Source organism: Lytechinus pictus, chromosome 7 (assembly GCF_037042905.1).
Source record: "Lytechinus pictus isolate F3 Inbred chromosome 7, Lp3.0, whole genome shotgun sequence".
NCBI classification, from domain to species: Eukaryota; Metazoa; Echinodermata; class Echinoidea; order Temnopleuroida; family Toxopneustidae; genus Lytechinus; species Lytechinus pictus.
Genome location: NC_087251.1, coordinates 8970762 through 9114940, shown reverse-complemented (window position 1 = coordinate 9114940; position 144179 = coordinate 8970762). Strand labels below are relative to the sequence as shown.

Genomic DNA, 144179 nt, shown 5'->3' with positions numbered 1-144179 from the left:
CAAGAACATGTATCATCATGCTTAATGAATTCTACGTATTACAGAAATAATGCGCATTTAAGTCTTAAAATTAGCATTTTAACTTCTGAAATAATGATCTTAAAGTGTAAGCGTGTGTTTGAATACTTTATGCTCAAAGCAAATCTCGTCTTCCTATTTCACACCTTTTTAAGGTTGAATATTAAATATAAAGTGCCAGGATGAAAATTTGTGCTTCTGTCTTTCCTTTTTCTGGTTTGAGTCGAGTATTTAAGGCAATATCATATGAGAAAACGATCAACTTGCTTCACCAGCCTTGGTCATAAATGTTGTGTTGGAAAGGATAAAAATAAAGAAAACAGAATGGTGAAAATTTGAAAGAAATTGGACAAGCGATGGCTGCTTTAAAATGGAGATCCCTCAGACTGTAGATTTCAAATTGGCAACTGGGTAAGTAAATTGTGACAATGGGCAAGGACAACTTTCCCATAGGCCATTTTCTTAAATATTAGGGATTTGTGGTTTTCTCATAAGTACCCATCCCCCCTGGGGCAGTCATCTAAATATAACCCAGGTAGTATATTGTTTTATGTCCTCATGAAAGAAAAATATAATTTGAAGTGTAACTTGAAGAAAAAAAAACATGAAATTTTAACAATTTTATGTCTTGGAGTAGATGGAAGAGTAGCCTTTGCCTTACATCACATATGCGACCAATTTGTAGTCTCCATGGGTATAGTGATTACCAATTTTTAAACCTTTTGAAAATTCATAACTTTCTTGTTTGTCCGATATTGTTCAAACTTTCACCTATGAACTTGTCTGATTTTTCTTTTTCCTCTGAAAACAAGTTTTTATTTGGGTTGGATACCCCTTTAAAGAAAAAAATATACAATTATGTTCATAATCCAGAATACTAGTATTCTTGATTTATATAAAGCTGATAATGGGAATCGTGCCTACTGCATCGTAATTGAAATTTGGATGATAAGTGTTTGAATTTATAAGACAGTTTTGAAAATTAATGAATTCCTGGTAAAGGGAAAACCAAACCAATAAAAATATTGGTGAAGAATTGAGGAAATTCCATCAAATATGAAAGTTATTTGAAGTTTTTTATTCATGTTATAATTATACGAGCAGCGGTCCCATACAATAATGTTAAAAGCTGGATTTATAGAGCGCTTTTGCCTGAAGATACAAAGCACTTGCTATTATTACACCGGCTTTAGCTCGAGCTACCATCACCGGCGCTCGGTGCCGTAGAATAAAATGCTGAAATTTTGATATTTTAATGGTTCATGACTCGTTCTTTTTTCTTTCAGGAGCAGGTGTAAAATAATTTGTCGGTTGATATACTGACAGTACAATAAAAAACATTTTCATTTTTTTTCAGAAAATGACATTTTATTGTCATACTACACAATTTATGGGGATGCTGCTTGCATATGACATCACAAATCAAACAATTTAAATTGCAGTTCTAACTTTTTTAACTTTGATGGTTTTTCTTGAAACCTTCACTTTTTGTTTTTTTCTATTTTTACAATAAACCTTTCGTCAAAATCCCACAATAGAACAAACACAGTTTCCTTGCATTAAATGGCTAAACATAAAAGCAAGTTACACAAACTAAAGTAAAAAAATGTTACAGAATTTGTTTGTTGAACTGTCAATTATTTTTAGCTCAGTATGGATTGATTGTAATGCAAATAGTGCTTCAATAAGCTAGGCTAGCTAGCTGCTGCTATTTGATTGATTTCCTTTGTGAAAGATATGGATGAGAGATTCATTATCAAAGCATATAAAAAACAAAACACTTCAATATCAAACTATCCTATTAGCAAAACAGTATGCTGGCAATATCAGGTCCCTATGTAAATAAATTAAGGCATCATTTATTTGTATTTTCATTACTTTTTTTTTTAATTTGTGTATTTTCATAATTACCTTATTTTTATCATTTTTACTTTTATATATTTGTTAATTTCTTCTTATTATTCATTCATTTTGCAAACGATTGATGACAAAAGACATCATCTGAAATAGTTCATTATTGTTGGAGCCATCCATTTATTTCATTCATCATTACATATTCATTACATATTCTTGGTCATGTTGGTAAATTTTCAATATACTTTCCAGTCAACAGAAAGCTGGTTCACACCGGGGGAGCGTTTCATGAAAGGACTTGTCAGACGTTTTATCCGACAAGTACTGTTTTATCCGACAGTTACTATGGTAACAGTGCCTCTCAGCCAATCATAATCAAGGAAAGTTGTCAGACCTGACAACTTGTCGGACGAAAATGTTGATGAAACGCTCCCCAGATAAATGTATACAATACCGATGGGGTTCTAGTTTTAGGAAGTGCATACATGTACATGTAAATGAGATTACATTTAAAAAAAATAGCAAACCTAAGGTTGTTAAACTATAAATGGTACACTCAAGGTATACTTTCAGAATCATTTGAACATGAATATCATTAGGAAAGGAAGATGACAAGGTCTTTGCTATACCACATCATCCTAATCAACCATACTTCTAATGCAATGTTTTGATATTGGAGAACCTAATTGCGTATTACCTGCAAAACATTCAGTTTTGACACTGGTAATTGAATTGAACAGTATTTTCATGTACTAAAAACTAAACTGTAACATCAACAGAAATAAAATTTATCAAAAGAACATCACTCTGAGAACAAAGTATTTATCATTAAGTCATGGGCTTTAATTCACCTAATTTTAGAGGTTAAAACGAGTGGAGAATAAAAAAAAAATTACATAGATATTGTTTGCCTAGCCACCAATCAATGATATTGCTTTTGATGTTGTTGTTTTACTTTCTAATTATGCTGCAATAATCTCTCCAAGAATAAACCAATAAAAAACAATACATTATTGTTAAAGGACAAGTCCACCCCAACAAAAAGTTGTTTTGAATAAAAAGAGGAAAATCTAATAAGCAAAACACTGAAAACTTCATCAAGATCAGATGTAAAATAAGAAAGTTATGACAATTTAAAGTTTTTCTCAATTTCACAAAACAGTTATACGCACATCCTGGTCGGTATGCAAATGAGGAGACTGATGACGTCATCCACTCACTATTTCTTTTGTATTCTATTACATTGTACATGAAATATTCTAATTTACTCCTCATTGTCAAGTGAAACAACGCTTGATCCTCCATGCACATGTGGAACTAGCATTGCTTAAAACTATATGATTCAGTTAAGTTGGTCCCTATTGTCAAATCTGTAAAAAATGAAATATTGTATAATTCAAACAATAAAAAACAAAAAAATAGTGAGTGACGGACATCACTGACCGTCCCATTTGCATGTTACTGAGTTGTGCATATCACTGTTTTGTGAAAAATAAGTGAAACTTTAAAATGTCAAAACTTTCTTATTTTACATACGATTTTGATGAAATTTTCAGGGTTGTGGTAGTTTGATTTTTCTCTATTTATTCAAATCAAATATTTCAGGTGTGGACTTGACCTTTAAAACATGATATGGGAATTATCTTTTATTTTTATCTCAAATAGCTGCATGTAGTTAAGGTTATGAAAAGGTTGGCTTTCTGTCTCAATTTAACCACTATTTACATGGCACACGTACACCATTATATTGATTAGGCCTCCTACATGTACAAATACATAATTGTATTTTGGTAGGTGAAAATGGATGTGAATGTGATGGATTCAAAAGAAACAACAAAATAAGTCTACTTCAACTATTCAAGACAAGCATGCTGAAGACATGAAAACATGTAAACCTTCAAAACAAAAATGTGAGACATTGTAGACTTTTCTTGTTGACAAGAATATATTATGCACTTTGATCACAGGTGTATATTCATCTCATGAGAAACACAAATAAAATATGATGAGAACTGGGGCATCATCATTGAGTAAATATTATCTCTGGTGGAAACAGACTTTCAGCTGAGCCTCACCAAATGCAAACACAGTATTCAATTACAATACCAGGTGCACTAATTACCAAAGCAACATCCGTTACCCAAAATAATTCATTTTAGTTCTTTGATTGTTACAAACATTTAAAATCTTCTTTTTTTGAAGTACAAGTAATTATTCAACCCTGTGTAAAATCATCTTGCATATTGAGCGACTGCAACAAATGTTTCATAAAGTCTTTTTAAGAAGTTATATTACATATCACTGGTGAGCATTTTCTGGGTGCTAAATCAAATTCCCAAACATTATTTTCATCAGCTACAGTTGATATACAATTTATGTAAAACAAAATTCTGATTTTCAATAAGCATCTGATTACAAAATGCAATATTTTTCAAAGTTAGATTAGGGTTATAGGAAGTGCACTCCAAACAGTGAAAATTGAAATTTCCCATCAAGCATAAGAGATGGTCACCTTCCGTGTAATGTTATGTGTCACTTACAAAACGCTTATGAAATGGCCCCCCCCCCCCCCCTGTTGCAGTCAAGTTGCCTCTTATCAGAATTGCACAATGGGACAAAAGGGATCATGGATGTTACTCATCGACCAAAAAATAAGATGTTATTTATTTCATTATCAGTCTTGATCAACACAAGTACATCCAATGAAGTGTCCAATAATGCAAGTGCAACGTACATTTATTTCATAACCAATCCAAGATATTAATCTCTACTTGAATGGCTATGTACAGAAAATGAGCTCTGCAACTATTGTCTATTTCTTTTTTTTGGGGGGGGGGGGGTGGCAGAAGTTGAATAATAATATATATCAGAAACATGGGCTGTTCCACAATTTTTAAAGTCATCGTTGAAAATTCTTTTAAAATCAAACCATGCAAAGTACACAGAAATTCAAGAGCATTTCAAATAAGGTATCAAAATACAAAACACATGATTGCGAAGAAGGTTAACATTTAAAAATATAAGTATTCACTAATCAAAAGAGTAAAAAAATATTTGAATAAAGTTTGTTAAATTAAAAACCTATCTGTAGCACAAATACATTTACATATTGACTGAAATGTCAATGAAATACAATATTTTTAATGATAAAAGTTAGGACAGAATCATGTCAAAAAAATTGAATAGAAAATACAGATTCTAATTTTCCTGACAATGAAATGCTTAAATCATAATTATACAACAAAATTTATTTCTGAAAAATTATCAAACAAATCAAAAGCAAGATTTATGTCGCATATCCTCACTTTCCTACCAAACACTCAGTATTGTTTCTGATGTGTCTCTCATAACTGCAGCCTCACAAAGCTGGTAACCATATCATGCACCATTTGCGGCCACAGAGGGCGCTTTAAAATCTTGGTACTTGCATCACAATCAACTCAATGATCTATACTGAATGGTGAGAAAAAAAAAACTACATTAGAAATTATACTGAATTTATAGATATGGATTGTGGTATTGTTCATTAACTAGAACATCGGAATAGGGAAAAAATGTTACCGGAATGCGATCACATCGGATGGATTCCAGTGTTGCCTAATCAAGGACTAAGGCCAATAAAACTCAAGAAAGCCTAATCATAGGCATCAAGGAATTTCTAAATAATAGTTAATGACATTCCTGCCATAACAAGGATGATATGACTATACTTTAGTTTACTGGTAGAATTACAATAAACTGATAACAGAAACATGTTGACACATGTGGATGGTTTTCCTTACAAAGATATCATCTAAGCAAATACAGTAGTTCAAAATTGTATATTTTCTTTAACTTTGATACTGTTAACAGCACGTACATCTGTGCAGGTAAGTAGTGAAATGCACAACTCTGTCTCTGTATACTTGTCAAGGTCAATCCCCCCCCCCAAAAAAAAAAAAAAAAATTAAAGACATACCTAAAACATCACTTTAATTAAAGCATAATAAATATTTTTTTGCAACAGCTCTAAAATGAATGGAAATGATGCACCAATTGGCCAGGTCTGACAGCATTGACTGGTTTATGCACTACAATAACTCGGAGTTATTTAATACCCCAGAAATCATCTTGGATCTTAATGATAAGATAAACTGTATTTCCCAAACCATGTTTTCATGAAAAAATATATACTAATAATGAACCTGGTAGCATAGATATACAATTCACTTTCCATGACCAAATTCAAACTGTATATTTACAAATTTAAGTCCATTTGAAAGAGTGCTAAGAGATACTATTTCAACATGAGACAGCTACTGATAAGCCATAGGTCACGCAATATGTATAGATATGTACATTGCCAGCCAAGTAAGGGATGTGCAGAACACCATAGAAAATTGTGAATGTTGTAAAGCTGATGAGTGTAGACAGATATAGACAGAAAACATCTTAACAGTCAACACTTCGAGGTGCAATACTGAACTATTGATTAGACGATCAGTTAAATGCGTTCCTCTACTGTTGTCATCATCTATAGGATATTCAATGGAGACAGAGAAATTCAATGTAGAAAGAGGAAAGGGGGAAAGAGAGGGACAGATAACGAAACTATAGGAGTAGTATTAAAATACATGAACATCTTTACTTTGTAAAGACCATTTAAGTCACCAAACCTATACATACATGTACACTGACCAACAATGTTTGCTGGGTCATTGATACATTATAGGTAATAATAAAGCTTTAAAAATTCCCTCATCACTTGATTAGGTACGTGGGTTAAGGCTAGGGAGCACTGCATCACATAGAGCTTTTTACAGCTCAGATGTCTTGACTACATTCACAAAGGCAGGGTGACTACAACAGTCTGTTGCTGCTGTTTGGCTTTGGCATGGGTGAGTATGTGAGACTTGAGGTTGGTAGATTGGGCAAACTTCTTGTTACAGCCATCAAATGGGCAGACGTATGGACGGTCTCCTGTGTGTATCCTCACATGAGTGCGAAGGTTGAAATCCAGCGAGAATCTCTTCCCACATCCTTCAAATGTACACTGTACAAAATAATGAGTTGGGGGAAATGAATTAAATACATGATAGACGACAGATGCAGTGATCAATTATACCAGTGTGACTTTGACTATTTATGCTAAATCTATTACAGGGCTATACATTAATCCAAAGCCACAAATGACATGGCCATTGATGATCTATTGATTGGCCTCAGTGTCTCTCATTGGCCTTTTATACTTTATGCCCTTTTACATTTTACCATATAGAGTTAGTCTTTAATCACATGAAAACCATGTGTTTTCAACCTTTTTTTAAAGCTTTGATATTGGATTCTTATATGAGCAGTCTTTCAGCTTTGGCACAGATATCCAGGTAAAAATTACATGTACAGTAAGCATCATATTAACACAATATTCAGTCCAAACACTGTCAGCTTGGCTGGTGATCACCACATCATATGAGAACAAGTCTGGAGAGCAGGAGAAACTAAAATACTTTACCTGGAAAGGCTTCTCTCCAGTATGGACCAGTTGATGTCTTTTGAGTTTAGAGCTTTCAACAAAGGCTTTACCACACTCTGCGCATACATGCACCCTCGGTCCGTGGGTGTGTAAATGTTTCCTCATCGCTGAATTGTCACGAAACATCTTGGTACATCCCTGGGTCAAATCAAGAATTACACCATAAAAATCAAAGTACTGGACAATCACAAATACATGTAGATGCTGTGTACATGTTTCTGCTTCTGAATATAAGAGATGGACAGATTATGTGTTAATCAATGAAATGATTCATTGTTCACCTATTTCTTGTTAAATTTCTCTAAATACATTCAGCAGAATATTCACCAAATCTACAAACGAGGTTGCACACAAAGCATTGATCCCAATAAACAATTTAAAAAATACAAATACTGTGTAATGAAATCTATTCTCAAATTGTAACAGACAAACTAGGAAATTTATTAGAAAAACAGCAATGTCATTCAAATAATCAATACCTTTATCACACACCAATTTTTCACTTTTCAAACACTAAATGTTCATGTATGTAGTTTTTTTTCCTCTAGAAATACTTCTCTTTTTGGGGTCTTTAAATGCTTGTGTCTCTGTATGCATTGTATGTATTAAGCATTGCATTCAATCTACACTCCCAAAGACTCCCCCCCCCCCCCCACAGCTAAAAGTTTACTGAAAATGGCATGTGTACAACAGTGCATTTTACAATGTATTTAGACAAATAAAAATATACCAAGTTGCCAACTTGGGGCTGACTTACTTACCTTGTGAGGACAAGCTATTGTTCTTGGTACATCATCATCTTTTGGCTTCTTTGGTTTAATCCTTCAATTAAAAAACAAAACAAACACAATTTGAATAAAGAAATAAAAAAAATATTTTCTATTAAAATTTAAATTTGAATGTGGGTATTATAAATTAAATCAAAATCAAGTAACATGTAAGACCTTAACCCTACATGTAAGAAGACTGGGGGGCTGATTCAGCCCCCCCCCTTGACATTTTTCGCGATAAATCCGCCGCGCTAATTTTTTTGACCGCGTCACTCGCTGACTTTTTACTTTCAAGTCTCGCGCAGCTTTTGAGACCAAAATTGCGACCCCCGGGTACGCGATTCCGAAATTACGCAACATTTCGTAAGTGCATGCAGACCCAAAATTGCTCAAAAATGTGAATTTGTGTACAAATCCAATGCAAATAGTGTTTTTAGCCAAATTCATAAAATGTATCATTATTTTTCCTTTTACCGCTTAAAATCAATTAATTTTATCTTGTTTATGGTCATAATAAAGTCTCTGACAATTTCCATTGAAAAAACTTTAAAAAACAAAAAGTCAAAAAACAAAGAAATACATAAGAAAATTAAGAATACAATAAAATACATAAAAAAATAAATATGATGTTGACATTTTTTTAAAATAAATTTGATCAGATGCCTATAAAGAGTATCTGAAACCAAAATTAGCATTTTAGGGGCATTATTTTGTTAATTAGAGCAAACTTATGATTTTACGCATAAATTAGCATAATTTAATGAGCAATGAGATTTTTCACAGAATCTGATATTATAGTTTTGTAGATAATGCCATGGGTAACGTGCGTGCCAATTTTCGTCGCGATCGACGGCCGAGATCATTAGGGGGGGCTGAATCAGCCCCCCCCCCCCCCCCCCCCCCCCAGTCTTCTTACATGTAGGCGTCGAAATAGCCCAGTTAAGGGCTAAGTTTAGGGTTAAGTCACCTTATGCTGAAAGAGTTGCAATGAAATGCAATTATGCAACATCAAAAATCAATTACTAAATTGCACCATGATATTCAATCATGGACCAATAGAACTCCATGTCCAACCTATGTAGAGTAATATTAAGTAGAGTATTAAGAAAAAAAAAAGCACCAATCAAACAGCTATTAATGCTTGCATGAGTAATACAGTGTGTCTGAAACATAAAGTTGCACGAGTCATAAGGGCCCTCTATGCTCACATCACCATCAGTCTGAGCTTTCAAATGCCATTTTTCAATTTGTTGTTTAAATCCAATTCTAAGGAATAATAAGGCAAATTGAAAATAACTAATGGTAGTGAAAAGCTAATACGATGCTCTTGAAGTTAATGTAAGCATCATATCATAAGAGTATTTTATAATTGCCAAAGACGGTAGCTTCACTTGTACAATATTTTTTAGACACACTGAAGTAGTGTAACAGCAACTGTAATATAATGGTGATTGGCAAACTAGATACTAATTGAAATAAAATATTTTTTGATTGTTTATGGACAAAGTTCCTGTATTCTTTCAAAGTAATAATTACTTGAAAAACAATAATTTTCATGATTGTGATATGATAGACATAAAAGATAAAATGTTCATAGAAAAATGTTTATCAGTGATTCAGAGTTAGGGACAAATTAAATCTAGTAGTGAAGCGTGAAAAGATTTGAAACTTGGGAAAGATGGCAATTTGTTGGGTAGAAATGGCAGACATTAACGTAGTGGACTTTTCCCTCAAAGAAAAGGGGTAAACTGAACATAAAATATATATATAAACATGTACAGGTGTGTATATTATATTTGAGCATGTTCCTAGATGTACATGTATGAAAAAAATTGATACTGCAGAAACGGCAATGTACACTGTAAATAAAACTGCATCAGTCAACATTCATTACATGTACAATCAGTTTATCAGGAACAATCACAACAATCGCATCTTAAAAAGTCAACACAACTTTTAAAAAAAAGAAACAAAGATGAGATACATTCTATTGAGCATTAGTCAATTAATAAAAATTAATAAAGATGAACATGTACAGTTCATGGGCCAGTGATACTGTGACTATTCTAAAAGCTACACAACCTTTCACACCTTGCAAATTCTGCTAACTGTTTAGGATCACTGAGATCAATGCCTGGGATGCCACCGGGTGGTAACTTCTTGCCAGTCAGATACTCAGAGTAGTCTGGTGGTTCACACTCAAAGCCTAGAGATCTGTCATGACAAGCTGGTGGTGCTATCACTTGCTGAGGTGGGGTCACTGGGTCATCTGACAGCTGTTTCTTCTCTTCTGTTCAACAAAATCAAATTCATTTCAGTTAGACTTCTCACCTCATTTTTTAAAGGATTGTACATCATACATGTAATAAATGGAAATTTAACAAAGTTCAGTCATTCCATTATATTCCTCAATGATAAACCACCCTCAGAAGTACATGTACACATATAAGCTTATCCCTCAGTGTCCTCAATAAGTTTAAAATGAAGAACAAACATAAACCAAACAAATATAGAGGATGTTGCTGGTCGATATTTGGTTTGATAAAACTGGTTACAGGATGTAGCAATATACAAATCGTGTGTTCATGCTTTAATTCTACAAAACCTCCCATCCGTACATTTTTATGCAGCGTTGTTCCCTTTTTTGTGCATCATTTTTAGCATGTATACTATTAAAGAGACCATCTGAAATATGTGTTCTCTCAAAGAAGTCTATTGATGCTGCACATACCAGTACTAGATATGCCTGTGATGTCATAACAAAAAGTAGGTATGGGTGTGATCTCTTCATGCAATCCCTCGAAAATTTGGTGGAAATCAAACGTTTCCACTACAAATTCATCCTTCCGACCCGTTGAATAAAAACATGCACATTTCTAAGTTTTTGATGTTGACATTCAAGGACGAATTTGGTGTCAAATATTTTGAAATTGGCTCATGTCAATGCTTATGGTTTAACAGGAATATTAGATCCAAATCAAAACAATACTTTTTATATGAAGACTGGCTGGATAAAGATTTGATTTACATGTATATCAACAATTTACTTGATCCTCCTATTCCAGGCAGTAAATTATTTGAAGACATTGTTTTCGATTATGGTGTTAATTTACACACAGGAGGAAATATAATTTTTTTCATGAAAAATATTCCAGAAGGCTGGATTTCTAGCTCTGATTTCAACAAGCATGATAGTTTTGATGCATGTAGGACCAAATCCAAACTTATGCAAACATCCAAGTTCCTAAATATGTGTATAATACCATGTTGGAGGACTGTATTCCTGAAAATTCCTTATCATACTGGAATGCTCTCTGTAAAGATGTACCTTTGAATTGGAAAGAAATTCATCTGAAAATTTTTAAATGTTCGATCAATACACGTTTTCGTTCTTTTTATTTTAAATTCTTTCATAGAGCAATTGCCCTTAATTTCTTTTTATACAAGATTAAAAGAAAGGACTCTCCAAATTGCGATTTTTGTAAAAGCAAACAAGAAACATTTTTACATTTGTTTATGAAATGCACCCACATTCAACCTCTTTGGAAGTGATAAAATCTATAAATATGAAAATGCATAATAACATCAAATTTACACCCTTTGAAAGAATGTTTGGATATAAGGACGATAGATTTGTAGTGACTTATAAGTTATATTTTTCTTTTACTGAAATATTTTATTTATATTTGTCAATTCCAAAATAACTCTCCCACCTACCAAGCTTTTAAAATCTAGAAACAGAGTATATACATGTAGGATAGCCAAAAAGCAAGGTAAACTAACTCTTCATTTCCACAAAAGGAGATTTGAGCTGAAATTTGCTGAAAATGTTCATATTTATCTTTATTAATCTCTATGTGATGAAATTCATATCGTGCCTTTATTAGGTGATCTGTCAATCAACAGATCAACTCTTAATTTCGTACGAATTTTCTTGTTTATTTATTTATTATTTTTCTTTATTTTCCGCCCTTTTCTTGTTAGCACAAAATCTCCAAATCTACATCATCAATTATCTTCAGAATATCATCAGATATCATGACTTATCATGTGATGTGTATAAAACAAGTTCAAGGTCAAAAGGTCATCATGACGTCATCTAGACGCCATTTTGTAAAATCACATTATCAATCATATCTTCATTATCAATTTTAAAAATTAACAATATTTACATCACATTAACTTCAGGTCAAGGGTCAACTGTCCATGTCATCAAAGGTCATGTAAAGGTCACGACGTGCGCGTACGCGCGCGTCAAAATTTTAAAATGCTCAAAATCACTTTTTGACCAGAGTACGAATCAGGTCATTTTAAGCATTTAAAAAATTTGCGCGAACGCACGGTTACGCGCGCGTTCTCGCGCGTAACGGCACTATACAACATAGGATCAGCATTTTTTAAAATATCAATGCATTGATTATATAATTCTGAGTAATTTGATACCTTGATCAACCTTCTACATGTACGACAAGTAATATCGGAATTGGCCTCCATCAAAGTTTACAGCACGCACGCGCGCGCGCACTAACCATAGACAATATATGTGCAAAAACATGACTATACAAAACTCATTATAGCTCTCCAGGTAGTCCGTTGACCCCCAATTTTTTTTCAAATTCGAATAGAGTATGGATGGGAGATATGATTTCATGTCACATTTGACCCGAAATTTTATCATGACGTCATCAAAATGGCGTCGGAACTCAAAATTCCCATTTTGCTACTTACATGTACATGTATGACGTCATCATAATTATGCAAATTTGACTCTAACTCCATAAATATGGTCAATTTTCGCTCAGTTTCCTATATATTGTAGCGGAGGACTCACTCTATCTAATGAGTTGGCATTTTTACATTTTAAGGCACGGATTATCCCTGAAAATGTTGATTTATAGGGGTATGTCATTTTCGCTCATTTTGTGTGCAATCTCTATTGGAAATGACTTTTTCTCAAAACTGGATTTTACATTCCTCTATTTCGCGAGCCATATCTCCATTTTTTTTGTCGGTTTTCTCTGAGCTTGAAGTATGTTGTAGCTGAGATTGTAAGCTATCGCAAATGTGGTCTCCATTTTCCGATCAGATGCCGGGATCATGCCCGTATTTCACTTGCAAAATTGGATTTGAGATCCTCTTGTTTTGCTTATGTGTAAGTCTATGGCAAGTGTGTAGCTCAATGGGTAAGGCATGAGCCTTGCGTCCTCAGGGTCCAGGGTTCGAGCCCAGGAGGCCGGGGTGAACAGGAGAATTTTTTTTTCTTTTTTTTTTCTTTTCAACATTTCACAAATGGTCCTTTATGACCATTACAATGTATATTAAATAAAACATTGGACAATAAAAGAGATTAAAATCCCTTTTAATGTACAATGTTCCTGTACAATACCGGTATGTGTATGACCTACACTTTTTCACACAACTTTTTCATTTCCCTCTTTTTCAAGAGTATCCAACACGTTCTTTTTGTAAGAGAAGTTCAGTTCTCATCATGATGATCATATTGATCTCAATAAGCATGCTGATTGTCTTCCTGATCATGAAATCAGAGACAGATCACCTAATTCGTCCTCATGACGAATTAAAATTCTAGTTACATTTTATTTTCTTTTTTATTCAATTTTTGTTTATATTGTAATGCTACATGTATGTGTGATATTCAATGTAATTGTTTTCTTGATTGTTGTTGTATAATTATTTTATCAATAAAAACTTAATTATACAAAAAAGTTTGTGATGTTGACAATGCGGGTAATTCGGGTAGATGTACAAAAATGTATGTATTCACAATAACAAAAACACCTTGTGCTTTCGCAAATTTCAAATATCCTTGAATGTGCTGAATCACGTAACACTAGGCCTACACAACACATTTATAAATTGTGAATTACATGTATTTGTATATCAATCAATGTTAGTTGAATTTTGCCCGCAAAATATCGCTGAGTCTAAAGTTTAATCAAAATTAATTTGTATGTATGTACACGTACATGTACATGCAAGTTTATTATGAGCTGCAGTTCTGTGAAAGTACATGTACATGTAGGGAGGGAGGAAAAAAAGGCTTTCTGTAAGTTTCTTCATCAGTGCTTGTCCATGAAAAGCAGGCTTGGGTACAAACTTGCCCGGGGGGGCCGCTTACATTGACGAGTGGATACCATGCGTGACCAAAAAAACACATAAAAAGGATGTCTTTTTCAAGATAGGGCACAGTACATACGTAACGTAATAAGGGTGTCAAAAACACTGAAAAAAAAATAATGAAAAAAGGGTATCTATTTTCGATAGGAAAGCTACGTGTTTAGGCAGGGCTCCACATTAACTTTTTTTGGTGGTGGCCCGTTCGGGCCACCAAAACCATCAAATAATTTTTTTTGGTGGCCCGAAAAATATAAAGAAACACATTAAAAATTAATAAAACTAACTTCTGAAATATTAATTCTGCAGCCACTACCACTAATTTACTTTCACTTTATCATCTTGTATGTAAACCTTGTTTGCTGTTATTTTACTTTGCTAATTGGCTTGTGGTAAAATATAAATTGTTTCTATCATTGTAAAAATGAAATGATTGAAAGAGAATAAATGAATTTTATTGTTCGCAGGTTGTGTGGACTTTTTTTTTAAATCTCCGTATAGACACACACTCATAATGGTAAAGTAAATAAATAGTGCATAGCAAACTCAGATAGATGTACAAAACAATGGTTTTTCATTTCTTCCTCTTTTAATCCTAAAACCTAGATTATGCAGGCCCCAAATCCAGTTTATTTCTGTTTTCTCTTTTGCAGCATATTATAGCAGGAGAAAATCACAGAAAAGTATGCTGCAAAATTAGAACAATGCATAAAAGGGGGAAACAAATGAAAATAATATTCAAAAAGTACCCGGTATATTACAAAAAGAAAACAAAAATAAACAAAAATAATAAGAAATAAGTGAAATGAAACAAAAGAAAGAAAATGAAGAAAGAAAAAACAAAGAACAGGGAAAAAAGAAAAGAAAAAATTTATAGAGAAAAAAAAAAGAAAAGAAAGTGAAAGAAAAATGAATAAAACAAAATTAATATAAACATGGGGAAAAGGGGAAAATTAAGAAGCCATTACAAATATTTTTAACAGCTGTGGCAACAGTCTATTCTGACTGGAATATAATTAAAAGCCAAGCAAATAATTTTCACTTATCTTCTGGGAATGGCACATTTCTATTTTTATATCCTTTAGTTTGTATTATTTTATTTTCAGTAGAAACATATTTTTTAATCAGACATATTCAATGGGAAGGGGTATAAATGGTTTAACCACTAAAAAAAAATGAAAGAAAAAAAATAAGAAGAAAACGGCAAAAGTTATATGTGGAAAAAAGGGTGAGAAAAGTCCTTCCCTATATTTGCCAAAATATTGGAAAATTCACATTTCATATCAATGAAATGCCTTCCCAAAGTATTTACTTTCTCAAGAGTGGTTTAAGGACGTTCCACAGTTATGTTTGTGCGCATTATGATCTGCGCATAGTTTACACTCTGCGCGCTGACGTCACAATGGATGAACAGGTGATTAATTAGCTGCGGGTATAAGCTGATTTTTCTCATCTTCTGCACTTTAACTGCAGATCCGATGCGTTATTTCATGAAGATAAAAAAATGGAATTATTCAATGGACCATTCAAAAAAATATTCTCTACAATTTCAAAATACTTTACTCTGCAGTGCTGCCAAGAATCACGAATATTACCCCGAGTTTGAATAAATGGTAGAGTAGTTTTGATTTTTTCTTCACATAGATACTAAGCATTCGGCGCATTTTTGGTGTTTTAAAAAGCACATTTGCTCTAATAAAAATGACGTCCTTAAGAAGTCATTTATAAACAAGAAAGAAAGAAACTGTCTGTTTATTTTTGGCTAGAAAAGACACAGCTTCGAAAGAAACCAAGTATCAACATACATACAAATGCACACGTGGGACTGTGATGTACTTTCCTATGTGTTTTTATGTGTATTAATTCATTTGGAAATCGGTCTTTTGTAGTCAAAAGAGAGGTCATAATTCCTCTTCTTAATGCTTGCAAATAATCAGGGTACACCAAATTTTTGTAATATAGACTGTAGAATGTCATTTCATTGGTGTAAAATGTGACTTTGACTCAGATTTTCAAAGTTCTGTGGAAGATTTCTTAGCAGCAACATTTTTAATCGCAGCTCCCGGAGTCTGAATAGGCTGAGCTAGATCTAGAGCACAGCTGTATGCAGTGGCTTCATGCAAAGCTCATGCCAGCCGGCCGGCGCGGCTGGCTGGATAATAGCTACTGTATGCTATAGCTGTAGGCCTAATATGCAAACTTTGTGTGTGTGTATTTGTGTGTAGATCAACAAAAAGGGCGCATGACAAACTGGGTTGCAATTTGAACTGTAGAAAGTTGATAAATGCGTGCAAAATCGGGAGAAAAATTGCGCTACTTTGAAAATTATTGGTTGCCCGATTCGGGCCACCAAAACTTAACATTTTATCAATAATGGTTGCCCGAGGTGAATTTCTGGTGGCCCCGGGCCACCGCTAATGTCGAGCCTTGGTTTAGGGTCAAATTTGCGAGGGTATAAAAAATCAAGACTAAAATGTTTTATAAAGGATGTACTTTTTGCCCCAAGAGTCAACATTATACGTGTTTAGAGTACGATTTGCGCGGCTGTACTAAACCCAATGATGTACAGTAAAGGTAAAACCGACGACCGACGTCCGTGACATAGCAATTGAAATATCGCTGTACTTGGTTTGGGGTTCAATTCTGGGAATACTTGCCAATAGAGTTTTGTTTCAAATACTTGTTAAGGGTAGGGTTTCACACGCCAATACTTGTTAAGGGGTGCATTTTCAGAATATGGAAAATACGTGTTTAGGGTGCTTTTTGAGATCTCATGGTCGCGTATGGTATCCACTCGTCAATGGAAGTTGCCCCCCCCCCCCCCCCCCCCCGGAAACTTGCCAAGCTCTAGTTGGTTTAAAGCAAGACGGGCAGTGTTGTGGTAAATAGTGATGAACTTTTCATAACCAACAATGTTTTGGGATATACCACGATGAAGGGAGAAGGAAATAAAAACTGAAGGACAGTAAAAAGAAAGAAAAAAGAAAGGAGGTAAGAGAGAATGAAGGAAAGAAGAAAAGATTTCTTTCATTCTTTGATAGAAAAGCAAGAAAGAAAGAAAGCAAGCAAAAAATATAGAAAGAAAAAAATAAATATAAGCACAGAATTGAAGAAAGGAAATTCAATGAAGAATAGATAATGTAGAATATTAAAGGGAAAGCAAAACAGAAAGGATAAAAGAAAAGAAAGAATGAACTAAAGTCTAAACGATGAACAATTAAGAGGTAGGAAAGAGTGAAGGGAAGAAAGAATGAAGGAAAGAGAGGGAGGAAAGAAAAAAGAGAGGAAGTGAAAATGAAAGAAGCAAAGAAAATTAAGGAAAACAAGATTGAAAGAAATACATTTAAAGTTTTAAAAAAATAGAAGAAAACAGAAGGAAAAAATAAATAAAAGAAATTTAAAGAAAATAAATGGACACAGAGAAAGACATGAAAGTAAGAAAGACAGATGGAATGAAAAAATGCATGAAGCAAGGATAGAACTAGAAGACAGGATGAAGAAAGGAAAAAAAAACATTACGGGGAAGAAAGCTCAAAGCTACTTAAAATGAAACAACAAAAATCAATCATCTTTGACTTTTTCAATGAAATATTCTAAAAATATATTTTAAAAATCATTAGAAAACTGAAATGTTTTAGAAATGGGTAACATTGACAAATGAAACAATGTCAAACTAGAAAATTAAATTGCGGCACCCCTAGACTAGTCACGTCACCAAGCCAGCCCCATGGCCATGATGGCTCAGCCTCGAGCAACTGCATGTGCAAGAACCACGACACGGCATAAAGAAATGACACCCCAATCACACGATCCACGCCTTGGCGATCGGGCGAGGGCCCAGTGCGCCGACATAGGCGTACACTGTGTGCAGTTTCTGCACTCAATTCAAGCAGGTCAAGGAAACAACCGAAAACATGTATAGTTTTGAGGGTTATAAGGATAAAATGCTTTAAACTGCACTAATATAAGATATTTAAAAAATCAGATAACATTAAAGGAGTTTGATAATTACCGACAAGTCAATAAATGAGATATATCCCCAACGCAAAATCTGTTTTTTTGACGAGTAGCCCTCCAAAAACCCTCTCCGAAATTCGCCATTTTGAAAACGCCATTTTGTAACATGGCTGCGCCCATGACAAAAACATGGCCGAAATCACATCAAAACAAATCCAACATTCAAGATTTTGGGTCGATTAGACCCTTTGGTTATTCATGTGATCATTCATATCAAATATGTTCTTTGAAATGGACATTTTAGTTGATGGAGACGCTTTGATATTTTGATGAACGGAAAATAGAGTGCGAGTTCTGCGTAAGCGTTCGCTCATTCGTTTTGCGTGTGTGTGATCGAGAATTCCACTACGGCATTCGCATTGCAGTTGCAGCTGAGGAATGCACGTTGAGGGAAGGGCGATGCAAAGATCGTTTAATCTGACGTTTTTGCAAATTATTCTGAAGAAAAATATCACCCACCTGAAGCCCACATCGTCACTGAAAATTCCCCTTCCAGAGTTTTGATTTGAACTTGCTTGTGTTCCCATTTTCTGGTGTTCTTTTCTGAGTCAAAAGACAACTCCCCACTCGCCAAGACTCTCGTTCGCGAATTTTTCTTCCCCTTTTTCCGTCTGCTTGGACCAGCTAATGTTTCGTCAGATAAGTCTGAATTTGGTACTGGAACAGGGACAGAATCTGCATCAATTATATAACTAGAACCTGTCAAATCATCAACATCTCCAACGATTTCCTCTCGAGTCTGGAGAACTATTTCTTCACGATCTGTTAAATGGTGAATCGAGATGGGTTGACATTCAATTCCATCGACAGTTTCACATTCCACCGTTTCCACTTGTCCTATTCCGTGTACTGGTATTGTAACTATATTTTCAGTCGTTATGCCCTCAATATTTTCCATTGGTATGCTCTCTATTTCCACCTCTTGAACAGGTAATTCAATTGCAGTATTAATAATGTCCGGATCAGCCGCCATTTTGGCCGTAATATAGGGCAGCTCAATGTCAACTTCTTCGGCGTCCATGTTGGATTTTCTTCTGCTTCCAGTTTTGGCAGCCAAGTTCGTCTCATCATCGCAGGGGGTCGTGACGTAGACAGAAATCTCACGATTTCTCGCGAGGTTCAGTCACGTGACAATTAAAGCAGTGACTAGTCTGATGATACAGAACATTTTGTTTTGCGGCCGATTATTTTGATTGAATGAATGAATTGAATGGATTTATTGTCCATAAAAGAAATTCTTTTTCACTGGTTAACACACATGTAGATGCAGTGTATATACACAAAACAAAATATGATGAAAATATGTCAACATGAGGCACTGGCGGACCCAGGAGGGGCACAGGCGCGCCTAGGCGGCCCGTGCCCCCTTGAGATTAATTAAAAATTTTAATGTAAAAATGCCTTAAAAACAGAAGTGTGCCCCCCTCCCTTTTGAAAGTGAAGATTTTGGTTTTTTTTTTTTGCTTGTCATATTTTTTCGTGGACGAAATACCCTAATTTTTGTTTAACCCCTTTTTTTTGCTTGTCAAATCTTTCCTAGGGAAAATGTGCCCCCTCCCCCTTTCGAAAAATCTTGGATCCGCCCCTGACACGAGGGAATATTTCCAACTCAGGTATACATGGTTCATGCAGAATTATTGCAATACACAAGTATTTGAAAATACAGGTCAAAGTTAAAGTCGGGTTTAACTTAAAGGTCAAGTCCATTTCAGGAAAATATTGATTTGAATAAATAGAGAAAAATCAGAAAAGCATAATGCTGAAGATTCCATCGAAATCGGATGAAAACTAAGAAAGTTATGACATTTTAAAGTTTCGCTTATTTTTTTCAAAATAATTATATGTACAATTTAGTCACGTGCAAATGAGAGAATCGATGATGTCCCTCACTCACTATTTCTTTTGATTTTTTTTGTTTGAATTATACAATATTTCAATTTTTACAGATTTGACAATAAGGACCAACATGACTGAACCATAAAATGTTAAACAATGGTAATTCCACATGTTCAGGGCAAAATAAAACTTTGTTTCACAGGACAATGAGGAGAAAATTAGAATATTTCATATTTCATATAATAAAATACCAAAGAAATAGTGAGTGAGTGATGTCATCAGTTTGCATACCGACCAGGATGTGCATATAACTATTTTGTAAAATCAAGCGAAACTTAAAAATGTCATAGCTTTCTTATTTTACATCCGATTTAGATGAAATTTTCAGTGTTGTGCTTGTTGGATTTTATCTTTTTATTCAAATCAACTTTTTGTTGGGATGGACTTGTCCCTTTAAATTAGTACATATTCTAGAATAATCATGTTTGGTTATAATGCATGTTTTGTAGTTATCGGCAAGATAAGTAATGGATCGAAGCTGATGCAAGTGCAAATGTAGGGGAAGTGCAGGGGCCGCGGAACTGGGGGGGGGGGCTTCAGCCCCCCCCCCCCATTTTTTCCAAAACCGTGTACAAAAAACGTAAAAATTACCATATGATTGTGATTTTTAGCATGGTCAGCCCCCCACTTTTGGCTCAGCCCCCCCCCCCCCCACTTTGAAAACCGTTCCGCGGCCCCTGAAGTGCAAGAGTGGTGTGTCTGATTCTAAGAGAATCTCTAATTATAAATATGAATAGTCAAAGTTATCTATCGTGAATGATTATTATTAAAAACCAAACATGTAACATTTACATAATAACATGAATGTTTTTAAGAACATGAGAGAATATAGGCTTGTGAGAAGGACCCTATCTTATAATTTTGGGCTCAATCATAATCTGAACAAATAAGCACAAAATCTGCAACTCGGTGGCACATTGACAATGGGCAAATGCATGCCAATCCTCACTAATAAAATTTAGAAAAGAATGCTCGTCATAAGTATTGTACATTTACGGAATCAGAAACGGATGGAGAAATCAAAAGTACAGGAAGAAGTAAAATAACATGTTCATGTTTGTCTTTAAACATGACATTATTTTTTTATTATTTACCCCACCCCCAACAGGGGCGGATCCAGCTTTTTATAAAGGGGGGGGGGGTTGGGGTGGTATGCGAGGGAGCGTAGCGACCGAGTCCAAGCGAGCGAGGGGGGAGGGTGTGGGAGGGGGGTGTCCCCCCTAGGGAAAATTTTTGAACATCTGTGTGTGAAAATGGCGTTTTCTTGCATCTAAAACACCACTCTTTTTGGTATAGAGGTCGTTGCCAAATTAACCCCCATGAAAATTTGTAAAATTAAGTTGCATTTTCCTGCAATGTAAGGCCAGTTAACAACACAGATACAAAGAATTGGGGACCTTGGAATAAGCACTGTTAGCCTAGTACTTTTATTATGAACAAAATCCCCACCCAAACGACACTTAAAATATCCCCAAAGTTGCCAAATTTTGACAGAAAATCCCCAAATTCGTTTTTCATAAAACTCAATATTATTTTCATTCCCAAATATTTATTTTTCATCCCCAAAGACTTCAACAATCCCCCATTTTTTAATTTTTTTTTTTTAATGTGGGGATTTTGGGGATGAGAATCGGCAACGCTGGCCTAGCTTGTCACTTCGGCGGTGGCCCGTGTCCTCAAAAAAAGCTGATGGGGGGGGGGGGGGGACTCTGTGACATTTGTTCGCCCAACCCCCCCTCCCCCAAAAAGAAATAATAATAATAATAATAATAATAAATGAAATAAATACATAGAAATATAATAAAATGAAATTACAAGTTTAAAAAAAAAGATAAGATTTAAAAAAATGGTCCCCGGATTTTTTTTTTGGGGGGGTTGCAACCCCCCTCTAGATCCGCTTCTGCCCAACCAATCGCATAGGGTGTACCCCGTTCAATTTACAACCCGTTTGATCACTTTATTTTTGTTAGTATTCTTTATCCCCGGTCTTTATCCCGGTTAATGATGCAAAATAAGTGGAGAACATAACAAAAGAAATGAGAACAAAAATTTAAGAGTAGCGAAATAAGCAAATCAAGTGGAAGTACCAAGAAACTGAATATATCAAAATGAGATATTATAACTCTCTCAAGTTTGTACTCTTGGACGATTTTGTATGACTTCTGTTGTTTCACTTTTTTTTTCTTTAAAGAAAAATAATTGAACTGTTGTATTTTTTTTCTCTTTTGTAATTGAACTCTTGTATATTTTTAACGTTTGATACTATTTGTATTTAATGTTAACTGTAGATTGTGACCTTGAAAGTAAAGACAAACATACTTACATGTCCATTTTGTAGAGACTTTAACACTGGCATTCATTTATTCAATAATGTGATATTCATGATACATGTCAATCTCCTTTTCCAAGATGTATTCATTCCATTTTACCTTATGAAATAAATGATGATGAATTTATTAATATGCATTATTATGATAACAATTAATTGTATAGTAATCAGGACTTGAATAATTTGTATGATACTTTTATTGCAAATGAAGACACCGAAGTGACTTGGATATTGATTGTAACTGTAAATATTTTTCAATGACCAATTTGTAGATAGTTTTAGAAATATGAATAATAGTTTTAGTATATTACATTTCAACTCTCGTAGTTTAAGTAAAAATTTGATGCAATAGCAAAATATTTATCCACATTATCTTTTAACTTTTCTGTATTCGGATTTTCGGAAACCTGGATTAATAGCAATACGGTTTACTGACGGTTGGTCTAATATCACTTGGTCTCTAATCTTCAGATGGGCTAACAACATTCGGGCTAAACCCATTTAGTCCAATTCTCATTTGGTCTAACGACCACTTGGTCTAATAGCCAATTAGTCAGGCTCATGATGTACCACTTGGCCTAATAGCCAATTGGTTTAATGACCACTTGGTCTAATAGCCATTTGGTCTAATGCCCTGCCTGGCTAATCGTCACTTAGTCTAATTTTCAGTTGGTCTAATGGCCATTTCGTCTAATGTATTTTATTGTCACTTGGTCTAATTGTATTTGGTCTAATACTAGTTCGTCTAATTGTCGTTTAGTCTAATACTAGTTGGTCTAATACCAGTTCGTCTAATCCTCACTTGGGAAAAGAAAGGGGAAAGAAAAGGAAGGGACAGGGGAAAAGAGAGAAAGAAAACGGGAAATGGAGAATTACTCGAGAAAAATGAAGGATAGAACAAAAAAGAGAAGGGAGAGAGGGAAAATGAGAGAGAAAACGAAAGAGAGAAGGGAGAAGAAAGGAAATGGAAAAGAAAGGAGAGGGGCGGGAAAAGGGGAGGAGAAAGCAATAGAGGGAAAGGAAACGAAAAGATAGAAAAGGGTGAAAAGAAACATATACGACATCGAAATTTTTTTTTATCTTGCTATCACATACAAAACTGCAATTTCTTTCAAATATTTTGTTGGGGACAACATTCATGTTAGGGATCGCTAGCCCGTTGCCCCCCCCCCCCTCCATTTTACGGAGGAGGCGAAGAAGTAAGATAAAAAACATAATATGGGACGATAAGATGAATGAACAAAATATTCCAAACAAAATTACATGATCTAATGGCTTTGTAACTTTTGGAATCCCCCAAACTGCATAACCATAATCATTCGCTTATTTTCTGTAAAGTTGAAGTATGATTACGAAGAGGCATAAACATGTTTACCAGATACGTATCCACACAATGAATTACATTATATTTTCGTTCCTTTATAAATTCATAATAATGTTATTCTGATGAAAACCACGCCATTCGACCATTATAAGCTTCAAGGTCCCAAACTTATTGCTCATCCATTACTTAGAATCTGTAAATAAGCATGCAGTGATGTAGTTATTTTGAGTAGATATTTTTCAGCATCATAGATATAATCGATATATATAGGCCTAATTATAAGAATGATATTTGATTAGAATTCATTCGATGAGCGACTCGTCATCAGTAGTCCTTCACGGAGAGGTTTTGCGCCCGCCACCAGCCTTAACCCGGCTCGACCCTTCCGGATCTTGGCGACATGAATTGATTCATGGTGTATTTATTATCCATGACCATATTTGTTAATTTCAGATCAAATAGATCATAATGAATGATTTTATATTGGACTAAATGGACATTAGACCAAATGATCATTAGACCATATAACAATTAGACGAAATCCATGCCAATGTATAAATGGAAACGCGATCAAAGTTTTTAAAGAAAAACATGCCATGATTAATTGGGATGAAATATTATTCGGTGGAAACACTGAAATTGTTTATAAAAAAACTTTAATGAAATTTAGAAAATTATATAACAATTCTTTCAAAAAGTTTCTAGATCCATAGGAAAGAGAAAAGCAAAGAAACCATGGATTGAAAAGGACTGTTTAAGAAATATCGTGAAACTCCTAATGAGAATTCAAAGACAAAATATGTGAAAATACGAGATTTGTAAATAGATTTTACGAAGATAAGTTTAAAGAGTGTAGTGGTAAATAAAATAAAAAAGACATGGATCATTATTAAAGAACTTGGAAATAAAAAGAACAAGCCCCCTAACTATATAAATGTAAATGGTAACAATGTTCATCGGGATAAGAATATAGGAAACAGTTTTAATGATTTTTTTTGTGTGTGAAGATTGGATTGAAGACATATAAATCTGGAAATTGCCTAGATGATAATGATTACTGTAGCAAATTCTTGCCACAGTAATGTATTTTCAAAACCTGTTACTGAAAATGAAATACTTGATATTGTTAAAAATTGAAAAGTAGTAGAAGTTGTGGAATCGACGATATTAGTCCCATAGTCATTAAAAAAATAATTTTACTCATTTTAAAACCATTATGTCATATGTTTAACTCGTCATCATCATCCGGTATAGTTCCTTCCAAATTTAAAATTTCTAAATTGATTCCTATACATAAAAAAATATTTACATGTTATTTCAAATTATTGTCCGATTTCTTTACTCCCATTTTTCTCAAAAATTCTAGAGTTTTTGTACTTTTTTTGTTTTTCATAATCTATAGCACTTTACTAGAAAAGAATAAGTTAAAAACTCAAGGAGAGTGTATAGGTTCTTCTAATGTCAAAATTGTAAATCTGAGTATAGGCTTGAAATAAAAGCACATGCAGCACAGATAATTATACAGAGAGGGTAAATCACTAAATTAAAGGGAGTAAATTGAAAGTGGGAGCATGTCTTTCATACAAAATGATATCTGAATAAAACAGTAATTCGGGATTTGATAAATTATTAACAAAGTAAAGAAATATCGATTTTGTCCCAAAAAAGTGGCGTATATATTTTTTGATAGATTTTAGACAAACCTGCAATCCACTTCTTTAAGAAATAATATCCCTGTATTAGGAAGAGAATACATTAAAGTTAAAAAGCACAATGTAGGCCTATAGTGTTTTACAATAGTCGTCCATTTAAAGAGATGCAGGGTAGGTACATATTAATTATTTAAAGTAGATACAGAACCCAAATAGAAATTGATGTATAGTTCTACAGTTAGGGTGACGCCACAACCTTAAAAAAAAGTCAAAATGTTCCCCATGAATGGAAAATATAATGTAAATTAGTCAAATTGTCATGTTTTATTATACATGAGGCTGAAGTTGTTTAACAAATCTTGCATCTGTCAAGTGCATAAAATTTGATAAAAAAATGCCCCATAGGTGTGTTACAATTGCCCCTGTATTGTTGGGGTAAGTATAACACTTGACCTCTTTGTTTTCAAATGATAATAGTTTCTAAATGAATTGTTTAACCTAATCCAAACCTATTCATATTACAAGCCAAGATATGTTCCTTTCGTTTTATAGGTTTGAGCAGGTATTTAGCTTTAGTAAAGATGGTAATTCACATATAAGCGCCCTTTTTGGCATTGCCCCCCCCCCCTAACGAAAAATACGTTCCACCACCCTTGAATATTCCATGTCTCAATACTATCATCAAATCGACTACGTTTCATTCCAAAATCGGGTCGCGGACCAATCGATCGTAAGGTGTGCGGAGGCCTTAAATGACAAGTCCACCCCAACAAAAGGTTGATTTAAATAAAAAGAGAAAAATCTAACAAGCATAACACTGAAAATATCATCAAAATCGGATGTAAAATAAGAAAGTTATGACATTTAAAAGTTTCGCTTAATATCACAAAACAGTGATATGCACATCCTGGTCGGTATGCAAATGGGTCAGTCGATTACGTAATCCACTCACTATTTCTTTTGTATTTTATCATTTGAAATATTCTATTTTTCTCCTCATTGTCAAGGGAACAACAAATAATTCATCCCTGAATATGTGGAATTAGCATTGTTTAATACTATATCGTTCAGTCAAGTTGGTCCTTACTGTCAAATATGTAAAAAATGCAATATGGTGTAATTCAAACAATAAAAAACAAAAGAAATAGTGGGTGATGGACATCATCGACTGACCCATTTGCATGTCACTGAGTTGTGCATATCAGTTTTGTGAAAAACAAGCGGAACTTCAAAATGCCATAACTTTTTTATTTTACGTCCGATTTTGATGAAATTTTGATGAAATTTTCAGCGTTATGTTAGTTTGATTTTTCTCTATTTATTGAAATCAACATTTTTCTGGGGTGGACTTGACCTTTAACAATAACAGTTACTGCGCCTTTCCTATAAGACCCAATGCGCTTTTATCGTCATGATCATGGGCGGAAATCCCAGGGCTAAACCTACAAACTACAAATAGATGGGTTTTTGATGGAGACTGTCTTATTATAAATGGCAAATCATTCCAGTATTTTGAAGCTGAAACATGTATAGTAAAAAGTTACATCACCGGCTAATGTACATAAATAATGTGAGACGAAGAGGGTAACCGGCCGACGCGACTGGAGCCTGTTTGTTCAGTGTTTTGTAGACGGTCAAGAGTAATTTAATTCTCTGTTTCAATAGAAGCCAGTGAATTAAAGAGTGACTGGGAAGGATGATCTCGAGAAACCTGTAAAATTAATCGTGCTGCCCAATTTTGAATACGAATTAATTGATTTTAGAGTGGATTGTAGAAAGAAGCAATAATGCAATAATCGATAGGAGACAGAACTAATGACCTATAACTTAGTCATACAATGACAACTAATACATAATGAGCAGGATTTCATTGGGGATACCACTGGATGGCGAAGTTATTTTAAAGGGGAATGAAACCTTTGGAACAAGTGGGCTTTGTGTGGAAACAGAAAAAATCCAAGAATAAGATCCAAGTAAGTTTGAGAAAAATCAGACAAATATTATGAGAAAGTATTGAATATTGCGATCACCAACATGACCAATGCAATGAAGATCCTCCCATTGTGGCAATGCGACAAAGATGTATAATGTCACATGTGAACAACTTTCCCTTCATTGGACTATAAAATACCCCAAATATGTCTGTTTTGCTCTTTCTTATGGTGATACAAATTCTCTATTCACAAGGTATTCTTTTAAAATCTGTATTTCATGCCCTCCTATAGAAAAAAAAAATACATGATATACTGGTAGATGTGATATACAACATTAGTGGGAGAGATGTTCGCAAGTGATATTACACATCTTTGTCTCGTTGCCAATCAGAGGATCTACATTACAATAATGATCTAAACTTCAAATGCTCATAACTATTTATTCAATTTTTCTCAAACTTTCATTGATCTATTTCTTTGATTTTTCTGTTTTCCTACGAGCTATCTTGTTCCAAAGGTTTCATTTTCCTTTAATATTTTATACTTTAATGCAACGGGGTACCGAAATGTCCTTTAAAAATGCGACCCTCATTTTGCATATCGCCGCATTGGAAGACGTCCCACCGCCCTCCACCGTCAAATACTATTTTGTCAAGATTGTCTTGTATTACTAATAGAGTGTGATAAACAAAGGAGACATATTTGAACATCATATAACCGCTTAAGTTTTCCTCTGAAATTTAATGCAGAAAGTTCTGGGATTTTTTCATGAAAAAAAAAAATCAATATAGAGTTTAATGAAAAAACGGTTAACATGTAAAATCTATGTACATGCTTGCAATGGTATTAAATCTGAATTCAATTCATATTTAAATGTCGAACAGGGAAAATTGTTCTATAGCAATAGAATACAAACAGCACGAATGCATGATACAGTAATTAACAGATAAACAATCAACATGAAAATTTAGCATAATTTTATTTTACATTAGAGTCATCGTAACTGTCTACTAAGACAGAAATATAGTATGCATGAATGAATACTGCAGTGTGAACGATTAAATTCAAAATAAAAAGCTTTTTAATAAATATGGAATGATGTTTTTTTTTTCTTTTTTAATAGATAATTAGACTTGGAAACACACTCTTAACATACATATTTAAACAATGCACAAAATCTACAACTCCTAGAATTTCAAGAATATCGATTCCACATGTGATTCAGGCCTAAGAAATTATTTCACATACATGACAATGTATTTACAAGCCAAAATCTTCCCGCTCCCTCTCTTCAAATACAAAGAGATTAATTGGTTTTAAATCAGTGTCACTTGTGATTGTCACTATAAGGGTGTTTCATGAAGCTGTGTGTAAAGTTATAAAGGACCATGTGATCGAATGGAATATTAAAAACAAAATATCTTAATCACTTATAGTAGCTTATAGTAGTATTCTTTGAAGTTTAAATAAGATGTTGATCAATATTCGCATTGTAAACAAACTCTAATGCAAAAGTATGCTCTTTTCCACATGTTTAATGAAATCGGGTGACATGTAGTGAAATTTTGTCATAAAATCAGTAAACAGGTTATAACATCAGCAGTTATTATTTTTGTCTTAGATGTTGGGTAAACGTTCCATAAGGCTATTTGCTCTTTTTTGTTGGCCCCTCATTCTCATAAATATGTTATTTGGATGTTGTGACAAAGTTTTACTAATATATCTTGTGCATGTTTTCTATGCTCTTATTGAGAATGTAAATAAATTGGATTGAAAGATTGGGCTCAGACATTAGTACTTTATGTAGTAGGTCGTTTAATTCTTAATTCATAAATTATGAACTGCGTTATGAAACACTCTCTGGAACGTAACTTTGGAATGTTTGCTACCGAATTAGAAATTGACAGTAACTGACTAAGAAAGAAATATTTGTTTTGCAAAAACATGTCCACAGTATTCAGACAAACTGAGCATAATGGGAAATGATAGGCCTAGTAATACTAACACAATTATTGCAGTGATTGTGTGCCGAGTAAAAGGGTGTGTAAGACATAGCTTTCGTGTCACTTCAAAAATGTTGATGAATACATTTTTTAAATTACACTTTGTGATTTCGCCTCTGCAAAATTATTCTCCCAGAAAATAATATTCTATATTTGGGATGATTGAAATTAGTGTTTCGTGTTTGGAAAAGGTGTTTCCCAAATCATGTACGCGTTATGTAACTCAAGACCAAAACCTAAAACTGTTGTACTCAAAATGCTCAAATTTCACTTTGCTGAATATGCAACATCTCCTTCAAGAAAAGAATCATTCAAACGCCTACAATCAACGTCCATCCCCTTTTCACATTGACGACCTTTGTTGACGTATGCACGCACTTAATTTTTTCAAAGATTTATTTATAGCTCTCGATGTAATACTCGTTTTTTTTCTTTCGCAGTCCAATATTCATGGCTTGTATTCCATGATATATCATTCTAGTAATAAATTAATCATACTCTAAGATTATCCTTGAGTAATATAATTTGATTAAAAATCTTAGAGATTTACTATACAATTTTATACATTACAATAATGCAATAAAAGAAATTCAAAATGCCTGAAAATTATCTTGGAATTTGAACTTCATAAATACTTTAATAACAATCTTACAATTCGGAAAGCGACTATATTTACAATGCGATGGAAAGAGTTTTAGGACTGCATCCATTTCATACATATAACAAATTCCTGCATTCTCATTATAAAACCTAAAATTATAATTATCAAAACATGAGGCCGCAAGCCTTAACAACCATATTGTTTAGTGAATCATTCAAAGACCAACCATTCAGATTGTGCAATCATTTTGACATCAAGACGTAACTATTTTCCAGTAACGTTTCCAGCAACGATTCAAATTCAAACACAACAATTTGACAAATCTAAGCATAAAATAACACTGCAAAAGTCTCTGAACCAATGTAAAATACGTCAATTAACTGTTTAAATTTTATTAAATTGATATGGATGTCACTGGACAACCACTTATTAGAACTAAATCACAGTTAACCATAAGGAATGAAGAGTCAGCAAGCACCGCCTTTGATAAAAAGGTGTAGGGATCGGGGTCTCGTTTCATAAAGAAATTATGATTATGGTAACTCAGCCAGTGTGGTAACCATGATATATAGAATTTGATAAGTGTGTGTGGCAACTACCATAGACACATTGATTTGATTATAGTGTGATGGTAACTATAAGTATCATAGAAACTTTGATATAATATGATTGTGTGATGAGCCCTATAATCATATAATCACCACACTTGTATATATTCTTTATGAAACGCCCTAAAGATCGTCAATCAATTTGCTTCTGGTCGAGAGAAAGGCAAGAGAAACTTGACCGGTTCAATATCAGATGCACCTCCTTTACCGGTGGAATCATCTGCAGACCTAGCCAGCCACAATCCTTCCTGTCTCTTTACATTCTCTTCAGTCGTGTCAGCCCAAGAATCCCAACTCTGTTGAGCCCACTTCTGCTCCATCAGGTTGCTCATCTTCTCGCTTTCCTTCAGACACTTGGTGAGGAGCTTCTTAGCTAGCCTTCTGTTACCTAATAGCATGGCGTAGTAAGCCTTCATGTGCAGTAACCGAGGGAGGAAGACTGGAAAGAGCTTCATCTCAGCTTTCAGATGATCAAGAATCTGATACACAACGGAATTAATGATGCAGTCTGTTAATTTGTCTTGACTTACACAGAAAATATTTTTTTTATACAAAAAAGAAAATTACGGTTTTTACCTCTTTTGCTTTAACACGAGATCTTTCTCTAGTACTTTGGTAGGCACTCTTGAAGCAGTTGTAGTAGTTGATAAGGTGACATTCGGCTAGCTTAAGAAGACCATCTATGGCAAGGAAGCAGGTTGGATGAACAGGAATCAGAACTTCCATTGAAACCAACCACTCATTGGTCATCTCGTATCGACCCTGACGAGCACACCTGATGTCATTGGTTAAAAGAAAAAATCCAAATATGCTCATGGATATTTTGAATTTTACTTACTGAAATAAGCCATTTACTTATTTCCAATGCAAACATTTCATGCTTCTTTCCTTTCATCGTGATCTCAAATAAAAAAAAAAATAATAAAAGAAGACTGTTGCCTATGACCGTCGGAGAGAGAAAATTCAGAAATCACAAAACGTAAAAGTAATTTGAGAATACTACACTGGGTCTTTTGATACTATACATAAGATTAATAAGCTTTCCATTGAATGGTTGATTGGGTGTTACAAGAGTGTGAATGGTAAAAAAAAAAACAGAAGACGGGGAAGTTGGTAATGAGAAGCAACATAAAAGGACGAGATTTCAATGTAAACTGGTAAAGAACCAGGATTGGAACGGAACCGACCTATATCACTTCAAAGATGAGATGAATATAATACTGAGGGGATTATAAAGTTGTGCATAGTGTGGAGAATAATGGAAGAGGAATGATTTACCATACAGCCAGGCAAGCCATGAGATGGAACCGTGGTACAGTATTGATGGAGAAAGCTGAATCACTGGCTGCATGTCGACAGAACTGAGTGAGAGCGTCATGACTCTCTAAAGATACACCTGGAATTAATGGAAAACAAGTAGAATGCCTCTGGCCGTCTCACCTGCATCACGCGATTCAATATAGCAGCAGTGCTGATTTTGAAAACTACTATAACTCGCACAAGTTCAGTGATACTTGGTTACTCTTATTTCCACGTTTTATGAACTAGACCAATACACTTATAGAGATATGATGGCAATTCAACAAAAAACCCCAACGTGGCCAACGTTCATTGACCCTAAATGACCTTTGACCTTGATCATGTGACCTGAAACTTGCACAGGATGTTCAGTAATACTTGATTACTATTATGTCCAAGTTTCATGAATCAGATCCATAAACTTTCAAAGTTATGATGGTAATTCAACAGATACCCCCAATTCGGCCAAAGTTCATTGACCCTAAATGACCTTTGACCTTGGTCATGTGATGTGAAACTCATGCAGGATGTTTAGTGATACTTGATTAACCTTATGTATAAGTTTCATTAACTAGGTCCATATATTTTCTAAGTTATGATGACATTTCAAAAACTTAACCTTAGGTTAAGATTTTGATGTTGATTCCCCCAACATGGTCTAAGTTCATTGACCCTAAATGACCTTTGACCTCGGTCATGTGACATGAAACTCAGGCAGGATGTTCAGTAATACTTGATTAACCTTATGGCCAAGTTTCATGAACTAGGTCCATATACTTTCTAAGTTATGCTGTCATTTCAAAAACTTAACCTCAGGTTAAGATTTGGTGTTGACGCCGCCGCCGCCGTCGCCGTCGGAAAAGCGGCGCCTATAGTCTCACTCTGCTATGCAGGTGAGACAAAAAACTCACATACCCATGAAAAACAGAAAACGTCACACATCTACCAACTTTGATTTGACTTACATAATATGATGATTTATTAGATAGTATTTCCCCTTGCCTTCATGAACAAAGATTTACAAATTAAGATTTTTAATTACACTGTTCAAAGACGGTTTACAACGTTTCAAAGGAAAGATAACTAAAATGGTGTGAAATACAACAAATAAATCATGAAATAAATTAGAAGGGCATACTGAACAATGACACTAGTCTCCATGTACACCGATATGCGAATTAATGAGAAAATACTTGCGTCGCACAAATCTCCTACTTTTGCTTTTTTACGCCCCCTTTTTACGTCGAATGCACAGACAACTCGACACTGGCTTGAAATCGGGTTCAAACCAGATTTGTGGCATGAAGCATAATAGCTCTATGCATGGAGCCAGTCGATTGGGTTTTTGCTAGGCCGGAGATATACGTCTTCAGGTTTCTTCAATGGACCTAATATGGATGGACAATGTTTCAAGTGATTTTTTCCGTCCCCTAAACGATTATGTGCATTTTCACGTGAACATACAGATGTTCCGACAAGAGCGACTACGTATCTGGGGCCCGGCAGGACTTGCAACTGTTGTAACTTTGCCATTATGGCAACTAACATGGAAACCTTCATTGTGATTGGCTTCTGATCCATGTTACCATGGTAGTTGCAATAATGGCAAAGTTACAACAGTAGTAAGTCCTTTATGAAACGGGCCCCAGGGGAGCGTTTCATCAAGATTTTTGTCCGACAAGTTGTCAGATCTGACATCTTTCCTTGATTTTGATTGGCTGTGAGGCACTGTTACTATGGTAACTGTCGGATAAAACAGGACTTGTCGGATAAAACGTCCGACAAGTCCTTTCATGAAACGCTCCCCAGATCGGTATTGAATCTGTATTTTTAGCATTCATTTGATTAAGTTATATATGATGTGTAATACAGGGCCCGCGGAACAGTTTTGAAAGTGAGGGGGGGGGGGGGCTGACCGTGCAAAAAAATCATAATCAGATGGTCATTTTTACGTAATATGATCATACCTGTCTCTAAAGCAAGATCTATGCATCCGTTATTGTAGAGTCCCTTACCGAGTACATCTTCTTCTTCAGCGGCGGCATAGTCCAACTTTTTGAGTTTCTCAATTGCTGATGACGTTCTAAAGAAAATTCATTGAAGGCACATTGTAGATATTTCTTAATTACAATGTGTTTTACTGTGGCGTAGTATAGAAAGTAGTACAATTAGAAGTTGGAGTTGAAGAAGTAGGACACTGTATTCTAAATAAATATCTACCAATATTCCCCCTGTGAAAAATGAGACAGACTCAATGCATTCTTTTGTTATAATACATCTTTGACAACTCATACTTCAAACGATTTGGGAAAACCCATGCTTTACCATGCAAAACAAAAGTTGTATGAATTAGAATGTTTTTTTGTATTGTTTTAACATGAATTTTATAAAAAAAAGAAAATCGCTGATAAAAGCGATAAACTATGGAAAATGTAATATCTTTAACATGAAGTATGGTGAAGTGTCTTACCACACATCTGTTGTGAGATAGTTGTAAATTAATAATTATAACAGTGATTTTTCTTATTCAGCGCACTCACCGTCCAGAGACGCTCATGGCGCTAGCGCAGCAGCAGTTCCTTTGGATATACATAAATACATATAACTACAGATGTAAATGTAAATGAAGAAGAAAAAAAAACTAAAATACAGTTTTGCATCACCCACTTGAATTCCTGGCTACATCCTGGTGCCCTCTTGCTTGCTGCTCAGTACACCGACAATTTAAGGGGCAAGCCCGGTCAGCTCAGTACTCACAGGAGCTCTAGCAAATAAAGGCACCAGCCCCCATAGGAAATCCAAATGCCAAGGACATTGTTAAAATTAAGTTTATTTTTATTTTTATTTTTTTATTTATTGATATATTCATATTCCACAATCATCAAAGTACACTTATAATAAACAATTTTTTACAATGAAAAAATGCATAACACATGCAGGATTGAAACGTAGCAATGAAATGAAAAAAAGTGGAGGGGCCTACTAAAAAGCAAAGCTTGTAAAATGTAGACCCAATGAAAAAATGCATAACACATGCAGGATTGAAACGTAGCAATGAAATGAAAAAAAGTGGAGGGGCCTACTAAAAAGCAAAGCTTGTAAAATGTAGACCCCCTATCAAAATTTTATACAAGGGTAATATGATATAAGTAGAGTAAAATAATCAGCAAAATTATATAAAATTATATAAATATAAACACTGTATTAAACACAAATGTATATACACTGTATACAACATGAAATATTGACTTTAAAATAATCAATACTACCGTGGATAAGTAAAGAATTCAGAAGAATTTTTTTGATGAGTAATTTAAATCGGTTCAGATTAGCTGCCTATTTTATTACTCTGTCCAGAGAATTCCAGAGTTTTGGTCCTGTGAAAAATACAGTTTTGCTAGAAAATACTGTTCTACTTTTGGGTAAGTGATAGTCATTTGATTGTCTCGTATATATGACTGTAAAGTATTGTTTCTCATAAATTTCTTGTGTAGGACATTAGGTACACTATTTCTATCTAGCTGATACATGAATTGGAATAGTTGCAAGCGGTACAGGTCATTGACTTTAAGGATACGTTTCTGACGAAACAATTCATCTGCATGAGCTCTAAAGGACATATTGCATATTATTCTCAGTACTTTTTTCTGAAGTAGCAAGACTTTATTGAGTCTCGTTTTAGAGGCATTACCCCATGCCAGAATTCCATGATTAAGATATGGTAGAATTAATGCACAATACAACATGGATAGCGCCTGTGCTGGAAGAACGTTTTTAAGCTTATTGATTACTCCAATATTTCTTGCCACAGTTTTGCAAATATTGTTGATATGAGCATTCCACGTAAATTTGTTATCAATAGTAAGACCTAAGAATTTAGTTGTTTGCACTTCTTTGATTTCAGTATTATCTAAAAGTATTTGATGCGGTAGATGTTTCAATGAATGACTAAAAAGCATATAATTCGTTTTTTGCAGATTCAATGACAGTTTGTTGGCTTTAATCCAGTTGTTACTTTTTTAAATTCTGCATTTATAGTGCTCACAAGTACATGTGGATCATGATGTGTAAAGAAAATATTGCAATCATCAGCAAAGAGAATAAATGAGAGAACATGAGATGAATTTTTCATATCATTAACATAAATTACAAATAGCAAAGGGCCAAGAATACTACCTTGTGGAATTCCACAGGAAACTGGCCTTGTTGGAGATTCTGATTCATTTACTGTAACAAACTGAATTCTATCAGTAAGATGACTCCTAAACCATTGTAAAGCTGTCCCTCTGATACCGTAATTTGATAGCTTACATAATAGTATTTCATGATCTATTGTATCAAACGCTTTTGAGAAATAACCATACGGTATGATCAGAATCGTCAAAAGAAGTAGATATTTTATTTATTAATGTCAATATAGCATGAGTTGTATTATGTTTTTTTCTAAAACCGAATTGATTATCACATATAATACTATATTTCTTAAGGAAAGCAACTGTCCTTTTATAAATTATCCTTTCCAGAAGTTACCCTTTAATTTGTTCAACATAAGCTACAGATACAGACAAACAAATACAAACAAAGAGAATACAATCAAACCTTTCAGCAATCATCAGGGCTCTGACAAGGGTAGGTAGTACTTGAATTGCCATCTCATTATCATGAAGCTTTTCAGCTACTTTCAGAGCGCTGTATCCTATCAACAACAAAAAAAAAAAAACTTTTCATTTAGCAGTTGATAAAATAGTCTTCATGTAATTTTTCTTTTCAATTTCCTTCAATGCATTTCTACTCATCAAACACCAATTTGGGGTCAAGGTTGTTACGTTAATCAAATGCAGTGAAAATAACACATTTATGAATATTATTAAAAGTGAATTAACAATATGATTACGAAGTATTCGATAAAGTAATTACCCGCGATCTTATATTCTGTATCGGACTGAAGGGGGTAAGTCAGGTCCCAAGACTTAAGGTACTACTTTAGTCAGGTGGGGAAAATGTATAATGATTCTATTTCACACGTTTTCATAACTCCTTACTCATATTTCTTGCTAGTCGGGTACATTAAGGTCTATCATATTCTGCTGTATTGTACCCCCCCCCCAAACGAACAAAATCAATGTCAATACATAAATGTTTTTCCTCCATACCTGTGTCAATGGCACCTTGAATCTTGCCCTGAGCGAGTCGTATTTTCATGCTAACACAGTACAGATGGCTGATAACTGCTAGCTCTTCTGCTCCTACTTCTCGTGGAGATGAAACGCATCTAGAAATTCAAGAGTGATTTCTCATATCTGAACATTAATCATGTAGTGCATTTACTTCATTCTGCATACAATGAGCATTCATATCGCAAAAGATGTGAATTTGAATGCCTCTTTTTCTTCCCTCCTATACAGTGCGTCCCAGAAAAAACGAAACCGAGATTAAGCGATGATTTATCATAACTTAATCACAAATACAATAGACAAGTGACCTACCATTGTAAAGCTTAGAATCTACTCTTTCATCTGAAACTACTTACATTATTTTTCATTCACGCATGAATGAGCAAAACCAATTTCAAAAGGGGATACCAAAAAGTCACTTGGCGGGCTGTATCTGGGTTTCGAAACGAAAATCACATTTTTAAAAAGTTCAATATCTGCTCTTTAATTTGATACCACAATTACAGAAAATGGTAAAGAAATAACAAAGTTCTGGTTATTTGAAATAAGGCTTGAATTTCAAAAATTGCATAAAATGAAGAGGTTTTACAGGCTAGCGTCCAGACTCACTCGACACACCGTTTTGTTGACGATCAGCCATGCATTAAGTCTTTTGTAAACCGTGCGATAGCTTCTGTGGGAAACCGGTGAAAACACGTTTATTTAATGAAATTATGGAAATACAAACAATGTTTCAAGGGAACAGAACTTTTTTACTTCTCGACCATTTTCTGTGATTAAGGTATCAAATTAAAAAGCAGATATTGGGCTTTTTAGGCATGTGATTTTCTTTTTGAAATTCAGATACCCCCCGCCAAATGAGTTTTTGATTTCCTTTCTTCAAATTGTTTTTGCTCACTCATGCGTGAATGCGAAATAATTCAAGTAATATCAGACGAAAGAGTCTAAGCTTTACAATGGTAGGTCACTTGTCTATTGTATTTGTGATCAAGTTATATGATAAATCATCGATAAATCTCGGTTTCGTTTTTTCTGGGACGCACTGTATAGATTTTACAACTTCTTTTTATTTGATCATGAGCAACTTTATCTCTTATGTCTTCTACCTTTCCTGATGATATGAAATTCGCAAAAGTTACCCCGCTACATAAAAAGAAAGATAAAACTGACGTTAGTAATTATAGGCCAATAAGTGTATTAAGTGTAGTGTCGAAGATTTTGGAAAAATCTGTTCATGCTCAAGTGGAGAAATACTTCCAAGAAACCAACCTAATATATAAATTTCAGTCCGGCTTTCGTAACGGATATTCCACTGAAACTTGTTTAATACATTTAACAGATTTTATCAGGAATGAAATTTCACATGGGCGCATGGTTGGAATGGTTCTCCTAGACTTACAAAAAGCCTTTGATACTGTAAATCATAGCATACTTTTAAAGAAATTAGAAGTGATGGGTTTAGACTCTGCATGTGTGACATGGTTTAGATCATATTTATCTAACCGTCATCAGGTAGTTACCATGCAGACGGTTCTTTCTGATTCACTGCCTATTAAATGCGGTGTCCCTCAAGGAAGCATTTTAGGCCCCATTCTTTTTATGTCTTACATCAATGATATGTGTACTTGTATTAACGAATCTAAATTAATTTTATATGCTGATGATAGTGTCTTGCTATATTCGGATACAAATCCCAAGATAATTGATAAAAAACTTAGTGCTGATTTGGCTAATTGCATCGAATGGATGTCTGACAACAAGCTTAGTTTACACGTTGGGAAAACGGAAAGCATTTTATTTTGTTCTAAACGAAAGTTAAGATATACACACGATTTCAAGGTTTCATATAATAATCAGGTAATTGAAAGAAAAGATTCAGTAAGATATTTGGGAATTAATTTAACAAGTAACCTATCATGGATGGGTTTGGTAGACTCAATCGCCAAAAAGGCTAATTCACGCTTGAAATTTTTGTATAGATATCAAACCTGTTTGAATATGAAGTCTAGACGTATTTTATGCTTTGCGTTAATACAATGTTTATTCGACTATGCTAATGCGGCTTGGTACGGTAGTCTGGGTGTTACGGATAAGAAAAAGCTAAGAATAATTCAAAATAAAATTGTGAGATATATAAATGTTTTAGGACCAAGAGCACATGTCGGATATAATGAACTTGAAAAGGCAGGATTGCTTCATGTAGATCACAGGTCACAACAATTAGTATTACACCACGTGCATAAAATATTCTATTCGGATAAATTAGATCATTATATAGCAAATCATTTCACCCGGGTATCAAATATCCATAGGTACGATACTCGAAATAGTAATTTTAATTTCGTATTACCAAAACGTGAAGGACATATTGGAAACACTTTTTATTTTAATGGCATCCAATCTTGGAATGCTCTTCCTGATAAAATAAAAGCCGTTAAATTATTTTGTCAATTTAAGAGTGCATTAAAAAATCACCTAAAACTGGAAGCTGCCCGAGAACAGCATTACCAGTAAAATAACACATTTTGTACAGTTGGTTTCTAGTATTGTAGATAATGTATACATTAAGGTATGTTAAAATATAATCTTGTCTCACATATTAGGAAGATTATTGTTTGCTTCAGATGTTTGCAAATTATATGACTGATGGATATGTTTGTATGTATTTTTTCCCCCCAATATTCCAGTACTTGTCGTAGTTTATATTTTTTGATACAATATGTTAATGTTTTATACTAACTATAGGACCCCATTGGAAATAAGCCTTTCGGCTTTCATGGGCTATCCTGTCAAGGTATTTTCCTCAATTTCATTGTAATCTCCTGTGATATTCTTGACGAATAAAATCAATCAATCAATCAATCAATCAACTAAATCATTCACCAATCAATTCATTTATGCCACCGGCTTTTCTAAAACGGCAATAAAAACGTCCTGATTATCATCTTTGATACTAAAATGAAGTTACAGGGGTTGGGTATCACAAATACTAGGAATGTATGTTAGTTCACACACTGTCCTTTCGCCATCTCAATGCGTCTGCATAAATCTCCAAATTCTCAAATTAGTTTTTGACTTCTCTTTCTCTCTCTCAAACTGGCTCTGAAGTTTCACATACGTTGCACTTTATCTTTAATGTAAATCATCCTTGAGAGAAAGAGAGAAGTCAAACATCGTTATCTCCGTATGAAACTACATGTTTCCACTACGTCAAATGGTTGCAAAATAAAGATGATTATGTGTCCGCATTTCAAAACAAGTCCTTTCTAGCGCTTTATAAATTCGATATTAGAATACGAGACCTACAAACTAACTTCAACTAAATTGAAATATCGCTCTTCGAGCTATGTAGGCCTACTGTCAATGTGGACCATGCTGCCACCAGAGAAGTGGGAGGTTCCTCTCACTTCCCTGCTGCCACTGTGACTGACATTCTGTCGGCAATGACAATGACAATGATTTTATTTCTTTGACGGTCCCTCCTGGGGGCATAGATGAAATATAACAAGTTATAACAATGGCAATAATAGGCACAAGAAAAATACAAAGGTAATAAAAAATAAAAAGAAAGAAAAAAGAATCAAACATGATGATAATAAACATATGTACAATACAAGAGCAATAATAGTAACGGGCACAAATTGACCCACCCACCCCAGATAGTATCCAGAGACCGGCACAAAGACACATCTGGTGGCAGCATGTACTCCTTTACGTATATTTCAATATTCTTTGTATCTAAGTTTTTGAGGGGTCCACATTCTACAAGCTTTGCTTTTTAGTGGACCCCTCCATTCTTCTCATGATATATACTTATATTGATTTTAATTATATTTAATTATATTGATTTAAAATTGACATGCACGTTAATCTATATTTGAATCACTTATTGAATATGTATATCATTTATTCAATGTTGAATCTTGTTCATGCTTTTGTTTAAATTGAATCAATTTATCTTGTACTCATTTATATTATGTTGAAGAATGAAAATAAATTTGAATTGAATTAAATTGACATACCCCCACTGAGCACACGTGGGCGCAATCCAACAAAATCTGAAATCATGCCACCGATGAGCAGTCCCTGGAATTTTGCAAAACAGATCTGTCCTCAGCTTGAGGTCAGGCGAGGTCGCAGGCGACAGAGATCTGTCCTGGCAAGCGGGGCAAGGTCGAACAGATCTAGACTAGCATGACTAGGTCGCACGCGACTGAGAGTCTGTTCGTTATATAAAGGCCCGGTATCTGATAAAGGCCACCGCACACCTTACGACTGTTCGCGATCCGATTTTTGAACAAATCGCATTTTGCTCATTTCCTCAAAATGTGAATGGAACATATCATTTTATTTGAGGTTAAAATTAATTGAAAGAATACTAATATAACCATTTTGAAAGATTGCAAGCCTTTATTTTGGATTAAAGGCCAAATTAGTTTCAAATTGTAGCCAATCGTACGACTGCTATGACGTCATTACGACTAGATATTAAATTCGCTTTTATTCTAAGAAGGATGATAGCATAGTCACAGAATTGAACATAGGTATTCGTACGATGAATTAGAACATTACACAGTAAAATATTTCAAGTCTTAATATTAGCATCAAATTCTACTACATTTTTTCTGAAATCGGGTCGCAGACCAATCGTAAGGTGTGCGGTCGCCTTTAAGACAAGGACAATCCCGACAAGCGTAGCTCTGTCCATGATAGACATAAATAAAGTAACTCTAGCTGTAGACTACAGCTGAGAATGGCAGAAGGACACGGAATTGTAATAAGGAGTTGATTTAACGTTTAATGAAATAACCAATGTTGTAGTTCTGATTGACGTCGACCAAGGCAGTTCAAGAGATGTAATATCTAGTTGATTGTAAATCAACTTCTTTGGCAGGAATTACAAACTTTATTTTACAAAATATGATGACCATTCTTCATCCTAGTCGGAATCTGTAAATGGCGTGATGCTTCAAGCATTTGGTCGAAATTTGTGTCTCAGGGTTGTTTGACCTGTTTCGAATTTCAAATTCTTCGCCGAAACCGAACTTTACGGAAAATAATAGATACCTTTCAGCGATCAAGAAAAAAGGTTAATCATGATGAATTTGCCGGAAGTAATAAATATTGAATATTCCATGGACTATTTTATTTACGCGATTCAAGAGAAGGGGTGCTCACTTTGAAAACGACTAAAAATTAATGTTCTTAAAAAAAAAATCATTTGATAATTAACTACTAAGTTCAATGACCTCAAATGATCTTTGACCTTCACCCGTGACCTAAATTTTCATTCTTGCCAATAGGCCTACTCTATATCGAGTATCTGAGTTTTATGAGATTGGGACCCATACTTTCCATTTCATCTTTAAAAAATAAATCAAAACCTTCGTTAATTTTTTAATGATGAAACCACAACATGGTCAGTTTATTGACCCTAAACGATCTTTGACCTTGATAATGCTACCTAAAATTTATGATAAGTGATCAATGACAGGCCTTCTTCATTGCCCGTTTGTCTAAGTTTCATGAAAGAGATCTTGACTATGACATTTCAATGTTGATAACACGTGATCAAAATTCATTGACCCCTAAATGACCTTTGACCTTAGTTATCTGACCTGGAACTCATTCAAAATGATCAGTGCTACTTGATTACCCTTATGGGTGAGTTTCATGAAATAAATCATTATAGTTATGACATTCCAAAAACGTAACCTTTCAATGTTGACGACGGCACCGCCATTGCCACCGTCGGAAAAGCAGTGCCTATGTATCGCTTCTGACATATGAGAATAAAGTGATCGTTCATTTGCAATTTCTTCATGAGTGCGAGTCTTCTTTATGCAAGACAAAAGACAAGTATCTCAATTTAAAAAAATGTTTATCATCTAAGATGAAATATTTCATCTAATAGAGAAAAGGTAATCCGAAAAAAGGGTTTTATATACCTTTGCATAGCGATTTGTTCATAGCGTCGTCCCATTTTTCTCCAGTGGTAGGAATGACATGTTTCCATCATGTTGCTATATGACCTAATAACCTGTGAGATAAATAAAAACAAACATCGAATCAGCTAAGGATTGAAGTTATCAAAGATGGACAAAAATAATGTTTAGATGAGTATTCTTTTGCTATAAAATAATAATTCTAAAATTGTAAAATATGCTATGTACATGTATGTTTTTGCCTGTTATTTGAAAGCGCCATAAAGTACCTTCATAGCGGGAATAATACATCAATTTCGCTTATTATTTGTATTTAAAAATGTAACTGAATATGCTGATTGATTAAGTGTTTTTTTTATGTGAAAAGGACTTGATACCTCACTGAGATCATTATTGGCTGCTTCTGATCTATTCATCTGCTGTAATACTGCCAAAAGTGCCTGCATGAAGTCACGATTATTGTGGTGAAAGTACCACAGGTGAGAAAGACATCTGGCTTGCTCGTTAAACCGATTCCAATTACTGGAACTAATGAGGTGAAGGTGAAATCATGAGAAAAAGTCATGAAAAACAATGGTATTAAGAGTAACATGTTAGATCTAAGAAATGCTGGAAATAAAGTAAATTTCTTCATCGATGTACTCAATAAACAAGTGGAATGCCTGTGGCGGTCTCACCTGCATCACGCGATTCAATATAGCAGCAGTGCTGACTTTGAAAACTACTAGAGAATAATTATTCACAAAAAACACCATTCATATAATGATATTATACTACGTTCATTGACATTTGACCTTGATCATGTGACCTAAAACTTGTCAGTGATACTTGATTACCCCTATATCCACATTTTATACACTATATCTATAAACTTTGAAAGTTATGACAGCAATCCAATAATTACCTCTAAAATGGCCAAAGTTCAATGACCTTAAATGACCTTTGACTTTGGTCATGTGACCTTAAAGTCGCATGAGATACAGGGGCGGATCCAGCTTTTTATAAAGGGGGGGGTTGGGGTGGTATGCGAGGGAGCGTAGCGACCGAGTCCAAGCGAGCGGAGCGAGCGAGGGGGGAGGGTGTGGGAGGGGGGTGTCCCCCCTCCCACAGTAGGGAAAATTTTTGAAAATCTGTGTGTGAAAAATGAAATAAATACATAGAAATAGAATAAAATAAAATTACAAGTTTAAAAAAAAGATAAGATTTTAAAAAATGGTCCCCGGATTTTTTTTTTGGGGGGGTTGCAACCCCCCCAACCCCCCCTCTAGATCCGCTTCTGAGATAGTCAGTGATACTTGACGACTCTTATGTTCAAGTTTTAGGAACTAGACCAATATACCTACAGAGTTCTGATGGTAATTCAACAAATACCCCCAACATGGTCAATGTCCATTGACCTTTGACATTGGTCATGGGACCTGAAACTCGCACAAGATATTCAGTGATACTTGGTTACTCTTATGTCCACGTTTTATGAACTAGACCAATACACTTACAGAGATATGATGGTAATTCAACAAATACCCCCAACATGGCCAAAGTTCATTGACCTTACATGACCTTTGATCTTGATCATGTGACCTGAAAATTGCGCACAGGATGTTCAGTGATACTTGATTACTCTTATGTCCAAGTTTCATAAGTCAGATCCATAAACTTTCAAAGTTATGATGGTAATTCAATAGATACCCCCATTATGGCCAAAGTTCATTGACCTTTGACCTTGGTCATGTGACCTGAAATGTGCACAGGATGTTTAGTGATACTTGATTACTCTAATGTCCAAGTTTTATGAACTAGACCAATATACTTTCAAAGTTATGATGGTAATTCAACAAATACCCCCAATTTAGCCAAAGTTGATTGACCCTAAATGACCTTTGACCTTAATCATGTGACCTGAAACTTACACAGGATGTTCAGTGATACTTAATTACTATTATGTCCAAGTTTCATGAATCAGATTCATAACTTTAAAAGCTATGATGGTAATTCAACAGATACCCCCAATTTGGCCAAAGTTCATTGACCCTAAATGACCTTTTACCTTGATCATGTGACGTGAAACTCATGCAGGATGTTTAGTAATACGTGATTAACCTTATGTCCAAGTTTCATGAACTAGGTCCTTATATTTTCTAAGTTATGAGGACATTTCAAAAATTTAACCTTAGGTTAAGATTTTGATGTTGATTCCCCCAACATGGTCTAAGTTCATTGACCCTAAATGACCTTTGACCTTGATCATGTGACATAAAACTTAGGCAGGATGTTCAGTAATACTTGATAAACCTTATGGCCAAGTTTCATGAACTAGGTTCATATACTTTCTAAGTTATGCTGTCATTTAAAAAACTTAACCTTTGGTTAAGATTTGGTGTTGACGCCGCCGTCGGAAAAGCGGCGCCTATAGTCTCACTCTGCTATGCAGGTGAGACAAAAACTGCAAATCGGAAATGAGTATAATTTGAAACAAGCGCTGACAGCATATATAATCAATTCAAGAATGGACGAAGAACACAGCACACCTTTTTTTTTAACCTTTATGTTTAGTGCAAAATGCAATTTGTTTGAGGAAAAAAGGGCCGTATTCCGGGGCCGTATTTGGATCGTATATAGCGTGTGACGGGCTTACGTGGACGGTTGGTGGAATAAAGGATATAATGAGGAATCGGGAAATTGTAATTAAATAAATGATTACCTGATTCTGCCGTGGAGTCTGGTGGGGAAAGAGAGATGCATGAATTGCTTGAAACCAGCCCTGATGACACTAGCCCATACACCAGTCCTACTACGTGGTTGCTCATTCTGAAGTACGGTCAAAGCTCGATAGAAGTGAGGTATAGATTCTTCTACTCGACCCATCCGAAACATCGTCTGTTTTAAATCAGGTTTGGGAAAGTATTGTAGAATTGTACCCACGGGTAAACAAACTTGTGCAATCTATTCATAGACGACTACTTGATCAACACTTTTGACGCAGTCGAACTCAGCGGCGTACCCAGGATTTTCCAAAGGGGGGGGGGGCAAATTTTTTGGAGGATATTTCGTCCGCGAAAAAATTTTGCAAGCAAAAAAAAAAAAAAAAAGTCTTCAACCACAAATAAAGGACATTTCGTACCAGAAAAAATCGTCAGGGGGGCAGGGGTACGTCCCCTGCATGAGTTGTGACTCGTCAGGGGGCAGTCTGCCCCCCCCCCCTAGGTACGCTAGTGGTCGAACTATCTCCAACGATAAAACGGACAGAATTCAGTTTCCGGACAATTAATTGGCTTTGTAGATTTTATCTTGTTGTGGACTAAACAAAATCTCCGCCACTACACGCACATTGTGAACGATATGTAATGGCTTCTTTTTCGAACAGCAGTCAATATGCTATTTATGGATTCAATAGGCCTACTCACGTCTGAAACTAATGTGTTAGAATGTAAAATGGACTTTTTTTAACCTACTGCGAAATATGCTCTTCTGCCCATTGGTAAATACATTATTGATATAAAAAAACATGAACATTTCTTTTTTGCTGATTATGAATATTGTACTTCTACTTTCTCCCTCCAAGAACCCTATTTCAAACTACTTGATAAAATAAATGAGATTGTTTTTAATGCTATACCTGTCCAATCATCCTCTCAATGATGGCTCTCTCTTGTGTCTTGATGATGATCTCATGTGGTTCTTTAGGATCTTCAGCTAATGGTTTCTTGCCTTCATCAAGCTCACTAATGAAGTGCATGGCTTCGTGTAGATATGACATAGCCTATGGTGACAAGGCAAAGATAGAACTTAAACAGCTTAGACATGATAGAAGTAAAAATTATTATAAAATATGTCTATGATTAAAAAAAAAAGAGATTAGAAAAAGGGAGTGATAAAAGATGGGATGACACAAGGAGAAAATGGGAAAGTGTAAGAATGCGTTTAAACAGGACCACTAACGATTGTCGAGAGCTGCAAATATCGAATATGCAGTCCACCAGTCTAAATGATGGTGCATGAGCTCTTCAAATTTTCGTCAAGACCGAGAAGGTTTAAAAGCATTGCATTTTTTTTTAGTTCTGATGGAATTTTGGACAAAAAAAGGGGAACATTTGACAGTCGTGTTTTCATCGTATTTTATTGTTAAAAGTTCTGCCATATATCAGTATATGTAAGGGATCTACTCAAGATGTGCATAATGTTAAATATCACTAAACATGCTAAAGCCAGCCAATATTTCACCCAAATAGCAAAGTTCGCATGATTACTTTGTCTTAGAATCTTAAAACAACGTTGTTTGCACCTAAGTCAGGCATTCTTCTCCAAATTTGAGATTTGCCCCCCCCCCTCTCCAAAATAGGAATTATAAAACAAATGATAATAGACTTTCACATTCTTTGGAAACCATTGAATGCCGCATGTTGACAATTTTTATATAAATAAATTTTTACATTGCTTTAACCCATATCCATTTTCTATGCGACGCTCCTACAGCACGATTTGGTGATTAATTACATATTTTATTTCTAATTAAGAAAATAAGATTTCACCACAATCGCCTGCCCTTGAATAAAGAGATCTAACCTCATACTTACCTGCATGTTGTTGCCTGTAGCGACTGCGGCAGCTCCAGCCTCTAGCAAATAATAGATGGTCTTGGCAGTGTTGCCTGCTGCTCTCCAATGTCTCACTATCTGAGATAGGATGGAGTTCAGAACGTCTGCACAGCTGCATTCTCGGAGATCTAGACTATCAAACTCCATACCAAGCTTGCTGGCCCGGTGTGTCCGGTTGACACTCTTGTCCTTTGATTCATCTTTCTCATCAAAACTGGAAGCCAAAATAGATATGTTTATCAATTCAGAGATCTCTTTGGGGATTTATGTTATGCAACCGAGTAATTACCTAATCAATATCTATATGATTTTTCCTAATTACAATTAAATTATTCAAACACGATAAAAACAAAAATTGTTAGTGTAAAAAGTACTTATATTTGTAGTATTGTCTCATTGAATAATTCAAGCCCAAATGAAAACAGTTTATCAAATATCAGTTTGATTAAGTTAATCAAGTTATAAGGCATTATTGCAGAGTTGCAGACGGTTGAAGAAATGATAAATGGTTAGAGTCTGTGATTATTAATAGCCAAAAAGTCATTCAACAGTATCACATTACGTCAAAAATCTAAAATGTGAATTAAGAGTCATCACGATCATGAACATAATCTGAAGGGTATCTGTACCTTATAATGCTAAGAGTACTGTCCACCGAACCCTTACGGAGACTGATGGTGTTACGGCGTCCGGTACCGAACTTGTTTAGTCCCTGATCATCATCATCATCATCATCTGAGAAATCATCTTCATCTCCCTCCTCGACATGATGCGTTGTCCTCTCATCATCAACGCCATCTTTGTTTTCTGTCTCTTCGCTCTCTAACAAGGGTTGAACCATTGACTGGTTTCGACCTCGGAACCCTTGGATGACGTTCAAGGCTGTCGTCTCGGTTTTCTTCGATGTTTCATTTTCTGAGAACGTTACACAAATACACTTTTTGATGTTCCCACTAAGCATCTTAGTATCTGTTTTTTTTTTTGTCGAAATGTTTTCCCTCCCCAGACGAGGTTTGTCAAGCGTGCTTATATACATGTATAAATATCCACTTTAAGTTTAGATGCAATCAAATCCCCAGGGGGCCACTTCCATTGACGAGTGGATACCATGCGCGAACATGAGATCTTAAAAAGCACCCTAAACACGTATTTTCCATATTCTGAAAATGCGCCCCTTAACAAGTATTGGCGTGTGGAACCCTACCCTTACCAAGTATTGGAAACAAAACGATACTATTGGCAAGTATTCCCTGAATTGAACCCCTAAACAAGTACAGCGATATTTCAATTGTTATGTCACGGACGTCGGTCGTCGTTTTTACCTTTACCTACATCATTGGGTTTAGTACAGCCCCACTCGCGCAAATCGTACTCTAAACACGTAGTGTTGACTCTTGGGGCAAAAAGTACATCCTTTATAAAACATTTTAGTCTTGATTTTTTTATACCCTAGCAAATTTGACCCTAAACACGTAGCTTTCCTGTCGAAAATAGATACCCTTTTTCATTATTTTTGTGTTCTTTACACCCTTATTACGTTACGTACGTAACGTGCCCTATCTTGAAAAAGACATCCTTTTTACGTGTTTTTTTGGTCGCACATGGTATCTACTCGTCAATGTTAGTGCCCCCCCCCCCCCCAGAATCAAATATAATCCCGCTACATGGCCTATGATCGAGTTTATATGACTATGATATAGTTTATTATAAAGGACTAAACGCTTCCGCATACTGACAAGGTACATTTCTTTCTTCAAAGATATTTTGTCAAGGAATAACAACGAGGATTTGAATAACACTTTGAATTTAGAAAAGATGATAGCAATCATTACCAGTACTGATCTTTGAAGTAGCCCCTCCTTTGTCGCCGCCTGTGGGCTCATCTTTTGGCACGCCGTTAATTGATGATTCCTTTCCGCTCTTATTATCATCACCTTCCCCTTCTTCTTGCTCAGTCTCTTCCTCAGTCTCCTGATGTCCAGCCAAGAATTCTCCACCTCCACACGAGTCACATCGATGTGCGAAAGACTCCAGGAAGAGAGCAGAGAGACGGTGGAGTTTCTTGCGTTGGTCGAGCAGGAGCATCTCGTACAGAGTCTCCTGCAGGAGCGCACTTACGAAACGCAAATTTCTGAAAGATTGATATGATCGATACAGTCGCGCTCATTAAAAAGCTGGTAAAAATATAGTCAGTTAAATGTTGCACTTTCATTATTTCTTTGAATGTTAAATTTTGGCGTGAGTTAACTCTCCCAATCATTGAGCCTTAAAACAAAAAAATAGTATATCCACATCTACTTAAGATAAGTATTTACTTCTAAATTCACCAAGATCGGAGGTTGGAGTAAAGGCAAAACCCGACTCGATTCGTAGCCGAATCATGCCGCGGGTATGATTTTCTTGACGTCAATGCGATTAAAATTTTAAATTATTTTCATTACTCTATGACGAATAAGACCTTCGTTTTCAATGGACTGTTTAAAATTGATAATCAATATTTATCAGTTTTACGGTTTATATCAACGGTAACATCCTATTTCCAAATAGGTTCGCGGCCCATGTAATTGCAAGCTGTGCGATAATCTTGTTAATATACTCAAGACCCACAAATAAGCTTACCTGCAGTTTGTTATTTCAGGATGAGAACTATGTTCCGGTGCAAAGCCATCACAGTGACATTCAACTCTTGTATTGAAGCGATGACCATGCCCATGGGAATGCCTTTATGGTCAAACACCAAGATATGTATGTAGTAACGATTGAAACAAGGGTTATATTTCATCATTAGTTAAAAACTAATATATTACAGTTTGATTCAGTACATATTCAGTTTATCAGCATTTTTAATATATCATTTTATTTTATTATCATTATTATTATTTTTTTTTTTGCTTCTCTGAATATTTTATACGAGAAATGCCTCTGAAAGTGATGGCGCGTTTCGATCACTATTTGGGGGGGCTTCGTCGGATTTTTATTTTTTATTTTACAAATTTTATTCTTGAGAAATCTGTGATGACCTTTCATCTTTTTGTGTTTGTCAGAAAAAAATGCCTCTCTTGACGAGGTTTACCACATACGACACTGTCTGCAATCAGATCCTTTTATCACCATCTTTGATACATCGACGGCAGTCTTGGTGAAACTCATATTCGAGAGTTGCAAAAGAAGCGGTAGCCCCATCCCGAATTACGTTTCTTTGGCATTTCTCTCAGTTTGAGGATTATTGCATGATCACGATTATTAAATAGATGAGTAATGTCCCTTATTCTATTGTCCTTGATTGAATAATGGGTCAAATAATTTACAATAGGAAAGATGGGCAACTAGAAGGAAAAATTAATATATAAAAATGAGAGTGCATTGTGAATAATCTTTTTCATTATTTAGCACGAAAAAGTAAGTTATTATATACTTACGAAACCACTGCACATAGCATGCTTCTCATCTTTGAGGTATGGTGAGTATCGTGGAAGTACATAGCACACTCAAAGATTCCTGCCAACATTAGTGCATGGATAGCTTTACGTAGGATTGCCTTTCGCCATATGGTGTTATGAGGTAAGATGGCTTCCAGCATCCGACGAGAGAATGTCATGCCGAGTACTGAGGCGCATTTGACGATGAGTTGCTGAGTGGGTTTCATGCGATCAATACGAGACACGATGATACCTGATTCAAGAATCAAAAAATCATTTTTAAGAGTTCATGGTAATTCCCACTTTCATGTACTTTTAAACGGTACTTGGGTAGATGTTATCGTGGGTGTACCCAATAGAACCAACAATGTGTATTATATTCTCAACATGCAATTTTGGATTTTAAGATAATATTTGAATATAAACTGTTCCTTTTTTTTTCAATACGAATATTCAACTTTTTTGCGTATCGTATCGAGAATGCTTTGAACAACCCTTTTATAAAAAGGTACACATGCTTCTCTCCATTAAACAAGTGGAGCGCCTCAGGCAATCTCACCTGCATTACGCGACTCAATATAGCAGCAGTGCTGACTTTGAAAACTATAAAATAATTATTCACAAAAACACCATTCATATAATGATACAATACTACTACCCTAAATGACATTTAACCTTGATCATGTGACTTTACTTGATTACCTCTATGTCCACAATTCATGAACTATATCCATAAACTTTGAAAGTTATGATGATATTTCGAAAACTTAACCTTCGGTTAAGATTTGATGTTGACGCCGCCGCCGTCGGAAAATCGGCGCATACACTCTCACTCTGCTATGCAGGTGAGACAAACCTCCCTGTCTCATAATTTTCATCCAAAAATTGTTCGGGGGGGAGCATTAAGGGAAAATGTATTTCTAGAATTGCGTCCGAAGTCGCCCCCTTGAGGATAAGGCAAAATGACAAGATATATAGTTCGTATTTTTACTTATCTCAATTTATTACAGTTTTCATTACAGGGGCGGCGGAGCGAAGTTGAAAGTGGGGGGGGGGGCACAGGGGAAAAATGGCACCTTTCTTTCGAAAAGGGCACTATTTTAAAACAAGGGAAAAAAATCTACAGTGGTGTAATGACTAATGAGCCAAAAATGTTGAAGGGGCTAGATATGTAGTATCACATAAAATTTGAAAGAAGCTACGAGTGAGCGAAGCCAGCGAGCAAAAATTTAGACATTTAAGATATGAAAATCCAATTTTGTGATAGATTTGGACATAATATTCAGAAAATAATATATTTTACCCTTCTCTCTTTCCATTTCTCTTTTTTCCCTTAGTAGTGAAGAATGGGGGGGGGGGGGGGGCAAGAGCGCCCAAGCCCCCCTCCCATCTATACGCCACTGCTTATCCACCCCACTCACATGACTCATGAATCTTAAGGCACGTAGGATTATTCTTACAAGTTTTTTTCTTCAAAAGTAGTAACATCTAACAAGGCATAAACGATTTTGTGTCTCGCCCACTTATGAAAGTAACCAGAAATATCGTGATTTGCGAGGGCACGCAACAGAATTGTATCAAAACTTCATTGTGAAATAACTGGGATGGAATAACATTTGTCATATGAGTCTTGCATGTAAACTTTAATGTTGACCTCAAAATGAACTTTGACCTTACCATGTGACCTCCAAACACAATAAGATGCAGGTCTCCTAAGTACACCAGGAACCCAAGTTTGGTTTAAAAGTGACTTACGGTTGCAGAGTTATGTGTCATAACATTGTCCTCAAAATGACCTTTGACCTTACCATGTAACCTCTGATTGCGCCATGACATGCGAGTCTCCTCAGTACCTACAACCCAAGTTCGGGTGAAAAGTGGCGTACAGTTGCGGAGTTATGTGTCATAAGAGAGTCTTGCGCGTAAACCTTAACTTTGAACTGAAAATGACCTTTGACCTTTAACATGTGACCTCTGAGTGCAGCATAACATGCAGGTCCCCTAAGTACATATACCATCCAAGTTTGGTTGAAAAGTGACTTACGATTGCGGAGTTATGTGTCATAATGTTTGTGACGGACGGACGACATAGTCGACATTTGGATCCCCAAGTCTCGCCTTCACCTCTGGTGGGCTAGACAACAAGTGGAATGCCTCTGGTGGTCTCACCTGCATCACGCGAGTCAATATGGCAGCAGTGCTGACTTTGAAAACTACTATAACATAATTATTCACAAAAAATACCATTCATATAATGATACAATACTACACTAAATGACCTTTGATCTTGGTCATGTGACCTGAAACTCACATGAGATGTTCAGTGATACTTGATGACTCTTATGTCCAAGTTTTGAACTAGACCAATATACTTACAGAGTTATGATGATAATTCAACAGATACCCCCATTATGGCCAAAGTTCATTGACCTTTGACCTTGGTCATGTGACCTGAAATTCGCACAGGATGTTCAGTGATACTTGATTACTCTTATGTCCAAGTTTTATGAACAAGACCAATAAACTTTCAAAGTTATGATGGCAATTCAACAAATACCCCCAATTTGACCAAAGTTCATTGACCCTAAATGACCTTTGACCTTGGTCATGTGACGTGAAACTCAAGCAGGATGTTCAGTAATACCTAATCAACCTTACGTTCAAGTTTCATGAACTAGGTCTATATATTTTCTAAGTTATGATGACATTTCAAAAACTTAACCTTAGGTTAAGATTTTGATGTTGATTCCCCAACATGGGCTAAGTTTATTGACCCTAAATGACTTTTGACCTTGATCATGTGACCTGAAACTCAAGCAGGATGTTCAGTAATACTTGATTAACCCTATGGTCAAGTTTCATGAACTTGGTCCATACACTTTCTAAGTTATGCTGTCATTTCAAAAACTTAACCTTTGGTTAAGATTTGGTGTTGACGACGCCGCCGCCGTCGCCGTCGGAAAAGCGGCGCCTATAGTCTCACTCTGCTATGCAGGTGAGACAAAAATGAGAATATCGTTTTCGTGTTTCAAAGGGGCACTTGTTAAGACATAAAAGGGGTCGTTCTCAGGTGAAAGGGGTACAGAACACGTTCGTGAAGGGCACTTTTCTTGGGTAAAAAAGGGCACTTACAAGAAGGCAAAATTGAGAATATCGTTTTCGTGTTTCAAAGGGGCACTTGTTAAGACATAAAAGGGGTCGTTCTCAGGTGAAAGGGGTACAGATCACGTTCGTGAAGGGCACTTTTCTTGGGTAAAAAGGGCACTGATTCGAAAAAGGCACTTACAAGAAGGCAAAGGGCACTTGCTCACAAATAAAACGGGTCCTTCTCGGGTGAAAGGGGCAAAGTACACGTTCGTAATGGGCATTTTTCTTGCGTAAAAAAGGGCACTATTCAGGGCTTCAAAAAGTGGGGGCACTGTGCCCCCCGGATCGCTGACAGTTTTTATTATTAATACACTTTCCCTGATATACAAGGAGACGCAATATTGAGGCGAGACCTTCTAACTGTATCTTACTTCAAGACAGACTTAAGAGAAAGAGAGCGAGGCGGATACAATACCCAATAGGCCCACTTAATAGTATTTCTTTCTTGAAGTAAAAAGTGTCATGAATTATTAATCAATACTATTCTATAGATATAAAATCTTTTAAAGAAAATCTGTTAGAATCAACAAGTATATTTAAACAACAAAGGCAAATAAATCACATTTTGGTTTTAGTTTAAGGCAGAATTCCATGAACGTACTAACCTTTCATTGAGACTGGTATTTCAAGGTCTTGTAGTTGTACACCGGGTGCGACAATACACACCACACTGGTATCTGCCTCTCCTTGATCTTCCTCTATACCCTGATCTAACTGTTGAAGTCTCCTCATATTCTCGGCTGGAAGCTGAACAACGGGTCCAGGCTGGATGAAAAATAAAAACATTCCGTGAAAATATGAGTAGTCATAAACAGATACAATAACTCGTAGATGCGCGATGGTATGGTCCCATTCTTCTAAAGCCTTTCTTGAACATGTATTATTATCATGGTTCTAATCCCTTCTTGTATTTTCATCATTATGGTATGTATGACAATAAATAACTCCGCTAATAATTGACAACTTAACTGCGATTAATATGATAAATGCATATCTCTTTTCAACTCTTCTCTAACTGATTTAGAAAATGTATTCTGAAAGACAAATAATGTACCATTATTGTAATATGTTCAATAAATTAATTATTTGCCTATGCAAATCAATCTTGGCATTTGGGTGATTTTGCTTTTCAAGAATGAAACGACGTTTACCTCATCGACGCTTGCTCTTCGACTTCTAGGAAGCCTTCCTGAATAGCTGCTGCTACTACTCTCTCTTCGTTTCTGGAGTACAGAGTGATCAGGCATGATCTGACCGACCAGTTTATTAGCTTCAGGACTGCGGCGAGGTACTAACTGAAGTTTGTCACTCGAGAACATCTCACGGATAAGCTGCTCACACCATGAAGCAATGCCGTGACTCTTCTCTTGAAGAATCCTGATAAATTTGAAAAGTCAGAGAACACGCCGGATTTGAGTGTAATACTGTGAGTGTGATACATTCCCGCGTTCTGCATATCATGGTCCTCAATGTGATGCTTAGTATTTGAATTTAGTTATTGAATTTATAAACAAGAAGAACCATACAACTGTAAGGAAGCGTTTCGTAAAAGAGAAATATTTCATCAATTTTTTTTTCAAGTCAGTAAAATAACAAATATCTGCAAACATACACTCAACTAATTAAACCAAAATATTACGACGAAAGGAAAGAGAATTACTTGACGAGTTCTTCTGGCACTTGGACAACATCCATGAGTTGACAAGCCAAGGCAGCCATACAGTTCTTACTCAGCGGTCCTAACTTGATATGATAGCACTTCTGATCATTAAGGATAGCCATAGCTGTAGGACAGAGCTGAACATCTGAGAAAGGACGCATGGTGAGTAAGAGAGTTGCTGATGAGTTGCTAGAGGCAAGGTGAGACAGGAAGTCCCAGGACTCGTTGTCGATATAATGCGCATCATCAATAGCGAATATGACAGACTGATCGGAGGTAGACTGCAACAAGAAAGGCATAATCGAATTATCGAAGTACATTCAAATTAATGAATAAACTCAGCAAAAATTATGAAGTATTAAATGTGACTACTGTGCGAAGTGTACTCAGTTTGCTTATAGACATGTTTTGAGGGTCAATTAACACAATTGTGTATTCTTCGGTTTAATGAAAGTTTAGGCTCTCTTCATCTGTTCGCATTATAAGTGATATCTTTTTTGATGATCTGACTAACCTGATTGACGATCTGTACTAATAGTCTGTGCAATGCCTTTGTCTGTTGCTCACTGGTCATGTGAAGGCATCGTGGGTTTGTAGGGAACTGCCGGATGAAATGAGATAAAAACAAAAGCCTTAAATGAAAAAAAAAATGCACTGAGGAAACACTTTTTACGTGTAAAAGAAATATGTTGTATTACGCAGCAATTTTAATTATTTTTATGAAGGCTTTATTCATGAAATATTTTGACAGAGTGAAATAACCGATAACCAAATTTTTTTTCAGCTTACAGTCTAACTTCAAACTATGTACACATAGGTTTGCGCATTAATGTGGTTTCTTTCCCCAAACTTATCTCCGCTACAGAAATTATGGTTAAATATATATGAAATTTATAATATAAATATGGATATTAAAGGTTATATTCAGAGATAGTACAATGTATGTTTATGAAAGTTCACCTTGAGAACTAAGAGATCGTTGAGTAGACAAAGATCCTCACGTAGTTTCTCTTCTTTGACATGTTGAATGACAGAGTGCTCCCTTTCAACATGACTAGCACAATCTTCCATCTCGAGTAGGATGGCGATAAGGAGCTTGACCACGTAGTATGGAGTACCAGAATCATTCAAGGTCAGTGCTAGTGGCACAACACTGGCAATAACAAAGAAAGATCATAAGGTAGTTTGTGTGATGAGAATTATTGGAAGATAATGAGTTACACTCGCGTATTCAATTGATTTATGATTATACATAATAAATGCATGTGCGCAATAATTGATTTATATTTAGATAAATTATGACTGGACTATAGTATTAACGGGAAAATAAAATATGATTATAACAATGATGATGACGACGTTTATGATACCAGACGATAATGGTAACGAAGAAAATATTTTAAGGCCAATTTCTGAGATGGTCTACAGTCGCAAAAGTGATCGTCTTATTTTCCATCTGTTGATTGGTTGAAAATAATATTGCGCGTGATTTTTAGAGTTGCATTTGATTGCAACTCTTTCTGCAACGGGCCCCAGGACTTATAAGAAAGACAATTTTAATGCTTCATGAATAACATAACACTGAAATTAATAAATGAATTAAACATTGGAATGAAGTACACGTATGACATCCTTGCATAATTGATTAAAGTTTTGAATTGAGTGAATTTGAGATGTCTAGTGGTGAAATTATGTGTTATGGGAATGAACTAAACCATAAAAGATGCCAATCTCTACTTCATAAACGGACTAAACGTTTCGTCAAAGGATATCCGTAAATGTATAGTTTATCATCTACCTTAGATAACTATCTAACATGCATACACTAATGATAAGCATACGACAACAAAGCTAGGTTAACTATATTTTACGTGTAATCATCTTTGATAGCTGCCGTGATAGCTGCATCCATCATACGACTCTTGCCGATTCCAGGGTCACCTTGGAAGACAATGATCCGCCGATGATCGCCCCGTTTTCTCTGCTGGTGAAGAAGATCAAGCTCACGCATAAAGACGGCCATCTCTTTATCTCGACCTAAAATGGATCAAAAATACAGCTGATATCGTTCATGTTGGTAGCAGTATTAGTAGCATCATCGTAGTGGTGGTGGTGGTGGTAGAAGTAGTAGACTAGTAGCAGTAAAAAGTAGTAGCAATAGTAGTAGTAGTAGTAGAAGAAGTAGCAGTAGTAGTAGTAGAAGAAGAAGTAGTAGTAGAGTAGTAGTAGTAATAGCAGTATTAGTAGTAGTAGTAGTAGAAGTAGTAGTAGTAGAAGTAGTAGTAGTAGTAGTAGTAGAAGAAGTAGCAGTAGTAGTAGAAGAAGAAGTAGTAGTAGAGTAGTAGTAGTAATAATAGCAGTATTAGTAGTAGTAGTAGTAGAAGTAGTAGTAGTAGTAGAAGTAGTAGTAGTAGTAGTATTAGTAGTAGTAGTAGTAGTAGTAGTAGTAGTAATAGTAGTAGTAGTAGTAGTAGTAGTAGTAGTAGTAGTAGTAGTAGTAGTAGTAGTAGTAGTAGTAGTAGTAGTAGTAGTAGTAGTAGTAGTAGTAGTAGTAGTAACTTAAACCTTAACATCTGATAAGCAGTAGGGAATATCATACAGGCCCAGCAAATAGATCCAACCCACACATAAATGAATAGATGAATCAGAATATTTTATGCAACTCCCAAGAATGTTCTGTAATCTGATTGGTCCAAATCCGATCACATGTTATTCAGCGAATTGCACTATTGCATCCAAAATGCACTATCCTGCACTCTGACCTCATACCAGAAGCACTATCCTGCACTCTGACGCCAGAGTGCAGGATCATCATTACTGCGAATTCTAGAATTATCTAGAATTATCTAGAATTTAGATCAAATTTAGCATTCGGGGCAACTCAGTTACATGGGTGAGGGGGGGGGGGTGGTTGTATAAAACAAACAATACACGCATTCTTGTGCATAGAGGACCCGGATAGAGGACCTAAATAATGAACTCTGTGCTCGACTCGCCAAATGGATATACCGCATCCACCCGGTCCCGCGGACCTCGGTGTGGTATATCCATTGGCACTTCTCGCACATCGTTCATTATTTGCCCTGCATGTACGCGCTTACGTGCATTATTTGTATAATAATAAGGGGGATACCCGGGTGATGCTTTAAGATATACAGTGCGTCCCGCAAAAAAAAAACGAACCGAGATTTATCATAACTTAATCACAAATACAATAGATAAATGACCTACCAGAATCTCCTCTTTCATCTAAAATTACTTAGATTATTTCTCATTCAGGCATGACTGAGCAAAAACAATTTGAAAAGAGGATATACCAAAAAGACACTTGGCGGGCTGTTTCTGGGTTTCAAAAAGAAAACCATATTTTTAAAATGTGCTCTTTAATTTGATACCTCAATTACAGAAAATTGTTAAGAAATAACAAAGTTCTGGTTATTTGAAAAAAGGCTTGAATTTCAATAATTTCATAAAATGAAGGGGTTTTACAGGCTAACGTCCAGAACTCGACACTCCGTTTTGTTAACGATCAGCCATGCATTAAGTCTTTTGTTAACCGTGCGGTAGCTTTTGTGGGAAGCCGGTGAAAACAAAATTATGGAATTACAAGCATTGTTTCGAGGGAACAGAACTTTTTTACTTCTTGACCATTTTTGTGATTAAAGTATCAAATAAAAGAGCAGATATTGAACTTTCTATGCATGTGATTTTCTTTTTGAAATTCAGATACCCCCGCCAAATGAGTTTTTGGTATTCTTTCTTCAAATTGTTTTTGCTCACTCATACGTGAATGAGGAATAATCTAAATAATTTCAGATGAAAGAAGAGATTCTAAGCTTTACATTGGTAGGTCATTTGTCTATTGTATTTATGATTAAGTTATGATAAATCATCGCTAAATCTCGGTTTTGTTTTTGTGGGACGCACTGTATATCATTTCTGGTCACTTACCGAGCAGAGGATACTCGTATTCTGGTATTGACACGGCATTGAAACCAGTTGAGACACGGCGCCTGAAATATCAACATATTGAATGAAATGTTTCATTCAGATGGAATTTACTTGCATAACTGCTTGTTCGATAAATTACAAGATACGAGGAATTATCTCAAAAAGCCAGAATATTGCGCCTGAATTCTTACATGTACGTGTAAGCCTACATACGGTGATTGCGTCATCGAAATAAAATTGCATCTTTTTAATGTGTCAGTTCTCTGTTTAATTTTATCGAGTATGCTGTTCTTATGAAATGTTGATAAAAGAATATGAGATATCTCAATTTGCTTAATATTGACAGGCAAAAAAAAGAAATAAATGAAATAAGAATTGAATGAATTGTGAGTACTACTGATGCCTTACTCATCGCCTTCGATGTACTCATGAATGACACCTGCATCACTGACACCCTTCATCTCTCGAAGAGGAAGCTCATGGAAGAAAGCACGAGGTTGTTTACAATGATGGAATGTTTCTGAGTCACATGACACCTTATTTGGGTAGTGCATCATTAATCGTGCAGCCATGTTCACTTTACGTCCGATTACTGGAGGGTAGTGAAAGAAGTTCATTGCTTACGTAAGAGAAGCTATCATTAGCCTCGATTAGCACGTCTACATTATATTACTAAATAGCCATAAGTTATGATTTTAAATAATTTGGGTAAATATCCTTAACTGATTAGGTAATACTTTTAAAGATAATGTCTTTATGATATAGAAAAAATAGGCTAGTATTTCCTTCTTAAAGCTAGCTTTACCAAGTAGGTTCCGACCGCATTACAAAGAAAATAAAACGTATTCATATAGATTACATAAATGATAAACTTACGGAAAATCTACTCTATATCCACGGTATGTATATACATTTACGAATTACCTATTTACAATTATATAGTTTGATAGGATAAGATGAAAATTCAAAACTACAAGCTGGAAATTATTTTCATACAAAAGTACATGAAAAGGCATATCAACTAAATTATATTTCAATTTTCATGCAAAAATAATACCTGTGTATTCATGTCTATGTACATGACCAACTACGCCACAGAATGAAGCACCTGTTGTGACGCCAATTGATGCTTGGCTTAAATCAAGAAAACAAAATATAAATCGGTTTTAATACTATTCTGAGTTTGAAGAAAACATTGATCCCAATTATACAAAAAAATACAGTGATGATAATCCTGGCAATATAAAGATCATTTGATTTCTGATATAAACAGGTGAAATTGGTGAAATAAATAGGGAAATATGCATCCTCTAATATAGTTTTACATTATACCTAACATTTTTTATATGATGTTCAACTTCATTTTCAGCATCAACTTGACAGAATTCGCACATTGAAAAGTCTACCATATAAAATTGTGTGAAATTCATCGAGTACATGTGGATTGATCTATTGAAGAATTGGGTGTTTTCTTTTTATTTAACTAAAAAACTATAAGGCCGAGCTCAAAAGCCTCGAGTACTACCTCGATGTACAGTATTACATTAAAAAAAGTTAAAACAAAAAATTAAATCAGGGAATTGTTATCAATTCCCTGCTTAAATCAAAATGCTCATTCAAGAAATCTTTCATGTTTGGAAACTATTTTTTTAAAGACAATTATTACACCTATACAAAACAATTAGCGGTTTTGTCTGCTTGCTAATACCATGTAAACATTCACACTTTTTATAACAAGCAGTCCATTAACCATAACTATATTTGGAGCATGTCTAAATATAAAACTTCTTTTAATAGAAAAGCTCAACAGTTCAAGTTTAATAAGACGATGATCATGCCACAAAAATAGAAAAGGATTGAAGCTCAATCTAAAAATACTTGATATGAGCAACACACTTCTGACTGTGTGACGTTATCCAGAGTCAGTCATTCGCGAAATATCAAAGGAGACGATAGAAACACATCAGGTGCTTCTCGTCTGACAACCATTTTACTCAAACTTTCTTTCTTTCTGACTTTAAAGGTTAAAAGATTCGCTACGAGTTGAAGGTAAGGACCCTAGGTAAGGAGCGGAAGGGGACAGGGATAATTGCTTTAACGCAGATTAAATGGGGTCCTTAACGATTATATTTGAAGAGGAAATGGGAATAATAAATAAGTAAAACAGTGAAAATGTCGTCGAAATAGGAAACAAAAAAAAATCAGCAATCCGAAGTGCCATTGTTTTGATACTATACAGTTCGTATGAAAAAAACGGGACAGATTTAAAGAGTCTATAATTTTTTTGTTTCAAGTTATGATGTCTATAATTTGGTGTTAATAGGTGCTCTGAAGCCTTATCTTTCAAATGCCATTAAAAAAGATAGTTTCGATCATGCTTGAGTGAACACGTATTATTTTTGTCTGGGGTTGATAAGGAGGCTTGCGCCAAAATGGCATAAAATGATAAATATGATGATTGGACTTCGTGCTAATCAGCAGACTTCCTCTTAACCTTTTCATTATCTTTGCCATTATTTTCGAATTATGCGGTCAAAATTCATTTTCAAATCTGTTTATTGCTTGAACTGTTCTGTTGTTGTTTCTTTTCAATAATAAAATGTCAACCAAAGTATGGGAGAGCGTGTATTTTATTTCAAATCCTTTCATTATGTGCTACAAAGGTTATGGTGCATTTGAACAGTGGCATACATATAGGCGGGGGCTCGGGGTACTCCCTCCCCCCCCCCCCAATAAAAACAAGAAAAGTGGAAAGGAAATAAAAGGAAAGATAGAAAGTGAAAAATGATTTATTTTCTGAATATTATGTCAAAATCTATCACAAAATTGGATATTACAATAAAAAGTGGAAATTTTTGCTTGCTCGCTTCGCTTGCTCAAAACTGTGGAACATTTTATCCGATCTACCATATCTAGCTCCTTCAAAATCGACTCAATACACCATTGCCATTGGAAGACATGAACCCTTTCCTGTTTGTCCTGTCAAGCACATAATTTAACTTGTCAAGGAATCAATAACCCCTTGAAAATAGGATTCATGTTTTGAAAGGTACCATAACATAATTCGTTTCACATAATACAGGGGTGTGAGTGGTCACAAATAAAAAGATCTGAAAAAGGCTGAAGAGTGTTGAAAAAGTCTGAAAAAGAAAGGGCTCCCATACTTTTTGCACAGAGGAAAGCCAAAAATAAGCTGAAATTAAGCTGAAAAAAAAAATGAAATCAGATAAAAATCTGAACTCTCACACCCTTGATAATAAAAGGATTTGAATAATTACAAGTTCTCCCAATTAATAGTGCAAATCTTCTTGCTTGGGTTGACAAAAAGTCTTCTTTTCTTACTTATGAAGGAAAATTCAAAGGAAAAAGAAGTTTAAATGAAAAAACAAAATAATTCAAGTAAATAAAATAAATTTGTAATTGAAATTTGATCATGGCAAAGATAATGAAAAGGTTAAGAGGAAGTCTGCTGATTAGCTAGAAGTCTGATCATCAAATTTCTAATTTCTGCCATTTGGCGCAAGCCTCTTTTTGAACCCCCGACAAAAACATCCCGTGTTCGCTCAAGCATGAACAATTTTTTTTTTTAATGGCATTTCAAAGATAAGATTTCAGAGCATCTATTTACATCAAAAAATAGATATCATAATTTGAAACAAAATTTTTATAGAATTTTCATAACTTTCCCGATTTTTTGATACGCACTGTACAGTGCGCCCCCCCAAAAAAAAAAAAAAAACTATACACTTTTGAAATGGCTGCCAAATAAAAAGTATATCACTTTTGGGGGGAAGACTTATATATATGGAAAGCCAATAAAGTCATCTTTCAAATGACACCAAATGTTGGAAAACTATTCATGCTTGCAAAGGGTATGAAAATTAAGGTGGGCAGGAATTCGCCTTTCGGTTTCTTTCAGTTTTTGAGTGGCGAGTCCCTTGGAACTTGCAAACTTGAGGGTGTTCTGATGAATTAATGGTCATTCATTATCAATTTAAATTGTTAGAGCTAATTTCATGAATCATCAAATTGAAATTCCATGCATGAGTGAGCGTCAATTGCAATCTTTAGTGAAGCATTTTAACTTTACAATGTGGGTCTCAGCAGTGTGTTCATTGGAGTCAGGAGAATAGGGGTAAGAAATGACTTCAGTGGGTGAAGTAAGCTGATTGGAAAAGGGTCAACAGAACGTTTAGCCTCCCTCCTACAGGTCTGCCCCCCCCCCCTCCTGTTGAGATTGAGACTGATTGCTATTAGATGTACGCATTAAGTGCAGAGCGGACTGTCAATTTGATAATAAATTCTGAAAATTAGATCATCAACTTTTATCTATCAATCATTCAATCAACAATCTGTTAGTAAATCAACTCAATCAATGTGATCAATCAAATATTCACCTTTTTCAATAAATTATCAATCAAACATTCAGCTTTTTCAATAAATCATTTCATAAATCATCATAATAATTAGTCAAGTTCTTAATAATCATTCAATGGAAAAGAAAGACCCATCAACCATCAGTCACTTGGCATTTTAAGTTTTAAATACCAACCAAGAGAAAGAAAGGGGGTGGAGGGCGGGGGTGAGTACGTGACATGTAATTTGTAAGAGAACACAAAGAATAATGCCCCTTTAACCCAGTCTTACCGTATCTCACCCCCTTGCGTGTAACAGGTACCATCACATTACTCTGACTCTCACAAGCACACTTGCTAAGATCCACATAATAAACTAAAAATGCTACACTAAAATTACAATTCCTGTTTACTCATGCATTACATTTCAATTTAGTAACTCGTGAAATTTGCTTAAGAAACCAAAACTGATCTCAATTTATCAATAATTTAACATAACACCCTTAACTTTGCAAGTTCCAAAGGACTCACCTCTAGAAAAAACTGGAATTAAGGTTAATTCCTGCTCACCCTAGCAAAGGCTAGTCTCTCAGGAGGGGTGAAAGGGGTAGAGAGAGAGAGAGAGGGGGGGGGGGTTAAGTGTTCTGTTGACCCATATCCCGTCAACCTACTTCCCCCACCTAAGTCCTATCCCTATTCTGACTTCCATGAACACATTGCTGAGATCCACTTAAAAAGTGAAAAATTGTATTTCATGGTCACTCATGCATTAATTTCAATTTAATAATACTTGAAATTTGCTCTAAAAACCTAAATTGATAATGCTTGATCATTGATTTATCAAAACATCCTCAACTTTGCAAGTTCCCAGGGAATCGCATCTCAAACACCGAAAGAAATTGGAAGGCTAATTCCTGCCCACCCTAATTTTCATACCCTTTGTTTCAATGGGCAGTGCTCGCTCAAGCATGAAAAGTTTTCCAACTTTTTGGTGTCATTTGAAAGTTGACTTTATTGGCTTCCATATATATATGTGTTTTCCCCAAAAGTGATATATTTTTTATTTGGCAGCCATTTCAAAAGTGTATAGTTTTTTTGGGACGCACTGTAGAGGAAAAAATAACACTTTATTATATCAAGTTAAGGAACTTAACTTTCTGCTCTAAGATAATATTATACATACAGTCCGACCTCTCTTATCTGGACACGTTTTTAGCTTGATTTTGAATAGCAAACATTGTTCCTGGTACATTAATGTTTCATGCTATAATTTAAACAAGAAACCGAGCTTATGACACTATCAACTTATTGAGTGTCGCTCGTTTGTATTATAAACGTTTTACAAAAATAGTGCAAAATACGGAAACATTATATTGTACTCGCATTTGAGAAAAACTTCCGCGTCTTGCTTGTATGGTTTCGCTCTATCCATTCAAATTAAGCCGTCATCAGGAAGAAGTATGCCCTATCGTCATCTACCAAATATCATCTATGCCAGGGTGAGATTTGTAACCGATATACAATCGTGGATTTATTGTCCGGGGACCTATCCCCTCTACACTATAACTCACAATATAAATAATACCTCATATGTGCATAGTAGATTGCTGTGAATTATGCACATATGTGGCACACTTGGGTTTTTTTCCGTTGGCATCACTGATCGGGAGGTACCTTAATTCTTTTCACAGAGTCTGCCGCCAAAATTTGTCACTATCGAATTTTATGTCTCAATGAGAATATAATGACCACTTAATCTTTGTATTAGCTTCTTCTGTCTGCACGCATGAGTCATGGAACCTTCAAATGTCCATGAATCTCGTCACTGTCTGCAAGGGTATTGTTTATATACATTCAGGATTGTTTTATAACACTCTTGTAAGTGAGAAATGGCTCTTAATTTAGCTTTACGAAGGATTCAGATGTGGTTGTAACATTACGCAATAGGGGGTTTCCCCCTTTGATCTCGCGAAGTATTTCAGAAAAAGTATACTTTTTTAATGACATGTATAAAACGGGAGAAAATAATTTCAATGATGAAATAACACATGAATCACCTTTAGTCAATGTTCATAATTGTTAATAAAAAGATAACATTTTTTTTTCTTCGCGTTCACACACACAAAAAAATTAATTTCGATTTTTTTTTTTTTTTTTTTTTAGTTTTGAAAATAAACATGAAAGATAGCAAGAGATCACAGTATGCACATCCATAACGACTGAACATAGATCCTCAAGAATAGATGAAAATATAACGAGGTCATAATATAAAATAAATAATCTTTACAGGTAGTACACGTATTAAAGACAATTCAAATCATCTTAGCAGTAGTTTTTAAGGCTTATTATACATGTTATATACTCACATGATGTTGTTTGTTCCTTTCAAAAGTTCAATCATACGATAAGAACATCTTAGAGCACGAGCGCAATCATCTTCATGTTTGTAGCCTGGTAGACCAAAGATGGCTAAGAATGTGCACCCCTATAATATAAAGATATGTTTCTATTTATTTCATTTTTGATTTTTCCTTTTCCGGCTGTCTATTGAATTATTTTGATTCAGACTCAATGATTATTATAATAATATGATTCCATCGAAGGGCAAAATTTCAGATGAATGACGGTCGATTATTAGCTAAAACTTTGTGGTCATTCAGGGTCTTGTTTCATAAAGACTTGTTATAATAACAAGTGAAAATTTTTATGACAAGTTTAATATCAGCTACAAATTAAAATGAATGATTTCAATGGCTTTAATCTGTTCTTCAAATTGTTTATTGTAACAACTTTTAGTAAACGGGTCATATATACAAGTATATCTATACAAAACAAAACAAATCCAGTAAATGCTTTTGCCAATCAAATCTTTTTATATAAATATATAATTCAGTTTTCAGTGATAAAGTAATTTTTCAAATCAAATCTTTATTAAAAGCCTCAAATTTGATCAGATGAATCATAATCAGAGGGCACATCTTCAGCCAGTTATCATATCGACGTCTGTCTGTGGATGCACCCTCGAATTGTGATTGATTTGATCATTGTCATTTACTCCTGGGGCCCGTCTTACAAAGAGTTGTGACTGATTTGATCAATAGCAACTATGGAAAGCCAGCAAAGTCAACATATAAAATGCATGTTTGTTCAAGAAATTTTCTAGATATGAATGTATATCCATAAATTCATTAATTTCTTGACAATTTGGTGTGTTCTCCTTTGTTTAAAAAGGACATTTTGCAAATTTCCTGTAGAAAAAATTATGACACTGATGGATTTCAATAGAGTTACGGCTGACTGGATCAATCGTAACTCTTTGTAAGACGGGGCCCTGATGAAGACAAAGGATCGAAGACTTGACTGGCAAAAGCATTGGGTGGATTTCATTTGTTATATAAATAAATTAAGAGTTAGTGCGCTTGGCATCTAAAGAATAAAAGAATCACGATAGGTAACAATAGAATGCAGGCTTAAACTAATCAAAATAAGCTCCATTTTCTTTTAAAGTCTAGTTCAATTTGTTAGTGAAATTATAATATTACCAACATGATTCCAGGGCATATATATATATATATATATATATATATATATATATAAATGCACACAAACACATGTATATGCACGTATGTGCGCTTAGAATCAAAAGTGAACATTAAAAAAATGAGGTGTGTCGAAGTATAAATGGAAGGCTAAAGAGGCGTGCAGTTTTACTAATTTGTAACTCATTGAATTAAGATACTTCTTTGATTGAGGCCTTGATAAATTACTTTTTAAAATTTGATTGTGGAAAATTTCTTAAAGGATATAGCGCCAGAGAGATATAGAAAATATTATGTAATTCACTCTTTTCAAAGAAAAATGAGATTCCGGCATTGATCCAGCTAATTTGGAAATAGAATGATGCGCAGATCATTAATGTGCCTCGCGACCTAATTAGATTACTTTATATTATTCATCACATTGTAGGTACATGTAAAGATGAGCTTTGCTCGCATTTCATCCTGTTCAAAAGGTACGAGAACTGGTGGCAACGATTACTATTCCAGAGGGGAAAAAATTATACCGCATTTTATTTCTTGACAACTACTTCAATATCCATTTTATAAAAAATGAGAGTTCTGTATTGAAAATGTTACAATCTCGAATAGTCAGACTATAGCAGGCATTACTTTCACATCATAATACTTTTATTTAATTTCATTTCATAGATGCTTCCATACCTTACCTTATCAAACATGAAGACTTTATTAAGACAACCTGAAACAAAAATTGAAGGAAGAACAAAGTTATTCAAAGAGGAGAGCTGAGATAGAGTGGAATAAAAATACAATATAGATGGTTTATCACAAGAAAAATCAATAGCGGCTGAAAAGCCAAAGCACATATTTTCATAGAATAGGCATACATAAAAATTACATTAAAAAAACACAATATAACAAGAGCATGCAATTATAGGAACCATAATTATACATGTACAGTATGTGGGAAAAAAATACACAGAAGTGCCAATAATATGCTTTTCACATTGCATTTCCTTAACCCCAAACTATCCTTAACCCCGGATTATCCTTAACCCCATACTATCTTTTTTTTATTCACACTGTCTTTCTTAACCCCATACTATCTGCTTAGCCGGGGTTAAAGCCTTAACCCCGGACTATCCCACAGCTCATGAATATTGATGATTTTACCATACAGAGCATGATTAACGTGCAATTTGACTTCTCTGATTGGCTATTGCTTAGCCCCACTTTTCCTTAGCCCAGTTTCGTTTCACACTGCGTCTCATAAATACTTTTCACATTGCATTTCCTTAATCCCGTACTATCCTTAACCCCATACTATTTTTTTTTGGATTCACACTGTCTTTCTTAACCACATACTATCTGCTTAGCCGGGGTTAACGCCTTTAACCCCGGACTATCCCACAGCTCATGAATATTGATGATTTTACCATACAGAGCGTGATTAACGTGCAATTTCGACTTCTGTGATTGGCTATTGCTTAGCCCCACTTTTCCTTTCGTTTCACACTGCATCTCTAAGCACCGCAATTGTGGTGCTAGCACCACAATAAGCCGGCTAACCCTGCTTTTTTGCAGGGCCAGATAGTACCGTACTATTTACCGTGCTAGCCCACTTTGCTAAAACGTAGTGTGAAAACGAAGTGGGCTAAGCTTAACCCCGGGAAATTGGTGGGGCTAAGCCCCACCAGTTTCCCGGAGTTAAGGTAAAAAAGTGCAGTGTGAAAAGCATATAAGTGAGGAAAAAAAAGACTTGCGCCCACTCGAATGATTTTGCATTAAGAAGTAGTATCAAATGATTGACATTTTATATCATACACTGATATTGTATGAGATTCATACCACATTGCATTTCCTTAATCCCGTACTATCCTTAACCCCATACTATTTTTTTTTGGATTCACACTGTCTTTCTTAACCCCATACTATCTGCTTAGCCGGGGTTAACGCCTTTAACCCCGGACTATCCCACAGCTCATGAATATTGATGATTTTACCATACAGAGCGTGATTAACGTGCAATTTCGACTTCTGTGATTGGCTATTGCTTAGCCCCACTTTTCCTTTCGTTTCACACTGCATCTCTAAGCACCGCAATTGTGGTGCTAGCACCACAATAAGCCGGCTAACCCTGCTTTTTTGCAGGGCCAGATAGTACCGTACTATTTACCGTGCTAGCCCACTTTGCTAAAACGTAGTGTGAAAACGAAGTGGGCTAAGCTTAACCCCGGGAAATTGGTGGGGCTAAGCCCCACCAGTTTCCCGGAGTTAAGGTAAAAAAAGTGCAGTGTGAAAAGCATATAAGTGAGGAAAAAAAAAGACTTGCGCCCACTAGAATGATTTTGCATTAAGAAGTAGTATCAAATGATTGACATTTTATATCATACACTGATATTGTATGAGATTCATACCACCCAAACTAAAAGCCAAGAGAGGGAGGCGAGACCAAAGACTATACCTTCAAAGGCAAGCATACTATCGTATATGACGTTGAAAGCATCTTGAAGACTGTCACTTTCATCAATGTCGGCGCCACTTTTAAAGATAAGGTTGATGAATACCACAGAAACTTGACGCATCTCTGATAAGTACTCAAGGGGCATGTCATCGTCAATCTATATTTAGAATCAACATCATACATGTATGTTTGACAAAGCATAGAATTGTTTAGCTTTTGTAAAGTGTAAAACGAAACAGAGTTACAGGTTGTCTTGATGAATCGTTAACTTGAAATTAGAAAATATTGCATCACAGTTTATTTTAAAGAACATCTAATTTTCAGTACAAAAACGAACATCATCTTATAGATATGAATGAAGGTTTACCAAATATCTCAATCTTGTTTGTTTCATTATTTTCCAATGGTTGTATATTTCTTTACTTTTCCTATATCAAGCCTACCTTCTGAAGAACGGGCTTGATAATGTACTTCCGCAAACGAGCTTTCTCGTCATCTGTCGGTGAAACAAACACGGCTGGTCTCTCTGTGAAGAAGTATAGTAGGGGAAAGTGAACTAATTTTGAAATTCCGCCAAGGTCGTATTTGCCGAAAACACAGATTCAGGTAAACATTTTAGGCTTTTATTCTCTTGCCATATACTATATAGTATACAAAATCATTTTAACACTAATCACATAACTTTTTATATTTTAACACAACAATAGAACAACAATTAGAAACAGGCATATACTTTGCACAGGAATATTATAAACTAATCACATCTCACAAGACTAGGACTATTAACCGAAAATTCACTGATACGGGCACTGGTAAACCTTTTTAATGTGCCTATTGACACCGTAAATTTTCTCACCTTATTAGACTCTCATCGTGTGGTATATGATAACAAGATTATTGATTTGATGACCTTTGCGAAACTTTCATTCTACAAACATAAATACAATTTTCGCTAAACTTACGTCTACCACGAGCGTCTTGTTCAACTGCTGAATCAGTGATATCAGCATCACCATACATAGCACCCGTCATTGAAGGTTTGGGAACTCCCATACGAGCATTGGCAGCCTGGTTCTGTAGAAGATAAGCTCCAGTTGATAGTCGCCTCCATCCTGTAAATCTCTCATCTGATTCAAAATGCAAAATAATTTCAACCATTTGACGTGGGCTTTCTTATGCTCTTGAGGCCTGGTCACACCGCTAGGACTTTGTTGGAGCGTTCCTGGAGCGGTGAAAAAATTAGTCACCGCTCGTTACTGTTCACCACCGTTTTAAAAGAAGTTGGCCCCCGTTAAGGCAAAGCCGTATACGCTCGGCAGCCGCTGATGGTCCCTCCTACCGCTCCGAAAGTTTCGAGCTGCACAAATATTGCAAGCGGTGAGGAGCGGGCAATTGTCCGCTCCGGCAAAGTTCACCACCGCTCCAACAACGCCCAGTCAAAGTTTGGCACCGCTAGACGCAAGTTCGTGGACGCTTGGGTCCGCTACGCCAACGCAGAAATCTTGAACGCTGGACCACCGCTACTTCGCCAGCTTTGCCCGGCGGTGATTAAACGTCGCACAAACTTTGTTAAAGCAGTTGTGTTTTACGAGCGGACACGGCATTCGTGGAACGGTGTCGGGCGTTGAAGAAGCGATCCATTGCGGTGATGAACTTTGGTTTGGCGTTGGTATGGAGGTGTCGGAGCGGGGCCAGCATTTGGCTATAAATACGGGGAGAAATGGACCAGGAGCCCATTTGGATATCAGAACTTCTATCAAAGCGATCCGCTCAGCTCTGTAGTCAAAAGCGGTATGCCGCTAAACCAACTTTAAATCCCCGCTGAGCTAACGGCCGCATGCGCAGAATGCCGCTCTATCAACGCACGCGTCACCGCCAAACCAACGCTAAAGCAACGCCGGCTTCAGTGGTGAACGCTAAGGCAATGCCCGTATTTTCGATCTTTGTTCCCATTTTGTGCGCGGTGACGAGCGTTGTCGAAATTCGGCCCCCTCTCCCTACCGTTCGGGGAACACTCCAACAAAGTTCGGGCGGTGTGACCAAGCCTTTATATATTGCTTTTGGGTACCGAGTACCAGAAAGTTAACTCATTTTCTATATCAAGTTTCTTTGGTGTAATAGTTTGATAGCGCTATCCTACATCCATCTCGTATACTTTGCATTAGGCTTTAGCCCATGTTTAAAGTCTTATGAATGTATCATCATTATATTTTTAAAAGATTTTTTTTTGTAATTTACAAAAAGAGCGAAACATGCAGTCATGGAATTGTAGAAATAATATTGATTAATAATATTAATTCTAACATTGGTAAAATGCAGTCAGTAGCAGAGAAATATATATGTAAATTTATTAATTTTCCCATACGCACCTCTTAGAGGGACTTTACCTCCCGCCCCACGCTGACGTTGATTGGCTGGAAGACTTGAAGATGCTTTCGTACCTTTACCAGGTTCAATGGATTTACGACGATGATACGCTGTCACCTGGTCCACAGATAATATCAATTGGGAGCTAAATATTATTTCACATTGCTTAATGTATTAAAGCCAGTGGCAGTTTATCAAAGGGCACCATGGTGATAGTGCTAGCATTATATTATAATACATTTCCTTTATTGTCTCGCTCTGCATGCAATTAATCCAAGTTATACATTTTTTTTAAATTTGCACATATTGTTTTTTTTTCCAATGGGAATCATGTTGAGCATTCGGCACGTACTGTCATTGTATTAATGGTGTATATTGTCATACAATTCACATGAATCTTAATTTCATGTAGCTTCAAGTCTGAAGCTCTTTAAGATCGTTATATTTTATCTCTCGATCTTTGTCTCCGAGGTTTGTCTGAGGAGGAAATGTTCATATGAAGTCTTAGTGTTCCTCATGCAATACTTAAAATATAAGTTAATTGACGTGATTACCGCAATGTGTTTGTCATCTGATTTGAAGGTATGATCGATAAGATCATGGTCAGGGCAGTAGGCCCAAACTTTTGGAGAGAGGATGACATCGCCTGATAGAGCAAACTTTTCAGCAATGTTTGCCTCGAGTACTGCTGGACCACTCAGGACAAAGTGTATGCATCCTTCATTGCCAATGGTCGTGACTCTGACAGGTCCGATGGACAGAGCTATTCAACATGACAAAGGGACAGGTGAAATTATGTCAAGAATAATTAAATGAAACAGAGAATGGACTACAGGAAGGAAAGTGTCGAAAAGGGGAAAAAGCATATTGATATGGTTTAAGCCAGCAATGCACACGGCGTACGGAAAGAAACATGAACACTGATGAAAAGCGAGCGAAACTAAGAAAATCAGAAAGTCATCCGAAGCAAAATCATTGACTTCTGCTCTCAATAGCTAAACGCAAATTCTCTGTCTTCAGTGTAGACCAGAATCACATATTGCAAAATACAAAAGATGGGGGTTTTCCCCTTGGTGAATTAAATGTAAAACTTACAATGATTTTTATGTTTACATATATACAATTGGGCAATTGGTGGTATTTTTGAATGATTCTTTATTTACCTATCTTTACTCTGAGTTTGACGCCAACCTCCGTGTCCCAGTTATCACATCTATCCTGGATACGAAGACCACACTTGATGACACGTGTTAGGATGTGATCCATGTTTGCTCTAGTCACCTTCCATAAGGCTAGAAAAGCATCACCTGACACAAAACAAACATACATCGCTATTAGCTTTCTCTACATATCGGGATGCATAATATACAAGATCATGATACTTCGCGGATAGTTGTTGGTAATACTTGTGCTCATAAAATATCAAAATGACTGACAAAAAATAAAAGTGATTGTACATGTAGGCAATGGACGTATATTTATTCACTTGCATTATTCAGTCTTCCTACTTTAAAAAGTGTATTTGACAGAAACACTTTATATCTTGCAGGGTTCTTTTTTTATTAGTAGTATTATTATTTATTTCAACATCATTGTTTGGTTGGTACACATATTTTCATAGAAATAAAGACATGAAAGAGCGCTTGGGGAGACAACCCAAATATTAATCATGTATGAAAAGAAATGAAAATGTAACAATTTCTTCTTCGTTTGATTTACAATAAAACAAGATCGGTCTTTGTTGCTTGGGGGCAACGGCTTTTCCCTACCTCGTAGAGAGCAGACCTGCCAACCTTCTACAACCACAATAAGTATTCTTATAAGGGGGAAAAAGTATTTTTTGACAAAAAAGAGTATTTAAAAAAAAAATTGTCTCAACGTAACAATCGCCAGCCTGTTGTAGTGAGATCGGTGAAAAACATGTGAGATGACTTAACTTGAAAACTTGATAATTCACCCTTTTAAACATGTGCTCGTAGGCGAGAATTTACTTGTTCTTTTCATGCAACAAGTAACTGGTCCGACAGAGATTTTTACCGGTCTGGGACTGTTGGATCGGCGCTAGTGTCGCATGCTGTGTATAATACATACTCCATTATCAGAAATTTAACAAAAAAGTAACAAATCATACAAAATAAGTATTGGTGTATTTATAGCAAAAAGAGGAATAAATACTCTAAAAAGGGAACGGTTGGCATGTCTGAGAGAGCTATCTTTGTTTACAAATTCATTCACCGCCCTTTCACAAGGTAAACAAAAATCAAAAAATTTGAATGATTGAATTGAATTTATTACCAAATATCACTGTCAGGTACAATTAAAAGGAATAGTACATCACATATAAACAAAACATTTGGTAATTGGAGCTAACATAATAGCAAGATGCTAATCGAGGTTAGCCCCAAATAATGTCATTATCATAGTTTAAACAATAAATCTAACTAAATCTCAATATTGTACATCAAAATCAATACTAATTCTACTTATACTGTTGCAGAAAATTTCGATCATTTTCAATGAACATATTTACACTATTTACAAGAAAAAAATATCTTAATTATTCACAAAATCTTTATATAGAATTATTGTTTTCAGGCAGTATTTTACCATACCTAATTAATTATAATCTTCCAGTAGCATTAATTTTAACGATTTGCTAAATATCTTACGACTGGGGGTGTTTCTAACATTACTTGGCAGAAGATTCCATAAAGTAGGACCAGAAAATGAAATTGATTGTTTTCCCAAATTGGTATTATTTTTGTCAAGATTAACATTTCGCTTTTCTCTATTTCTTGTATTGTAAGGATGGTCTATAAATGAAAAATAATCAATAAAACTATGCGGCAACCGATTATTAATTAAATCGTGCATAAATACTCCTATCAAATATTGGTATTGTTTGAAAATATCGAGAATATTTAGATCATAAAATAAAGGAGCAGAGTGATAAGTATGATGGTTGAACGTCATTATTCTAGCTATTCGTTTTTGAAGTAATAATATAGGGTTCAGGGTTGTTTTGCACGTCCCACCCCATACTTCCAGACCATACGTTATCTGTGGTAAAATAAATGAGTTGTATAACATAACTAAGATTCTCTTTGTTACATAATTCCTCAATCTATAAAGTATTCCAATTTTTTTGCTTAGCACATTGCAGACAATGTCAACCTGTTTCTTCCATGTAAGGTTTTTGTCGATACATATACCAAGAAATAATGTTGATTCAACACAATCTAATAAAGTTCCTTTCAGTGACAATTGTCCTGATATCATAATATTTTTTCGTCTATTTTTAAACAACATATATTTAGTTTTCGTAACATTGATTGTCAATTTGTTGGCATTGCACCATGCTATTATATTGTTTAAATTGAGACTAATTTCTGATAAATCAATATGTTGTTCATCACAATTGAAAGTATGAAATAAATTTGAGTCATCCGCAAAAAGACGGAAATTGAAATAATTTGATGAGTTTGCCAGATCGTTTATATACAACAAGAACAAAGTAGGACCCAAAACTGATCCTTGTGGAATACCGCATGAAATCGACCTGTATTCGGAATTTACACCATCATAATTAACAAATTGCTTTCTGTTTCGTAAATAATCATTAAACCATTCTACTGCCTTACCACGAATGCCATAGTGTTCTAGTTTCTTAATGAGAATAGAATGATTAATTGTATCAAAAGCTTTAGCAAAATCGATGAATATTCCTACTGTCACCTTTCCTTCATCGGTATATCTTGTAATTTGATTAATCAGATTTATCAGTGAAAGTTTCGTACTGTATCCATTTCTAAAACCATATTGGTGTTTATACAATATTTCATTCTTTTCTATGAATTTCATCAATCGTACATTCACTAGTTTTTCAAATATTTTGCTAATCGCGGGTAAAATCGATATTGGTCTATAATTTCCAGGTAATTCTTTATCTCCCTTTTTGAAAACTGGTATAACTCTTGCAACTTTTAATTTATCTGGAAAAATGCCTGTGGTAAATGATAGATTGAATATATGCGAAAGAGGTTTGCAAATACAATTCATAGCATATTTCAACAGTCGAACTGATATGTCATCATAGCCACTTGCTTTAGATTGATCAAGAGTGTATAACATTTCTTTAACTTCTGAACTTGTTATTGGCAGGAAGAAAAATGTTTGACTAATGTATGGACCCATGAACTCTCGGTAATTAACATTTGGCTGCTCAATTTTCTCAGCTAGATTTTTCCCAATAGTAGAGAAATAATTGTTGAGTGAATTTGCTATATCAATAGATGAAGTAATTTCGGAAGGTTCATTTTCTTGGTTAACAACTAATTTGTTAATTTTTGAATTCAGATTCGAGCCACTATTTTTATTCAAAAGTTCATTGATATGACCCCAAGTTTTCTTTGAATCTTTTTTGTCTGCTTCAAACTTATGTTCATAATGCATTTGCTTTGCTTTCCTTAAGACGGCTGTTAACTGATTTCTGTATTTTTTATATTTATTCAAACAATCTTTATTATAATTTGATTTTATAATTTGAGAAAAAAGTCTGTGCTTTGTCGATATTGAACGCTTAATACACCGTGTTATCCAGGGTTTATTTTTCTTTTTCTGTTTAACACATTTTGTCTCAATAGGAGCATGTTTATTACAAACAAATAAGAACTGTCTTTGGAAAATATTATAAGCTTCATTAGGATCCATACATTCTAAAACGCTTTTCCAAAAATTAGTAGTAACATGTAGATCATTACAAAATGAATCTATTGAAAAATTATGAAAGTTTCTCCGTGTTACACTATTTTTTCTTTGTTTAACACACTTGAAGTTCTTAAAAACGGAGTAAACTGGGAGATGGTCAGAAATATCTACTTCAATACACCCTGCTTGAATAGGATAGGCATATATATTAGTATAAACATGGTCAATGAGAGATATGCTAGAACTTGTTATTCTTGTTGGACTTGTTATCAACTGACGTAAGCCATAACATTCTGTCATGTGAATAAAATCACGACAACTTTCAGTTGGAGATAAAAGATTTATATTGAAATCTCCTACAATAATGCAATGGTTTCTGTCTAGATTCAAGTTATGCAATTGTTCGTTGAGATCAAGACTAAATTCTTCAAAGTTACTCTCTGGTTTTCTATAAATTACCCCAAATATGATACTCACATCCTGAATGAGAATTTTCAGCCATAATGATTCAGCATTGTGCAAGGACAAATTAGGCATTCGTTTGTAATTAAGTCCTGAATGAATATAAGCACCAACTCCTCCTCCTCTTGTAATATTTCTACATTGTAATTCAAGATTATACCCTGGCATTAAAAAATGATTTACGTCTTTAACATTCCAAACTTCTGATAATGCGACTATATCAAAAAATGATTTCAATTCATCTTCATATACTTCTTTCAACATTTCAAAATTGCGATTCAAAGATCTCACATTCACGTGCGAAATGGAGAATGGCTGAGAAAAAGCTTTTGTCGAGGAAAAATTTTCAGGAGAAAGTGATGCTGTTGTTATTTGAAATGGGTCAAGTTCTTCGTTATCATTAAGCGAAATTCTGTTGATAAGTGTAGTATCCATTACGTTCATAAGTATTACGTAAAAGAAAAAATAAAGACATTACATATTTACAGTTATTTCAGCTTCGAAATATCTTCTTTCGAGAATATGATGACAGGAGCTGATTTCTCGTCCTTCCTGACATATATTTTTCCATTGTAAGTCCATAAGAACTTGTACCCAGCATTTTTTCTAGCTCCATTGGCGAGTCCTAGCAGCTCTCTTGTTGCACCGACGAGGTTCTCGTTGACGAAGATCTTCAAAGTGCTGCGAAGGTTGATTCCAAGATCCGCAGAAGTTGTGCCCCGTAGATGCTTCCTACCATCATAGACAGCATTCCTAGCTCTTCGATTTGTAAACCTGACAATTATTGGTCTTGGGTGCTTGGCAGACGGTTTCGGTGCTCCGAGGCGGTGTGCAATATCGATGTCGCCAGCGGTGATATCTGGGTCGATCCTTTTGGAGATGATCAATGCTACATCTGCTGGGTTCTCCTGCTTCTCTTCTGGAATCCCAGCGATCTCAAGGTTTTGCCTCCTATGATTCCAGTGAAAAATACGGCTAATGACGAATATTTAGCACGTGTGAACCCAAACTAGAACATGATTAGAATTACGAACGCTAATCACAGTCAAGATTACAATAGCAATCATCATTACAAAGATGATTCAAGATTCACGTGTGAAAAGGCCCGAAGACGACTTGGATTGCATGATAGCTCTTATCAAATCCATGTGTTCTTTCAAGTGTGCATTTCCATTGTTGCACGTAGCTTGATGTATACAAGAAATATATATTTTCTTCTTCATTCACATTTTATCCTTTGGAATCCAAGAGAGTTGTCATTTAAAGATACATGATACACGTTTCAAAATCCAATATACTGGGATACAGAAATCATTTAAAACGAGTCGCCATCAAGGAAGGGGTATTTGCGAATCAGAAATCCTCAACACTGCTCGATGACCTCGTTCTCTCAGCAATCTATGGCCGGTATCCAAGAAATATCATTGTCTTCATCATGATTCTACCGCGTAATCCCAAACAGACCTTCCATATGAATGCTTAATACCAGAGATTCCTCAATGACAAGGCAAAATGGCTATATTTAGCCTCGCATTTTCACAAGACTTTTTATTACTGCCAACATTAATATGATATGTGTCGGAAAAGACGAGTCTCAATAAATACAGTACAATGCCAAATATAGTTTCTATTTGTTTTTGTTTTTAAAGAAAAGAACAATCGATAGTCCATCTGACAAGTGCTGCTACATGTACATGGATGATTGCCTCCCGGGGGGGGGGGGGGGGCACTCAGTATATAATGCATAGTGGGTATGTGCCGCGGAGGGGACCCCCATTTTTACACTCAAATTTCCGTTCCAAGGTATAGCATTTTTGTCTTATTGAGAAAAAGAACAAAGAAAGCCGCTCCAAGGCATAGCATTTCCTTCTTATCGAGAAAAAAGAAGAAAGAAATCAGCTCCAAAGCTTCGCATATTTTTCGTTACGCCGTTCCGGTCGCATTGATCTGCTACAATTTTGGTGAAAATCGGCCGTAGAGCGCTTTTCGACCATCGCCTAAGCGCGAGCGCACCCGGCGGAGGCCGCGCTAGCTGCGTCATGCACGATTGCCCGTTCTATAGGGATGCATACGCACTCACAGAGATAGGGAGATCCGTTCCGAGGACCCCCGTTTTCGCAAACATTTGTAGTTCCGAAGCCCGTTCCGAGGACCCTCCTTTTTACAATAAGCCCGCTCCAAGGCCCCCGTTTTTTGCCTCGCCCGCGGCACACCCCTACCACTTTTTTGGTCGAGTGCCCCCCCCCCGGGGATTGCCTCCCCGCAATCTTCAGCATATTAAAGATGTAATGGCAAACAACAGGTTGATTTTCATCACACATGTAAGCTATCAAACTCTGCCATTTGAGGCAAACACTCAGATAATTATATTTGTCAAAATTATGCTTTATTAATAATGCTAAAATTAACCCTCGTATACAAATATGCCTTATTAGAGAGAGAAAGAATAAATTTACACAAACAACCATCAAACGTAAAACTGATGTGTTTTTATAGTGTTATGAACATTTCAAGTTCTAAAATATCTTACAGTCTACTACAAAGTTAAAATAACCCCAATTAATAATAAAAACAACTGTATTTGGAGGTATCGTAATCAATGTCAGAGGCACCAGTCAATAAGTTCAGATAAATAGTGAACATCTACTTAAATTATAAAGACACTACCGGTGATTCTACCCTACCTGCAAACTTGAGGACGTCTCCCTCCGTGCCCAGGATGTTCTCTACTATTTCTCCGAGATAGTCATTAAGAGTTCGAGAAAGACGGTCCGTACCACAACCTGATCGTGAACTCATGCTGTATCGCTCGCATAAGGCAGTGAAACCTATGTAGGGTGATAATATATCATCATACTTAAATTTGTTTGTATTCCAACTTCGTTATTTGTATGACTAGATGTCATATGTTTTAATACAACTGGAACGTCTATGGCAGTCTTGCCTGCAATACGCGATAGCAGCAATGCTGGCTTTGAGGAAAACCAAGGTGAATAATTGTTCACCAAAAAACATCATTCATATGACGATTTCATTGACCATAAATGACATTTGCCCTTAATCATGTGACCTAAGTCTTACTTGCAAGACGATCAGTTATACTTACTTACCCTAACGCAGACCTGCCAACCTTCTACAACCAAAAAAAAAAGTATTCTTATAAGGAAAAAAAGTATTTTTGACAAAAAAAAAGAGAATGTTTAACAATTTGTCTCAACGTAACAATCACCAGCCTCTTGTAGTGAGATCGGTGAAAAACATGTGAAATGACTCCACTTGAAAACTTGATAATTCATCCTTTTAAACATGTGCTCGTAGGCAAGAATTTACTTGTTCTTTTCACGCAACAAGTAACTGGCCCGACAGTGATTTTTACCGATCTCGGACTGTCGGACCGGTGCTATTGTCACGCGCTGTGTATAATACATACTCCATGATCAGAAAAAAGGAAACAAATCATACAAAAGAGTATTATTGTATTCCAACCAAAAAAGAGGAACAAATACTCTAAAAAGGGAACGGTTTGCACGTCTGCTAACGTCCAAGTTTCATGAACTAAATCAAAATTCTTTTAAAGTTATGACATTTCAAACATTTATTAACCTTAGTTAAGATTTCGATGTTGATTCCCCAGCAGGATCTAAAATCATTGACCCTATATGACCTTTGACCTTGTGACCTAAAACTCATGCAAGACGATCAGTGATACTTGGTTACTCTTACATCCAAGTTTCATTAAAGCCCCTTTCACAATTGACGTACGACCACTTGCGACCTTTTGGTCGTGCGACAGGCTGCAACAGGCATCAATCGCCAGTCATCTCATAATATCGCACATAGGCTTTCACAGTTGCAACAGTTGTCGTACAACAAAAACAACCAGTAAAACCCGTTGCACGAGTAAGTCGCTTATGATCCTATTGTGCTCGTGCGATCACATGCGAGTGTTGCACGAGGGATTGCGAGGGGAACGGTCGCACACAACGGTAGTGCAATGTTGTAAGCCGTTGCGATCGGTCTTGCAACAGTCTTATGGCCCATCATATTATCGCACCCAGTCGCAAGACAGGTCTCTGTACATGTAGGTCGCTAGCACATGTGCAAGTGTTGTACGACCTCCAGTCGAGTAAATGCGACTACTTAGTTGTGCCACCTGTCGCACCAAGTCGTGCAACGTTGAACAACACTCCCACGATGATCGCCCGACCGATGGTACGACCCCGGATACGAGCTGATGCGAGTGAATCAGTCGTATTTGATCGCGTTCTGATTTTGAACATGTTCAAAGTTCAGATGTGACCAGTCACGACCACCTTGAGTTCGTGCGACCGTCTACAACGACTGCGAGTGCTCGCAAGTCACCAAGAGATCGATCGTGCAACAGCAGGAAAAAACTGTTGCAGGCGGTCGTAAACTGGTCGGATGTCAATTGTGAAAGGGGCTGTACGGTCGCATACATGCGAATGCAACGGTAGTGGAATGTTGTAAGCCGTAATTTCGATCGGTCTTGCAACAGTCTTATATTATCGCAACCAGTCGCAAGACTGGTCTCTGTAGGTATCTAGCGCATGTGCAAGTGTTGTACGACCTCCAGTCGACTAAATGCGACTATACGTAGTTGTGTCACCTCTCGCACCAAGTCGTACAACGTTGAACAACACTCACACGATGATCGCCCGACCGATGGTACGACCTGATGCGAGTAAATCAATCGTATTTGATCGCGTTTGGATTTTGAACATGTTCAAATTCAGATGCGACCAGTCACGACCACCTCCGACCACCTCAAATTCGTGCGTTCGTCTACAACCACTGCGAGTGCTCGCAAGACACCAAGAGATCGATCGTGCAACAACAAGAAAAAACTGTTGCAGGCGGTCGTAAACAGGTCGTACGTCAATTGTGAAAGGGGCTTTACTAGATCACCGGACGAGATCCTTATTTAAAGTTAGATCCACATTTAAAGTTATGACATTTAAGATATCGATGTTGATTCCCCAACAATGTCTGTAATTTCCTTGACCCAAAATGACCTTTGACCATGGTCATGTGACCTGAAATTCAGGAAGGATGTTCACTCATACTTAATTACCCTTATGTCACAATTCAAGTTTCGTGAAAAAGGTCCATATACTTTCTAAGTTGATGATATGTTGAGTTGACGAGTTGAGAATATTTCATAAATATAACACTGGTTATAAGATTTCAATGTTAAAGATCGTCAACATTGAAGTCTTAGCCAATTAATCTTGCTCTGCTATGCAGGCGATACTAATGTATATACACACTTAAAATGTTGGGCAACATACTGTCCTCTGTGTTGGGTAATGTATGTTTGGGTAATGTATGTTGGTAAAAATTCATTCTGCGCAATCATTATCCAATGGAGCCAATTTTTTTACACAATTATTAGCTTTATTACCCAATTTGGACAGATTTTAACCAATAGTTGCGTGAACAGTATGTTGCACAGTGATGGTTAAAAATCGGGCCTTATTGCCCAACCTTTGCAGTGGTGCTAAAAAGTTAGTGAACCCCACAAGAAAATGGACATATCTAAAAGTGTTCAAGTTTTGCCATGACGTCAGGTGATAAAATTTTACATTCAATAAAGTCTGTTTCTCTGGGCTCGCCTGACATTGTAGTGTTGTTGTCTACATTCAACACTGGGCATAAAGGAGCGCATTTTGTGGTGGGGTTCCGTAATTTTCTAGCACCACTGTATGTATACATATACATACAGCAGGTAGACAACAAAAAAAATCAAAATCTGTATAGGTCTTTAATTTACAATGTGAATGAATACGTCAGCCGTTGGTTTACAAAAAAAAAAATAACACAAATTTGATTAACCAGATAAACTAGACGAATGTATTCATCATTGTAGATTATGCTAAATAAAAAAATCAATAATTTTTTTTAAAAACTTTTCTATTTCATTCTTACATACTTACAGTATTGTTATTATTAGCATGATAACCCAAGAATACACATCTAATTATCATTATTATGATTTCCATGTATGACACTGCTTTAGATTGAGGCCTATTCCTGTTTTAACATTATTTCATATCGATGTATAGGCCTAAAACCTCTTTCTTTTTTCTTTACTTCTTTATCTTACAATAAGCTAAATGTTACTGTTTGTTCTTTTTTTTCTTCTTGATGTTTCACTTTTAGTATTATTTATTTGAACTTTAGTTTTGCTGTATATAATTATTCCAAATTATTTGTAATCTTTCCTTTTAATGTGTGTATTTCTCTCTTTGTGCAGGAACATTATGTGAAACGGCATGCGAGGTGATTAATGTTTTATCCTGTCGAAAGATGCTTTAATAAATAAATGAAATGTAAAATATATAAAATATAAATGCTAAACATTTTCACGAGCATATGCAGATATTAATTTTGTGCGTCCTCTTGTAGTCTATTGTTTAATTGTTGTTATTTTTTTCAAAAGAAATGGTTGATATATGATTGTCTTGTAGTTAAAAATATTAGCATTCTCTGACTTGATTATGATTTCAATAATTTCAGTGACAGTTTATATGTAAAAGTTAATAATTAAAAAGTGTGATTAAAATCGTACATTTGTAAATACATGTATAAATGCCTTGTATATTTTCACGATTATGTTGTCAAAATTCCCACAGTCAACAAACATGTAGTGTACTACTAACATATGTGTTTGGACTATATTTAGCTGAGCTAATCTCAACATGGATTTTTTTTTGCCATATGTGGTAAAAACCATTTGAATTGAATCAGTCAACGAGGCTTCATGGGGTAAATTCTTCTAAATTTAGTTTTGTGAATCCATATTTAGCCTGCCCATTGCTCGTTTATGCAGAACCCTCGCCCATCTTTAGAGCAGAGCGGGGAGCAGAGTCGAAATACACAGTGAGCTTTCCTGATCACAATATACATTATTCACATACATGACTATGTCGAGGATGTTGAGGAAATAAATTACAAGTGTTGATAAAGCTCAATTAGAATACAACACTATTACCCAGAAGCTGATGGTTCTAACCTTTTTAATCTTCACCTGTCCTTGTCCTCACATGTCCTCACTATAATTATGTTGTTATCACCGCTGTTCTTGCAATGTGTAAACGTGTTTGATGGAGTTAATTAAGCTTGACCATGATTTCCGTCATAACTTTCCTCAGTATTAATGGTAATGATGGTGAATTATGCAGTAACTGGAATTTGAGATTGAAAGTAGGCGGACACCGCAATGAAGTTACCTAGGAAAATGTATGAATCATACTTCTATATGTTCTACAGGTGGATCAAAAAATAAACAAATAAAAAAAGTTGTATTGCTATTGAGTATTTCGATAGAATGAATGTATCTAGGTAAAGAAATAAAAATGTTAATTAATCGACCATGATATTCTTAATAATAAAATAAATTCTTGATTTGAAATTGGTTGAGCATTACAATAATAATACTACAGAACTAAAGCCTGCCTCGTCTGCAGGTGTATCATGTATCAATAATGAATTGCAATCTAGTTCATTTATGGGGGGAGGGGTCTTACAAGGCACGACTCCTATTCCATGTGATAGCTGAGGTTCATTGTTCATGCAGGGATTGCATATCCCTGGTTCATGTATATTAAAAGACGGATAATATGCAATATCCTTCCCAATTTCTAACACATTTCTTCCTCTTTTCTCCGCGTTTCCGAACTGCGGTCTTTCATGAAAATCGGAAATACCCGCAGCTGTCAATGTCTAGCTCTGCGTAGCGTTCTTGATTTTCTCTAAACACCGTTCCCTTCCCTCCTGTCCCAGAGAAACTTTCATCACCGAAAAAAGGGATTTTAGCTAATCAGGAAAAGGGGCAATAATAAAGTAAAATTATCTGCTTCCCTTTCCAATTACGCACTGTTTTGCAGTGGTTTATTTGCATGTGTACTTTGAACGTATTTTGAATATAATTTTAGTAAAGCATTTCTGCCATCTTAATGAGTGCATCTTTACCAATGAAATGTAAGTTGGAATGAATAAAAACTATATATGGTTTGCAGGTTGGCCTTGGGCTTTACTACTTCAGAAACGAGAACAAAAAATTAAAAATTTTCAAGAAATAAAGTTTAACTATAGCACTCGTATAGGCACCTGTATCAATGCCACATTGAGGGGGGCACATCCGACCCGTGCCCCCCCCCTCAATCTGGCATATGTAAATATGCCTTCTTACAGAAGTGTGCCCCCCCCCCTTTGAAAGACACAACATAGATTTTTAACGGGAATATGCCTTTCATACATTTTTTTGTGCTTGTCCAATAGTTGGACGAAATGATCTGAATTTTTTTACCTATGAACCCCCCCCCCCCTTCCTTTTTTTTCTTGTCAAATTTTTCACGGGAAAATTAAAATGTGCTCTCTCCCTTTTACAAAATCATGGATCCGCCCCTGCATTGCGGACACCTTTTTATATAGTTAAATTAGAGTGTAAAACTCTATTAAAACAATGGCAATATGAAAAGGGGGAAGAAATAAACGCAAATGCACCAATTTATAGATATTCCTGATTCATCATTGACTCTATATGTCGAGGACCCCACTAGAAATAAGCTTTTGAGCTTGGCAGTGGGTTAGCCTTTTAAAGCATACACTGTAAAAAAAAATTAGTTGAAATTACTCAATAAAATTGTGGCAAAAAATTGCCTTAATATTTTCAAGTATTTATGAGTTTGGCAGTTTTCAGTAAAATTTACTTATTTTCTTTGCATCCATTTTACTCAAGAAAATTAAGTTACAATAACTTAATTCAATTAAGTAAAACAATCACTAAAATATTTGAAAAATCATATTTGGGAATGGATTTTCGTGATTCGAAAGTCCGCTCCCCCGTCGTCCCACTTTTAGTGACATCATTTTCATCTTAGACATCTTATATCCAAATATTAGACTTTGTGCATTGTCACTTACCTGTACATGTATAGGTACTGACATTGATATTTTATACCCGATCGTTTCATTCTTACAAATAAAACAGTGAGAATAATATAAGCATTGTCCGAAAACCTAGAAAGAAATCTGAAATTTTCACCTAAATGACTATTTAATGTTGCTCTTTCTTTGATTCAACAAAAGAATAAAATAGTTAGCACACCCTTATCCAAAACAATTTCAAATAAAAATAGATATGACAGTTATTAAAAAAAAACATTTAATTGCTCTAATGAATATTCATTCATTATTTAAATAAGGCGTTAATTGAAGAAAAAAAAGAAAATTCAACATGATTATATAGCTAATAATCATCTTTGCCACATTGAGTTAGATTTACTCAATCGAAGCAAGCTACATGTATCAATACGTGAATTTTCTTAAATGTATATTGAACCCAAATAAATAAAGTAAATTAAAAGACAAGTTAAAACTACTGAAAAAACGAAAAATAATTACAAATTATAAATTCTACTTATATACATTAAGTGTTAACTACTGATTTCAGATTTTTTTAACAGTGTATACTGATTTTATTCTTCATTGTATACAATCCATTGTTTACTGGGGATAGAAAATCAATCAATAACCAGAAACTTTGTAATAAAATTCCCGCATTACACACATGCGATATTCCTAAATTGTAAAACGACGTGCAGAAATCAAATGGAAATACTGGAATATTTTACCCAGACACATTTATCTGTTCGAATAATCCTAATTAGGCTAATCGATTAACATCATTATGGACAATGCAATGGACAACCCTTGTCAGAAAGGATTTCATGAAGGGTCCGCGGTCGGCCAGTCACTGACCGAAATTAGACAGCTGCATGAAAACCAGTTTATTCATTCACATACATGATTTATTTTCGGTACTAATACAGTCGTTGATAATAAAAAAAAAATATATAGAAAACACTTGAAGAAAATTTGAAATGTGGTAAGCATTATTTTACTCAATTCCCCCTAGTGAAATGAATACTTGGTTGACTTTGTTATTATTTAAATGGGAACTAATCAAGCCTTGAATTTCATAATCAATTTTGAATAATAAAGCACACTTCGTTATTCCAGTGCAAAGAAAATAATTTTTTTTAAATCCAAAAATACCCAAGCCTCGACAAAGAAACGATCGAAAGAGAAAGGAAGAGAAACAAAAAAGGAAGGGGGTATTCAACTCAAGTTCATTCATAAAGTGTTTATTGAATCTGTGAGTTTGGAAAGAGAATGTGTTTGATGTTTTCACTGGTTTATCTGTAACTTGTGGTCTACAACTCTCTGTCATCGTAAAAGATAGTTTAGAAATTAAAAAATAGGAAATTTTAGCAAATAAAACATTTTCTTCTCGTAGAAAATTGATTTTTTTTCTTCATAATGTATTTATTTTGCTTTTTTTTTATATACTCACTCTATCTAGCAAACTTGATTTTCATTAATTTGCTTTCTGAAATTTTCTAAAGGATATATATATTTGTATACACGGGTGTATACTTGTTTTTAAAGAGACAGCGCTTCATAGATCAGTGTTATTTTATTAACAAGTGAAATTAATAAATTAATAAATGAAACAATCAACCAATAAACAAATAATTCCAAAATAACAAAATACACTTTCTTCATTTTTATACAAAAATAATGAAAAATAAATAAATGAAATAAATAGTGAATGAATAAATGAATGCATAAACAAATACATTACTGATTTTATGAATAAATAATAAACTAGTTTGTTTAGGTTCGTATGACATGCTTACCTGAGATATCAGCAAACATAAGTACCCCTTCAAATTTTTGGCTGCATGGTAGTCTCGTTGTTTGTGAACGGGCGAGTACGAGATCTGGCACATGAGTGGCCAGTTTATTAATGACCATACCCTTTTGGGTCAGCCTCTGGGTCTTTGGATGCTCATCTTTGGCTCGCATAACCTTGGGTTTCACTGCAACATGGTGAAAATAAAATGGAAAGAAAATATTTGAATATGAATATGCTCATGAATTCTTAAGAGTATTAAATTATTGCAGAAAATTTATATTGTTTATGTATAGGGTAGTTTTCTAGTATTATGTAATATATTTTCCATCTCTGTGTATGTAATTGAAAGCCATTGAAAACTAAATTTCTTTGTATGCTTGCATTCATGGACCAATAAAAAACTAATTCAAAAATATAAAGGGATGTCAACGAATGTGGATAAAGTTCATTGACCCTAATTACTTTTGACCTCGATCATGTGACCTGAAACTCGGGCAAGACGTTCAGTTTACCTGATTACTCTTATGTCTAGGTTTCATGAACTAGATCCATAGACTATCAAAGTTTGACTTTAGCTGATGTGATTTTTTTAAAGATTTGGAGTCTGCTTAAGCACACTAATGTTTCAGTCTTTCGTACGATCATTCGCAACATGTACGCATCCCATCAGATGTATGAAAATTGGGAACATGGCAAAGAAATTCACGAACAATTGCTGAATGGATATGACCTTTTTTAGGGTAATTTGCAAATTCTAACAATTGAAGAACAAATATACTTGCAATAGATATCCGAATAGTTGACAAATGAACTTCTTTTCCCTCACAGGATTAGCAGATCTTTGATTAGAATGTTTAAAAATCGTTAAAAATGTGTTTTTACCCTTTCTTCATCAGTTACTTCTCGGTTATACATAGCAAATGTAACAATAATATAGGCAATGTTCTTGTACAACATTTTCTGTTGAAAATGAATAAATATATATGAATTTGAAACGAATCATAGAGGGTTAAATTTAGACCAATTGATTTGATATTTGTAAATATTATCGATTTTCTATTATATTTTTGTTATTTATTCAAATATATGTTATTTTATGTACACTTCGTGTATGCACTCTAAAAAAAGGTTTTCCGAATATTGGGTAAAATGGGAACATGCATGTTGTGTTGAAATAGCCCAATATCGGGTAAAAAAAATGCCCAGCAAACATGCATGTTCCCTTTTTACCCAATATTGGGTAAAATTTTACTCAGTGTTTTTATAGAGTGTGTGAAGAAAATACAGTGATGCGGCCATGATGTAAAACAAAAAGTCAGCGTGTCCTTTAAGTGTACTGGCAAACAAAATAAAACAATGCTCTTAACCATGGATGAAAAAAAAATCAAGTAATAGAAGGTGAGTCAAGTAAGATTGTTACACAGTCATATGCACGTATTACCTGTTTCTTCAGAGTATTACGCCCGGGTATTACGATTGATGTTTCTTATTAATATTGCGACACAATGCTGGCATATCATTTCCGAGCTGCTGTACTAGAGATTCTGGAGATCTGGAGATTCTATAGAATTATGGCGTAATGCAATATTCCGCTATTTTTGGGTTGAATATTTGCCTGTATATTGCCATGATACTGAATGCGGGTACACATAATAGACCTACATAAATAAATGTATAGTTCTTTCCATTTTAAAATCTTTTGATTAATACTTTTTGTTCAAATCACGCGCCCATGAAATACAAAAAAAAAAATAATGATAATTTCGGCTGACAATAAGCAAACGATAAGCGAATATAATGTATGAACGGAACAGATTTCTGCGTTTGCCATGTTTGCTCGCGATAATATAAATCATTGTTCTCTGCAAATAGATCTACAATGTACATGTATATCCCGTTTCTTCATAACTTTTGTCTATTAAGGGATGACAGCAGTTCACTCCAGATTTTCTTTTGTGGAAACGTGTTCTGAGACGGGTTAATAAATACTTTCCGCTCAGAGCTAGCTATTATACTTACCGTAGTAACATGATGAGTCAATGCTGTCAGGCCTCGGCCTATACAAGCAGCAGCCGAACATCAATGTTTAATATTCCAAAAGTAATATCCAAAGAATCAAACTTTCACAAAGTACAAAGCCGGGTCGATATGACAGTTTTTACTGTGCTCCGAACCACCAAAGATAAACATAATGAAAATCCTCCAACTGTCTAGGGGAATGAGAGTAGAATGTTACACGTGTCCACGGGGCATGTGTGCCTATGTTCAGGATAAATTAACTCAGACGTACTTGGTCATGGTGTGCAAGATCTCGTCGCTTATGATCGGGTTCGCTTTTCCCAAATGATCACTTCCGACACAGAGGTTCCTAGGCTGTCTGTGTGACTAATAATTATCATCAAAGCGTTGAAAATTGAATAAAGTGATGATGAAATACAAGTGCACGTTCCATAATTCGCTCTTGTTAAATTTTCATCCGAGATGGCCACACCCTTTTTCGCTAAAAAAGTATTCTTCAAATAGCAAGAGCGAAGTTTTGAACCCGGGTTTTTGAGATGGTTACTCTTATACCCAAATAAAGGTTGCCAAGAAATCCACCACTGCTTTGTCTAACTTTCGATGAGGCTTTTTTTTTTCAATCTACGGATTATTGTCTTAAACATGTATGTACAGGGGCCTGTTGCAGAAAGAGTTGCGTTTAAACGCAAGTCAAAAAATCAACCGCAAGTCAAAAATGCGCGCTGTTGATTGGTTGAAAATCAAGTTGCGCATGATTTTTAGAGTTGCAATTGATTGCAACTCTTTCTGCAACGGGCCCCAGGTCTACAAGTACTAACGAGTTGAATTGGTAAGGTCCCTGTTGGTCCTGGTGGGTGTTTCATAGACCTGTTCCTAAGTTAAGAATGAGTTTAAGAATTACTGGTGAACATTTATTACGCGCTAAATAATCACCAATGAACATTTAATTGCATGCGCGTTTTCTGGGGGAGGGGGGGGGGGGGCTCGGGGTTCCCAGGCCGGCCCCCCCCCCCCGAGTAGGCGAAAAAGCGGGCACAAAAGAGGAAAGAAAAAAGGAAAAAAAAGAAGGGGGGGCGCCGAATTGATGTTCGACATAGAGGGGCGCCGACTTGATGTCCGACCCAGGGGGGCGCCGAATTGATGTTTTACTTAGGGGTGCCGAATCGATGTTCGACATAGACGGGCGCAGAATTGATGTTCGACATAGGGGGGGGGGGGGCGCCGTATTTATGTTTGACCTCGAGGGGGGGGGGCGCCGAATTTATGTTTGACCTAGAGGGGGGGGGGCGCCGAACTGATGTTTCACCTAGGAGCACCGAATGGATGTTTAACATACGGAGCGCCGAATTCATGTTCGACCTGGGGGCCGAACTTAAGTTCGACATAGGGGCGCCAAATTGATCTTCAACCAAGGGGGCGCCGAATTTATGTTCTACCTAGGGGCGCCGAATTGAAGCTCGATATAGGCGGGCGCCGACTTGATATTCGACATTGGGGCGCCGAATTGATGTTAGACCTAAGGGCGTCGAATTGATGTACGAAATAGGGGTGCCGAATTGATGTTCGACCTAGGGGCGCCGAATTGATGTTTTACATAGGGGGCGCCGATTTTATGTTCGATCTAGCGGGGAGGACGCCGAATTGATGTTTTACCTAGGGGCGCTGAAGTGATCCTCAACCTAGGGGGCGCCAAAATTATGTTCTACCTAGGGGCGCCGAATTGAAGTTCGATATAGGCGGGCGCCGAATAGATGTTTTACCTAGGGGCACCGAATTGATGCTCAACCTAGAAGGGGGGGGGGGCAACGAAATGTTTTACCTAGGGGCACCATATTGATGCTCAACCTAGGGGACACCGAATTGATGTTTTACCTAGGGGCGCCGAATTGATGTTCGACATGGGGGGCGCCGAATTGTTCAATCCAACCCAGGGGCCGGGGGGGGGGGGCGCCGAATATATGTCTAACCGAGAGCGTCGAAACGATGTTTGACATAGGGGGCGCAGAATTTATGTTCGACCTAGGGGGGGGGGCGCAAAATTGAAGTTCGACATAAAGGGGCCGAAAGGATCTTCAACCTAGCGGGTGCCAAATTTATGTTCTACCTAGGGGCGCTGAATTGATGTTTTACCTAGGCGCGCCAAATTGATGTTTGACATGGGGGGCGCAGATTTGATGTTCGACATACATGTAGGGGCTCCGAATTGATGTTCGACTTATAGGGGCGCCGAATTGATGTACGACAAAGGGGCGCCGAATCGATGTTCAACCTAGGTGGGGGGGGGGGGTACCAAATTGATGTTTTACCTGGGGATGTTCGACATATAGGGGGTGGGGCGCCGATTTGATGTTCGACATAGGGGCTCCGAATTGATGTTCGACATAGGGGTGCCGAATTCATGTTCGACGAAGGGGGAGCACAAAATTGAGGTTCGACATAAGGGCGCCGAAATAATCTTAACCTAGGCGGCGCCAAATTTATGTTCTACCTCGGGACGCCGAATTGAAGTTCGATATGGGCGTGCGCCGCATTGATTTTTTACCTAGGGGCGCCGAATTGATGCTCGACTTATAGGGGCGCCAAATTGATGTTTGACCTAGGGGCGCCGAATTGATGTTCGACTTATAGGGGCGTTAAAGTGATGTTTGACCTAGGGGCGCCGAATTGATGTTCAACCTGGGGGAGCGCTGAATCTATGTTCGACATAGGGGGCCCAAATTGATGTTCAACATAGTGGGGCACCGAATCAATGTTCAACCTAGGGGGTCGCCAAATTCATGTCTTACCTGGGGGCGCCGAATTGATGTTCGACATAGGGGCGCCAATTTGATATTTGTCCTTGGGCGCCAAATTCATGTTTAATCTAGGGAGGGGCGCCAACTTGATGTTTTACCGGGGGCACCAAATTAATGTTTCAAATGGGGTGGCCAAACTCATGTTTGCTCGCATAAAATGCCCATCCTTTCCTTGAATACCAAAAGTGCTTAGAAAGTCCAAATTTTAGGTCAGAATATCACAAATTTGCATCTCACTATTCGCGCTCGCATCCATTGTTTAGTGCTAAGGTGACGATCTTGTTCATGGTTAGATAAGTGCTTTGAATGTCAAACATTGGGTCGAAATATCAAAAAATTTCAGCTCGCATGAAATGTTTTGTTAGATACTCATCCAGTTCCTGATTACCAAAAATGCTTACTCGAATTGCCAAATTTTAGGTCAGAATATCAAAATTTATCAGCTCTTCGCCCTCGCATCAATTGTTTACTCATCCTGTTCATGTTTACTCGAATGTGCAAATTTTAGGTCGGAAGGTCAAAAAATTTCAGTTCGCGCTTCGCACTCGCATCGTTTAATTAGATGCCCATCCTGTTCATGATTACAGAAAGTGCTTAGGATGTCGAAATTTTAGGTCAGAATATCAATTTTTTCAGCTTCCCTCGCAAAATAGTTTAAATAGATACGCATCCTTTCATGGTTAAAGAATGTGCTTAGAATGTCCAGTTTTGGGTCGGAATATCAAAACTTTTAAGCTAGCGCATTGCGCTCGCGTAAAATTATTTGTTGAATACCCATCCTGTTCATGATCACCAATAGTGCTTAGATTGTCCAAATTTTTGGTCAGCATATCAATTTTTTCAGCTCGCGCTTCGCATCAATCGTTTAGATACCCATCCTATTTATGGTTACAAACTGTGCTTAGAATGACCAATTTCGGGTCGGAATATAAAAAAAATTAAGCTCGCGCTTCGCGCTCGCATAAAGTGATTTGTTAGATACCCATCCTGTTCATGATTACCAATAGTGCTTAGAATGTCCCAATTTTGGGTGAGAATTTAGGTTAAAAATTTTCTGTTCATCATTACCAATAGTGTTTATAGAATTTCCCAATTTTAGGCGAGAATTTAGGTAAAACTATGTTTGTTCATAATTAAAAAAAGACCTCAGAATGTCCAGTTTTGGGTCGGAAATTAAAAAAATTCAGTTTGCGCTCGCATCGATTAATTAGATGCCCATCCTGTTCATGATTACTTTGCTTTCTGGTCGCATTTTTTTTTTTTTTCAAAAAGTGGTATTACAACATAATTTTCATGGATTTTTTTTTCATTGCCTTTTTCACGTGATTATGAAATAATTCAACATGCATTTAAGGCACCTATAATTGCCTGGCGGGGGGGGGGGGGCATTTATCGAAAAGTTCAAAGGGGCGCCAAAATTAGGTCGGGTCCCTGGATACGCGCCTGAATGGTGAATATCATTTACCACAAGAAAGGATCACCAGTCGTTTAAAGTCACTCTTAGCTTACGAATAGCTTTATGAAACGGCCCCTGGAATTTTTTTTTAAGAGTTCGCAAATTCTTCCTGTATTATGCAACCAGGGTCTCATTGACAATGCCTGATGCAACAGGAAACAGCTCCCTTTGTCAATGGTAACTTTGAGAGAGATGCTGATATCTTATTCTATATGTATTCCCCCTTCTCTCTCTATCTCCTCATAAGTCTTTGCAGTCCTTTAGTGTTCCCCATAATCATAACCTAGCTTCCCCTATGTTTGTCCGACTGGCGTTTCATAAACTTAATCGTATAGTTACTAGTAATTAAATATGGACATTACTGGATATGAAGTGCCAGAATAAGAGCCCAAATTTTTTTTTTCTTCACATTTTAACAATCTCCGGCTGTATTTAACACTTACTTTGATTTACATCAGGGCCCATTCACCAAAAGAAAAATCCTTGCCCTGAAGCGTATTTTAGCAGTTAAAATAATGTCATATCTGCACAGGAATATTTCAAATTGAGCCTAAAGTGATTGGAACTTTAATTTCTTTGCCTTTGCCACACTTTGATGTTTTATCATATTTGTGTGTATATTAATAACCACCTTCATGATTGAGTATTATAAGTTTAGCAGTGTTAGTTGTTATCAGTGGCGGATCTGGGGGGCACATCGGGCCCGTGCGCCCCAACCTTTTGAGAGTCATATAAATCAATATTATTTTGCTGTTTTTACCCAAGTGTGCCCCCTTTTTGAAAGTGAGGAACTTTTTTTTTTTGGGGGGGGGGGCTTGTCAAATTTTTTAGCGGACAAAATTATCTTCAATTTTAAGTGAAACTTTCGTTTTTTGCTTGTCAAATTTTCATCGGGAAATTGTGCCCCCCCCCCCCTTTCCACCATTTTCAACGCTACATAACTAACCTGCTATAGCCATAGATGGCGTTATCTCCAGATATAGTTAGACATAAATCAAGGTGAAAAGATTATATTGGGCAGTGTATATTTTCCCACAGGGAATAAAGAAAACTTACAATGTAATTTTCTGTCTGATTTAGACAAAATTTTATCTTCTGTAGTTAGTCAAGAATATTCTCTTATTGTTGGAGGAGATTTTAATATTGCTATGAATCGAAACTTAGACTACATGGGTGGAAGTAATATTTCGAAAAATAGATATAAAGATTCATTGGTGGATTTTTTTGATAGGCTAAATCTAATTGATGTGTGGCGGAAGCGGCATCCTAACAAAAAAAAAATTACTTTCAAACAAAATAATCCCTTCGTTCAGAGCAGATTGGATTATATTTTTATCTCCTCGAAATTAGAAAAAGACGTGAAAAGTTCAGACATTTTACCCTCTATCACTCCTGACCATGCTGGAGCTCAGGTCGAGTTTGATAATTTAGTCGAAAGTTTTGCATATGGGAGATCGTACTGGAAGTTTAACAGCAGTTTATGCTCTGATAAAGATTTTGTAGACGGGGTAAAGATGAAGATTTCTGAAATAGAAAGAATATGGCGGGACCAAATAACAAGCAAGATTAAATTTTGGGAATTTATGAAAATGAAGTTAAGAGAATATACTATGGATGTATTGGTTGCTTCATTTTGTTTATTTGTTCAAATACAGATAGTTGTACCAGAGCAGGATGCATCGTGTGTGGGTGTACGTGTGTAGATGGATGTGTGAGTTTTGTGACGGGGAAGAGGGGGGGGGGGAGCTGTGGGTGGTGGTGAGTTGAAGTGAGCTTGTGTGAGTGTCTGGGGAGAGAGATGAGGGGGGAAGGGTCTGGGGGTAAGGTGAGTGTGTAGGGACGTTTTAGGATAATAACCTTCCTCTAATTAACCTTTAAAATAATCTTTTATCCTTTTTTTTCTTATACAATTAATATGTGCAAAAGAGATTATTTCTATTCTATTCAGGGAAAAAAGTCATCTTTTACAAAGTATGGTTTTTTTTTTGTCGATTGATATGGGTTTTTCCCCTCTGCTTTCACATTGTTATAGAAGAGAAATTTGGCAATTTAATTTCATTTGTAATCATTTTAAAAATATTTGTAATCTCATTGATATTGATATATTTATTTTGTTTGTTTATTGATTGTATACATACAAAGAATCTTTATTTATATGAACTGTGATTGTAAACTTATTGATTTGAAAGAGGAAGAAAATAAAATATTAAAAAAAAAAAATTAAATCGTGTTCCCAGTCGCAAGCCTGCAATTAAGTTGATTCAATTATTCAAAAACTATATAAAATCATGATTTTATTTTATCAAGTTTGTTGGCATGAACACAAAGAGGATTCACCAGTGTTTTAGAACTTTAGTATACTAGTAGTCCCATGAAAGAGCAACAGTAGACTGTTTCCAGATAGATTTTACGAGGTTTCAAATTAAAACAAAACTATAGGTTTCTGGACGCATACGGCTCTAGCCAAATGATTTGCCCCAGGGAACCAAAAGGAGTTCTTTCAGTAAAGTTCAAAGAGAAAAGGCGGAGCAAGGCATAACCCCTTCTTTTCCTCAAGATATGAACGATATTGTATATGTATGAACTGTATAGAAACTTATTTATACAGAAAATCTCTTATAATATACTTTTAATATACATGGGGAAATAATCGGTTTTTGTTTTTGTACATTGTAATTCAACGGATATTTTAGCAAACTTTGCTGATACTTAGTAATTCCACCCTTGGTAGTTCGTAAAATGTGGGGGGGGGGGGACAAGCCATAATACCCTGGCCAAGGTCTTCGATTTGTTTCTTTCTTGAGATATGATATGCAGACAGAAACTTCAAACTTGACAACATAATATTCATGTAATAGCATTTACTTCTCGTTTGTTTCAGGGAAAGAGAGAAGGGGGGGGGGTGAATTAACGAGTGTTCTACATCCGCTTTGTATACTTTCCGTTTGGTTTACCTTCATGGTCTAATTTTACTTTGTACACTGTTGGTCATAAAGGTGGAATAAAATATTTTTGAATAAAAATCGACAGTTTTGTTGGTATTTGAAAGGTTACGCGTAGACAAAATGGTAATTGAGTGATTACATAATGTTTCCCCACCACACAGGTGACATTATAACATGAAAATTTTGGATTACATATTAAATTATTTTGTTGTAGACTATAAAAGTCTGTGCATATGATATTCTGTCCCTTTCTCTGATTTAGCACTGTGTATAAGAGGGTTGCATTTTTTCGAGTTCCTTGTACCGTTTGAAATAAAAATCGATAGAGACGTTCCCTGGACTATGCCTGGTCCAACGGCAACAGCAACACGCGAGAGAGTGGTAGCACTGCGACAGGAGGGCTACAAGCAGACTGATATCGCAGAAGTCCTAGGGATATCACAGAGTGCAGTCTCTAAGATCTGTGCGGCCACGGAAATCTCCAGGACGTCCCAGATTGACCACAAGAAGAGATGATCGTCAACTGTTAAATTTCAGCCGCAGAAACCGGAAATTGCCCACGAGCCGTCTTCGTCGCTTGTGGAGGAGATATCATGGGATCAACGTTTCCCGGTCAACCGTTAATCGCAGATTGCTCCAACATGGTTACCGAGCACGACGGTTGACCAAATGTCCACGCCTGTCTGTTCGCCACAGAGTAGCTCGTCTTCTTTGGGCTAGGGAGCACAGAAGGCTTCATCCAGGACATTGGCAACATGTGGTCTTCACGGACGAGAGCCGGTTCATCCTTGACCGAAAGGATGGGAGAGAACGAGTTCGTCGATTAGCCGGGGAAAACCTTCGCGATGAATGGTTCCACGAGACGACTCAAGGCGGAGGCGGCTCAGTGATAATATGGGCCGGCATCCATTATGGAGGGAAAACGCCACTGGTGGTTCCGGACGGAAACATCAACGCCGCCGCCTACAGGGATATCTTGGAGTTCCACTGTCTTCCATATGCAAGACGAGTGTATGGGCACAATTTCCGACTGCAGGATTACAACGCTAGACCGCACAGGGCCGCTGCAGTAAGGGAATTCCGGGAGGCAGAGGTCGTCGTACAGTTGCCATGGCCAGCTTGTTCGCCGGATATGAACCCCAAAGAGCATGCATGGGATGCCCTAGGCCGAGCCATCAACGACAGAGAGGTTATTCCTCAAAATCTGCAGGAGTTGGCAGATGCTCTGATGGAAGAATGGGACGCTATGCCTGTTGACGTCATCAACAAGCTAGTGGACAGCATGCCACGACGTCTGCATGCGCTGGTTCGTGCCAGGGGTGGACATACCCAATACTATTGATTGAGTAAGAACAATGACTCAAGTTTGATGCAAATTTGTCCATGAAATCACAAAAAAGAAGTCATCTGGAAAACTGAGAGAGATTGAAAATAAATATCTCATGATCCTTTAATTTACTGTATATTGTCGTTATTGTTGTTCTATGCTCATGACATCCATCGCTTAAGACATAAACTTGTAAAATATCAGTCAAACGTGTGTAAAAGGCAGAATAATAAAGTAAAGTGGTTATCATGCACCATAAATGCCATATTCAAATCATGTTGTAATAATTACGCTGTGAAAATTTGGTGAAAAAAAATATTCCACCTTTATGACCAACAGTGTATATAACCAGTATGCCCTACTAACTCTTTGGTCTAATTGCCATTTAGCCAACTTACTATTTTATGAGTACATCTTGGATTTCAAATGGCGGCTGACCCGATGGTCAAATCGCTTGAGGCCGGCAATATTTGAAATCAGCGCCCAAAATTAAACCTATATGCCAAATTTCAATACCGCAGTTCATATAAAACTCGAGAAATGATTGCAATAATATATCATGGCGGCCATCTTGGATTTCAAGATGGCGGCCATTTAGTCGCCGACCAAATTGTCAAATTCCTGGGGGCCAGCAATATTTGAAATCAGTGCCTCAAAATACCCCTACATGCCAAAATTCAGTGTCACATGCCATGTAAAACTCAAGAAAATGACATTTAATGATTTTTCATGGCGGCCATCTTGGATTTCAAAATGGCGGCCGACTCGATGGTCAAATCGCTTGGGGCCGGCAATTTTTTAAATGAGCGCCCAAAAATACCCCTGTTTGCCAAATTTCACACTTTCTGCCAGATCCGAGCATCTTGGCCATTTTTTGTCACATAACCGCTCCACTATAATTATCTTGTTCAGGATCACAAATATTGCCCAAAACGTTCAATTTTCAGGACAAAATACTTCAATTTCAAAAAAAAAATTAGCTCGCGCTTCGCACTCGCATATTTAATGTCTAGTTTCTTTTATAAGAATAAAGGTAAGTAGTGATTGTATATATCGGGGGTGCCCTTGAATAAGTGTGTATATAAAACAACTATGGAAAACTCAATTGTGTCCCCCCCCCCCCCCACCTTTTCAGCCCATGTCCGCACCCCCACTGAAAAATTCACTGGGTATGTCCAAGGAGTTACTCCTTGGTATATCTAGACCAAAAGATTCGGTCTCTGTTGTTACAATGCATAGTTGTTCAGCTTAACTCCGTTAAATATTTGGTCTAGGCCCTATATAGCCTAGGCCTAAATAAGTCATTTCTAATGATTTTATGATGCTGCATCTTGCTGACTTACTGGTTTGAATATAGATCTAGATACATGGAACTGAAATGAACTAGATTCTAGAGTCTATATTTTAACCCATATTCAGACTAAATCTAGATTTAGCGTTGAAGATCGCTATATTTGCCATCTATAAAATACCGCCCTAACTGTATTTACGCCTCGGCCTATCTAGATATAAATCTAGGCCTAGATCTAGGCCTAACTTCTTAGGGAGACCACTTAGGCCCAATTTGGTAAATATCGGACACTTAAGCATAATTGGACTAAAACAAAAATACAATTATCAGTACAAATGTTGAATATTAATGTCATAAAAAACAGAATTGAAAAAAATTATGGTATGCGGTTGCCCTAGGCCTATTTAGTGCAAAATAGAAATCTACCAAATTTCATTGTAATCCATGAATCGGTTTTTTAGTAAATTATATAATCAAATGAATTTCGAATGTAATTCAGCCAAATAATGCTCCCATTCCCAATAGGCTCTGTGTCACAACACACACACAGCAGAAACACCCGACCACACACAGAGTGCAGATATTTTTTTTTTTTCATCCTTTTTTTTCTTTCAATGATTTTTTTTTATTTTATAACTTTATATACGGTACATATAACAAACATAATCATTATACATTGTACATATTATATACAAATTGAAATAAAATACAAAACGAAGCATAATAAAAAAGGGGGAAAAAATTAAAAAATAAATAGAAAACATTTCAGGATTGAATGGTTATAACATCACATTTGATTTCGTTTTCTATCAAGCTGCCCAAAATATTATATGAAAGAGGAATGTAGAATTTTCCATTTCTTTTCGAACTTAGATAATTGTTTATTCTGAATGCCAATTTGTTTTTCTATTTTGTATATTCGTTTCAGCTTTACAAAGAACAAATCAAAAGACGGTGAAATATTCAAATGTCTGCATGTATAAATCATTTGTTTAGCTACAACTAAGCATTGATTCAAAAGTAATTTATGTGGTCTTCCATCTGATATACCAAACAAAATATCTTCATCATTTAGTTGTAAATTAATATCAGATTTTGTGTACCACCATTTCAAAAACTCTTCCCAAAAGGTACATGCATGCTGACATTCTGTAAAAAGATGCTCTGTTGTTTCCGCCTCTAGTTTACAAAAGGTGCATATTTCATAATTCAGATTCTACAATTTTCATTTTAATAAATTATAATCTTTTATTTAAAAGAGGAGTGTTCTTGTGTTTATTTTATATTGAGACAAAAAACAAACTTAGAATTTACTCATGATACCGTAAGGGCACTAGTATTCAACCCGTTTGGAGAGTTTCCTCAAATATATAGAAATATAGAATTTACCTGAATTTCAGACCCGTCTTATTTCTAAGAGCAAATGCTGGTTATTCTTTTTCCGTTATTTTTTTCTTCAACCAGTTGACTGTGTGCGCGGGCGATCGAATTATACGGCGACGGATTTTGGTACTAGTATTCAACCCGTCGGCACTAGTATTCAACCTAGCGATGAAAGATGGCCCTATCTCTCAATCTGCCCTTGTCCCATCCGACTATGGACTAGACCATTTGAGATGAGACCAAACAGGGAATTAATCAAAGCCAGAGATTTACATAGATCTAGATCTAATTTAGCAATCTAAACCCTTTTGAGATTTGCTATCAATCCTCACTAGGTTGAATACTAGTACCATTCAGTGCAAAAGGCCATTCCCGCATAATTCGATCCTCCGCGCATACAGTTGACAGATTGACAAAGAAAATATCGACAACAGATTACCCTGGAAATAACAAAGGTGTGAAATTAAGATAAATTCCCTATTTCTAAATATTTTGGGGAATATGTCAAAATCTTTGAATTACGCCGGGTTGAATACTAGTACCCATACGGTATATTATAAAGAAAAAATCACCCCAATTCTTAATTACATCATTAAGAATAGCTTCACCCGTCCGAAAACGTAGGGCCTATGATTTCTAGGTCCTAGACCTAGCCATGCCCTAGCCTAGGCTAGGCTAGCCTAACGTTAGATCTAACTGTTAGAAATCATCATAGGCCCTAACGTTACGTTTTCGTACTTACACTCGGCATCTTTATTTTGTTGACTTTGAAGGTTGCTCATAATGGTAGCATGTCGTTTGCTTGTCTGCATATACCGTAATTCAGTTTCTAGATCCACAGTTCGACCAAAGGCAAAGCCAAGGCAAAAGAATAAAGTTAGGCCCTAACATCAAACGGGAAAAATTTTTTCACAACCTTCGGATCCGTTGATTCCATGCAGGCATTGACTTTGTTGCGCGTAGACCCGGCCGTAACTACCGGTTAAACGTTAGTGGTGCCAGAATGTAGATTTGTGGTTGAGCAGAGCAGGGGCTGAGACCCGAATAGATCCATGAAATCTGTAATTTGATCTCTATAATCATAGTGCGGTGGAACGTTAGATCCAAGTCAAGATCTTTTCAATTAAGTTTTTTGAATGCCTGTCTTTGTTTGAAACTTTGTTGGTATTAAAAACACAGCTTTGCGCTGCATACACACGTCGTCGTCATATTCGTGCGCATGCGCGCTAGCTACACACGCGCACCATAATCGATCATGAAAAGACAGGAGAAAACTAAAAATATTAAGAAAGGAGGAAGTAGGAGAGGATAAAAAAGTGGAAAGATCTGGGGAGTGCAACTCTCTGTATCCCATAATTTAATTAAGAAAAATGTGACGTCAACTTTAGGTAGTCTTGCCCCCGCCACATCCCCGCATATTTTGGCGGCGCACCTTAACCTTGCGCACATATGATATTTCTCATGGATTTTTTTTTTCATTTGCCACAGTCGCCATATTTTTATGTACTAGCACACGAAATACTAGAACTGGGGTGGTATTCTGAGGAAATTTTTATCTTTGAAATATTTTATTCTATCATTTAAACAACAAGTATAGAGCCCGGTGTCCGCCCCTATCCCCAAAAAATAATAATAAAAAAGAAAATGGGGGGGGGGGGGGAAACAGCGAGAAAAAAAAAAACATTATAAACTTTAAGCCATAAAATATTACAAATTAGTAAGAAATGTGTCTTTTTTTTCGCTGCTCATCAGTGCTCGTGATTTAAAAAGCAAACATAATTATGCGAAATATAGGTAAAAAATGAGTTTTACTCAACAACATGGTTCGGAAAAGGTACTTGTAATATATTTTGGGGGATAAAGTTATATATGATTCGAATTATCTTGATACAGACCGTTCTAATTTGCTGATCATTAAATCTAAAACAATGTATACATCCGTCGGACAATAAAGATTTATCGCCGAATCAATAACAGGGTCCCATGGGTAGTTATGTGACAGTAACCTGACCCAAAACGGATCGTTTTTAATGTGTGGATTATTGAATATTTATATAATATTGGATGGCTCAGAATGGAATACCAGAAATATTCCAAGAGTTTGGTAAAAATATTCGTTGAATCGCAGATGAGTGGAATATTGGCCCTAACGTCTACGAGTGGAATATTTTTGGTATTTCATGAAATAAAGCCATCCAATATAATTATTATCATCTATACAACCCCCCCCCCCTAAAAAAAAGAGGGAGAAATTTGATTTAACAAGTCATATATCACTTATCACTTTCGGATCAATTTTGGTCATTGACATGCGACTTACATGTAGTTCATTATGACGTCATTGAGCATAATTTACCGTGTTTACATGTGGGGTTGTTTCATGAAAGTTGTCAGCACTGACTAAATTGTCGGTGCTGACAATTTCAGTGAAATCCTTGGTTTGGATTGGCTGTGAGGTACTTGCCTCTGACTGTTGCCATGGTAACTGCCGCAGAAAGCCAACTTGTCAGTGCTGACAACTTTCATGAAACGCTCCCCGGCTTTTGGTTCAGAACCAAAAGCCCAAAAGCCGATGCAGAATCGGCTTTTGGTTTATCTTGCACCGCGTTTACACGCTGTTACAGCTCGCGGTGCAGAATCGGCTCGCGTAGCAAAAACCTGAAATGATACGCGCACCAACAATATACGTCATAATTACCGTGTTTACACTTAATCGGCAATTGGTTCTGAACCAAATGCCGATGCAGAATCGGCATTTGGATTGCGTTTACACGTTGTTACAGCTCGCGGTTCAGAACCGCGAGCCGATGCAAAAACCTGAAATGATACGCATACCTACAATATACGTCATAATAAAGACAACGCTGGATCAGTGCGCTTACAATTACGTCACAATGGTAAAGTAATTGAAATGCGCACAAATTGCCGGTGCAGAATCGGCTTTCTGTTTACACGTAGTAAAAAAGCCGATTCTGCATCGGCTCGCGGTTCAGAACCTACTACTTTGGTGGTGCAAATTGCCGGTTCTGAACCGCGAGCCGATTCAAGTTGCTCGCGTTTACACGCTATGAAAAAGCCGATGCTGAATCGGCTCGCGGTTCAGAACCGCGAGCCGATTCAAATGCCGATTAAGTGTAAACACGGTAAATAAAGACAACGCTGGATCTGTGCGCTTTGAAAGTACGTCATAATGGTAAAGTAAATGAAATGCGCGCCAATTGCCGATGCAGAATCGGCTTTCTGTTTACACGCTGCATAAAAAAAAACGATTCTGCATCGGCATGTGGTTCTAAACCGAGAGCCGATGCAAGTTAATCGCGTTTACACGCAACAAAAATAGCCGATGCAGAATCGGCTTTTTCTTATGCAGCGTGTAAACACGGTAATTGTGCATGTGATCTATGCTGCGCATTACATTGCTTTCATTGCTGTACGCGTTGTATATTTCACACATTCGCGCACGTGCCCTAAACTGTTGAATATGCTCTCATATTCAATAGCAAATTTTGTACAGGAGCCTATGGGATATTCGTCGGATTTCGGTCCGTTTTAGGGATACTCTCTGATACTGCACGGGCAATTGGTGCAGACCAAAATACGCGTTTTATTGCATCACAAGAACACTCTATACAGTGCGTATCAAAAAAATTACACTTAGATAAAATCCTGTAAAATTATATATTTGTAATAAAAGTAGACTTTAATCATGAAGAACACGTGGAATTTAGCTAGTAAAATTGATTTGACGATATCTTGTACCTGTTTAAAGTTGTTTCCTTGCCCAAAACACTTCGAAGAGTGCATTGCGCCCCACTCCACTCCCCCACACACCGAGGCCTTCGTGACGATATTTGCTTTACACTGAGCTGTGATTTACATGAAATGGCTTAGGCTTCATTTTCATTTTGTTAATCATTGTCAAGCTTGGGAAAAGTGTGGAGAAACAAGACTAGTATTAAATGAAAAATGAAATGTAAACCCACTTTAAATGATACAAACTTAGTGAAAAAATGCTGGAGACGTCGATATAAACTTCTTTTCAGATTCAGTTATGTCCTCAGATCCAGCTGGCACAAAAAAGGGTAAAGGTTCAATTTGGGGGGCAAAATTGTTGAACATGCTTGAATGTATCCGTTTTATTTCAATTGACTAAAAGTGCAAGGGAAATGGATGAGAAATGTTTCGAAGGGTAAGTTTGATTTCGCCCTTTCCCCTTTACACAGCGTGAAAACGAGCATTTTTGATACGCACTGTATAGATGATAATATTATTTGTGGGGCATAAAGAGCGAGAGGGGAATTCCCATAGGCAAGCGCGATATATATTTTTTTTAAATAATATTTTATTTTCTTCCTCTTTCAAATCAATAAGTTTACAATCACAATTCATATAAATAAATATTCTTTGTATGTATACAATCAATAAACAATCAAACAAATAAATATATCAATATCAATCAGATTACGAATATTTTTAAAATGATTACAAATGAAATTAAACTGCAAAATTTCTCTTCTATAACAATGTGAAAGCAGAGGGGAAAAACCCGTATCAATCGACAAAAAAAAAAAAAAAACGTACTTTGTAAAAAATGACTTTTTCCCTGAATAGAATAGAAATAATCTCTTTTGCACATATTAATTGTACAAGATTAATTGTAAAAGGATAAAATATTATTTTAAAGGTTAATTAGACGAAGGTTATCCTAAAACGTCCCTACACACTCACCTTACCCCCATACCCCCTCCCCCCTCATCTCTCTCCCCAGACACTCACACAAGCTCACTTCAACTCACCACTACTCCCAGCTCCCCCCCCCCCTCTTCCCCGTCACAAAACTCACACATCCATCTACACACGTACACCCACACACAATGCATCCTGCTCTGGTACAACTATCTGTATTTGAACAAATAAACAAAACAGAAACAAAATGAAGCAACCAATACATCCATAGTATTAAGAAAGGTATGCATTGATTTGTTCCCATTTCCTTAAGTGCACCCCCAGCTTCCCCTTTTTAAACGCTATTTGATATTCCGTATCTCTGTACTCTTTAACCAAAGATATGGCCACTATCGAGCAGGGGGGTGAAACTCCGCTTCTGCATCCGGTCAGACATGGGGAAATTTTGGAAGGTCAAAAGTGCACACTGCTCCCATTTTTCGTGTATAAGCCTATGGACACCGCAACTTCTTGGCACACCAGCGAAACGGAGGCGTGGTCATAATTGGCCTGCGCGCACAGCGTAAAAATATGCAAATAAGCATATTGTCACAAATTAGCATAATACGCGACGTGACTGAATATGAATTCATACTAGCTGCGTCTTTGGTAAATACGTCATTGATCATTCCCCCGTTCACCCCCCAAGGTATTCAGTTGTTTATTCATCTTTATAGTTTTAATTCTTTTCTGTCGCGATTATTACTACGTACATCAATTAATTCACTTATTTATTTAATTGCTAGCTATTTCCCTGGAAAACATTATGGAAGCTTACAAGGGGACATGGGATTCATTAGTAAGATTGAACTTAGGGATCTGCTTGTTCATCACTGCCTATTATTTTCATCACACATCATGAATAGCCACAATTATTTGTTTGGTTGTTTTTTTTGGGGGGGGGGGTGGGTGGGGTAAATACTTAAAATGATCAGAGAAATCTGAGATAGAGAGCAATCAGGTCATTTTGTCTTTATTTTGAAATTGAAATGAACAATCTGGTGCAAATCTTATGAAGATTTTTTAAAAATCTGAGTTTGGGATAGGTCCAAAAGACAGCCCAGTACCCCCTCCCCCCCACATGTATTTGCTCTCATCAAGGCTATCTTAAAGGTCACTTAAAAATAAAATAAAAATTTGTACCTGCCCGCCCCCTAAATCTCTCTTTCGATTCCACCCCCCCCCCCCTCTCTCTCTCTCTTTCTTCCACACACACACATTCCACATAATTATGCGAGCAAACCATTATTCTCATATCATTTTTATTTCTATCCCACTCTTGAATCTAACTCATTTATCTGTTATGGGCTCTTTATATGGGCTACCTTGCCATGCATGGTATTTTGATACTTTAATGTTATACTCTTACCTGTACTAGTATTATACCATGGATACCCGACATTCAAAATCAATCAATCAATCAATCAATCAATCAATCAAACAAACAAACAAACAATCAATCAATCAATCAATCAGTAGCACCATCATATTCCAGTCATAAAGAAGCAATCTTCAGTGCCATTTAATCACAACAGTTTGGTAGCAATAACATCATCATCACATATCTTTCACGCATATAAATTGGTGGATTAGATAAATCACGAATATCAAGATTAGAAAGTATCGGTAATATTTCAAATTAAAATGTTTATTAATTAATCAATTTTTTACATTATATCAGCCAAATACATATTGAGTGCAACAGAAATTGCAAGGAAATTAAAATAGAGGGGATGTAATTTTTTTGTAAAATCTAGAGAGAAAAAATCGGGAAAAAAATAAGTACGTATATTCACTTTCATAGTTATTGATAAGCCTCATATATAGTCAATATAAGGGGTCATCAAGGATGCCATTAATAAAAAGATTATCGATATACCTCTCTCTCAAATTCAGTTACTCAAATATCAAATCATTTTTTTTCCAGCATTTGCTGACAACAAATAGCATGCTAAATCTAATCGGGGGCACTTCACAAAAAAGGGGAGCATATTGCCACATTTCTCCACAGAGTGCCTTCCCAAATCTGCACATAAGTAAATCGGTAACAAAGTTGCTTATCGTCTATTGTTGTGAAGTGCAGATAGAGCTGTGTTCTATTTCCAACAATATTTTTTATTTGCAGAGTTAATCTAGTTCATAATACGGGACATGGACAATACAGTGTTACAAAAACAAAGAGATTAAAAACGAAAAAAATAGTGCAACGTTTCACTTCCCCAAAAAAATGAATTCAACAGCTTAATGTCCAGCACTACATACAGGTTCTTGTTTCATAAAGACTTCAATTATGGTAAATTGGCCCCAAATGTAACTAGCAACTAGCATGGGAACACCAATGTTGATATGTTGCTTTAATGTTTCCATTACCAGAATGGTAAAGTTAGAGTAGTGGGGTCCAGGAGTGAGAGTGATTTCTTAGTCCTTTGTTCTGTCACCTTGTTTTTTAGTAGTATGCACCTGCTTCAATAAAAACCCATTATGTCTTATTGTCTTATCTATGTCTGTAGGCATGTATGTTAAATAGCCCAGACCTCAGTAAAGACCCATTCTGAATTGTTGATATTACCAGAATACAACCTATCCTTTAAAAGTACTAATATTATTCAAAGTTCTTTCACTACTATAAGTACTACATGTAGATGATTAGAACATTAATAAAGGGTGGGTAGGTGTGCCATTTGGAAAAATATTTTAATCTTGTGTGGAACCTATGGACCTAAATATGTATACTCCAATGTTATTTTTTCTACAAAATGTGTATTTCACGCAACATTCAATATGTATTGACAGTATTCAAATTCATTCAATTTTTAAAATGTGTAATTGTGATTAAGTAACTACTTTTTTTTAAAGTAACTACTTGTTATGAACTTGGCCTCCATATTTCTTCTTATTCTACACTGGTGGTACTCAAACAGCCTGCAAAACCTGCATGGTAAACAAAAAGAGAAAGAACAACATGAGCTGCTGATATAATTATCCAGTTTATTAAGAAGTTTAAAACTTTTTATTAGGTCCTACTCTTCCATGCAATATTATTTAGATAATGCACATGTAGTAATCTATAATTTATAGCCAGATAAAAATCATTGATCACTATTTATAGATCTTTTTTTATTAGGTGTGCAAACTAATTCAAATATATATCATAAGATCACTCTCAATATTTTGTCCTTTTTTATTTCTGTTTACAGAGTAAAAGAGTTTTAAGGAGATTTCATGTATGACTAATATAGATAAGAGACATGAATCATAAGTATGCATTGATGAGAATGGAAATACTGGTGAATCTGAATCCAAATAAATATTAACGTACAACGGAGCTTTACTATATGGGATAACATGATTCAGAAAAAGTTGCTGTAGCCCTCCGCCCACCCCCCAAAAAAAAGGAAATATAGGGGTCTTTTTTTTAAACAAGCATACCTTGCAAGTTTTCAGTTCAGATATCCTATTCCTCATCAGATTGTTACTCTTGGTGATGTAAAACTGTTAGTTGACTTTATACTTCTTACTAGGCTGGGACTGCTAAGAACTTGATCCCATTGGATCTGCAATTCAAAATACACAAAATACTTTACAGTTTAGAATTTTAGAGATGATAAATAAAATTACTCTTTTAAAACAATATTTTCAAAATTTCCAGCTAGTCATATCCTAAGCCTATGAATATTCCCAGCAAGAAAAAAAGCTGGTCTTGACCAAAAACTTCCTTCTCTTTGTTACATGTTCCACTGACGAAATAGGCATACCTGGCTCTGTTTCCACTGACCATCTTCATTGTCAATAAGAATCAGTAAATGGTACAAGCATAGAATATGGCCTTATAGCAAGGCCTTTTGTCAATCTTTAATATATATACACCAAGCCAGCCTTGACAGATGTAGGATAATTTGTGTGATAATTTGGCTCTCGCTCATTCACCAGTGCGAAACAATTATTTTTTTTTTGCACTTGTCTATAAACATGTGAATCTCTACATCTAAGTGAGTTCCTCTTTAAGTTTGATTTTGATTTTAAAAAAGGGTTAGCTTGCTCGCAAGTTTAAATGACCCTTTGCCTTTCACCTTAAATAGGGTCAAGTGAGGAAGACAATGAAGATAAATAATTGGATCAGATCCTCTCTATGCTTATACTTATAAATTCAAAATGGGGCACTATCAATTTTCTAAACCCTTCCCATAAAAATTGCACACTCATGGTATAAGATAATTGAGCAGTTTGAAACCTGACGTAGAAATGTTGGCCCCCCAAAATAAGAATCAGTTAACTCTGTGCTAGAGTCTAATTATAATTTTAGTCCAATGATCAGTGACTTGAATAAAGTTAACTTAAATCTTCGTACGAAAAAGGTCGAACCAGACAGATCTACAATTCCATGTTTAGAAATCAAGATGGAAGTTAGACCTATCCTAGGCTAGGCCTAGGGCTTTAATACTTTGTCTTTAGTAGAAAAAGACGAAGTCTAACGTCAAAATCTGTCTCAAATCATTCCATGACCATGTTTGGCAAATGCAGAGAATTATATTGATTCACATAAAGATGAAATAGCGGTGTAAAAAAATTAGGCTCTGGCCAAACTTTAAACTTCAACTCAAGCTTGTTTGACACTAAAATTCCCAACACCTATGACCTAGTCTACATCGGCAATTTCGCAGCCGGCTGGCACCGGCGGTATCAATGGCCGTATCCCGCTCTGACTATATTATTTGGCTTAAATTTGATGCAGCTTTGCAGTTACTGAACAAGTCCACATCTACCCCTGATAATTGACAATAGAACTGAAATACAGATTTAATAAGGACGGACATGAAGCATTCCAATCAACCAACTTAGTTCTACGAAAAACTGTATTACTTTCTGAGTAAATATATCAGTCAGATCTCAGATATATTTGGGATCTGAAAAAAGGAATTGGAAATATGGAAATTGTGGTTTACATAGTAAACTACACATAAGGCCCTGACTGCGACGCCGAACCCCTGCAAATTACAGCTGGGATCAAAGCACGAAATTGAACATAACTTACTTTTATTTGTATGGAATGCCATTACTTTGATGAAGATGTTTCCTCAAAGATTTTCTGCTCAACTGAATTTCACTTAGAAATCACGATTCCAGACACTAATACTATAAACAGATAATTAGTCTTGCTATTGTATTTCAAAAAGTTGAATTTCGCAGAGTCAAAAAGAACGACACTTCGCACAGATATCGTAGGGAATTGTGGGACGGAAAAAATGTTTAATGCATGAGTACATGAATAAAACATTAGCGTTTTATCCAATCATACAAGTGGATTATGCGTATTTTGACGTCATTACTCATGAATTAAACATTGACCTTCCAAAATCAACCTTCAAATTGGCCAAATGGCAGCCATGTTTGTTATGTACAAAACCTATGGAAAATCAAAAACGCGCGGAAAGAGTTCCCTCTCTAGCTCCCTTCGGGAGCTTACGTACGTAAGATCGTATCTCTGTGCTATCGAGCGAGCTTCGCGCCCTCAATGTCATGATTCCCCCCATGGCTGTTTTAAGTTTATATTATTTAACTTAGTTTAGTTATGTCCACGATGCTGTAGGCAATGCCTGTTCATCGATCGTATAGTATCTCCTCTGGTGGCCATATCAATGACATTGATGAACAAACTCAACACAAGAAATGATTGTCACAAGGGTAGCGGAACCGGGAGGGGCAGGGGGGGGACCGGGAGGGGCAGGGGGCACCCCCCCCCCCCCATTCCTCGGAGGAATGAATGCCCTTTTTCAAAATGGAAAGTGCCCTTTTTAAAATGAAATGTGCCCTTAAAAAAAAAATGAAATACCCTTTTTGAAAGTAAAGCATGATACATTTTAGGTTAGAAAAATCACAAAGTTTTTGGCTCGCGCTTCGCGCTCGCATCAGTTATTGTTTGGTAAGGTACTCAATCTGTCATTGGTTACAAAAATGCTTAGAAAATTTGTCCTTGGTTCCAAGAAGTGCTTAGAATGTCCAGTTTTCGATTGGCTAGATAATTATGTATATCCTATTAATACGTCACTAAATACATTCGGTATCAGGTCCCTTTTCTGGTCAGTATATTCAAAATTTCAGCTCGTGCTTCGCGCTCACGTCATTTTTTTAAATAGAAAACACAGCTTTTTCATAACAAAAACTGCTTTCATGTCTTATTAAATGAAATGTCCGAACTTTTCAGCTTGCGCTTCGCGCTCGCAACATCTCGCGAGGATGACATTTTAGCAGTAATAAGCGCCATAACTGACCAAAACGCGAGTTTCACAGCTCAGATTTGAAAAAAAAAATCCAAACCGTTCGCATGAGAAAAAAAATAAAGCCTGAATATATATTTCATCAATCAGAAATTACTTCAAAATGCTTTGCTCAACTTATTTACTACAAAACACACATTCACGCAGAAGATAATCTCATGGTGAAAATATCAATTTGCACCAAAATGACAGTTTTGACATGCATTTAAGTGCATTTCTTTGGCTTTTTCGACCCTGGTCAGAAGTGTGCAAATGTATACTAAACTTAATGTACGCCACTGGCCGAATCGGAGTCATATAGGCCTATACCCTATAGTCTACGAGAATAAGTGACTCGGCCCATTTTTCACTGATACTTACCTGGCTGCACACAGTTGGAGGCGGAGCTGCGACCATAGTCACATCGGTGTCAGACTTACGAGATTGGTCTTCCACTACTAGTATTGGTTGGTTGAACGTCTAGGCAATGCAGATTTGTTGTCATGCCGGCCAAGGGAGGAGCTATAGACGGTAGGGGCAGCCGTCCCTCCGATAAGTTCCAAAGTAATGACAAACGTAGGAAAAAGGGGAGAAAAAAAAGAAAACGAATTTTAGAAAGGCTTTAGGCAGAATTGTCTTTTTCTTTTTATCTTGGGCAATAAATGAAATTTAAAAAAACGGGGGATAATTTCAAATTTTTTTACATTTTTTTAATTTTTTATTTCATTTTCAACAGAACAAAATAAAACGGTCGTAAATAATTACAATGGCATTTGCAAATGGAACTTATAAAAACAATTTATTGAGGTAGGTACAATGAAATACTTTTTCCAGAAGTAACAAAAATTATTATTCAAAAGTAGATTATCATTTACATCATAAAAATCTGAGAAAATGAAGGGATCCACTAAAAAGCAAATGCTTGTAAAATGTGGACCCCACTTAAAAAAATATTGACCAATGATATTGCTTACGAAGATGGACACAGAGGTAACATAACATAGAATAGCACAATAAAAACAACTAAGAAAAAGAACAAAAGAAAAGGGAAACAAACACGAAGGATGTGGAAACAAAAAGAAAAATAAATAAAGACAAATAATAAGAGCAGGACTTCAGCGCTGAAAAAAGGAAGAAAATCTAAATTTAGTAGTCATGAAATTATGAAGTTAATGAAGTTATGAATATTCAAGCTTGGGAGCGAAACAACTAACAACCATGGCAAGTTTTTCACAAACACGGGTTTGTTTTGTGTGGCTATATAATAAACAGTTTTTGATACTGAGAATCTAGTGTTTTCAACAGGCGTGGCTTATCTAGACTAAACGTTTTGGGGGATGTCTTGGGGGCTTGAGAACATTCTAAATGGCCTGCCATTGGCAGCATGAAGATGGGAGAGACTTTACAGACTCAGCTGGGAATGAGGATCTGTAATGCCAGCCCGCGTCACCCCCCCCCCCCCCCATGGCGAAATATTTTTGATTTAGATATGCAAGGAAGCGTAGCGAATGAGCTCAATTAAAAAAAAAATCATATATTCAAACTGCTTTAGAATGTATTTCAGAAACATTTAATCTACGTAAATGAATCACATCTATCTGGGCATTGGATTTCACTTCACGACAAGGCTGGCAATGCAATCTGGAAGAAGTCCTGTGTTATTACCATCTCCACGCACTTTGATTTGATTATTTATCGAGCGTATCGAACGAGCGAGAAATATTTATATTTTCAAGAGACATTCTTCACATTTCAGGGACATTTGAACTGATTCCATACGTGTCGTACGGGACATTTCGACAACTATATCTAGTCTCTTAGCTGACTGCTTGAGCAATAACAATTTACTTTTTGTCAATAATAAAGTTATAGTGGATAGTCATGTGAAAAACTGATTACCAACAAAAAATGTTTGATTATGGGTGAATTACAGGTGAAAATTTTGTGTGTCGTACGAGCAAAAAATTTCCCGGTCATATCATGGTATGAACAGGCGTAATGGTGTAATGAGGCAACACTTTTTAGAGGGCCAGATAGGCATATTGCGTATAGGGTAGAATTTATCTTTTTAAAAAAAGTCGCGAGCGAGCACAATTTTTGACATTTTTAATACAAAATTTCAATTTTGTGATATCCAGAGAATAATATATTTCACCCTTTTCTCTTTCCATTCCTTTTTTTCGTGGTCTGTACACCACTATGAACAGGATGCTATGCGGCAGTAGCGTGAAGAGTATAAAAAAACAAAAAACGAGGGGCGCAGTATGGCGCATGTGCTAAAAAAGCTGCTTAATATAAGTCCCGAGCGAGCGAAGCGAGCGAGAAAAAATCACCTTTTCATGAGAATCTAACTTTGAGTTTTGAAATTATTTTCAGTAATAAATCATATCCTACACTTTTCCTTTCCTCCTTGTTTTTTGTTCTTTGTTGTAGAACTTTTGGGGGCCATGGCCCAACCCTACCATACTCATATACGACAGTGCTATGCGATTGAGGTCGGGGGCAGAGCCCCCGGAACTTCTTGATATCATAGCCATTTAAACCTCGCAGATTGCCGCTATTTTTAATCAAATATCGCGGGTATATACAGAATATAGCTTTTACCCAACACATTTATTCAATCAGTAGCGTAATGAACCAAATATTTTGAGGGGGAACATAGCAATGTGGGAATATTATTTTGTTAAAAGTCGCCAGCGAGTAAAGCGAGCTGGAAAAAAGATGAAATTAAATTCTAATTATGTGATATATAGATTTTTTTTCATTCAGCAAATAACACATTTCATTGTTTCCATTTTTTAATTATACGTTGTCTCCTTTAATTTCTTTTATTTCCTTTGGGTTTGGAACCAAGACCCCCCACGCCTGTATGCCAGTGATTGAACGTAGAGCTTAATGTAAGAAGGGTCCCTACAGGGGGAAGTTATATAAAGCCATTTGAAGGATATAGATGAAGAGCCCCTACTGCGTGGGGTCGGGGCAAAGCCCCGGTATCTTATTTGAATAAAATTTAGCAAGCTTACAGCACAATGTTGTATGTAGTCCATCTTTCTTCCCGCTCTTTATTTTAAATCATCGGCGCCCGTTCGTGTTATTAAGTGTTTTGTTTTTCTTGTCCCTTTTCTTCGTTTTCCTAATTTAGCTTTTGACTAATTCCATTCTAACTTAATTTCCCGCTATTGTTTTCCATTTTGTCATATTTCAATTTATCACGCTATTGCATTACATAGGCCTTTTTCGGAATGATTTATCCTTCCTCAAATGTTCTTCTTTTGTTCCTTTTCCCGCTGTCCTTCCTTCCTATTCTGTTTTAAAAAAAATATTTTATCTTCGTTTTCTTTTACCTTTTTCCCTTTCCCTTTCCTTTTCCCCTTTCCTTCCCCTTTCCCTTTCTTTCTCCCTCCCTTTTCTCTTTTTCCCGTTTTTTTTAATTTTCCCAGTGAAATCCGCCAGGGGGGCAGCTTGTCCCCCTGCCCTCCGCCTGTTACGCCACTGGGAATCGCCCCTATAAGGTAAAGCACGGTATTTCAGGGAACGTGGGGGATGCGGTTTTAATGTCAATGGCACCCAGCTAAAGCAATTGCGAGGGAATTTAGTGACCGAGGAGAAAATTTTCAAAGTGATACTTCGCATCTAGAAATTTATTATGAATATCCAATTAATGGAGACCTACAATATTTTCAAATTCCTGTCCTGATGAATAGAATTATCCGGAATTGCCGCATACATAATACAGTTGAGTAAAACAATATAGGTTCTGTAAAGAATAAAGTCATAACAGTCCGTAATACCTTAAAAACAACTTTAGCCTCAGTAAGGGAGAATAAAGATAAACTATATACTAAGGATTTTTTTACGGCACTAGTACGGTATTTTGAATTTCCTGGTTGGAAAGGAGGGTTACTTAATAAAAGGCGTTTTTTGTTCCTGTATATCGCCATCATGGTGTTTGTAATGTAGGCTATATTCATGATATTGCAGGGAAATAATTAATTTTCGTAAACGTCTTATAAAGTTATATATTTTTTAGAGCACGTCTTAAAGGGATGGTCCAGGCTAGAAATATTTAAATCTCAATGAAAAGAGTAAAATTCACAAAGTAAAATGCTGAAAATTATATCAAAATCACAGATGATGTCATATCCACACTTGTGCTTCTGTATTTTATTATATGAAATTAGGTTTATTGAAGATTTTTCTACCAAGAACTAAAACAATTGGATTGACAACTGATTTAGTGCATTAGTTATTTATTGCCGCAACTTATTTCATCATAATGGAGACACATCATTTAAACATGTATGAAGAAAATGAAACATTTATGATTTCGTATAATAACGTAAGAAAACGGAAAGTGGGGATGTGACATCATCAGACCACCTAATAAATATTCATGACGATGTGCATATAACTGTTTTCACAAAATATTGATAAACTTTAAAATTCAATAACTTCGTCATTTGTTATCCGATTTTGATAACATTTTCGTCAATTTGCTTTGTTAATTTTAATATATTTATTTAGATATAAATATTTCAGCCAGGATCATCCCTTTAAAGCATAAGCCTATAATATACGGAAGAGGACAAAACTATATTTCCACATCTCGGCAAGCCGAATTAATGAGGATAAAATATACCAAAATACCACATCTCTGCAAGTCGACTCAATGAGGACAAAAATAAAAAGATGCCAAGATGCCGCATCTCGACAAGTCGATTTAATGATTACACAAAGACTTGATGCCAAGATGCGGCATCTCGACAAGTCAATTTAATGAGGACAAAAAGACAAGTTGACTCGACAAGTTGACTTATTGAGGACAACAAGATCAGATGCCACGATACTGCATCTCGACAAGTCGACTTATTGAGGACAAAAAGACCAGATGCCACGATACTGCATCTCGACAAGTTGACTTATTGAGGAGAAAAATACCAGATGCCACGATACTGCATCTCGACAAGTTGACTTATTGAGGACAAAAAGACCAGATGCCACGATACTGCATCTCGACAAGTTGACTTATTGAGGACAACAAGACCAGATGCCACGATACTGCATCTCGACAAGTTGACTTATTGAGGAGAAAAGGACAAGATGCCACGATACTGCATCTCGACAAGTTGACTTATTGAGGACAACAAGACCAGATGCCACGATACTGCATCTCGACAAGTTGACTTATTGAGGACAACAAGACCAGATGCCACGATACTGCATCTCGACAAGTTGACTTATTGAGGACAACAAGACCAGATGCCACGATACTGCATCTCGACAAGTTGACTTATTGAGGACAACAAGACCAGATGCCACGATACTGCATCTCGACAAGTTGACTTATTGAGGACAACAAGACCAGATGCCACGATACTGCATCTCGACAAGTCGACTTATTGAGGACAAAAAGACCAGATGCCACGATACTGCATCTCGACAAGTTGACTTATTGAGGAGAAAAAGACCAGATGCCACGATACTGCATCTCGACATGTCGACTCAATGAGGAGAAAAATACCAGATGCCACGATACTGCATCTCGACAAGTTGACTTATTGAGGACAACAAGACCAGATGCCACGATACTGCATCTCGACAAGTTGACTTATTGAGGAGAAAAAGACCAAATGCCACGATACTGCATCTCGACAAGTTGACTTATTGAGGAGAAAAAGACCAGATGCCACGATACTGCATCTCGACAAGTCGACTCAATGAGGAAAAAGAGATCAGGAGCCAAGATGCCGCATCACGACAAGTCGTTTTTTTTATAATGGGGCCAAACAGACTAGATTGCAATGTGTCGGATCTCGACAAGTCAATTAATGAGGACAAAAAGACCACATGCCACGATTCTTCGTCTCGACAAGTCAACTTAATGAGGACAAAAAAACCAAATGCCAAGATGCCGCATCTCGACAATTTGACTTAATCAGGACAATAATACTAGACGCCAAGATGCTGCATCACGACAAGTCAACTTTTTGATAAGCAGATAGTATGGGGTTAAGAAAGACAGCGTGAATCCAAAAATAGATAGTATGGGGTTAAGGATAGTCCGGGTTTAAGGATAGTATGGGGTTAAGGAAATGCAATGTGAAAAGCATAATAGTGATTGTGTTCATTAAAAGCATTGTCACTATGCTCTTTCCAGAAGGGATATTCAGTCAAGAAAAGCTGATTGGGATGACAAGACGAAATGGCAAGATTTCAATATTGTCGACTGTATGAGTTTAAAGGACAAGTCCACCCGAACAAAAAGCTGATTTGAATAGAAAGAGAAAAATCAAACAAGCATAACATTGAAAATTTCATCAAAATCGGATTTGAAATAAGAAAGTTATGACATTTTAAAGTTTCGCCTAATTTCACAAAACATTCACTATTTCTTTTGTATTTTATTATATGAAATATGAAATATTCTCAATTTCTCCTCATTGTCATGTGAAATAAAGTTGCAATCCTCTCTGAACATGTCTAATTCAATTGTTAAAACATCTGGTTCAAACAATAGGGTCCTAATCGTCAAATCTGTAAAAACTGAAATAATGTATATTTCAAACAATAAAAAGAAAAGAAATAGTGAGTGACATCATCGACTCTCTAATTTGCATATCACTGTGTTGAGCATAGAACAGTTTTTTTTTTAATAAGCGAAATTTAAAATGTCATAACTTTCTTATTTAACATCCGATTTTAATTTAGTTTTCAGCACTATTCTTTTTTATTTTTCTCTATTTAATCAAATCAACTTTTTTTTCTGAGGTGGACTGGACCTTTAAGGAGACGAGATCCACGATTTCGTAGTCGCATTTGTTTTTTTTTTACTTAATGAGGATGAGATTACTTTTTATTGTATTACATCTCGTCTGGATATGTCTTGACATCTCTTCTTCTTAACCTCATCTATGGAATACTGGATATCAATTCTCTTCATACATCTCAAATTATAAAAACTATGATACATAATTCTACGATTGATTGCTTAAAATACACAGTGACAAAGTAATGAAAATTATATTGAATTAATCACGAAAATGATTTCATAAAAGTTATAGAGCAATTATGCAGTACATGAATCTCATATGAATCACTTTGTTTATTCATTCTGTTCGTTTAAAATGTTAATGTGGCTATGACAGTCATTATTATCTAAGCTAAGACCTAGAAAAAAGGGGGACGGATATGTAACTAAGCTTGGCTGGGCGTGCCGTTCACCCACAGTTTAAGGGACAAGGCCCCGTAGGCTCATCATGCACAGAACACCATCTCCCAGCCAGGCATTCCTACAATAAATTATATGCCAAGGCCACATAAGGTACTTAATACATGGTATAAGAAATACATTCCTTTGATCTTGAAAAAAACAACATCTTGAAATCTCGTTTAAGGCTTGTTTGCAAGGTTCTGCAGTCTACTTCCTTAATTCCCAATTCATCTACTGCCAACTCGTCCACTCACCACATGGTCTACTTTCATTTAGTCTAATGTCATTCCGTCCATCAACATTTCTTCTAAAAACCATTTGGTCCAATAACCATTTGGTCCAATCATCACTTCGTCTAATCACCATTTCGTCTATGACCATTTCATCTCACTACCAGTTCGTCTAATATCCATTTCATTTAAAACTTAGTCCAATAGATCAAATGGTATACGGACTAAATGGCTATTGGACTAACTGGTTATTAGACGAAATGGTGAGTGGATGAATTTGCAATTAGACCATGTGGATAGTTGACGAACCGATGGTAGACCAAATGATAGTAGACGAGTTGGCAATTTGACGAATTGGCATTAGACGAATTGGAAATAAACCTTGTTGGAGTAGGTATATCCCTTTTGACATTGTTGAAAGAATTACGAAGGGCGTGGTTTTCAAGCTTCTGGATCAGTAGCTTCTCAGTAAATAACAATATCTATATAGGATGAGTAATTCATTCAAGATTCAGATTCAAGATTCAAGATTTATTAAAACAAATGATCGCAGCTTTTTACAGCTGAATTGGCAAATGTTTTACAAAAAAGCATAAAAATACACATAAAGTCAACAAAAAAGCAATGTTACAAAAGAATCAAGAAATTACAAAAACAATTACGGTATAATCATGATAATAATGAAGAAGTGATCTTAGTTTTAAAAAAGTACATATGTTGGCAAAATGATTCACTCCTAAATATAAAATTATTGTGATGTAATATGGGTTTAAAGAAGAATTAAAAGGAAATTTGTTGTAACGGCTTGAAGTAGATTCAGTATTGACAATTGAAAATGAGAAAAGAGCAACAAAAATAACTGTCTAATGTGAGAGCAACTTAGGGAAAGTACGGGAAATAAATCGGGAGAAATCAGAACAATTACCAAACAATTATGCTAAATTAATGAGAATGTAAACTAATAAGAAACATTTTCAATATGCATGTACAGTAAATAATTGATACAATAATTGCCATGGTAATCAAAATGTATGAAGTAGGAAGGTACAGATCAATGAGGCATCCCTCGCTCCCATGTGATAATCCATTCTTTTAGAAAACAAATTAGTTGAAAATGACGATATTAGTAGTCATCTGGCTGCAATTATAAAGACAATATTCATTTAACTATAGGGATAATATGGATATACAGGTATGAAGAAGCATTGTGTAAAATCATAAGACTCTTCATCAATATTAAGCTATTAACACTGTTATGGATACTGCAGTACTCTCGCATAAAACACATGGAAAAGTAAAAGGTTGTAAAAATCGATTTGAATGATTAATTGATGGGTCGATTTTACTTTTCACGATAAAACAAAACACAAGTTATAATCATACATTATAATATTTATTATCAAACAAACATTTTCTCCATACAACTGCCATATCCCCATAAAATGCATAATACTGCACCTATACTGTGTAATGCGAAGTTTTCTAGACTCTCTACAATAATGTGCTCCATTATTAAACGGAATGTACAGCGTAAGTACCCCTTCTCGTACAAAATTAATGAGTGATTGAGAGAGTGATCAGTGCATGTCATTTTATATCTTACATTATTGGTTTCAGTAGAATCGCAGATTAGCACGCCACCGTCACACCAACAGAACCGAATCCTATCAGACCAAAAGTAAATTACACTGTATCAAGTCTCTATCAAGTCGGTTTCGTTGATGTGACTCCATACAAAAATCCAACTGTAGATTGCTTATAATAAGCAATCTACAGTTGGATTTTTGTATGGAGTAACAGCAACGAAATCGGCATGATACCTGATGTGAGAATCCCTTAAGAAATCGTAAAATTATTAACCTTAAATATTAATTTTGTGACGTCACATGCGACCTCATCCATTGAATATAGTATTATGTAATGTGTATAATTCCATAGAATGACATTTCTCAGGAAATATAAGGTAAATTTCTTTGTGCATTAATATAAAATAAGAAAAATAAATCAATCATGAACTTTTGAAAATGACAATCTATGAAAGTCATATAACATGTTATATGGAGCAATTGTGGAATATGACGTCACGAAATTAAAAATTCATAGCTGTGATATCTCATGGAATGTCGCCAAACCTTTATTTCTTTAATCTAACTTTCATTTTGGATCGGATAAGGGGGATTTTTTCTTCAAGATTACATTGTAGACATTAATTTATCAAAATAATTATTTCAGTATTTGAGAGTGTTTTATCCAGTGGCATTTGATTTTCATAGATTTAGGCAAAAACGCCTTGTTTATTGTCTGAAAAAGGTGTAAGGTATAATTTTCATAAGGTCATATTAATATCTTCAATTTACAACCAATTTGTGAACATTGTAACTATTAACACAATGTACACCCTACAAACTTGATACGAATTGTCAAAAGCGAGAAAACATAATGATAAATGCTTCATTACACTCTAATATGAAAAGTTCAACTCTGCAATTTTAAAAGATGCAAGCCAATTTCACATTCGGAGCACCTTTAAAAGGTGCAACTCTGCACCCTTTTTGGCCTTTGTACACTCTAATATGTGCAAGTTTGCATATTTCAGACCAGAAGGTTGCAATATTGAAATGCGCCCATAAAAAGGTGCTCCCATTGTCACATCTTTTACAATACATTTAATGCAAGAGTTGCCACAGCTGTTGACTGTTGTACATTTATAATTTCTCACATTTATGTATGTATATAAATATATATATATATATATATAATATGAACAGTGGGGGATAACAAAAGTAAAAGTTCTTATCTGGGTTATCCCCTTAGAAACAAATATACACTTAGAAGTAAACAATTTTAAAATATAAACTTAAGAGTAATGTAATTAAAAAATTGCATATAAATAACAATTACACACAATCCCACACGCCATCCTCACACAAACACACACTCGCTCAGAACCTCACACAGCAACACTCATACATTTACTCATGCAAACATTTTATAGGCTGTCAGGTTACAATAGAAAAATATCTGTATCAACCTTTGAATGAATTTAATGATGGGCTATATCTTATTCTTAATGCTGTCTTGTTCCACGTTTTAGGGCCATGAAATAAAATGGAATGTTTCGAGATATTGGTTCTTGATTTCTTGAATGGGGGAAGTTATATTCGCTGAATGTTCTTGTATTACAAATTTTAATGTCAAAATAAATTTAAAATATTCTAAAATCTGAGTGGGGAAGTCTTTTTCTGCTACACAGATACAAAAAACTCCCCCAAATTATGCAGGTGTAAATTACAATAGATATGTATACACTGATAGGCTTACGTACAAATAAAACTACCTTTACTAAAATATATAGATTTGTTTTTTCATATAGATCATTTCAAATTGATTTTGATTTGCTTCTGAGTCCTGTTGCCATGGTAGTTGCCAATGTCAACTTTGTGTTCTTTATGAAACGTGCCCCATAATTTACGATCAAACTTAACATGCTGCTGTACACTTCTTGTCTACATAACCTTAAAATAATACCCACATAATAGAATTAAAAAAATAAAAGTGATCCAAATTGCAACGTTATGGGGCCCATTTTATAGAGAACTTACAATTATGATAATTGTGCTATGATGGCAATATGGCTCAGCAGTAATTAAAACAGAGGTTTCCGTGGTAATAAAGGCAAACGACCTGGGCCCTGTTGCATTAAAAGAATATATATTTACTTTGGCCTCCAATGGTAACTTGCATGGAACCATTGATTAGTTGTAGGGCATGACTGGCAAAGTTACCCAGGTAACGACTTTTGTGAAGTTGGTTTTAAACGGGAGCTAAACTTATAGAGAATACACATGCGGGGCAAATTATTGTGTGCCTTCTATATATGATCCATATTAATGTTATTGAAACTGTGATTTATTCTTTCCACGAAGAATTCAGTAATCCATTCAATCTAAAGGCTAAAGAATGGATTGTTAGAATGAAGAGAAATGACTTGATTTTTACATAATTACATGTTTTCATGTGGTCGAATCAGATGTTATCACGGTATATCCAGCCATTGCCGTGTTGAACATAATACTCTAAAAACACAAAAGGCGGAAAGGGTGGAAAAGAGAAAAAAAAGTGACAGCGTTTTCCCCCTTCGACACTTTTAAAGGGTGATTTATCCCCTTCTCATCCTTTCATTGTATAGTGTGCTCACAAGCATCGATCAAACATGTTAAAAACATGGTCAATCGCCGGCCCTTGTACAAATTCAAAAGGTTATTTAACATTTTATGACTTCTTGCGTTTATTTCGTTGTTTCCAAACTTCAGGTTATGCTTATGTTGTGTTACAATTAAGGGCCTTGGAATAGATGGAACACTCTTAGAAAATTAGGTTCTTAGAGGATTCTATGCTCGTCTCATATTTGAAAACAATAAAGATTTCCTGAAATATCACCTTAAACAGCCACTTTTGACCCTTTTTAGGTTTCTTTTAAAACCATTTAAGGTTCTTGAGCATGTAAAACAGTAATTTGGGACCCTATTTCCACATACGGGACAAAATGGTTCCAATCCACACTTTTTTTCTGAGAGTGAGTAATCATTACCTTTCAGAGATTCTTAATAAACCTATGGTGGTCAGGAAACTTACAGGCCCTACTCTAAGCCCTACAGAAAGATAATTACTAAGCCTGACTGGGCATGCCGTTCGCCCACCGTCAGTTTAAGGGACAAGGCGCCGTAGGCTCATTATTCACAGGTCACCATCTCCCAGCCAGACATACCTACACTAATCGATCAATATACCACGACCACCAGTGGTTATAATTGCATTTGTCGTTTAGAGAACACTATAATTGATAATAAATTAATTCTGAAGTTCTAAGTGTAAATTCAAATGGTGTTTACATTTATAGTCTATTGTTATGTACAATAAATAAGAAGTATTGATTAAGGGAAGGAGAAAGAAATACAAAGTCCATCGTCCATTTCCAGGAATGCTGCTCTTAAATCCAACAGAGTAATATATGACATATTCACATTGTCATTACAAGCTCCAATACCCTATTGCCATGGAATGGATTTATTAGCACTTCATTGTTTGCTCATTATCATTTTCACCTTATTTTACTGTACTTGAAACATTCGTTTCAAATATACATTCCAAATAGTGCAATATGATTCTTAAATCTCAAAGTTTGTACTATGCATGCAATCTTCCTCTCTTACTGAACATGCTGAAAATCGGACGAGATTCTTCATTTTGTACGCTTCACAGAGGATTTTGGTCCAGAAAAGTTTGACTAGCACCCCCCCCCCCTCCCGAAAAAAAAAGGTGGGGGGTTCACTACAAAATGCAGGTAATTTTGGTCAAGAAAAACATTGACAAGCAAAAAAAAAGTTTTCAATACAATACAAACTGAACATGCTGAAGGAAATAAGGTGATTTTGGTTAAATACATGATATTTACCATATCTACAACATTTCCAGGGGTGCTGCCTGTATTGAACATCACACGCAGCACCCTCGGGTAAATCGTGGAAGGTGCTTCAAGCACCCCCGCTTGCCCCCTTCCCAGGGCCATGCGAAGAACTATCGTGGGACTTGGAGCACACCATCTTCGACTAATACTCAAAAGACAGGTCACTGTACGGTTTATCTTAAAAATGGTAATTCAAAAATATAAAACCTTTAAAGCGGGTGACGTGAATGGTAACCATGGTAACTGGTGACTCTTTGTCAATCAGGGGAAAATCATTTTATTCTTACGTTCATTAGCATAATCAACAAAAAGGATATTCAAAGTGACCCTAAAGTAAAAAAAAATGCTGAGGCATCAGTGAAAGATTCTTTTCAGTCTTGTTTGAACAAAATGCATACTAAAAATGAAATTCGAACCTATTGTCGCAAACACATACATCGTTTTAGAATATATTCAATCATGTTTTATCAAATGAACAAATAAGAAACTAATTGAATGTAAAAGAATTACTGTTTCATAATCAGGTATATTCCAATATATCAGCTCTCTTAATGTAGATTTTCTTAATACCGTTTAGTATAAAATTCAGTGGAAAATAAATCGGAACAAAATAGACTACAGGTTGGAGCTACAATCTCATTCAAGATTTCTATTCTCCATGGCTTTCTTAAGTGTTCATGATGATTTTTCTTAACGTACAGTATATGCATTCACAAAAATAACACACAGGGCCCTGTCCACGGAGGATTATTATATTGTTACTGGGGGTGCTGAGCATTGTTACATCACCCCCAGTAACAATATATAATCCTCCGTGGCCAGGTCCATGATAACACAACTATACATTATATTCAATTCAATTCAATTCATTTATTTAATACTTTCATTAAAAATAAACATATATAAAGACATAATAGCATAGACAATATATAATAGAAATAAATGTTACAGATATCATTTAGATATAAAAGAAATAATAATGGCCCTAAAATTGAACCTTGGGGCACTCCACATCCTACAATCTCTTTCTGAGATTCATGTTCATCTAATACTACGTATTGCTTTCGATTATCTAAATAACTTTTAAACCAATCCATTACAACACCTCGAAAACCATATTTTTCCATTTTTTTCAACAAAATTATGTGATCAAGAGAATCAAATGCCTTACTAAGGTCTAAAAATAATCCAATCCTGATTTCTTTATTATCAAAGGCATTTGATACTTTATGAATAAATTCAGAAATGGCAGAAGATGTGGAGTGCCCTGCTCGAAAACCAAATTGTTTGGGAGTAATAATATTGCACTTTTCCAGAAAATTATATGCACGCGTGTACACACATTTTTCTAAAAATTTTGGGAAAAAAGGGAGGACAGATATAGGCCTATAGTTTGATAATTCATCTTTTGATCCATTTTTATAAATTGGAATGACTTTCGCAATTTTAAGTTTATCTGGAATCGTGCCAGTACTCAAAGACAAATTAATTATATCACATAGTGGATAACATAATATATGAATAACAGTCTTCACCAATGTACTGCAAACACCATCAAAACCAGGGCTCTTGCCACTTTTAAACTTTGAAACAATATCAATAACTTCTTTAGATGTACATGGAGTAAAATACAAACTTGAATTATTTTTCATTACATTTACATATTGCATAAAATCACCACTGTTTTTATATACATCGGTGAACTTGTGAGACATGCCTGAGATTAAAAAAAATCATAGTTCAATAACGGCCATTAGAGGGGAGCAAAATTTAAAACAAAATGACGAGAATAAGAATCTGTGTTCATTTCTCCTATTCTTACAATTAAGTATATATCACAGAGGAAAAATTTAGTCCTTGTTTTTAAAAGACATCAACAAATCTTTCCACTGCCATATTCCACAGAAGGAAGTAAATATTGTATCGGGAGAGAAATTATAAAAATCATATGCATGGGGAATATTTCCCAAACTCATATCATCAACTCCAAATCGAGAAACTCAATAGAGACAGCGCAATGAAACTGATAATAATTGATGTTCAGAATGAAAATGTTGTCATGAATCATTTCAGTTCTTCAAAAATCAAGATTATGATTGAAGTTTGAAATTAAAATGAAAATCAAATATTCTACGAATGTAATATAATTTGGTCAAACAGACAATTGATCATGTTGATGAGATATATAATAATGATTTTTGAAACGATACAAGGGCATCTCCATGATTTGGAGAATCCCGAGGAGAGTATAGTTGTTTGATGTCGCAATACATCAATGAAATAGAATAGAGGAATACCATGTTTCGCATTTTACGATATCATTATCCGTGTTCAAATGGAGAGAAGGGTAACAATATCAAACAGAACGAACCTTTTTTTTTTGGGGGGGGGGCTAAAATCAAAGGGAGTCAAGAACCTTTAAAAGATGCTCCCAATGTGGCATTGCTTTACATATTTTAATGGTGCAAGTTTGCAAGGTATTACAGAATGAAAATGCCAATATTCACACTCGAAGATGTCAAATTGTCTTGCTCTGTGGGTCAATCATCTATTTAGGATGGTCTAATTTTGCTACCCCATGAGGGCATAAAGATGAGATGTCAAATGCCTTTGTTTATACTTAAAATGTTTGTTGAAGATTATTCTCCAATAGTGTATTCTCTGAACTGTATACTTGCCATTTCAGGGGAGAAAAAAAAGAATGTTAATGAAAAGGGAAATATTTCAAACTATATAATCCATAATAAACAAGAGAATAAAAAAATTTGAATGTGCAGATTAAAAATGTATTTCCTAACAATTGACGAATTTCAATGGGGGGATGCATGTGCTCCCACACCCTGATCTGCTGCCCCAGCAAAAAAGAAAGGGCACTAATTAAAATCGAATTACATTAACAGACTGGAGATTTCGAGCTAACTATAAAACAAAGGGGGTATTTTGTCAGAAGTAAATATGGGCATATTCAATTTATTGATCAGAGGTGAAGAAGGTCACACTGCAAAAGGCGAATTTCATTATGAGAAGAAAAAAGTTTTTAGAACGGATTATTCAGTTAAAACATGCACTTTCAAAAGGAAACAGAACGATAAATAAGGAAAACGGGCGCTGATCGGGAAAGAAATAAAGCGGTTTTAAAAAGAGCAACTTATCTGATATGGTGTCCTTCTGATTTCACTATTTCTCATGTCTATTTGATATTGTTGTTTCTTTGTACATATCTGTTCTAATTTGTTATTTATTTTTTTTATATCCTGCTTTTATAATGTTCATTTGTACACTGATGTTTTTATTGTGAATTTCGGAAAATAAATAAATACAAATACAAATCTGATATGGTCACTTATCTGAGAAGGGGTACTCGTTAACCATGTTAACACAGAAAGCGTTGCAATGCCACCTCTAGTGTATTTGTTCACAGTCCTAGCATCTTACAGATTTCAATCCTTGTCTTTGCCTGTTCTACATGTATGCATTCAGTTGATTGAGGCAGAAACACATTAAAATTCTTTGTAACTGTACTTATGTTCTCCTGTCTCTGCATTTGAGTTATTAGTTAAAGGTCAAGTCCACCCCAGGAAAATGTTGATTTGAATAAATAGAGAAAAATCAAACTAGCATAATGCTGAAAATTTCATCAAAATCGGATGTAAAATAAGAAAGTAATGAATTTTTTAAGTTCAACTTATTTTTTACAAAACAGTGATATGCACAACTTAGTTGCATGCAAATGAGACAGTCGATGATGTTCCTCACTGACTATTTCTTTTGTTTTTTATTGTTTGAATTATACAATACTTCATTTTTTACAGAGTCGACAATAAGGACCAACTTGACTGTGCCATATAGTATTGTACAATGCTAATTCCACATGTTCAGGGCGGAATTAATCTTGTTTCACTTGACAATGAGGAGAAAATTAGAGTATTTCATATTTTTCACTTTTTATTCAAATCAACTTTTTGTTGGGGTGGACTTGTCCTTTAAGGACCCACGATACAACACCCCAGATCAGCGACCCTGTCCCATCCTTATATGTCTATACCTGAGTATATAAACTATCATAAGCATTAATCATGTTAAATGTGAAGTATCGCAAAAGAAATTTGGGGATTTTACTTGGGCGGTCGCAAATCTCCCTCGAATGAAAATTCTTAGATCTACATTTATTTTTGGTAGGTGGACCTAACATTATCGCTTTATCATGTTTATTGCTTATACCAGATTGCATATTGTATTATGTTAAATGCGAAGCTTTAAATTCGATATTTCATTTGGCTACGCTCCCTCGCATGATAGTAATAGACATCTATTGGAGGATGACGTCACAACATTTCCCCGTCCTAATAAGGTATTCTCGCCCCTCTCATTTTCTTTATGAGCTTAACCCTAAATGGACTTGGGGGTCATGATCCCCCCTCGACGCTTTGTGCGATATTTCCGAAACGCAAAGAGATAGCGCCGTCAAATCTTACGACTTTTTCGTTTGAAGTCTCGCGTAATTTGTGAGACCAAGTTCACGACATGCGGGTATAGCATCGCGACGTCATGTGACTTTTTACGAGACAATGTCATGGCGAAAATGGCTCATTTACTTTGTGTACAAAGTCTATGGGAGATGAAATTCATAAAAGGGTGATTGTTTTTCGTTCTAATTGGTCTGCATAATTAAAATGGTCTGTAATAATTTTCATTTAAAACAAAACAATGAAAAACAATAGATAAAAAACAAAGAAATTCATAAAAAATTCTAAAAACAAAGAAATACATAAGGAAAAAATTGACTTTCGCAATTTTTCTTTGTGGAAACCTTTAAATTAGATTACAAAGATGACATCTGCAAAAACAGAAGAACATTTGAAGTGAAATTCGGTGTTAAATATGCAAATAACGTTTTTTCATGAATAAATTAGCATATTTTATTCATAATAAATAAAAAATATTTTTTTTTCAAAATTTTCTTTATACTAACTTGTAGTTTATGTGGTCAAGAATGTGTGTGCCGAATTTCGGCGCGATCGCGCGAACGGTGGCCGAGATCAGAAGGAGGGACATCATGCCCCCCCCCCCCCCCGTCCTTTTAGGGTTGAATGCAAATAGTAAGTGGACATGTCAAATTTAATACTATCTCAGGTTTCATGGTTGCGCCCCCTTTGAAGAGAGGGTATTTCGCTAGCTCAAGATTCTGCTTCGGTCGATAGAAATCTGTCGTCATTATAAACGTTGATTGATAAACAGGGTATCAGGTCATTTGCCACTTGTGCCAAAATAACCAACTCTTTGACTTTACTTCGGACATCAGCGTAAAGACAAGACAAAAAAATTCTGTAAAACGCACGTACCGTTCATTTTGGTCGTGTCGTCAGCAGTCGAAGGGTTGGGCCATGGTACATAATTATTACTTCCTCTTCCAGTGCCCTTCTGGGCATTCGAGAATCGAGATCGCCATCATTCTCAAGAAAAAAAAAACCGTATGGCCAACTTAGCAATGAAGGGAGCCAATCGAGCCAGATGTATACTAATCGTCAAAAGACGAGTCTACGACAATAACAGGGTGGTCAATTACCGTTGTATCGTGACCTCGATCTAGAACATCTTTCACAAAAGGTCACGTGCTTCAACCGAGCGAACCAATCACATTCATTAAAATGCTAATACGCGTATCCATTATATTCACGTTTAGAATGCTATTTCATGATCCAAGGGGCTTATGCGTCTTAATCACCAAACAATCAATTGAGTAGTCTATATTTTTAGAGGATCCTCGTGTCGAAGGTGTGGGGGTTTGTAAATGAAAGTTAGAACACAAGAGAAACATTAAAAGTAAACAAGATATGCAAATTATACTTATAATTGAAGGTTTGATAATAGAGTAATGATTATTCTCATTTCATAGAAGTGTGTGTGAATCTCATATAAGGGGGAATTCAACCTGAAGGAAAATTTGTTGTAAAATAACTGAAAAGTATAATAAAAATATTGGTGAAGGTGTGAGGAAGATCAATTAAAGATTGAGAAAGTTATTACAATTTCAAGTTTTGAATTTGTGGCGTCATAAACGAGCAGCTGCCCCATAATGTTATAGAGTACAAAATGCATTAATTTCAATTTTTTCTTGATTCGTGATGACTTAACTTACATTACTTAATGTTAACTTTTTATAGGAATGGGTGTGTAATTATTTGTCTATTTATATACTGAAGGTACATTAAAAAGAAAAAATTACATTTGTCATTTTGCCTCCGACGAAGATTCTGCTAGGATCGAAAGCTTAGGCCCCTTTTTGACTTTAAAAATTACATTTCATTGAATTTCCATCATACGATATGTAGGAAAGCTGCTCGCATATATCAAATTCTAATAACTTTTTATTCTTTTATGCAATTTTGTCATTTTCTTCTTTTTCTTCTTCCACAGGAGACAATACAGGCCAAGGTCTAGTGTATTGTCGTACTGTTGAAGTGCAGTGTGCAAGTACATCATCCGATAACAGGATAAAACAAATATTTGCAATATGTATTTTCAATATTTCTCAGAAATTGCCATTTCGTGGATTATAATTGTAAGCATTACTTTGTAAGCAAATACTTGATTTTTAAACAATAATTGTTTGAGGAGTAATTACAGGAGTAAGTATTACTTACTTCTGTGCGCAGGTGTATATTATAACAACTCAATTGACTAGGCAGTCAGGTGCAACTGATATGGCAATCACTGATAGTCACATTTCTGACATTAATTTATAGTCAGAAATAACTCGGTTCTAGTAAAATACGACTAGAAAAAAGTCGAATATGACTAGAATAACAGTTGCAACCAGCTGACCCTATTAACTAGTCTTTTTTTCTACTGATTTGTTTTTAGAGTGTATACGAGCATTTGTTTCAGTCATGCGAGAAATCTTTTTATGCATTTGGGCTCCAATTCCAAACAAATTCCCACAATATAACTTTCGGATCATGTAAAATTAAAATCACGCTTGCGCTTCGTGCTTCGTGCTGATTTGATGGGATAATATCTTGCTTAAAATGTCTCACATTAAGGCAATTTCATTAATCACAAACGTATCCCCTTCGTTTACTTCTACGATCAGTCCTTAGAACGTCCCTTTTTATGTTATTATGTATAGTAATTTCCATATTCCGTATATATATATATATATATATATATATATATATATATATATATATATATATATATATAGTAAATAATAAAATAATAATATGTGGGATTTGTAATGCAACAAATCCACTCACTCGGCAGAGTGCTCAAGTAGGCCTATGTATAACAAAAACTGCAGTTCACGCTCTCTGCATTGCATATTCGATTAGATACGTATGTTGTTCATGATTATTAAAGTGCTTTGAATTTTTGGTTTTCCAGTCGACATGATGAAATATTTTTTTTTTAAATGAGCTCGCGCTTCACGCTTATATTATTGATTTAGGCTTTAGGACTTTACAGCTCCAACACTAAAGCTATTTGAACAGCCAATCGGGGAAACGGTGGATGTACGATTTTTGCCTCCCCCTTGGAAAATTTGAATCCGCCTGGTATCAAAGTTCAATTGACACTTTTATTGTATTATACTGTTCAGCCATTCAATTTGTTCATGATTGCTTGAAAACATTTGGTACGGCATTCAGACATGGCATTGTAAATCGATGATGTTTGTGAGAATGAGAGAAAAGAGGAGGGTGAATGAAAGAATGATAGCATGAACCTGGGGTGTAGACTGCCATCTGGCTTAGAGGGGTGAGGGGACAACGCCCAGACCTCGCCTTGCGCTCTATACCCTTGATAATATCTCGGGAAATCTCAGCTCCTGGTAGGGGAGCATTTTTCGTGGGGACTCGATCAGCTTTTCATCCAAACTTCGATAAAGTCTGGTGCAATAGAGCTTTCATTTAAGCAGTTGCACCTCTTTGATTATTTGTAAAATTACGAGTAAACCTGTCAGATGAAAAAAAAATATTAGGCCTTTTTCCAACCACACCAACAACATTCTTTGCTTTCTCCTAAACAGGCTTCCAAATTTGCAGAAACATCAAATTTGGCTTGTCGTTTTCTTCCCTTTCAGTTAGAATTTTAATCCAATTATTCCTTAAGCTATAAGTTATGGGAAAAATCCTATAGTTCTGTATATTACAGAGAGATATGCCAGTTCTGTATATATTATTGCCTATTGGTAGATATTTGGGACTTTGAACTTGAAAAAAAAAGAAGATAGTCAGCATCTAAAGGTATGCATATTTTCAACACGTATACGCATGGCGGTTTATAAGAACGCCTAGATTTATTTGATACACGATGAAAGAGCAACTTACACAAAATTAATAAATTATCTGTAGCAATAAAATTGATACAGTATACGAAGTACCTCCATTACGATAGTGTTTTGTGAATAAAATTAAAGGAATAAAGGGGGCAGTATACACAAAAGGGACAATGCAACATGGGAGGAGGGCCGGGGCTCGCGGGTATTACCACCCCCCCCCCCCACACACACACACACACACACAATCACAAACACATTTGATTAAAAAAATAATAGAAAAAGCGAAACAAAATTATAGAGCAAAAAATAATAATAATAAAAATAAATAGATGATGTTGAAATAGAGATTTGTGGGTCTGGGTTGTCGAGCTACTATTAGTATAGACTACCCCTATTATTTCAAAAAGGCAAAAATGACGCTACCTTTGTCGTCTTCTCCCTCTTCCTACCTATTAAGTACTCTGGCAAAGTCACTGGTTTGAAATAGTAATCAAAATTTCAACAGAATTTGCTTCATAACCAAATAAAGCAGAGGTTATTACAATTGTGCTAGGTATATACTATCCTCTTGCAAAAGTGATATAGGCCTATAAATCCAGCTATGGTTATTTTACTATATACCAGATAGTTTGATGACTTTTAAAATACCTTTTCCCGGGCTTGTCACCAATCATGGTGACGGAATGTCGCCCCTGGTATACCCTGAACATTTCTGTGTCCGCCTGTCATCTGAGTGCAAGCATGTCCGAGTTTCAATATGTAGGGGAAGGCGGGGTAAGTTGAGCAAAGGGGCAAATTGAGCCACCATGCACCCTCCTGCCAATAATGAATGAGTCAGACATTGTGGTGGGGTCATGCATTGATGACCCATTACATAACCCTTAATCCCACCACATTGTTTTCAACTTTGAAACAAAAAGTACTTTTTTAGAGGGAAAAATACAATTTCAGCCAAAAAAGTAAAAAAGGGAGTAAAATTGATCAGTGCTTTTTACCCACACACGTCTTTAAATATAATAAAGAAATAAGAATATTGTTAGTCTAGGTATGGATCTTCATTCTTGTCATAGTCTTTTACATGATGGATGCATAAGAAATGTATGGATGTGAAAATATCGCATTAAGTTCGGACTGGGGTACTTTGAGGCAGCCAACATGGGGCAAGTTGAGCCATGGTAATTCTTATGGTAATGTATGATAAAAAAACAAACAAACCTTGAAAAGCCATTGAAATGCAGGCAGAAAGGTGCAAATTCACATGACAGTTCTTTACTCTTAGAGGATGTTAGTATTTATAGAGAATTAGCAAGTGAAAAGACTTAAAATAAAAAATTGACATGCTGGTTCTTCCCGCATACATTTTGTACATAGTTTTTGTGGCTTAACTTACCCCAGAAGGTGGCACAACTTACTCCACAGATGGGGCAAGTTGAGCCATTTGACATCGTTTTTTTCAAAGGTCACAATGAATTTCAGTGTGGGGGTAGAAAGTTATATATAGGTGAAAAATATTTCCCAAGAATCAAATTTAAAGGCAAGGTACTTATTTCTACAATATTATTAGTCAATCAATTATAACATGCAAAATGCAAAAAGTGTCACAACTTACCCCGCCTTCCCCTATTGTACTTGGCTTGCTAAATGATTAATCATCCGTATGGTCGGTAACATTCATGTAGCGTCGTTCATGTTCATGTTCAAATTCTCAGAACACCCGTGTAGCTTATATCCACAAGGTTCTGCCAAGAAGTGAACGAATCTCTTCTTTATCGTTGCCATTTTTTCTGTGACTTATACCTGAAGCTAGGCTAGTAGCATTTGTATTGCAAAATACTTTCTCCTATATTATCCACAATAATTATTACATCCTTTATATTTGATAAGTGATCTATTTTGTGTATCACGCATTCCAATATGGCTGCTAGTCTTTTCCCATCTGGAGTTGGTGTCAGTGTGTGCATTGTGAGCTTCTTTATGTTTTTGGTTTATCACATCGCAAAGTTTCTTCGTATTTTCTTTCTAATTTCTAAATTCGACGGCCCTCTCGCAATTCCGTTCTTGGGAAACACAATTAACAGTGACAACAGAGGCAAGTATTAACACTTGACTATATCAATGCGCTTTGCAGTTTCAGTCTTTATTTGCATTATTTCCAAATTGAGATTCCCACTTCTTGTGTTATGTGATCTTTCTTTAAGGGAAAATCTATTGATTAGGTATGAAGGGGCTAAGTTATTGAGTATGATAAACATCATTAGTGCAACACTTTCTTTCCTTTTCTTTTCAAGTGTATCCCTGTATATCTATTTACTGTTCCCAGTACATGTATTAGATTGTAATCATTTCATAGGTTTTGCGCTATATATGGCAAGCTTCAGTATTAACCAAGATTTTAATGCTTTATGTTCAGTGCATGTTTAGTTTTCATAAATTTTCCAGTCATTTTTATGTGTTTAGCTTTTAACATTGGTAAATCGTGTATTAATTTTATTTTGCTTGATTGTCCATTATACATGTAGAAACATGAATTTACTTTGACACTTTACTTTTTCATGTTCACATTTACTACTACCTTGTACATGTTGTATGCACTGCTTTGTTCGAATTACCGATAGATATTTAATTTTGTATATTATTGATGTTTTTGAGAACAGTATATCATTTCTTCGTCTTCTTCTTATTATCATTATTATTCTTTTTCTTCTTCTGTTTTCTTCTCCGTTGTCTTTTTCTTCTCCTTCTCCCTTTTCCCTTCTCCTTTCTCCTTTTTTCTTCTCCTCCCCTCCTCGTCACCTTTTTATGATTCCTTTGTAACATTTCATTGATGCTTCTGTTTAGGTTAACATATTTTTTTTTTTATATATTGTTCGTTAAAACACTGGTTTTAAAATGTTTACTATGTCAATTGCATATTATGTTCCACACGGCCCCAATGGAAATCAGTCTGTGAACTGTTTGGGCTTTTTAACCGTATATAAATAAAATCAATCTTATCTTATAAACATTCATAGGCCTATGAGTTTTTAAATATTTCAAATAAAGGTAATGATGGTGATGGTCATTAGCCTAAACGCTAAAAAAATAGGCCTATATCTTTTTGTTTGAACTAGAACTAGAACAACTCATCTGGTCCTCGTCGACGAAACCTGTGCTGCTAATGCCTTTCTGTTATTTTCAAACCTAGATTGCTGGATTTTGGTAATATTTAACGTTTGAAAATATTGAATATCTCATCCTCATTTGCTCGTTTAAATCGATCCCATTTTTTATTCTGTTCATTTTGTGAAGTGTCATTTAGTAATCGATAAGTGACACTTTATATTCCTCTTAAATTTGTGCCCATTAAGAAGTCACGCAGGGTTCGCTTATACATGCTCGGTTCCTGGGAAGAAGTTGGACACCATGCAATCTTTAAAAAAATAGACATTTGATCGGAGCAACGCAATTACCAATCTTCAAATTGCCGTCAACGAAGCAGAACAATACTCTAGACGCAACTGTTAAAAGTTATATGGGGTAGCAGAGCATGATAGAGAAGATACAGATGACCTTGTGTGCACCATTGCCAAAGATATGCTGGGCGTGGAATTATCGAAGAATGATATAGATAGATCATACCGTGTCGCTGTGAGGAACAATTGCCACCTTTCGCAATCCTCACGGACGCTAATAACGCTTAATCATACACTTGATTTTTAAGATTGATTGTACATTATAGTCAATAAAATCAAACGTAGAAAACTGCTCTACAATCAATGCTAAGCTTTGTGTTACAGGGGGGTTTCAGGCCCTACAGATCTGCTTTTCGTGTGCAAAATTCTTTCCCGCGACACCCGCACCATCATAGGCGGTGGAAGCGGGGGGGGGGGGACGTGTCCCCCCCCCCCCCCCTTCGTTGATGACCTTTTTTTTTTTTTTTTTTTTTGCTTGTCAAAAATTTGTGTCGGTCCCCCAAAAAATTTTGGTTGATATATAACCTTTTTTTTTTGCTTGTCAAAAAATTTGGTGGTCCCCCCCTAAATTGCTTGGCTTCCGCCGCCAATGCGCACCATATACATGCATGCACATTACGACTGATGGCTGGAGATATTTGAAATGCAGGACCTAAAATAGATCATGACATGGATAAGAAAGTGTTTTTTCAAACAAATCGAGTACTGAGTGAGGAAAAATTTACTGAATTAAGGCTTAGATATAGATCATTACAGTCCATCGAATGGATATTGCATTTAATGTGGATTATTGGTGGATCTCTGGCAATTGATTCCATGGGTCAAATCACCTCTCCAGCCGAAACCATTTCGCATGCGTTGATTATGTATACAGCATGTATACGTGCGGTGTTTTATCTTTTGTTAACTCCTACACAAACGATATGCCTCTAGTACACAATGTAATGGGCATTATGCTTTACTTTCCCCAGAAATGGGGGATTAGATTCCAATTCCCGGGGGGACCACTTCCATTGATGAGTGGATACCAGGCACGACCATGCGGTTTCGAAAAGCACCCTAAACAAATATTTAGCTTGTGAAACCCTACAAGTATTGAACACATATCCTCCTTTTTCAGTATTTTAAACATCGTTTTTGACACCCTTATAAGGTTACATAGGCCTATACGTAACGTACTTGCCCACTCTTTCCCTTTTTACGCGTAGTCGCGCCTGGTATCTACTCTTCATTGGAAGTGGGCCCCCAGGCGGCCTCTCGAACTCTGGGAGGAACCAAATGTGGCTTTGGAAAGTCGTCCTAAATCAGATATATCGCTGTTACCATAGTAGCAACCAGAATTTTGCACACGAAACTCAGATTGAATGTTTCCGTTCCAGATGCGAAACGAAAAAAAATGTCATGTCACACAATTTGCATTGCAGGACAGAGTTTTACGACCATGACGACGGGCCCAAAAGTCTCTTCCAAAATCAACTACCGTCGCAAATAAGCAGCGTTCGCGTTCTCCAACGAAAGGTCGGGAATGAAAAAGTAGAAGGAAGAAAGAAAAAAGCACGATCAACACGTCTTACCGAAAACGGAACGAAGTCCTCCGATCCCGCAGAAAACTGAAAGGTTCTTGAATCGGAATTGACGAGTCATTGACCGCTGCCAATCAAGAGCTGCTCTACACTACAAAGAAACATGAAAAGTCAAAGAGGCTTGGGCCTCTGATGGCCGGATCATTGCACTGCTCGCTACAACGGGAAACAGAACAATGAAAAGACACATACGAACAAAAGATGAACTCATGAAACTTTAAAGACTGTTTAACTACATGTATAGTAATGAAACTTGAAAGTATGATTAAACTATTGTGTACCCCAATTGCACTCTTGTTTATGTAACAATATTAGTACAATATTCCTTTTTTTTAAATTTGTTTTTCAATTGTATTATTTACCCTTAATTTTTGAGTAATTTATGTTATTTGGTGAATCCCCTTTCCCTTTCAACAACCTCTCCAATATAGAATTTGGCAAGCTTTTCAACCATGATATACAATATGAGTTAAATTATTGTGAAATTAACATGTGCATAAATAAAGAAGATAACTTATCAAATATTCATCCCGATGTTAACTGCCCTACTTGATAATCCAAGTATACTGGTTACCCGCTAAATTTAATTCTGAAATGACTTTTGATAATGATGCCTTTAGTGTACTCCATTTTAACGCAAGAAGCTTGCATGGAAATTTTGAAAATATAAACGATTTTATTACGAAACAAATTAGTGCTAATTTTCTAATATATGGATTCAGTGAAACATGGATACACCCATTAACGCCAAAAGAACTATTTCATATGGAAAATTATAATTTTTTCACTGTGACAGAACAAAAAGTAGAGGTGGTGGAGTAGCCATGTTGATTCATGATTCATTGAATGTGATAGAAAGAGTCATGGCAAGAGTGGATATAAATCTGGCGCAAAACTTATGCGAATCTCTCTTTCTTGTAATTAATATGATAAAAACATAATCATTGGAATTATTTATCGTGACCCTAGTTCAAATGTAGCTGATTTTAATAACGATGTAAATACATGCCTTGGTAAAATTATAAATGAAAACAAGAATATATATATTATATGTATTATGGGTGACTGGAATATAAATTTGTTGAATAGCTCATCAGTTGCAAATGTCAATGATTTTTTAATATAATGTATAATAATTCCCTCAGACCCTTGATTAACCGACCTACAAGAATAACACATTGCTCGACAACTTAAATCGACAATATTTTTACGAATGTACGCGAAAAGAATATATCTTCTGGAATATTTTATGACGATACAACTGACCATTTGCCAATTTTTCAATTACCCGTAATATAAGGTCTTATTCTAAAGCAGACGTCGATATGAATTTTAAGAAAAGAAGCATTAACAAAGAAAATATTGATAGCCTCAACAAAATGTTACTCTCTTTTGACTGGAATCATATATTATCATTGGGTGATGCAGATGATGCATATAATAATTTCCTTGAAGTATTCAAATCAGCATTTGATGTAAATTGTAAACTTAAAAAAAGACTAAGATTACGGCTAAAAGCCTTATTAGTCATGGCTTGTTAAAATGTATCAATAAAAAAAATCAACTTCACAAACTTTTTTGCCAAAAGCGTAGTAAATCAATTGAAATGAAATATAAGAAATATCGCAACATTTTAAATCAGCTCTTAAGATCAGCTCGTAAAAAATATTATTGTGATTTATTATCCAAGAATAAAAATGATGTTAGAAAGGTTTGGCAAATCATAAACGACCTTATGTGTAAGAAAAATATACAATTTTTTTCTTTATATTTTATGAAAAATAATGTTAAAGTCTGTAATAATCAAGATATAATAAATGAATTTAACAACTTCTTTTCCAACATTGCCTCAAATACCCTAAAACAATCTGCTCATAATTTCAAGAATTATTTTAGCCAATACCTAAGTAATCCATGTCAATCCTCTATGTATTTTTATCCGACCAATGAATTAGAAATAATTAAAATCGATAAGGAATTAACGTTGAACTATAGTACCGGTTTTGACGATATAAGTTCCTTTGTTATCAAAAATGTATTTTTTTCTATACGTAATGGTAATGGTAATGGTTTATTGAAAATTAATTCGCAGCCAAAGGCTGAATTGCAGAATATTTTACAAAACAAGTACAAGAATATATGACAATCAATTGCATAATGACACAATGCTTAAGAAATTAAAATATTTAAAAAGAAACTTGCCTAAATAGATGGATACAGGATTTTTTTTATCTAATCATGATCAAAATTAATATAAACAGTTGGCGTTATTATAAACTCCTCAAAAAAGTTTGGAAATCTGACTTTGATCGATAATTTCTCCTCGATTTTAGTAAATGTCAAGGTACAATTGATATCAATGAATAGAGCATTTAATTTTCTTTAAAATGATACCCTACATGATATGATTATGATTCACATGGATGTGCAATGTCTTGAAATGTGGGGCGAGGTCAAAATTCAAAAGTTGCAAAATGACACAATATTGAAAGTCACTGTTTTTATTTCCGTGGTGATGAGTGAGTTTCTCAGCGGTTTCTTTTGACTTTGATCGATAATTTCACATCGTTTATAGTAAATATAAATGTTTAATTAATATCAATGAATAGATCATTTAATTTTCTTTAAAATGATACCCTACATGATGAGATTATGGTTCACATGGAGGTGCAGTGCCTTGAAATATGGGGCAAGGTCAACATTCAAAAGTTGCAAAAATGACACAATATTGAATGTCACTGTTCTTTTTTCAGTGGTGATGAGTGAGTTTCTCAGCGGTTTCTTTTAATTATTCTCATGTACCTTAACATCAACATTAACATGGAATCAAACACACCTCTGCACAAGCAAACACATAACAAACAAACAAACATGCATGGGTATTTCAAACCACGACTCAAACCATGTCATCTCACAGAACCATCACTACAGAAGCAGGGGCTTGATTTGAATGGATTTTCATCTGTATTGACACAGACAAAAGAATCATGTTCTGTATTGACCCTTCATGACTTATTTCTGCTCGTTTTGCAGCTTTTCAATTCAGACCTCACCCAACACTTTGAATCATACTCTTTTTGTGATAGCATGATCATAACAAGCATGGTATCATTTTAAAGAAAATTAAATTATCTTTTGAATGATGTCAAATATGCATTGTGTAAAATTGGCAGTTGGGAGAAATTAATGGCCAAACTCAGATTTCCAAACTTTTTTTGAGGGGTTTATATAAAATGAGAATATTCATAACAAATACATACGTCAAATTTATCAAGCAAAACTAAAAATCGTGAGAGTAGGTTTAGCAGAAGTGAAAGGGGGAGATAGAACAGAAATGCGAGAAAGGAAAGAGAGGGGGAGGAGGAGAGGCAGATAGAGAGAGAGGGGGGGTGGAAAGGGATAGAGAGAAAGAGAGGGGGAGCGAAGGGAAGGAGTGGAGCAGAAAGTAGGAAGAAAAGAAGGTACAAACATTATAAAAGAGGTAAAAACATTAAGTTGTAAGGCTGCAAAATTTTACGTTAGAATAAACAAAATGAGAAGAATTTGAAAGTAAAATATTATCCTTAACACATATTGGTATAGTGGTCCAGATTGTCATTAATATATTTAATTTAGCTTTATGTTCTGGGCAAGGTACCTAATAGCTTAAAAATCGAAAAAATCATCCCAGTTTTCAAAAAAGGCGATAAACATTCATTTTCTAATTACCGGCCTATTACATTATTATCATGCTTTTCTAAGATCCTGGAAAAAAATGTTAACAAAAGATTAACTTCCCACTTAGATAATAGTAGAATATTAAACAACTGTCAATACGGATTTAGGGTAGGACATTCATGTGAACATGCATTAATTGACTCAAATAATACCCTCTTAACTAATATGAATAATAATTACTACTCATTTTGAATATTCCTAGACTTATCAAAAGCCTTCGACCTCATAGACCATAACATTCTCTTATATAAATTATCTCAATACGGTATTAGGGGAGCAGTGTGGGAATGGTTTCAGAGCTACTTAATCATAGGCGGATCCAGGGGGGCCGAGGGGCCCGGGCCCCCTATTGGCGGAGCAAAAAAAAGAAAAAGGGAAAGAAAGAAAAAAAAAGGAAAAAGAGGAGAAAAAAAGAAGAGGAGGAAGACGATTGAATAAAAAAGGATTAAAATGAGGGGAAGACTTGGAAAATAAAAAGAATCTTTCATGTCACTATATAAAAATTTCGCTCGCGCTTTGCGCTCACATCGCCTGTTAGGTGAGTTACATAACTTGTTCAATATGGAGCTTAAATATCAAGTTTGGAAGTCAATATACACAACATATTTCACCTCGGAAATCGAACTTTCATTATTTTGTGTGATTTACAAATCAAATTGATTTTTAAAAATTGCTCTGTAAACATGTCAGTTTTATGGTCTGAATATGAAAATTTTTTGCTCGCGCTGTGCGCTCGCAAATTTTGATTTATCAGGTACTTATTATTTTCGCGTATTCCATAAAGTTTTCAAAATATCTCTTTTCAGGTCAGATTGTCAAAACGTATCAGCTAGCGCTGCACTCTCGCATTTTGATTGGCGAGTTATGTATCCTATTCATGAGTTTATCAAAAGTTTCGGCTCACGATTTGCACTCGCATTGATTCCGCGCCCTCATTATGTATCAATAAATAAGATATCAATTTAATAATTAAATTGTCCCTTTTGTTTCATCTCGCGCTAAATCAGCAAGAGGAATAAAGAGATATTCATCATTTTCATATGATGACATGTCCTAAGGATGGCCGGTCCTATGTCAAAACTCAAAGTAATAATAATGAAGCATATCAGCTCTTTATCAAGTGCAATCCATGTCCACCTCACAATTTTCCTACAAAGTGCTTGAAATATAGAGCTGAATTGCTCCTTTTTTAGATCAAAATATCAAATATTTTAAGCTCGCGCTTTGATTTTCCTGATAAAAGATGTATTTAGAATGCCTAGATTCTAGGATTAAATCGGATTAAATCTGAAATACGCACGCGCATCTGCTCGCTCTTTTTGCTCGCATTATTAATGGATAAGATCCCCTATTACACACCCTTTTCATGATTTTCAAAACATGAATAGAGTGTCTCGTTTCTAAGTCTAAATCTCGAAATTTTCCGCTCACGCCTCGCGCTCGCATCAATTGTTAAGTTATATACCTATCCTGTTTAAGTTACAAAAAATGCTTAGAATTTCCATTCTTTAGGTAAAGATGTAAAAAAAAATCAGCTCGCGCCTGCGCTCGCATTATTTGATTGTTGAAATACGTAACGTCTTCATGGCTAACTGCAAGCAGTAGGTA

The 144179-nt window shown here is 35.7% G+C and overlaps 2 protein-coding genes across 2 annotated transcripts; both read right to left on the bottom strand.

Annotated features, from left to right (window-relative positions):
- Nucleotides 1-2032: 2032 nt before the first annotated feature.
- Nucleotides 2033-19421, bottom strand: LOC129265018 (transcriptional repressor protein YY1-like). The gene is made up of 5 exons (XM_054902997.2): nucleotides 18766-19421; nucleotides 10246-10444; nucleotides 8146-8206; nucleotides 7364-7522; nucleotides 2033-6904 (listed from the first exon to the last, which is right to left on the bottom strand). Exons 1-5 carry the CDS (start codon nucleotides 19325-19327, stop codon nucleotides 6695-6697), a joined length of 1191 nt encoding a protein of 396 aa, XP_054758972.1. The 5' UTR covers nucleotides 19328-19421; the 3' UTR covers nucleotides 2033-6694.
- An 8735-nt stretch (nucleotides 19422-28156) lies between these two features.
- LOC129265548 (adenylate cyclase type 10-like) lies at nucleotides 28157-90761 on the bottom strand. The gene is made up of 35 exons (XM_064101868.1): nucleotides 90459-90761; nucleotides 88441-88623; nucleotides 80401-80544; nucleotides 73711-73854; nucleotides 73102-73310; nucleotides 72550-72664; nucleotides 71143-71307; nucleotides 70624-70706; nucleotides 70181-70337; nucleotides 68424-68455; nucleotides 66565-66683; nucleotides 60901-60977; nucleotides 60252-60435; nucleotides 59844-59905; nucleotides 57764-57929; nucleotides 56853-57045; nucleotides 56407-56493; nucleotides 55893-56173; nucleotides 55384-55609; nucleotides 54838-54997; nucleotides 51086-51338; nucleotides 50286-50387; nucleotides 49499-49797; nucleotides 48296-48581; nucleotides 47646-47880; nucleotides 46688-46831; nucleotides 45773-45948; nucleotides 43449-43599; nucleotides 43075-43166; nucleotides 37106-37224; nucleotides 36552-36648; nucleotides 33920-34035; nucleotides 31932-32049; nucleotides 31230-31428; nucleotides 28157-31132 (listed from the first exon to the last, which is right to left on the bottom strand). The coding sequence occupies exons 1-35, from the start codon at nucleotides 90517-90519 to the stop codon at nucleotides 30791-30793; spliced, it is 5577 nt and encodes a 1858-aa protein (XP_063957938.1). The 5' UTR covers nucleotides 90520-90761; the 3' UTR covers nucleotides 28157-30790.
- Between the last annotated feature and the right edge of the window lie 53418 nt (nucleotides 90762-144179).

Coding starts and splice junctions, on each gene's coding strand:
- LOC129265018 (XM_054902997.2), bottom strand. CDS start 19,327: ATGGACGCCGAAGAAGTTGACATTGAGCTGCCCTATATTACGGCCAAA. Junction 10,445..18,765: donor AGTGACGATGTGGGCTTCAG/GTGGGTGATATT, acceptor TTTGTTGAACAG/AAGAGAAGAAACAGCTGTCA. Junction 6,905..7,363: donor CTGGAGAGAAGCCTTTCCAG/GTAAAGTATTTT, acceptor TATTTTGTACAG/TGTACATTTGAAGGATGTGG.
- LOC129265548 (XM_064101868.1), bottom strand. CDS start 90,519: ATGTTCGGCTGCTGCTTGTATAGGCCGAGGCCTGACAGCATTGACTCA. Junction 71,308..72,549: donor AGGTAAAGTCCCTCTAAGAG/GTGCGTATGGGA, acceptor ATTTTGAATCAG/ATGAGAGATTTACAGGATGG. Junction 55,610..55,892: donor GTGCCAGAAGAACTCGTCAA/GTAATTCTCTTT, acceptor CAAATTTATCAG/GATTCTTCAAGAGAAGAGTC.